This window comes from Heterocephalus glaber, unplaced genomic scaffold, assembly GCF_053883595.1.
Source record: "Heterocephalus glaber isolate CG9 unplaced genomic scaffold, H.glaber_assembly_v1.0 deba00001556, whole genome shotgun sequence".
NCBI classification, from domain to species: Eukaryota; Metazoa; Chordata; class Mammalia; order Rodentia; family Bathyergidae; genus Heterocephalus; species Heterocephalus glaber.
The window spans coordinates 4,741,470-4,869,583 of record NW_028258347.1 but is presented as its reverse complement, the minus strand read 5'-3'; the positions used below and the strand labels follow the sequence as shown (position 1 = coordinate 4,869,583).

The following is a 128,114-nucleotide window of genomic DNA, read 5'->3' as shown; positions in this document are numbered from 1 at the left end:
CAATGCAACGCATCAATGACTCCAAAGACAAGCGCATTAGGAGATCACAGATCTATAAGAATAAGTTTGCCCAGGAGAATCCTCAAATTTTCATCAAAGAGGAAAAATTTAAGCTGGATCTTGAAAGACAATGTCAAGAATTAAAGAGGTCTGAAACTTTACCCAATTAGCAAGCTAGCAATTTGGCCTACAAAAGTTTTATAAATGCTGACAGAAAACATGAGCTGCCTGCATGAAACAGAAACATGGTTACTACTCACAGCAAGGTCACAGCAGAGCATCAGCACTTTTTACACCCACTCCCTGACCCTGGCTCCCAAGGGCCGAGACACACGCTTTACTGAGGGCTGCACTGCAGGTGAGAATCCCTGAGCTCAGGGAACCACCTTTTTGTAATAAGGAAGTGGCGAACGTGCCTGGCCTTTGCTCTAGAAGGAGACACGACCTCATCTCAAGGCTGCTCACCATGTAAACATCCTGAAAGAGGTCGTTGAGAACAAAAGCCACGAGGACTTCACAAGACTCAGACATCAAGACATCGGTGATTTGTCTCCTCACAAACAAGAGTCAGATGACACAAACGCTCAAGGAGAACAAAGGAGGAAATGTAAAACTGAATGGAAAGAGTCCCACACAAGGTAGCAAGATCAGCACAGGCTGAGAGACATTTGCCTCTTGGTAAGGAAGTGCCCAGGCCCATGGTCTGCTCTCGTGTAGACAGGAGAGGCTGGAAGACTGCCCGGGACGCAGAGCACAAGACTCCTCTCTGTCTGAGGAGCTGGAGTCTCTCTCAAAGATCGAAGCAGTGAGAACAGGCAATGAGGAATTGGAAAAGAGAAAATAAACCCATCCATTAAGTTGATTAGATCATTGAGTACAGAAGAAATACAGGCTGTAAGTCTTCATTCACAGTATTTGTGAAATTTTCCAGGGTGAGCCTTTTAATAGAAGGATGGAGAAGGAAGGGAGAGAGAGAAGACGGCAGCCTAGTTTCCCTCGTAGACATAGGGAGCCCTGACAATTATAGTCACAGAGGCATTAACCATCATACCATGCAGCAGTGTGACAAAGACACTATTGTTGAAAGACAGTGGCTTAAATAATTTGCTCATGGGCGTAAACTTTTGTTAGCAGAGCTGGGGACAACTGGGTGCTTCTAAAAACTCTCCTTCTGGACTATAGTCATGTATGTAAAAATACAAATCCTCCCGTGCGATTCCCAGTTAAGAAATACATGCTTCTTCTTGCAACTTGCAGTGATTTTTCCCTGCCTGGCTCTCTGTCTCTGGGTCTCCGTCTCCACCAGTCTCCTCGAAACTGCCACACTCCAGGCCTCTCCTCTCCACTGTCTGCTCTCCCAACTACTGAGCCCCGGTATTTGGTGCCAGTGGACACAGTGAGTTATTCTTACTCACCTGGAACTATGCACTGTTCTCATTCTAACTCTGTACAACACAGAGCCTCCAAACTCCGTAACTGGAAAGGAATGTGTATTTCTTATCACACCAAGAAGCAGCCATAGGCTTCTCGATGACCCTTGAACAGTCTTGGCCTGACACAAGCAGCACACTGGCAGAGGCAGCTCCGAAAGTGATTCCAGGCAGGGCTGCCAGCCCTTGCGTAGGATGGAAGGTCTTTCTGTGTCAACTCCAAATAGTGGTCAGAAAAGAATGTGGACACATTAGCAACACGAACACCCTTTTCTCATCACATGTACCAGCCATCCGGACTGCGTCTCTGGGGAAAACCTTTAGCTTCTCAGGGCCTTAATTTATATGCCACATAATGGGAGTTCAACTTTGTCTGGTTCAACATTTCATCCTGACAGCTAACCCTGTAGATTCTGGGTACACAATTGAAGCAAAAGACACCTTGTTCTGTCCAGGCTCTATAAAGCCCTCTAAAGGAGTGTATTCACTGCCTCCAACCTCTAGTTTACACTATTCTACATTCAGGTCAACTACTTTTTAGTTTCTACATCTGAGAAAGAACATTTGGTATTTGTCTTTCTGAAAATGGCTTATTTCACTTAAAATAATGGCCCTCAGTTCCAACCATTTGGCTGATAGTTACAGAATTCCATTTTTATGGCTGAATAATATTCCATTGTATACATGTGCCACATTTTCTTTGTCCATTCATCCATAGGCCCCATATGGTAAGTTCCAGGGTTCATAGCACAGTGGGATGACTATAGTTTAGACTAACCTATTCTATATTTTGTGAAGATCCAGAATAACGAAGGCTCCACACATAAATATGGAAATGCTTTTGATCAATACTTTGATCAGTGCATGCTATATGCATATTGAAATAACACATGAACCTCTGTATGTACAATTAACACATGTTGATCAAAATACAAATAAGATAGTTAAAAGTAGCCAGCATGTGGTATAGAAAGACAAGGCAAAGCCAGGCGTGGTGGCACATGCCTGTCATCCCGGCACTCAGGAGGCTGAAGCAGGAGGATTGCTTTGAGTTCAAGACCAGCCTGGGCTACATAGTGAGACCCTGGCTCAAAAAACAAAACGAAACAAAAAGACAAAGCAAAGCATGGAGTCAGTGCATTCAAACCCACAGGCCAAAACTAGGTGGCTCAAATGGCTCATGAATTTCAGTGTGCAGGTGAAACTCAGAAGGCAGACAGAGTGGGTGTTGCATCTACTGCCTACAAAGAAAGTCCCTTGAAGAGTAAGCAATCCCCCTGATTTCCCAAAGGCCTGAGTGGTCAGTGCTACCAGAGACAGATTTGACCACAGGCTATGAATAGGGGACCCCACAAGGCTGACAGACCCCAATGCTCAACACCCCACACTGAAGTCCCACTGGAAAAGGCATTCATGAATGGGAAATAACACATCCTGCAGGGAGAAACTGAGGTAGACAGGGAACTGTTTCTCTCATAATCTTTCTTACTAGTCTTTCTGATTTCTCAGCATGATATGTTCTGAATCTTTTAGCAAAATGGAGGTTTCTTGTTTTGCTGCTAATCTGTCCCAAATGTTAACATGCAAGTAAGGGTCTGGTACCCATTGCTGTACTGAGCTGATAATAGGAACAGAGCTGATCACCATCTGGTTTAGTTCAGAGTGCAACTTGCTGCCTCATATTGCAGAATTGGACTTGGAAGTCCTCAGCATTTCATGAATGCCACACACACAAAAAGAATTTAAACAGCACTCTCCAATAGGCATGTGTCCTTATTTATTGCTCTATAGGTTTGTTAAATATGGACTATCACATTACTAATTTTGGCAAATTTCAGGGTACATAAACAGGCCAAAACCTCTTAACATAAATTATACCAGAGCTGCCTAATGATAATTTACAAAGTCCAGGGTGCTGGCTTTCTAGTGTTACACCAGAAACCATTTTAGAAATAAGAAGCAAAATGTGAAATTGATTTCTTGTTGCATGCCTGCCATACCAGGGCTGCTGTTGTGGATCTATGAAAGTTATTCTACCACATTACGAATAAAGTGGAAAATCTGATTTACCTAGAACTACTATTGATTTTTAAAATAGATTCTTGACTCAAAAGAAAATGTTTTACAAGTCCTTTCCAGTTCCAAAATTCTCTGTTGTAAGTTACTACAATAATTCTGGAAACAATCTAACTTTACACAAAGGAAACTTTCTTCTAATTATATTATTAAATTATCACCAGATAGACTATTGCCCAAGGAGTCCGGAAGTCCCGACAATGCACAGTGAGTGCTAAGGTCGGGCCCAGCATATTTTGAATGCACTGCCCATACTCTGAGTTATGCCTGGCACAGAGCTGGCGCCTGCTTCGTGGAGGCAGCCAGAACTCTGGGAGGCTTTGAGCAACAACTTCCCCTTTGCCTGAAGGTTCTGCTCTTCAGCCAAGGGTGTGGTAGATGGAATGCAGAGGACACGGTCTCCATACATGAGGCAGGAGCATGGGGAGCCTTTGGAGTGTGATGTCTGCCCTGGCGGAGCACCCCGATTTCCCAAAGATTGGGTGCTCCTTTCTCTAGGGATATACAAGGTGGAAATAGGAAAGCCAGATGGTGGCATGACCAAGAAGTCTCCCTCCTGACAGACCCTTCTTCCTGGTGGCTCAGTACAGAGTATCCAAGGCTCTCTCAGACTTCGAGAAAACGAGATTTGTCTCCATGAGTCTTTCTCAATTACCAAAGGCTTAGGGAATTCTTTACCAGGGATCGAACTCGGGTCCTTGTGCTTGCAAGGCAGGTGGCGGAAGCACTGAGCTAAATCCCCAGCCCAAGGAATTCTTTTTGAAACATTTGCCCTAAAACTCTAATTTCAACTATATTAATAATTGGGAAATTGTATTTTGACAAGCTACAGTAATGTGTGGCTGTTAAATTCTTGTAGATACCAAAAGGCCAAATCCTCCAGTTAAATGACAAACGAAGCATAGATTCGAAAGGCTGGAGTAGAAGTCCTCTCCCTCACCTTACCGGCAGATTGATGTGGGAAGGTATTAAGAGTGCATCCATTTATTGCTCCTATTCCAGAACCTCCCATTTCTAAGGTCATCTTCGGAATGACCGTCCCAGAACCCTTAGACCCGAGCAGACTTTGAACTTCATTTTTCCTCTACCTTCTGGACCACCTATCTGCTTAGCCAGCAAGCCTACGCCCGTGCAGCGGCAGCCTTCCTCCTGGGCTGTGACTGCCACAGGAGCTCTGTTGAGGGCAGAGACTGCACGTCTGTCCTTTGTGTTCCTTCCTTTCCCATTTTACCCTCCTTTCTTCTCAGGTTCTGTGCATCCTGTCCCCAAGGCCCAGGGCACAGCTGCCCAGAGCACACTGGCCAGGGCACGCGGCCACCTGTGCCAAGGAATCCCCAGGTGGAGAGAATTCCTCCCAGGGAAGCCCTGCGGTCCGAGTGCACCTCAGCGTGACCTGCTGCCTTCAGGAGCCGTGCGGATCCCGGGAAGGAGCAGGGAGCGCCCAGCGCCTCAGGCTTCCTCCCTGCAGCCCACCTTCCCGACAGGCAGTAGAGCGACAGAAGAGCTTTCTATGAACGACAAACCTGCATGGTGCCCAAATGCTCAGGACAGATTTTAAAGTCTCTTCCAGTTCTAAAAGTCTAAAATAAATGTTCACAACAAAAGTCTCTTTGTGAACAGTGGTTGGAAATGGGGCATAGTAACAGGTTACTTGATTCTACTTGAAGTAAATTAAATGTGTGCAACACTGGAAACACCCAGGACTTATGCACTGCGTTTCTCCCCCATTTTTTGCCCTGCTATTCCCTAATCTAATTGTGTTTCCCTCCGCTCAACCACGGAAGTTCTATTTCCGCCTCACGGCCTCACCTAAGTCTCACATTCTCCTTGAAGCCTCACTAGTGCAAGCTCACTGAGTCGCCTTGTCACTGGTACACCATTCTCCTGCCGTTCAGTTCTGGGTTTAATTATGCTCTGCCTCCCTCCCAGTGTTAGTCCTCCCCTCCCATCCTTGTGAAGACAAACAGCCCGAGGTCCCTCGCTCTGCACTTCTTCCACCTCTCACCCGCTCTGGGCACTTAGGCAGCTTCTCAATATCTCCTGCATCTCAGTTCCCCTCTAACAGTGCCAACAGCACACGCTTACCTCTTGCTGGGACATCACCCATAATAAACACTTGCTGATGGATCAAAGCTTTCATAATGCTTTGGATAGTGTTTTAAGTACTTCAAGATTATTCCTACAAAATGAGTGCCCAGTGAACACATTTTCAGAACTAACTGCAGGACAGTCAGGTGACTTGTGCTGACCTTTACATGTTGATGCTTTTAAAAAATCCTTTTTAATAGCTACCCTTGCTTTTTCTCTGCCTCTCTCAAATAAAAGAAGACCAAGGAGAAATATATCTGGGCTTTCCTGCTTGTTTCTTTCAGAATAAATCTACCACACCCCCACTTTTAATGGATTGCATCTGCTGAAAATCTTTAAGCGACAAGGCAGCCAGGTGATGATCCCTTTGCACAATCACAGTTCTCCCGAGCCTCAGAGAAACCCCAGGAGAGGGAGGCTACTGCTCTCTGTGATGAGCACCTGTGGATTAGCAGCGCTGCCGGAGCAGTCTCACAGGGGGCCGAGAAGGCGAACTTTCATCCAGGTCCACGAGTCTCAAAGGTCCTACCCTGGACCACAAGCAGCAAAGGGCCAAGGTTCCAAAGGCCAGAATGGCCCAGTTCCTAAAGTTAGACTTAACTCCGCGACAAACACAAAACAGTCACACTCCTAAAGATACTTGAGCATCGAAAGAAACTGGAGACCGAGTAGGAGCACGCCACAAAAGTGGAGTCAAAGCATAAAACGTGACCGGAGGCAGAAACACGTGAGCTGACAGGGACCAGAAGCCCTGGCCCTTGCGCGGGCCTGCAGATGCCAAAGGGTCAGTGGGGACAGGGCCTCTGCCTGGCTTCTCCACCTCCTCTGTATCTGTCTCCTCTGGGACCCTAAGCTCTGGGTCAGGATCCTGCTCACCTGTGCGGCCAGGCCTGTTAACCCCTTGTTCACCTGTTCACCAGCCCTAAACTGACCTATCTTCTCACTTCCAAGACCGAGGACACCAAGGTAAGAGTAACACTTTGCAAGATTTGCAGGGACAGTCACCGGCCAGCTTTCGCCACATCCTGTTCAGACCCCTGGAGCAGCACCTGGCAGTCTTCAGTCCTTGCCCTAAACCTGCAGTCATTTTGTGTCTGTTGCCTCTCTCATGGCTGAGACACAGCACCCGACACCCGTAAGTTAAAGGAGAGGTTTATTTAGCTCACAGTTTGTAGAGGTTTCAGTCCGGGGTCAGCCAGCTCCAAGGGAGGGTGGCAAGGCAGAGGGGCCTGGCAGCACGGTGCTCGCAGCATGGTGCGGTGCGCGGGAAAGGAGCTGCATCTTCCAGACCACGCCCAACCTCCTCCGCCCAGACCCCTCTCCTAACAGCAGTCCGCTCGGAGCCTGTAATCCCATCGCTTCCCAAGCACTGCCTATGAGCTCTTGAGGCTCTTGGAGGACACCTAGAGAGAAACCGTAACCTCGTGGATTCCAGCAACAGGAGAGCCTCACAGACCCATCGCCCCAAACGAGCATCGTCCAGTCGGGGACAAGGATGTAGGCTGTCCCCGCGTGCTGCAGCACCTGTCCCCGAACCCCCGTCTCTCGGGACGTAAGGACCTCTCTGGAGCCACTTGCAGACCAGCCCTGAGAGCATTAGCAACAAACCCTGGCCTGCCCAGCAACACGGTAGAAGCCAGCCCTTCCCTGTGTTAGTGGGCCTGTCCAATTCCCCTTAAACTGAAATCCCTTTCCCATTTTCTTCCTCCTCAGTCAAAAGCTTTGCCTGTGTTCTCATGCTTCTTGGGCTGATTTGTAATTTCTGTTACCACTGGGCCATCAGAGGACCCTGTGTAGGCCTTTCAGAGACACAACTACCAAACGTACTAAACATGAAGAGAGAGAGGAGTCCAAGGGCTGTATTTCAGTGACTGAAAGAATAGTAAATGAATTAACCTGCAAAGAAACCCAGGTTTAAGGGAGAAAGGGTCAGTTTACTTGGAATGATTCTAAGGTGTGAACAGTGCATCCCCATGAACATATTCAGCAGGTGTTTGTAGACTAGCATCAGCAAGTGTGGAAAAATAGAAAGTGCCAGAGTCCAGCTGAGTGTCTGTGGTACCCCAAAAGCACAAACCCCAAACAGCCACGCTGAAGCAACAGGAGCCTCTTTACCTTGCCCAGTGAACAGCTCCCCCAAGCTGCCCGCTGAGATCATACAAGCTTCAGCGTTTCCCTCAAGCGGACTAGTTCAAATTTCCAAACAAAGACCAATGTTTGGGAAATTAAAATAACCCCCATGTTTCCCTACTGTGGCTAAAGTTCAAACAAAAAATTAGCTCAACTAGAAAGGGGAGAGATTCAGTTTTACTTCATGGGCAATGATGGTCATTTTCACTTGAGATTTCCAAAAAGCCTAAAATAATAGAAATATCATTAACAGACAACTTCAGATGCCTTTTGTGCATGTCAAGGGGGGAGACTGCCAAATGAGCCTTCCGAATTCTTTATAGGCCAGTCCTAATTGCTGGTAAGAGCAGACTCATCGGGAGTTGACGTGGACCCCAGCCCTGCTGTTGAAGTTTTTGTCTCCTTCCCCTCCTTCCGCTGTCCTCTCTGCTCCTTTCCTTTCTTCTCCTTTCCCTCTTTTCTTTTCTGGCCAAAGGGTTCTTTCTGGCTCTCCTAAGTCAGCCCTCTTTAATACATTTCCAAAAGCAACACTGGGCAGAATTTCTAAGACTTTTTAGGAAAACCATCTCAAGGAGGGATGAAGGAATATGCAGGAAAAGAGCACCACTGAACATTGAAAAATCAAGACTATGTTCTGACAAACTTTATGCACACCTGGAAATTAATTTTCTTTCTTTCTTTACCTACTCTAGTCACTTAGGATCTAGACCAATTAACATAATAATGTCATTTAGCATCTATAATTCATGGTGTTGAATTATGTCAGGGTGCTAAACATTACAAAATACTATCCAGAAAAAAGTTCCAAGTATGGAAAGTAATTACTTCCTATGGTATTTTAAAAGCCTCTGAAATCACTGAAGAGATGAGAATAGCACATGCAGTGTAATCAAGTCCAGTATGTGATAGCCCGTAGTTGACGACTTTACTATGGAATATTATCAACACTTAGGAGATAGGATTAAATATTCTCCCTGGGGTAGAACATCAGCCACAAAAAATAGTGAAAGAAATTCTCATGAAAGGTTCTGGAATGGAGAGTGAAAACCTTTCTCTGTATTTTTTTTAATGTCACTGGAAGGTCTAAGGAAACTCGTGACGAGTCCTCAGTGGCGGCAGCAGCAGACAGAGCGGTGGCTGCGTAACCGTGTGTGGAACTTGTGCAAAGGCAAATGCACAGCCAGGGTCTACAGACCACGGTGAAGTCTTGAGAAGACCAACAGTCTTGTTCTGAATGTGATAAGAACACACTGTTGCCGTTCCCTAAGGAATGACTAAATAAGGAGTGAGGGACAATGGCGGAATTCTGCTGCCCTTGGCTAAAAGAAAACAATGAAGATTTGACCAAGTTAGTGTTCATGGAGCTCGGAGAAAAAGGAACACTTAGAAAAGCAAAATGGAGTCACAAGGCCTTGTAGGTTCACTGGATGTAGATATGCAGAGGGGTTGTTTATTCCAATTTGGAAGGCTGCTTAAGGTGATTTCAAGGTTTTTGAAGCCGGTTCACTAGGTAGGGGTGCTCTCTGGAAGGACAGAATAAGTTCCATTGGGAACAAGTTGAGTTTGCCCATTTCCCTACTGCTAGCTTTCCTACTGATTTATAAGAAATATATTGTATTTAAAGTTATTAGAATATGTAGAATTCTATGTTTATGTATCAATATATAAAAGTACATATATATGTATATACACACATATCCTGCAGAGATCCTAGACCCATTTATCGCTTGTTGGTTATACATATATTGCAAGTGCCTTCCAGTGGTTTATTTTTTCATATTTTTTATGAAGTGTGTGTGAACTTATGATTTTGCTTTGTTCTTTTATAGTACTAGGGATTGAACCCAGGACCTTGGGATACTAGGCAAACACCACACTGCACAACATATGCTGTTATGCCATGACTTTTAACGAAGAGTTCTTCATTTAATGTGGGGTTTCCTGATCTGAGGGTTCATGTCCTCCAACAATCTGGGCATTGCCTCTTTGCCCCTGGCTCTGTACCCTTTCCCAGAACACTGGTGAAAGCCCCTTCTCAGCTCTCCAGGCTGTCGGTCTCCTCTTGTCTCTCCCGACTGTGTTGTGGATAATTTCTTCAGAAGTAACTTCGCCAATTTTCTGCTCTGTTCAGTTTGCTAGTTAAATTTCCTCACTGACTTTTTAATTTTAGTTATTCATTTTTGGAGATTCTGTTATTTTGAAAACCCACTTGTTAGCTGTTTCCAGAGTCCTCTTTGATCGGGACAGGCTTATTAAGTCATCATCCATGCTGTCCGACAACCCCATAGTCCACACTCTGTGCCTCCGGTGGGTCTGAGGTTGGTCTGACCTCTGTCCACAGCCTTCACCCCTTGCAGCCCCTCTGCAGAACACAGACTGAAGTTAATCCTCCAGCAAGTTCTGTCTCCACCAGTCCACCTGCAGGTGCTCCTAGCCAAGACCACCCGAGGCTAAACTCTTCAGGCGACGCTGCTTTCAGACTCATGGAGGGCTGACTTGCACTTTTACCCTTACGGACCTCACATGAGTGTTGACGTGGGCAAGTTGTGTTGGTCAGCTTGACAAAACACCTAAGAACATAGGGTTGGGGATTTAGCTCAGTGGTTCCGGTGCCTGCCTCGCAAGTGCAAGGACCCGAGTTCGATCACCAGTACCAAAAAAAAAAAAAGAAAGAAAAACACCTAAGAACAACAACGCCAAGGGGAGGTTTGCTTTGGCTCATGACTTCAGAGGCTCAGTCCATGTCACTTGGCTCTACCGCTTCTGGGTCAGGACAGGACGTTGGGTGGGGAGCACTATGGAGCACAACTGCCCTCCTCCTGGCAGCCAAGATGCAGAAGGCAAGAGGGAGGGCGTGGGAGCAGAACAGCTTTCAGGAGCACAGTTCCAGGCCCAGCTTCCTCCCGCAGGCCACCTGCTTCATTCCCACCACTCACCACCCACTGGGGACAGAGCCCCAGGATCCGGAGGTCCCACCTCCAAACTGCATCCTGGGGACCAATTCACTGCAGGCACCTTTGGGGACACTTAGTCCCCAGCTGTAGTTTTCTTGTTTTCTTCTTCACTTCAGTCTGATACATCTTCAGGGTGTCGGTCAGACTTCCGGTTCTGGGTGGGCCCAGAGCTTTAGCACTTTCCACTGCCCAAGGAGCCGCCGAAAGGGAAACCCCTGATTTCAGGACTCAGCAAAAAGACTCAGAACAAGAACTAGACTTGAGATTTATTTTTATGGTTACTCTTTTCCTTTTTTTTTTAGACTTTTTTTTGGTCAGTTCATCAATGCATTTAAAAATACAAACAATTGATTTTGGTACTGGGGATGGGACCCAGAGCTTCCTGCGTGGTAGACAAGCGCTCCACGACCAAGCTTCATCCCAGCCTTTTTAAACAACAACTGAAAGAAGATTTTGCTGAATTGTCCAGGCTGTCCTCAAACTTATGATCCTCCTGCCTCAACCTCCAGAGTATGTGGGCTAACAGGTGCGTGCCAGTATACTAAGCTTAAGAACATTTAATTTCATCCAGTTTTCGAAGTCTGATTAAGGGTAGTTGTATGTACCTAGTCCACCTCTAGATCTCCCTCTTGCCTAGAGGTCACCTCTGCTTCCCACTCCCCACGGGTGGTGGACCTTCTGTCACCTTGGTGCCACAGTCGGTCCACATGATGGCTGTGGTGCCACGCTGCCCTGCTTTCCTACCGCAAAAGCCTCATCTGACTGAGCTGACTATAGCCTGTGGGCCGCTGTCTCGGGCCTCAGAAGAATATGCAGTAAGCAGATTCCAGCAGCTAAAGGCTGCTACATCGAGTTGGAACAAAGGGTTTTCAGAGGTCTCTTGGGTATACGCTGCTGTTCTTCATTTTCTATACCTGTGCTTTTGCCTGGGCTTGATGTTGTTGGAAGGCTGATTGTTGGACAAATAAAATCTTTGTATATAAGAAACAGTTTAATAAACTATTGTTCTGAATACTGTTGTAAAAAGGTTTATTTGAAATCACATGCATTAGTTTAATCACAGTGACTGGTGACAATCAGTAAATGAGTATTATGTCCTCAGTCATTTGTGGCTCTCTGCTGATTGTTACTTCACTAAAGGAAGGAAGTTCAGTCCGGGAAAGTATTGTTGGTTTCTGCAGTTGAGGCCAGGTCAAAGCTGCTAACTGCATCTATTTAGTGTCTATTTGTAATGAAAATAAAAATTATTCTTAAAATGCTCATTTGCAGTGGAGCCTGCGGAGGGCGATGCGGAAAGCGCTCAGGTCCCTTGCTAACCCCACACAGCTCCACCACTCCCCCTGCCAGCGTTAACTGCTTCATGGTTTTAAATCGTCCACTTGGGGCCGTTAGGACTGAACTTATACTATAATCTGTCAATGGCTAGTGAAAGATAACACAAGAAAATACTGAAATACATGCTACTGAGAAACACAACTATGATACATGTGCAAATTTAGCACAAAATGATCTTTAAACCGAGTCATTTAATCTGTTCGATTATACTTCTTTAAAAGCACATCAATTCTCAGACCTCAACAAAGTAATGTTACTAAAATAGAGTACAGTATCAATTATATCCACTTTGACTTTATTATAACTGATAGTAAAGACCATGTCTACTATATATTTGTGGAGATATATTAATAAGTAGCACACTTTTATGTCATCATTTAAGAATAAAATACAATTCTGAAAACTTCTTGCTAAAATTTCTTGATTACATGCTACAGAAAACTTGGGAAATAATTTTTAAAGTTCTTGATTTTTATAAGTTATTGTGAAAGTGGGAAATCATGATCTACATCAGCGGTTCTCTAAGAATATTCCTCAGAAGAGCAGCTGCACAGAGCTTTTCATCTTACAGAAAATAATGCATATCTGGCTTAAAAAGTACACCCAAGGGTAAAGAAGAAATCTAAAAATCTAAAGTATTCCATCACCCAAAAGTAACCTCTGCCAGCTTTATTGTACATTTCTTTGAATATAAACAGTTTGTGTAAAAGTACACTTCAAATAACCAGGTAGAAATAATTTAAGAAAAACTGAATAATCATGACTTTTAAAATAAATTTTAAAAAATAAATGGAAAGCAATACTGAAATTCAAATGAATTTCACCCGTACAGAAGATATGGTTGCTACATAAAACATATCTTTAAAGGCAAAAAATAAACTTAAGAATTTAAAGAATTGAACTTGACTCCATAATATATTCTAGATTTTAAAAAAAGAATGATACTGTACCACAAGTATTTAGATTAAATGAAAATTGCATAGAAATATCTTATAAGTCAGAAATATTTGTCCTAATATACAAATCCTGCACTTCCCACTTCTACTTGTATTTTATTTATTTAATTATTATTATTATTTTTTGATACTGGGGATCCAACTCGGGTCCTTGCGCTTGCGCAGCAGGTGACGAAACCACTGAGCTAAATCCCCGGCCCCCTATTTGTATTTTTAAAGTCTCCTTCCTAGCGAGAAAATCTCACCATGTCTCTAAAAGATGTTTTATTTTCCCCTTTGTAAGCCTGATGCCTAAACTGCTCCCTTACCTAGAATATCAGCCCTGTTCCTAAAACTCCAACTCTCAACATCAAGACCAGCTTCCCCTTGCTTGAGTCCTGCCAAGTCCTCCAGTGCTGAGCTGCACTCACCTCCAGACAAACATCACAGACCTGTTAACATCCCAGGCATTGCAAGTTCACTGGACACTGGCCTGCTGGAGAATCAGACGCTTGTGCTAAAACCACTGTCAACCAGTACACTGTATTTCAAACTAAGTCCATGCTCCTTGAGGGCAAGAGCTAGATATTCTGTCTCCACATGCTGCTTTGCATATAATTACACCACCCGTGTATTAATTTTCTAAGCTTCCAGAGACTACGCACGACGTGGGATATATACTACGCCGTAAGTTAAGTATTTAACTAAATGTTACCTCTAAGACTATCAGCACTCAAACTTTAAAAATACACTAATCACAATGAACATAATCTACAAATCTGCAAGTTACAATAAATATAGTATTTCAACACTAGTTCTTTATAATAAGAAAGCATTTCTATGCTAATATTTTAAAGGTACTTTTATGGATGCCTGAATATAATCTTTAGAAACATGAACTATTACAGATGTGATAGATACAGATGGCTTGAGCTAAATATATACGAAATCTAAAGTATATACTCGAACTTGTTTTCAAAAAGAAATAATGGATACTAATGAGTTTACTGTTATATTCTATTTTGTTTCTCTCAAAGTTGAAATCAGCGTTTGAAAAATTAGTTCATTAAAATTTTCACTTGTAGGGGCCGGGGATTTAGCTCAGTGGTTCTGGTGCCTGCCTTGCAAGCGCAAGGTCCCAAGTTCAATCCCTGGTACCAAAAAACAAAACAAACAAAACAAAACAAATTTTCACTTGTTTTAAGTAATGAAGTAAATGAAAGCTTACATAATGGTATTAATGATAATTTTTCTTCGATTAAAATAAAATTCAAACATTAGGCTAATTTCCCATATTAAAATTCCACTTTAAAGAGTGTCATGTTAACGGACAAGGCACAGTGTTTAACTTTTACTTTGGGGCTTGACACAGCTTAAAGGCTGATCGTGCTGCTAATGTAGTAGAGTCACCAGGAGCACAGCTGCAGTTGCCTTCAGTGTTCTTGAAAGATTCGGATGCTGGCAACAAGAAGCTGCTGCTTTGTTGCCAAGAAGCCAACTTTAATTTGCTTTCTTTTCCCCTCTCTTCAACTGGCCAAGACACAAGTTCCACTGCAAATGCAGTGGAACCCGCGCACACACTTGCCATCACAAACAGAGGCTTCGCCAAGTAGGAAACCCTGCATTAACAATAACACAACTCCCCATAGCAACCAGAAGATATTCCAGATAGCATGCTTAAAGGCTTGAGGCTGTTGTAACTAAAATATATGCATCCCTTATAACTGAAAAGTATGGTTTGTATTTTCTAACACTGACATTTACTCTAATTCAATGAATACTTTTTCTATCTGGCTCATTTTCTTAGTGGAGTGGGAAATTTTGTAAATGTTTCGTTTTGAATTTCTACAATATGTAAATATTACCAAGTTTCTGCTGAACCTTAAATAAAATTTGCCACACTCAATTTTTTGAAAACTCTAAATGACTTTCAAACTTTGCTAATCAAATTCACAGTCTGATAACCTAATTTGAGTGTTGAAGTCCAGCAGTTCTGTAACCTTCCGCACTGACATCAGTTGGCATGGAGACAAAACATGAAATCAACAAATATTCCTAAGTGTCACTATGGGACCAATACAGTATGTTAGATGCTGTAGGGGAAGGAAATTGAAGACAAAATACCTGCTCCCAGGACTTTTACCTCTAGTTTGCAGGAATCACTAACAGAGGACACTGACAAGGCAGCATTTCACTAGGGAAGCTGGCTTCTGGTGGACCATCTTATAAGAAACATCATTTGCTCTCCATTGCTTCCAAATCTGAAAATCCTAAAAGTGAAAATTTAAAGTATTACATATCGACACAAAACCTGTAAGAGATGATCTTTTAAAGCAGAGATAGCACTGAGCAAGGCTCTCGACCTCTGTAAATACTTTGGTTTTAAATCCAAAAACGTTTCATATTGATTTTATGAAATTGTTCCCTGTCGCAATCTATTGACATGTCAAATGCGTTTGGGAGCAGTACTGGGACTGAGCCCCAAGAGGCTTTCCTGAGCTACATCTCTGGCTTTTGTATTTTGAGACAGGGTCTAACTAGTTGCCTAGGCTGGTCCTGACCTTGCAATCCTCCCGCCTCTGCCTCCGAAGCGGCTGGGATTGCCGGCGTGCAGCATGCCTGTCCTGCAACTTGGAGGTGTCCCGGAGTCCTCTGCATCCTAGGCATCAATGTCTCAGTAAAGATATTCAAGTCTGTAGACAAATTTCAAAACCACTTCTCCCTAGGTTCTTTCTTTCCTTCCAGGATAATCAATGCGCCATGTCTATCTCAGGAGTCATGAGGCCGAGTACAACATTTCTTACGTTTTATAAACATCTGAAAACTGCTACCTACTGGTATGTATGCAGACCTGGTACTGGCAAATTTCTAGCATCAAAGCTGATTTAATGAAAATTAAAATCCAAAGCTAGTGGGCACTGTACATACGTATTTTTTAGTTGGTAGAAACATTAAAATGAGTCCTAATGCTACTGAATAGGACTTTTTAAATTATCTCCTGAACTTGATTTCCTGTCTCCCTCCAGTGGGTATATTAGATGGATTGCTTGATGTACAACAATTAACAAAATATTCTATTCCATATAGGCCAGTCTCAAGAAACATGTAAAAACCAAGAAAACATACACAGCGAAGTTCTCCAATTATTCTAATGTTTGACATGATTTTGATTAAATATGCCTACTTTTTGTAGTTTAACATCAATTCAACCTGCAGTTTTTACAATTTAAAAAATTTAAAACTCTAGATGGCGTACTTCCACAAGCTTGTAGAAGGAAAAGTATATACCATCAAGTTTTTTATATTTAATCAATGACTCTGTTAAAATTATAAATTGAAAAACTAATCCACTGACATTGGGATTTGTTAATAGAAAATTAACCATAAATTTAAAGCTACTAAAGTAAAACCACAAAGTACTCTAGGACCAAGGAATACCTCCTTGTGGAAACAATGCAGAATATGTAGAACAATGAAATGTTTAGCCAGATTCACCTCTAAATGAAAGGAAACAATATTCCATTCAACTGTCCTAAATCTTTAATTTTCACATATTGAGAAATTCCTTCTAATTTCTCCAAGACTGCATTTATGCAAGAATTGGAGTCATCTCCCAGTATCTGTCCCTCACGGCCCGTACCATTTACAAGCTCTTCTGCACACATGGCTGCAGGGGCACTGACCAGAGCCCCAGCCCTCACAGGGCCTGTTTCTAAGTCCAGCTCTCTCACTGGATGCCTCTGGCCAACCGTTTGTGTGCCAATGTCTCTTTCCCAGCTGGCACTGCCATTCTCAGCTCATCATCTATTGGTGCTGTCTGACATCCTTGTAGAAAGACATTCTTATGCTGGCATTTCAGTTGTTTTATTTGGAACCACCCAACCTTGATTCCCCTCACAAGAACTATAGTGCCACTTATCCCAGCAGTTTTTAGTATTTGGGAAATTGCCAACTGTCTTACTTATTTTGTCACCGGGACACAATGCTTGACACACAACTTAAAGAAGGGGAGCTTTATTTTGGCTCACAATTCCAGCTGTCCATGGTTGCTGCCTGGCTCAAATGCAGAAAAGGCATGATGGAAGGGCCTGGGCAGAGGAGAGCTGCTGTGTCACGGTGGCTGGGAGCAGAGAAGGGAGGAGCTGAGGACAGAGCTCGCGTCGTCTTTCCACCTCCTAACAGCAAGTCAGCTGTGGCGCCCTATAGCCCAGCCACCTTCCGAAGACATTGGGCTGTGGGGCTGTTTCAGATCACACTGTAACACCAGTCAGTGGGCGTGTTGTCTCTGATCTCCTGTCCTTCTGAGCACGGCGCGTAGACTGGCAGAGTGAAGCTAGAGGAGAGATCAGCTGCCATTTGAGCACAATCTTGCAACCACTATGGGTACCACTCTGGACACCTTCAGTTTGGCTTTAAGTAGATGTGATGTTGGCAGCGGTACACTCACCTTCTCACGTAATCCCTATCCATGTTGTCATGCAATATTTAAGTTGCCCAGAAAGGAACCGAATTACAATTAAAGGAAATACTTAGCAGTATATATCAAGTTAGTTAGGCTTGAGCAGAGATTTCAAATTTCTACTCCATTCTCTATTATTTGAAAGGTTCATCATTACTTAACTATGGCAGGTGGATGTTTCTCTGGCAGTGACTTGCAAAGTTCATGTCTCCAAGCTTATTGTTGGTGGCAGCAGCTTTTTAAGGTAGAATTTTTCTGGGATAGAGAGACTTGAAAATAAATTGTATATTCTTATAATATTTCAGTTGAGTAGTAGGTATGAAACTAACTCTATTGGAATTTATTCATTTGTGACTCAAAGTTCTTTGTTCCAATAAGCTTCCAATGTAATTTTTGGGCATCCAAATCTAATTATTAATATTTTTTATATTAAGAATCAATGAGTAGAAAAGTCTTGATTTTTTTATTCTTGCTATGCTCACTGTATTACAAAGTTTATATTTCTATGTCCTTCTGTGATTATTACAGTAGCGTGCACAAAATAAAAACAAATATGCATGTATTTTATGCATGGAGCTGTATATATGAACATATATGTATGTGTGTAATAGATACAATTTCTCTCTTTAAAGGCCACTGACTCATTTTCACTCCTCCCTTTATAAAATAAGGGCAACTAATCAACTGGAGACTACATAAAGAAAATGTGATTTTTAATAAAATGGAGTACTACTCAGCCATAAAGAATGAGAAATTAGAGACATTTATAGCTAAACGGATGCACATTGAGGACATACTCAAGTGAAATAAATAGGACACACATGTGTAAATACTGAATAGTTTCTCTAGTGTAAGAAACTGAAAGTGTAAATAAGGACTAAAAGGTATAATGGATAATGTGAAATAGGAAGAAAAGGTGCAAAGGGGAAGGGGAAGTGGGAGGGGTAGGGGAAAGGAAAGAAGGGAATGGAATCAATATGAGAAAATGGAAAGAATGGAAACAAAGTCTTTGTAAATAGGGAGGGGTGGAGGGGGTGAAGGGAGGGTCGGGGAATGGGGAAAAAGTAAGAATCAAGTATAGGGGCTGGGGATTTAGCTCAGTGGTTCTGTGCCTGCCTTGCAAGCGCAAGGTCCTGAGTTCGATGCCCTGTACCAAAAAACCAAAACTAAAATAAAATAAAAAATAAAATATGGGCAACTAATATCAATCAAAATTAAGCCTAACTTGTGAAAATAGAATAGTAATAATTCTACACATGTACAAAGTTTTATATTATAAGCAGAAAAATAATCCATTCAAAATCTGTTTGCAGAAATAAATTGAAGGGGAAAGGGAAAAAAACCCAAGCAGAAGAGGGCATAACACAAAGAATGCCACGGTCAAACTCCATGGAGAGATTGTTCTACCAAAGTCAAGCCATCCTGATTATTGTACCTTTATGATTTTAACACCAGTAATGTGGCCCAACTTGGGAGCAACTGACATCATTCGCCATGTTGAGCCTTCTAATCAATAAAAATGCTCTGCTCCTCTGTTTTATTAGGATCTGTAGTTCTCAGCAAACAGATCTTTTGTTAACTTACACTTAATACTACATTTTTGAGTGATTATAAAATGTTGTAGATAAGAATATGGTTTGTTTTACCTTTATTCTATGATCTTACTAAACCCATCTACTAGTTTCTCTTGGGAGAATTCTTGGGATTTTCTATGTAGACAATCATGTCACCTACAAATAGAGGCAGTTAATTTCTTTTCCAATCTATGCATTTCCGTTTCTTTTTCTTATGCCACTTTAACCACTGCATTGGTTAAAATGTGAATTGCCATGATGAACGAACAGCTGCGAGTCCATCCCCCACTCTGTTCCCAATCTTAGGGAGAATATATTCAGTCTTTCATCACTGACTTGTGTAGCTGCTACTCATCAAGTTCAGAAGTTCAGGAAGTTTCTTTTGGTTTCTTTTGTTGTTTGAAACCCTAAATTGGTGTTTAATTTTATCAAATACCTTTTGTGTATCACATCTTTTCTCTTACTTTCCTCTAAATATGATGGGACGCACTGACTTCCCAACATTGCATGAGACTTGCATTTCTGTGACAGACCCAGTGCGGTGTGGTGCATTACCCTTCTACATATCCAATCGCTAATATTTTGTCTGTGCTATGAAACCACTGGTTTCTAGTTTTCTTTTCTGGTTTTTGTACTTTGGTACCACAGTAATGCTGGCTTCATCTAATGAGTTGGGAAGTGTTCCCCTCTCCAGATTTTCAGGAAGAGGGCACGTAAAACCGGTATCTATGTATTCTTTAAATGTTTGGCAGTTTCCAATGAAGTTACTCATGCATTTACCACACAATCCAGCAATCACATTCCAGGCTATTATTCCAGAAAAATAAAAACCTCATGTTCATACACGCCTTACTAAGCAAGTGTCGTAAGGGGCTTTATTTGTAATAGACAAAACTTGGAAATAACTCAAATGTCCTTTCACAGTGAAGAGATCAACAAATTGCGGTACATTCATAAAACAGAATATTATTTAGTAATAAAAAGGAACAAACTGCTGACACAGACACACCAAGAGGGAGTTTATCTGCAGTGGTGCGAAGCTCTGTGTCCTGACAGTGATGACGGAGACATGACTCTACACAAGGACATTTCACAAATGAGAAAAAAGCATGCCGGAACTGTGGTCTGGGTAAAGCAGAGTCTGAGCTGACAGAATTATGGCAACATCAGTTTCCTGGTTTGACAAGGCACTGTGTTTAGCTATAACAGGGAGAATCTACATAAAAGGCAGAATTTCTGTAATGTATTTTTGCAAATTCTTGTAGGTCTTAAAAGTATTTCAAAATTAAACATGAAAAAATATTATAAGGAGAAAGGAGTATATGGCAGAAAGGCCTGATCACAGTACTGTGGAACCAATCAAAAAAGGCTTTGTTCAAGCTGGATGTGGTGGGGCATGCCTGTAATCCCAGCACTCTGGGAGGCTGAGGCAGGATAATCACTGAGCCCAGATGGGGCAACTTAATGACTTAGCAAGACCCAGTCTCAAAATAAAAAGTTAAAAAAAGGAGGAGGGCTGGGGGTGTAGCTTAGAGCAAAGGCCCTGGGTTCAATCCCCAGTGCTGCTGCTGATAGTAATAATAATAATAATAATAATAATAATAATAATAACAACAACAACAATATAAAAAGGAAGCTTTGTTCTGTACAAAGAGAATGAAAGCATGTTTGTGGACAGAACGAATGAACATGATCTTTTAGGGGAACAGCTCAGCCCCCAGCAGGAGCACTTACATCAGGAGGTGAAAGAGGTGGAAACCAGTGTTCCCTGCTCTTAGCAAAGCACGGCCCTGGGCGCATCAGGCCGTCACTCACCAAGCAGGGCGCACAGCAGCCCTGGCTCCTGCTGCTGGCTCCTGCTGCTGTCCCGGGCTCAGCTCCTCAGCCCAGACACCTCGTTGTCACCGGAGCCGACTCTCAAACCCTGGGTCATTTCAGGAGTGAGTGGACTGTGGTCTGGAAGGGTTCTCCGAAATATCTGCCAATAGAAAAGTTGAATTGCCTGCTTTTAGCACAATGCAACATTGGTCTTCCATTCCTTTGTTCCATTTCCTCCGATGGCCCTAAATCAAAACACAGTGTTCTTACGATGAAAGCTATGAAATAGGACTTTCTCATCTCTGTGGGCTCAGAATGCTAGAGGATGAATCACAGTGTGTGACTATTCGCTTGCAATAGATCGTTACATTCTGGAAGAGCATTCCTGTGTGTTTTACCCGCTTAACAGCAACGCTGAGTGGCGGATACGTCAGTCAGAAACATGAGTGGTTAAAAACCGGAACTGCAAGCGTGTTAGCTAAAGAACAGCTTCCACGGCTGCTGACCTTCCTCGCGGTGTAAAGCAGAGCCCCGACGACCCACCAGGAGCTGGGCTCTGCCTCAGCTTCAGCTCTGCCTCCGAACACAACATAACTCGCACTCTCTCACCTGCTGCTTCCTGGCTGTGGAACGGCTGTGACATCCACTGGCTTCGTGCTGACACGGCCAGGAGAAAGCAGCATAGGGGTCCGTGCATCAGGCTTCAACTGCGGCACAAAGGCCACGCCCCCCGCAAGCACCAAGTCACTGCTGAGCCTGTGTCCCATCCCACGGCTCAGCTCGGTGGAGCTCACAGCACAGCCACAGCCAGAATCCAACCTCCCGCTCGAAGCGCTGAGCGTCCCCAGCGTGCAGTCGCGGCTCACGGACAGCGGCCGCCCCGCGGGACCCAGTCACGGCCTCCTCACTGCAAAGCTGTGGCCTCGGCTCGGCTGAACGGAGGTGGGGCTCCGCGTCCACCCACATGGATTCAGGGCGCGTCCTCGGGATGGGCCGCGTCCTAGTCTCTCTGAGGACAGTGGGTCTGCCCACTCTGAGTAAATCAGGGTACCGCTTCCAAGGACAAACAGGTGACAGCAGGCAGGTAGGCACTCTCTGCCACAGCGAGGCTACAGGAGCCCAAGTTCATAATCATTACCACAGACAATGTACCGAAGGTACCAGATTACAAAGAAGTTACGTACAATACTACTTTCTCAGAAAAATGAAGCGAAAACGAGGCCCAGAGCCATACGAGGCAGGAAGTTAGGTACCAACCCAACCACAACCGCCACAGGAAGTACTGATTCCAGGACGCGGGGAGAGGTCAGACAGGGACAGGCGGGGGACGGCGGGCTGCAGCAGACACCCTCACGGTGACCCTGCGTGTGGGGCGGCTGCTGGTGTCTAACAGAGGCCGCAGCTTGGTGTGCACAGAGGGAAGCTGTGGTAACAAGGCCCAGCGGGGAAGCGCCGGCCTCAGAGGCAGAGGTGCCCGCCAGCTGCTGGTACCCACGGCAGCAGGAGAGATGCAGCTCCAGGCTGCCACGGAGAGCACGCCCTACTAATGCTCAGAGTACTCAAACGTCACACTCACACTGGCAACAGCTTTCTTCCCCGAGACTTCCGGGCTTTCCGTTTCTCCAGTCCTCACTCGGCCGAATCCATCCGTGACAATCTGCAGAAGCCTCTGTGTATTGCTTTTATGAGCAAATAAAGTTAAATTCAAGTGTAAAATGAATAATACATACCGGTCCTGAGTGCACAAGTACCTAGTCTAAAAAATGATGTGCCTAAGTAAAGTGTTTAACTTTCAGTCTTTCTAGCTTACTGAAGCATGCAAAATACTGTTGAAGGTAGTCTAACTTGATTAAGAAGAGTAAGAAATTGTATTTATAACTAAGAAGATAAAGGGATGTTGAGAATCTTAATTGTTTCTAAAAATAGTTTATATTTTCTCAGTTTTTCCAAAACTAAGAAAATTCAGACACTACTCCCATTCTTGAATATCATTTTATGTACTTTAGCTAAATTTCAATAAATATAACTTGTGGAAAGCTTAAATTTAAGAAAGCTTAAATTTATGGCATATATTAATCTTAAGGCATTTTATAGGTAAAAATTTCTACATCAAAACAAAAATTTCTCAGAGACTGCTGAATCTTGGAGAGCGACCCATTTTTACCAAGTTTTATCAGAACAATACAGCAGATAAAACAATCAAAACAGTCCACTGGGATGCACAGAAAAACCCAACCTGACACTATCAGCAAAGTCAAAACAATTTGTTTCTGCAAGTTACCTGTGCTATGTACTCCAACCTCAGGGAGGAAGCATCAACTGGAAATTGAGCTCAAACACAAGGTACTGGTTATAACAAAAAAGAAGCTCAAGTCTCCATATCCAAGTCTAATAAATCAGTGGTTTATTTAACAAGGTCATTTCTACACAGGACTGCGGCTGAGAGCAGCTGTGTGTGACACGTGATATGAAGAGACCAGTGTACAATCGTAGAACTTTCATCGTTCTTCCTCAGATTCGCCATCTTCTTGCTTAGCAGTGAAAGGCGTTTTTGGTTTATATAAACACATTCCTTACAACTGCTATCTTCACAGAAACTGGAGTATAAATAGCATCGAGCCTTTAGTAAAGAAGTCACAGGCCAAAAGTCCAACTGTGCAGTTGTGACATCTATGTCGCAGTCTGAAGCCTTAAGACTGGGTGATCTGCAATGTCTCCAGCATGTCTCCAACAGCCTTCAGAGAGTATCTGGTTTCCTTCTTACTTCGACCTGCAAACTAATTTTAAAAAATGCTCAATTAGGCTCAGTTCCAGTGGCAGGTTAAAAAAAACCACAATCTTACCTTCATGTCACTAAAAAGATTAACATTAACTGTTTTAGCACTAACATGAAGTCAAGTATATTCTTCAGTAGGTTCCATCCTAGCTGCAATGTTGAAATATCTCACTGCACTCTTCACCAGTCTGCGTTTAAGTGACACAGTAGCTTATAACCTCATGCTCTGACTTCAAAGCTTGGCTATATTCAGATGTCAAAACATTCCCAAAATAAAAGCACTTATTGTAAAACTGAATTTAGTATTCATTTATGTAGGAATATGGCTTATTTCTACTTGTCTCCCCTCTAAACAGATTTTCAGGATTTCAAACAAAGGTAAAATATAAATAAAAGTACTTTTTATTAAACATTTTAAGGTTGAAGCATTCTCAAAAATTATTTAAAGTAGGTCTTATTTTTAACTTTGCAGATTTGTTAGTTGACTAAATGGTATGGTGTTGGGCAGCAAAAGGTTGTCAAGTGACACTCTATACCAAATATTAAAATGATGTACAATGCTGTAAAATACCCATTCCTAGTTGATTAAGTTATAATTCACTTCATAAAACTAAACTGGATTGTATAAAAAAAAAAAAAATAATGCATTCGGTACCATCTGTTTATCAAAGCAGGTTCACAGCATCTGAAGTTTAATTCCCTATGTGCTTAGTGGGGATGCCACCGAGGATCCCTGCTGAGTTCTAAATGGGTTTCTCACCGGATGGACAACGCCACCATTTATCAGTCTGATTTAACACAAGTTTATTACATGGGTACTGCCTGTTTTCCCCTGATTACAGTACTAATTAAAATGTGCTATTAGCAACATGCAGTGCTGCCCAGTCACCACACTCTCAAGTGACTGATCCTTCTCTCAAACAGTGGTGGAGTCTCCGGACTTAGTATCTGACTTACGCTGTGCCTCTTCTCTTCCAGAATGAAACTAATCTGGCAAGTCCCAGACCTATCCAGAAGGATGAGGTGATGCCTGCAGGTAACCCCACAGATGCCTGGCTTCAGGACCAGCCGCTGGCCTCTGACCCTTGTGGCTGCAGCTTAACATTTTAATTCCCCTAACTTCCTCAAGGGCAACTTCTGTGGCTGAAGCTTTATTTGACAGAGCAAATACGGGGGCCTCTAAGGCAAATGCCAGGGAAAGGGAAAAGCCTGTAAAAACCACGACTGCTTTGCCTTTCATCAGGCACCACTAAAAGAATGAAATAAATGTTAACTTGTGCGTCACTATTACAGAACATAGTAATAGCACCACAGTTAAAACACTGTTTTTTAAAGAAGTAATTTCCCTTGGTAAATATATTTTAGGGTACGAGGCATGCGTATTCTAAATAGGCACTTGATAAATTCACTTCCCAAGGATTTATCAAGAACAGAAAGCCTCTCTCTTACCACTGCCTTCCAAGTAAACAGAAGGGTCAATGCTTAAAAGGACTAATTCTGACAGAAAGTGCTGATGGGCCTGCCAGGGAAGGTACAACACAGGACTCCACACAGCAACAGGCATTGTAAATGTTTTTAAATAGCAAAGAGAAAATCTCAACATTTTGTAACGCTAAATCCTAACCCAAATTTTAATATACAGCATTTTCTTGGTTTACACTTAAACATAATAATAGGAAGTGTTATTTTCAAGAATTAGCTAATTAAAAACAAATCACCTAAAGATGGTGTCAACACTACTGACAACTGCTGCAATTTAGATAGACTAAGCTAACTTATTTGTGCCAGAACAAGTAAAAAGAAAGTTGGAAATACAAATCTATTACTTCAAATTTTTCCTGACATGCAATTTTGTTTCTTCCAGAATTATATGGCAATTTAACTGATTAAGCCGGAATTGTATTTTTCCTCAAATCCTGATTTAATTCTGTATTTCCCAAAAGGACAGTAACAGAATCACCCTGCAATCAGAATTAACATCTGGATCACCACCACAGATGAATTTAGCAGTACACCAAAGAAGCATTTATCTGGAAGATTATCATTAGTAGGTTCACATTAAAGTTTTCATGAGCATTAATCAACTGTGCCTGCCTCTACTGAACATGCCAAACCAATTACCTAACTGAAGCAGGCGTAGCAGCCATATTCTGTTTCATTAAGTGCAAAGAAAGAAAATCAATTCTTAAAATTTATTTTCTCTCACTTATAAGAACCTAGAAAAATACTACAAAAAGAAACATTTATTATGCACTTTATTCTGGTTTAAATGTCTAGATATGAGTCCTGCAGTTCTCAGTAAGAGCCTAGAGATTTATTTAATTATAAAAATGTCAATCTTTGGAAGTTACATTTTTCCACATTATTCAAATTTTGTATTTTTCTTTTCCTATGGTTATATTTGAGTAAACTCTCCTTTCGTAGTCTATAAGAAAACTCACCATAAAATAAAAACAACCAAATAATAAAAACTTGCTTATCAAATTCAGAGACCGATGATTCATCCACTGTAGAAACTGGGCGACACTGTACAAAGGGCTAAAATGTACTTTTACACAATTTGTAGAATATGGATAGACAAAGTAATAAGATACATGAAATGGAATGGTAGATGGGTAAATCTTAAGAAACAAAGAAGCCAGATATAAAAGACTGAGTACATAACCTAGGATCTCATGTATAAAGTTCCAGTGCAGGCAAAACTAATTTTGGATAAAAATTAAGTCAGCACTCGCTTGCTGTGCGTGGAGGCTGGATGCGAAGTGTCATGGCAGAGTGCACTTCCTGAGAGAAGAAAGCGCTGTGCATCCTGGCTGTGGTGGTGAGAGGAGGACGTACACACTGCCACCACACACTGAGAACGTGTGACACCACACACCAGGAGCACAGAAGATGCCCAACAAACTAAGACAAAAGGGTGGGACTAAGACTTAGGCGACAGTGTAATAAAGAGCCCAATGACCACAGATTTCTCTTCCCACTTGAGATGCCGTGAGTCAGGATTAACTGTGTGATTTGTTTTAACAAAATGTGGTACGATCAGATGCTTATGCACACTGGAGTTGGCCTGCCACGGCTCTTGAAACCTGCGACCACATGTGAGGAAGCGCAAGTCAGCCCAGGGTGAGAGACACAGGCCCAGCAACTGCAGCTGACATCCATTGCCCACTGTCCAAGGGAGGTCACCAAGAAGCTTCTGCTGAAACAGGAGCAAGCCCAGACAGACCAGCAGAGGTACTCAGCAGAACTCAAGCCCACTTCCTGCCCATAGAGAGCTAAGAGCGAGTAAGTCAGCAAGCGATAATGGGCAAAAACATTTATGGAATTTGGTTCATAGACAAAAATGTCAAAGATCCCATCCAAGAGTCTCAATGTCCTGCAAGGCCATGGGATGCAAGGTAAAGGAAAGACAAGGGAAGCAGACTTATACAGAAAGCGGGGAACTGGGAAGGGACCATGCCTAAAGCAACCAGGACCTTAGGTATTTATTGATTACACAGGCGTGGGTAAAACTAGGGTACGGGATACTCACGGCATCTGGAGATACCAGCTGACACAGGCAAGGCTTGTAGAAAAGAGGGTAAGGCATTCTTGCAAAAGGAGCAGAGCAGACCAAAGTCAGTGGTGGTTTAACCAGTTATCTACTGAAACAATGAAGGGCGGGTAGCGCTAGGAAGGCAATGTGGTCTGCGCCTGCCGTGCAGTACACAGCGCTGGTATCTCACTGAGGAGCCCCACAGCCTCACGGGTCAGGACTTGGATTGGAGGCTCCACCAGCCTGAGCGCCACCCAACCTGCTCCTGTGACGTGAGCCACACAGGCCCCAGTCCAGCTCCGATGCAACGTGGCCCGTCCCGTTACAAGGAGAGAATGCTGCTCCACATTGCAGCCTGCTCTCACCTTGGTCAGGGGGTCTCCCGCAACCACACAACCTCCACAGAGAAAGCACAGAATGTGAATGCTTAGAAAGCCCAAAAGTTTTATTTAAACCCTGCTACTGGCATCAAGGTAAAAACAAATTTTACATAAGAGGTGATGCCCAACTGCGGAACACTGGAAGTTGCTGCACTGAAACCCTAATGACCACGGCGAGAGGTATGTTACCTCCTGGAGCAGCATCCGAAACTCAGGGAGAAACTGACAAGAAAAACTCTTCCACTGTCTCTTCCATGAAATGAAGAAAAGGCAAATCCTATCTTCAGTAAGATGCGCAGAAGGGCTCTGGGCACCATGCAGCTGACTGTGACACTCAAGAGTCTGAGGAGCACAAGTGCTGCTCCCAGAGCTCCTGACCCAGGACACGGGGACCTGCAGGGCTGCGTGGCCAGAGGACTGATCTAGTAATACGCCACAGCGGGGGTGGAGAGAGGGGGATGATGGAGGGAGGGAGGAAGGGGGAGGAGGGAGGACAGAGAGAGACTGCGGTGGGTGGTGGGACCACAACCAGGGTCTAGTTTATGAATGTCAGCCACGTGGGATCATGCCCACACGATTACAGAGTACATCTTACAGAGCAAGGGCACATCTGCCTGTGGACCTAATCAAGGGGGTTTCTGCCACTCAAGAGATGGGAAAAAGCCCAAACAAAAGCAACTCTTGAGTTTAACTACTATTGAGAGCTTTAGGGTTGAAATGAAGACAGAAACAGTGATGGGATATCAATGAGTTCTGACAGAAAATGACTGAGGACGGCATCAGGAACTGGAATGATACCGTCTGATACTTCCACTCCGACAGCTTTCCACAGGCTGTCCACTTTTCAAAGCCGTTCCGGTTTTGAAACCAGTGTCACTGACCAGCTGGCTCGCTTTGGGAATCCTTCTGAGCTTTGACTCCCCATCTGTAACGAAGGAGGGCTGGGGATTCAGCCCGACAGGTGCCTGCCCAGCGAGTGGGAGGCCCTGCACTCAACCATAGGAGTTGGGGTGACTCTCGTAATAAACTGTTTGCCAGTATTGCAACAGGCAGAGGAGGTGAACTTGAAGTGTGTGATTAATACACATGAGGAAACATATACATTACTGTCATCTGTTGAAAATTATGTTTGAACTCCTTAGAATACTTTTATGTCCATCCTGGAAAAGAAAAGCTAGGTCCAGAAATACTACATCATGTACCCAAGATTGCATTGCTAATTAACGCCAGAGTCAGGTTCTGAACCAAGACAACAGGGGTCTACATTCTGGACCTTCACTACACGGACCTCACTTCCACGGTGCAAAGAAGCTATCTTGTATCATGTACAGAAATTAACTCCAATGGATGAGGGAGTTAAGCATGAAAAGTAAAAGAACAGGAATTTTGGAGACATACAATATTACCTTTTTTGACCATGAAGTACCAAAAGATTTCTTAAACAGAACACACAAAAAGCACAAATCAGAAAGGAAATGACTGATACATTTGAACACATTTACCTTCAAAACTTCTAGGCGTCAAACTCATTTGAGTAAAAGTAAGGAGATATTTACTACACATGTAACTAAAAAATAGCTCATAACCAGAAAACAAACCAACCAAGCAATCATACCAACCGGTAAGAAAAAGACTTCCCAAGAGAGGAGAGTCAAATGGCCAAAAGTCACTTGACACTGTTCAGCCTCGCTGATTACCAGGGAGATGTGCAAGAGGCAGGACAGGACACACCGGTCGGCAGTGAGCACCGGCACACCGGGGAACTGACAGACTGGAAGGGTCTGGGTTGCCATGCGCTGGTGTCGGCGCAGACTACCAGAGCTCTCCAAGGCTGGCGTGGGCAGACAGCTAACTTGGCAAGCTGCACCTTCCTCCTACAGTTGAACAGACACACACACTCCAGGACCCAGTGCTTCTGCTGGATGGCACGTGCCCCTTCCAAGCACAGGTGCATGTAGACCAGATGGCACAGAAAGTCCAGAGCAGCGGAAACAGTCCAGCTGCCATCAACTACTGGCTAAACTCCGCCACGTTCACACCACAGACTGCAGTACAGTGAGAAACAGAAGAACTACAGACGTCTGCACAGCGCAGTCTCACAGACCTAGCAGCAAGTGAACCAGGCCAGGCAAAAGGGAATCCCCCTTGCCTGGCTCCATGAACCATGGGGCTGGAAGTTAGGGCTCCTGAGAACGGGGTAGAAATGGAAGGACCTAGGAAGAAGGCATGTTTACTTATTGACTTGGACGCATTTACCTTGTATTATTAACTGAGATGCCTATTTATGACTTCAGTTCGTTTTCTATGTATATTATAAAGTTGTATTTAGAAGTCATGCTTTGTCAAAAAAAGCATTTTTTTGAGTAGCTAGTTGTTTCTCAAAAATATAACAATATGTGCATACTATTAGTTTTGTATTATATGACATCTTTAAACCTCTCTCGTGCACACGCACGCCCCAGGCCTACTCTGAAAGGAGCCTCACTAGATCTGAGCTACCCCAACTGCATCTGAAGGTCAGCTCACCCAATATTCATGTATTAACAGAGCTAATACTGCTTGTAATATATAATATAAACACAAAAAGGTGACTTTTGAAGCTGAGGTTACTGGCCACTGAATGTTTTAAAATCTTCCCAATCTTCTCCAATCAGGAGAATGAAAATAAAGAAACAAAGAGCACCACACCAAAAACAATACAACAAAAAGCAAGCCCACACAGTACTTTGTCAACAAGAACCAGATTACAAGCATCTTCCTCAAGTGCTAGGTGTTTATGTCACCAACAGCAGCAGGATCTGCAAAAGCTCCACAGCTGTACAGTAAGAGCAACAGGAAGTGATAGGGAACAACCTACTGCTCTGGAAGCAACGCAAAACCAAAAATTATAAACAACAGTAACCTCCAAAAGGACCTGAACTGATGAACCTACAAATGACCTACAAAACTTAAAAAGTCTTCAGAGGTTCCAAGCAAAGACAAGGATGAAAAACTTCACACAAATGTGAGATGAACAAATCTAACCAGTAAGCAAATCTCTCCAATATCCTCTTCCAGAAGCACAAAACCTCACACCATGAAAAAACAAAATAAAACAAAACACCAACACAACCATGGAAAATGAAACCAACCTGAATAAGGAAGAAAGGCTGGGGTAAGAGGCAGAGGTGGTTAGGGTAAGCGAAGAACAATGCCCAGAGGCAGCAACACAAACATAATCAAAACTATGGCCACAATGCCTAAGTTAAACCTGAAAGCAACACCTTACAACTCACAATCTTCAGACTCTAGAGGGTAGAATGAAACCAGAAAGCCTGACTCAGACTGAGTTCTGACAAAGACCTAGTACACAAAGAGGTCAAGATTGAGTTCTCTCGAGTTCACAGGAGTCAAGCTTGGAAAGTGACCCTGTCTTATCTCCAATTCCCCTCATTCCATGAGCCCTTCCTCCTACCAGCCCAGGAAAACTGCTTCATTTAAACAGAAAACAAAACAGACTCTGAATAAAAAACTATTATGGAGGAAAAAAAGAAAAACATAAGATATAAAAAAGGGTCAAAAAATTTGAAAGAAAATGAGTAAAAGATAGGAAAAGAAAATGTAACACAGTTATAATTGGAGCCCTGAAAAAGAAAACTTAAGCAAATGGGAAAAAATATAATTGTAAATATAAAAGGATCTTTTCTCACAGAGGACTGAATTCACATACTAATAAACAAATGTACTGTATTGTGTACTTGGTAAAACAAACCTAACAAAATGTATCATAACAAGACTACTGGATTTAAGATAAAGAAAAAAGTTCCTTTGGGTAACTAAACAAAAGTCTAAGTCACTTACGACAGAAAGAAGGTTAGGATGGCATTAGGCTTCTGGACAGCAACACTGTATCATGAAAGCCACTGCAACAGTATCTTTAAGACATACAGTGAAGTGTGTAAATATAAGCCAAAGAAGAGATACAGAACCAAACCATCCTTTAAATATAAACATGCAATAGTTGTTCCCATCAGCAAATTTCCCATGAAAAATTATTTCCTGAAAAATCTAGAGATGAGCACCAGACAACTCAGAAATGAGTGGAGAAGTTTTAGTGCAAGGTGAGCAGGCTGCAGCTCTGGTACGGCCCAGGAAGTTCACCTCGGGCCCCTCTTCCTCCTTTCTCCCACTGATCAAGTGCTCATGTGCTACTTCCTTCTGAAATGCACCACGCGATTTACCTTTCTGGATGTTTAGAATTTATATTTGTCAAACTGAGAATCTAGAAATGATTGATAATCAGGCCAAGATCATAATTAAAGCCCTAAAACTGCACATTAATTTTATACAATTGACACAAAGCTGTCTGATCATGGCCCAGAGGCACAGATGGCCAACCAGATGCTGGCTCTGAGCTCACAGAGGCGAAGTGCACTAAGGAGTGCACTAACCCATACAACCACCCCTCACAAGCAGACCTGGTAAGCCCTGTTGATCTGATCAGCTGCCCAACCTGCATACTTCATGTTGTCCTTCTTCATTTTTGCACTTGCTTTTGGATTAGACGCAATATGACTTGCAGACTAAAAACAGAAAAGAGAAAAAAAACCTAAATTCTTTTTTTTCTAGTCAAGGTAATAAAAAACTCACAGGGTTCACAGACTCATTGAGTTGATAACAAAGAGTTTAACAAATTGTACCAAAACAATTTTTAAAGTTGAATGGAATTAGTGTTTAAAAATAAAAACATTTTAAAATGAAGTATAATATAAAGTAGTAAGACCAGAAAGAGTACTTAAAATATTTAAAGTTATTTAATGGTGTATCTACCTTATCTCTTAAAGGTAAAATCCCTAACAGTTCAACAAAGAAGCCATGGAAATATTCTTTATAATCCAAAAGCACTGCACAATCAGGATGTTACTAGTGTTATTTCTTGTTACTGAATTACATGAGCTACTCAGAATTACTGAGTATTAACAGAAGGAATCTCAAAAATAATTTTGCCTGACTTCTTTCACTAACAAGTGAAAAAAAATTCAGCCCAATAGGAGTGGTTTGACTAGACCAAAGCAAGTTAATGCAAGTCTTTGCAATAAACTCCATTATTCTTGTCTCTAATTCACTTCTCTTATCACTGTGTTCCACAGAACTCGTAAGTCACAATTTGATACACCTTCTCCTTTTTAAAAAAGTATTTAAATGAGGGATCTTTAATCTAGAACCCATGAAATCTATAAACACCCAAAACCAGATGCTAATTTTTTTTGTTTTTTTTTTTTTTGGTACCAGGGATCGAATCTGGGACCTTTTGTTTGCGAGTCAGGTGCCAGAACCACTGAGCTAAATCCCTGGCCCACAGGTGCTAATTTTTAAATATATGTTTATATTTCTAGGAGTCTTACTCTTAAAAGAATCTATTCCCACAAAAGTCAAACCTTTGTTTCATGCCTAGTCTGTGCTATGGACTCTTTGACCTGTCTCTTCTCTGCCGGTGAGGTATCAATACGCTAATACCAGTATTTTATACTTCCGGGTCTTTAACATCACCTTCTGATACAAGTTTCAGTAAATGCAGTGATCAAAAGACTCCTTCGTGGAAATGTGAACTGGAATCCCAGCTCCATCACATGGGAGCCCTGGGTCCACAGTGCATGACTCACACCTGTGTCTCAGTTCTGCGATCGCAGCAGTGGCAGCAGTCAGAGCGCCTACTCAGATGATGTGAGGACTGAACAACTTAAAACAAAAAATGGAGCTCAGAAAAGTGCTTGGCACAGAAACTGCTACATACAAATGATTATTAATAACAATTTACCATCATAAATTTCAAAGACATTGAATTTATTTGATAGAGACATACTTGCAACTACTAGGTGTCTCCACCGCAAATGGTTTCAGTATAGTCCAGATATATTTTCTTGAAATTCCTTTGAACCATATTCTAACCATATTTTGTTATTCTTTTCTATTCTTTTATTGTCATTCATCTTTCCTCCCATTCTCAGTCATGTTTCACTGAACTCCAACGAGAAGATACTTAACAAAAAAAATCGGTGAACAGACTATGACAAATCGAAGTTCCAAAGAACTGACTGACCCGCTTGCCTCTCTGACCGCAGAGCTGTTCCCAGGACAGCGCTGAGCTGAGCCAAGCACACCTCCTGGCCCTCAGCTCTTGCTGATGCCCTGCTCGAGGCATCTCACTTGGCACACAAATACTACATGCTGCCACAAATTGTTTTCAAACTGGTTTTTTGGTGTTTTGGGGTACCAGGGATCAAACTCAGGACCTTCTACTTGCGAGGCAGGAGTGGTGCCACTGAGCTAAATCTCCGGCCCTAAACTGTTTTTCTATTCAAAGAAATGTTTTAATTAAACATACCAGGGATTTTATTTTCTAATATATTTTATTGGTATACTTTAAAAGTATCTCATACAAGTAGAATCAGGTAAAAAAATAAAATAAAGTTGGGCACAGTAGCAAGAATATCAAAACAATTTAAAAAACATAAAATAAACATATTTATTACTATTTCATTTTATATGGGGAGATTTCAATTATGATATAAGAGGCTTCACAACTGAATAATGTCTTAACAGCTAGGATGTATTAACATTCAAAAATAAAACTGCCTTATCAACCATGCTCATAATTAATTAAAATCATACGCTCATCAATAAATTTTAAAACTAAGGAAGGAATGACTGGAAAGGACAGCTAAATGGATTGTGAATGACAGACTTTGTGAAATAACATTAAGCATGCACCTCAACTCACCATGTAAAGCCCAAACAAAGCTCTCATGTTTCTGTTGTTCAGTTTCAATGCCTGTGCAAAATACTTTCTTGAAAGTTCGAGGTTTTCAAGTCCACCTTGGGTATATTTAACCTGTTAAAAGTTGCAGAGTGCTGAAACCTGTTTATTTTACTACTCTGAAATATAGCATGTTTCATCATACCACAGGCATTAAGTAACTGCAACAGACATTCTATAAATACATGCAAGATGTTAAAAGAACTCACCCTGAGGTTGCTAACCCTACCCTAAAAATTAAAATGTGACCGCTAAGACCATGCAGTAGTTTTTCAACCAAAAATACTGCTACAATAAAAAGGTCAGTATAATTTTGGATTAAACTGCCTTTCAAATGCTTTACAAAGTTACATTTTCTGTTACTAGGCTTATAAATCTAGACTTCTCTGAATTTTCCTTTTACAGCTGTACTTGAAAAACGACAGTAATAATTGTCCTTTTACACTCTTTAATAACAAAGTCCTTCTCACCTTAATAGCATTAAATTGTACTGATATTCTTAATAGCAAGAAAATGAAATACGTGCTTCCTACACGCCAAAAATAGTAACTTTAATATGAATTTCCTAGAATCTGGATTTAAAAATCAAAATCCTGTGTTTCAGAAGCAACTGGTAATGGCAGTAGTATAATTAACTTACAGTTAGGAAGGAAAAGAGCATTCCGGTACTAATATAAAACTACAAAGTATTTTACTGTTTAAATAGGATTTTTAATTGAAAAGTCAGTATTTCTATCGCAATATTAAAAATTTCAAACATTTATTCCCAACGAGTCAACTTTCATCACAGATTTTAGGTATTTACATATGTGCCTAACATGAAGAAAATATTCTTAATGCCTTAATGATGCCCAGCAGCAGCAGCAAAAGTCCAATTTCACACACTCACCTCCGCGTACTGCTGGCAGTACAGGTGGTTGTGGGGATTGGTCATCATCAGCTCTTCCAGACAGAAGGCTGCTTTTGCATAGCTGAAACATACAGAGCGGTAACGAGTTTTATCTCAGATATGTCTTAAATAATTTTAAAACAACTTAGTCGTATTAGGCATTTTATTCCCAAAACAATTTAAACAGCTTAATATAAAGATTTTATCTCGAATCCACACATACCAGTAACATCAAGAAGTCTAATGGAATGAATAAACAAGTATGTCTAAATCTTACAGCAGTCTATGAGCAATCAATCAATAGATATTACATTTTAAAACTACATAAAATAGCTTCTGTACATTCTATTTAATAAAATGTTCAAAAAGGAGGAAACATATTCCATCAAATATTCTCTAATCACTAAAACACTTCACAGACATCTACTTTCCAAGATAGCCTATTACAAAGACTTCTTGTTACTTTTCTGTCACATATCAGAAAATGAAATTATCTGCATAACAGCTGCAGTTAGTTTTGATTCATCCTCCACCACCACTGAACTGTGCAGTGGTGAAACAAGAGCCCTGCTGAAACCGTGTAAGTAGAGGGCTCTGGAGAGACCACTTCAGAGCAGCGACCCCACTCCGTCTGAACGGTGCCCAAGAGGCCGGGGGCCCTCCTGCCCATGGGACGCCTGCAGACACAGGCGCGAGTGCTCACCGTGGGCCACGTGAAAGGCTGCTGAGAGTTACTTACCATCATCTGTCCCCTACATGTAAGGTCCCTACATCACACCAATGCCCGAGGCACTGGCTTTCAGTGTACACTCCAGTCTCACCATGTGCAATGAGTCACAACAGCTAACCCTTAGCATGTTCTCATTTTCTGTCTCACTCTATGTCATGCATACTCTTTGAAATGTATTTAGTGTGTTAACTCATTTTATCCCACAAAACTCTAAAAATGAGAAAATTATTACCACTATCCTATAGCAGAGAATCCTGAGGCAGAGCCATAACCGAATGTCGGGCTGGACCCTCCAGAGCTTGCATCCTTCAACCGCTACACACGCTGCCCAGATCCAGCCCATCACAGTGAAGAGCCTTTGGGCCCAGCACGAGATTGTCAATGGCAACAGAAAAAGTGGGTGCAGCAGCCACCCCACACCGAGGGGCCTGAGGCGCCGCAGACTCTGCAACCCACCAGCCACAGAGCCTCAGTCCACGCAGGCTCCACACTTGCACCCAAGATCACGTGGCTGTGTGCTGTTCATTTTATCATCCACAACTCAGTGCTGGTTCTTCAAATACGACAGGGTTCAGTCAGGGACTGGGCCCATAACTGGAGGAATGGCAACCTACCTAATACTTGTCACTCTACAGAAAAGGGAAAGTTGTCTCCAACATAGATACCCAACTTTATTACACGACAGTTTCTTGGAAATGTGTTCTTTCAGCTAAGATGATGTCAAATTTCAGATTGAGGCTAAGAATAAATATTCTAAGAGAGTTAAACAGGTTGAGAGCTGACTGGTTCTAGCAGAGCATAAAGCAAAGTAAAATGGGCAGGGAGGACTCTGGTGAACTTAGGGTGGTAGAATTAGCAGTAACTTTTGACTTGGTCTTTATATACTACAGGGCTTTTCAAATTTTCTGCTTTAAGTATTCTTTAACTTAAGAAAGGGTCCTGGATTATTTGAAATGTTTTAAAATACTTTTAGTTACAAAATCTTCGAAAACAAATTTTAAATGACTATCACGTTAAGGAACAAAATAAAAGTAATCTTGGGTCGGGGATTTAGCTCAGCGGTTCTGGCGCCTGCCTCGCAAGCACAAGGTCCCAAGTTTGATCCCCAGTACCAAAAAGAAAAAAAAAAAAAGTAATGTTGATTTTTTTTTATTGCACTCTGAAAACTGTTTCATGTTATTTAAATATAAGTGCCATATACTGCTCCACATGCGCAAAGGAATTATGAGTATGTTCAAACCTATTTACACATAAGCAGGTGCGCATCCCAATACAGCACACCGCTTCCTGACCAGACTCTGACAGGCAGGCGGTGGCAGTGCTTAGAAAGGTGCCTAGAATACAGCACACACTTCATTATCTGACAGCTAGCACTTTCATTTTACTTCCACTTTTATTAAAATTATGAAACTACCTCAATCTTTACTTCATATTATATATAATATTTTATATATATTATATACATAAAATATATATACACACACACCTACACATACATGGCTTGGTCAAGGGCAATACAAAAATATCTTTATCCTATTTTATTTCCTATGTCAGCTGTTTATAGTATGAGAAAAAGGTTAACTATTCATTCATGCACAATAACGCATGAGAATCTGACTCTACTCTCTCAAGAAGAGGGAAAGAAACAATGTGATAGACTTCAGATTTTAAAAACTAAGGCAGAAAAGAAAACACTATGCCTCTGGGTGGAGGTTAGCGCTAATGCTGTGATATTAGAAAATTTGCACTAAGACTCTGCACTAATCCTCTCACACTGGGATTTCCTCCTGTCACTGCAGCAATACAAAAGCCAACAAAAACATTAAATATCCAATAAGCAAGCTCCTACAGCACTCAACATTCTTGATTATTCTTGGTTTTTTACCCAGGCAACAGAACGCCTTTACTCTGGAAGAGCTGATTCTCCTAGCACTAAGGCTAATAAATGCATACAATTGACAGAATTTTTAAACAGCAGGGAGTACAATACTCTTTGTATATAAGAACAATTTGAACTCTAAAACCTCGCTATTTTGGATTACCAAAAATAACCTTAGCTTAACAAATACAAGCCTTTCAAACTGTAAAGAATGCCACCTGTATTTGAAAGAAAAACATATTTCCCAAAGAAAAGTAAACCCAAATGACCTAGTCAAAGCTATTCACATATTACGACCAGCAAATTATTTATTTTTTTTCACTTGCTGCTTTATTTTGTTTCTCATTTAAAATGAGAGGCGATTCCCACGTTCTTGATACTCTGAAGCTACTCTGTTTTCTGAGGGAAGAAACCGCATTCTGCACAGTTTTCTGCATGTTTAGCAACTCACTCGTGTTCGCTGATATAAAGTTCTGCAAGCTCATGCCAGGCTTCCTGGTCACCAACAAATCTGGCGGGAGGAAAGGAGAGCAAAGTAAGTGTGTGGGCATTCGCATTCTGTGAGTGAACAGCATGGAGACAAGCAGGAAAGTGAAATGCAAATTCCACTTTAATTAAAAAGACGTCTGAGAATAACAAAACACAATCTCCTTGTAAAACACTCACTGCTCCAGATACTCATTCAGCTCCCGAATGGCCTCCACACTTTTCCCCTGGGCTTTGCGAATGGCAATCTTACGCTTTCTTGCAGCCTATGGGTTGACATTAATAAAGGATTAGCCCACATGATCCCCTGGGTTTTTGTCAGGAAGGTAATCTGACTGTGCAAATTATTATCTCAATGCCAGTGAAATCCCATTGTGGAACGACTGCTCAGTGAGAGTTTAGAAACACACTCCATGACATCCCACTGGGGAATTCAAACACTCCCAACCATCACATATGCTTCACTTTTGATGCATATAATACACGCATTGTTTCAGCCAAACAAGTAAGTACCCAGATTCTGATGATGACAAGCCAGCAGGAAACCCCAATCTTTATCCACCTAAAGTCCTTTCTGCTGTAGATCTGTATCTTGCGAGGCAGAGGGATAGTGAAGCATAGAAAAAATAAAAAAAGAATCTGACCAAGGCCACTTGGATGAAATCATACAAAGGCAGTATCTATAAACTTTTCATGATTTTAAGAGTAAAATCTACCTTTGTCTTTCAAAAGAATAAAATAGGTCTTGAAAGAAATATTTTATAATAAACAAATTCTTAAAGCTTGCATTTTGAAGTCTAAAATATGGTTGACATAAAAATCCATGCCATTCATTTATGTATTCAGACGCATATCGGACATCTATCATTTGTCAGGCACTATGCTAGACAATGAAAATACAAAGATAACAAAGAAGGAGATGACTTCTTGTAGGAGCTCAGTCTCGAAAGAGACAGGTAAGTAAAATACGTGAGGTGATAAAGCTGTCCAGGCTGGAGGACACCAAGGAGGACAGGCTAACGGCTACTGCAGAGCGGGAAGAGGACAGCCAGGGAGCAGAGGGTGCCTGATGCCATGGCCATGCTAAGATGGAGACACTGCAAAGAGCAGGACACAGAGCAGGAGGCCGGGGGGGGGGGGGGGGTGTCTCGCCCAGAGGCACCACCAGAGCAGGGTCTGGAAGGTGCATGAGAGGCCTGTGCACCCTGGTAAACTCGCACCCTTGACCGCTTGACTCATACAGAAGGACACAGCCCTGTGATCTAGCACTCTGGACGCCCACCGCAGGGGCCGATGTGCAGGACTCAGAGGCTATCGCAAAGGTGACTCAGGCTGACTGCCGTCCTGCTTGTGCTGCTCGTGCTGGCGAATTCGAAGCTGGGATCTCCAAGGACAGGCAGGCTCACCCGCTGCTGTGAAACAACTCCTTGTTGGTGTCAACAAAATGCATTCCACTGAGCCGCCTACAGCCAGAGAGATGTGAGGAAGTCGCTAAGGAAGTCAGCAGCTACACTGCGAGCACTGGCTACAACCCTGAGCAGGTAGCTTCTGGGTGGAATGGTACAGGGCTGCAGCCAAGGGCTCACGTGCCTTGGTTCAAGCGATGGCAGGTCCTTCACAAAGATGGCGACACCAGTGGGCCCACAGCGCAGGCAGCTTAGGCCTCCACCCTGCCACCCACTCGCCCAACTGACAGGCCTCTTCGGCTGCCCCTCCAGACGTCTATAAAGCTTGTGCTATTGGTACGGTCCCTGCAGGCCAAGTGGGGACTGGGGCTCTCAAACCTGCACAGTGGCCACCTCTGCTCCAGCCCATGTCACAGCTGAAGTAAAGTCTGCTGAAACGCACAGTGAAGCTTCGAGCGAAGGTCTTCCTGGGAGCAGTATGGGCTCGTGTCAAGAGTATGTCTCCCAAAGATGTTCTCCGTGGCAACATTGCTGGTGACAGCAAAAATGACCCAGCCATGGAAGCAGCTGGTTTCCCTGCTCAGGAGATTACCCTGAGCCATCCACGCCAGATCGGTGCTGGCTGGGCCCGAGCTGGACTATCTGTCACTCAGTTCACATCGCTTGCAAGTTTGCTGAGCTGAGAGAAAAGATTGATCACTGATCTGGCAAGAAGCTGGAAAAGGACCCCAAAGTCTTGAAATCTGGAGATGCTGCCACTGCGCACATGGTTTCAGGCCGGCCCATGTGTGTCGAGAGCTTCTCTAACCGCGCTGCGTCGTTTCACTGTTCACAATGAGACACAGGTGCTGGTGTCAGCAATGCAGTGGGCGAGGAGTCTGTGGGAGCTGACCCGGTCACCAAGCCTGCCTAGGAAGCTCACGGGGCAGAAGGAGCATCACCCCGACACCTGCCACCCCGGCCTTCCCCACTGGCAGAGGACAGGCCTCAGAACTGTCTCCAATTGGCCGTTTAACTTTAATAGTGAAAGACTGTCACTGTTAATGATAACAACCCTCCCTTTTCGAAAGGAAAGGAGACTGTTTTGTGGACTGTGGGGGGGGGGCAGTTTTAAGTTACTAATTTTTAAGATCAACACTTTAATGGAAAGAACTTGACCAAAAATCTGTCACAGAAATTTGAGACCCATTAAAACAAAGTTTAATGAGAAAAAAAGAAATGGAGTGACAGGGACATGATTCACCCTCCTGCCCGAAACAGCCGAAGAGGACTAAATAAACTACTTAAGGCACAGGGCACCAGGGAGCAAGGCCAGCAGTCGCTGGGCGGTGGAGACAAGCCAGTGAGCCCTACTTTTACCACCCTGGGAGTTTCAGGCTGCAGGACAGAGGGAAGAAAGCCCGATGAGTTTCCAGGTTCAGAGGAAGGAGCTCAGGGTCCGTGAGCTCAACCGTGCGAAGTTCTGAGCACGCAGGCAGCACGGGAGATGGGAGGGCCGAGAGCCCTGCGGAAGGCTGCACGGTCAGCACTGGAAGGCCCAAGACCGAGCTGGGGAGAACAGGAGGACAGCGAGCGTCCCAGGGAGATGGTGGCTAGCACTGAAGGAGACCACGCTAAGTAGTCTGAAATAATTACCGACTTTCATCCTGCATTTCTTTCTTGTAATCTCTAAGGATATTCTAGATTTTTATAAATGTTTTGCTTGGATCAATCTTTCTAAAAGTTAATTTGAATCTTAAAAATGAAAACTGTCCTACATTTTATGAGTGGTTTTAATTTAAGCCGTCTGCAAAACAGAATATTGGTTTAATACATGGATGAAAATTTCCATTATAAAATATGAAACCTCAGAAAGTACTTGATATAAAATTACTATAAAAGAAAAATAATTTAAAATCTTAAAATGTCTAAATTTGAAAAATCAACATAGAATATACAATGTATCATACACGAAATAACAATGCTGCTGGCGGAAATGGCACCACACACCCAGCAGCACACTACCAGCAGAGGCCCAGTCATCAGTCTGTCCTCACCTAATCCATGACCAGGTGGGAGGCTGTGGGAGGCTGCAGGAGGCGGCGGCAACGAAGCCAGCCCTTCACTCTGTAAACAGCCCAGGCCTCAGCTGAAGTAGCAAATCCTGGGCTCCTGGACACGGCACATCTCTTCTGTCAGCTTCTTACTCATGCAATGTCTAACCCACAGCTCAGCTCGGAAGCGTATCTCCAAAAGGCCACACAAAATCCTGAATTCCCAATAATTACCAAGCAACCAGAAAATGGTTCGCAAAGGCTTCTTAGTTTTTGGACCTTACCCAGAACATACAAAAAGGTTTCTCACAAAGACCAATTTCTTTCTACCAAAGCTTCCCTAGCAAAACATTCTATAAAAATGATGCTTAAGAGGTGTAAAAAGATAAAGACAAGGCACTTGTCTTTATACACTGTATAAGGCAGCAGACTAGCATTTGAAAGGTCACACTCAAGAGTGTTCTAGTCAGAAATGGGTATATATTATTGCCAAGCAATCAACAAGGGCCTATATAATTTGTTTCAAGCTTTGAAAGACGTTAACTAATCTTCATCCCGTGGTTCCACATCTTCCACAGTACATAAAACTGGGCTAGTCAGCAATTTTCCCTGAAAGATACTGAGCAGCTCTGAACACACAGGATCTGCAGAGAGATGCTTCCTGGAGAAGGGCTGAAGGACTGAGGTCTCCCTGCAGAACACAACTGGAACCCCAGCTTCGGACCTGAGAACCCAGAAAGGTCAGCCGAGTGACAGCAGGGCTCCAGGCTGTCCTGGCTGAAAAAGGTGACATCTGGAAAGCATTCACTCTTGGCACAGGGCTGATCACACCTGCACAAACCAAGCCATCCAATATTGGATTTACCATAGCAGAAGTTCACAACACGTGGCAAAATCTAATGTTTCTGAGACATGGAATCAACAGAGACAGAAACTACCAACCCTTTCTGAACACACGTGTTCCACAAGCATTCACCCAAGGCCTACAGTAAGCACTGCTCCATGCAACAGGCATGGTTTTCCTTTCCTCAAAGAGCATTCAAAGGATGAAGAGTCCACCTCCATCTCAAAAGCAGGCAAAACACAACAAAGCGACCGGCACTGGGTTATCTAAGGGGTAAAAGTTCACAGGAGCCAGACCAGGACCCATTGACAGTTTAGGGACTGAAATCCTCACACTTGAGAGCCGCTCCTCCCATATCCACAGCTGGGTGCTGCCTGTCTGTGTCTCATTACTACCAACTCTGCTTTCATTCATCCCGTCCCCACAGATGCCGCTCATCCTAGTCTCGGGCTCCCATAACCTTTGGGCTGAAGCAGAAAAGGCTCCAAGTTGTGAACTTCTTCCACCTCCTCAAGTCATCATGTCCTGTATTGCTGACAAGTTACCTCTAAAAATACCTGATGGGATTTCCCTCAGTGAGACTTGGCTTCATTCTCCACCCTGTCTAAGCATAAAGATTCAAATGCAGAAGCCAGGCTCCACAGAGGCAAATCGGGCAAGGGGAACCTTGCTCTCTGTTCCCAACCAGAACAGATACAAACTTTTACTTGAGAAAGATGTCATAGCAAGTGGCTCAAAAAGAAAATGCAAACAGCTTTTGGAGCACACTAGAAAGTGTTCAATAGTCTCGTAATGCACAAGATAACATCTTCAACCAATCAGACTGGCAAGAACCAAAGTTAAAAAGCTCGTACTATGCCCCGGGGGAGGATAAGGGGAAGAAGGGGCACATACATGGCACCGGAGGCACAGACAGGCAGGGGCCTCTCTGGAGGGCAGCCCAGAGAGATTCACCACCATTCAGAATGCCTGGGCCTGCTGCTCAGATGCCCTACCTGGAAGGTGCAGCCCACAGAGGGTACCACCTATGTGCAAACCCCTGGCTCTAGGAGGGGCAGACCAGGCTCAGTGCAAGGGGTCACCAAGGGACTCAGAACTGTGTGCATCAGGGCAAAACTGGTGCGTCGGGGCAACGCCAGGGAAGCCGCAAAGGCTGTGCGACGTGGCACAACCTCTAAGTGGAGTACGCTGCCGAGGGGAGCACGCCGCCAGGGCCGTTCCAACGGCTCTCCCTACCAAGATGGTGACAGAAACACACACGCACAACCATGACAGGACATAAAAACATTCATACTACTTGACTAAGGCAAAGAGGGTCTGAGCTCAGGGCTAAAAAGACCTTTAAAAACTATGAATCACTTCATAAGCTGCAATCTTTAACATGTTTATGCATTAATTTTCAAAATAACCTCTCATGTAACTTTGAAAAAAAAGATGAGGAGTGGGTGTCCCATCTCACGACTTCTGGGAACTCCTCTAACCACCTCACTCTTCCCTCCCTAAGCTAAGACTGTGCGCCTGTGATCCACCTGGAAGCTGCTGCACACCCCCAGCCTACCGTCTGGTTCCTTGAAGCTATGTTCATTCTTCAAGGCCTGCAAGGCTAAACTCTCACGCAGCGATCACCAAAGAATCAGAACTGAATAAACTTTTGCAAAGCCCACAACACGTTTGTGACGTCACGCTGTCTCCCTAAAGACAAAGGCTAGACAGTACACGATCCATCCTCCCACTCCAGCAGCAAGCGGGCTGCAAACGCGACAGGCATCTCAGAGGATGACGATCATGTGTGGGGAGGAAGGAGAGCCCCCGGGGCCTGGACGACAAGTTCATTTCTACCCCAGACACCTGGGAAGACAGGCACAGGGCAAACACAACAGGACAGCCCCACATCACTTCCGGACGACGGAGGACAGCCACAGCGGCGTCTTCAGCAAGGCTTGAGCTGTTCACTATTAACATGACATCTTCCACAGTGCTTTACTGGTTCTAACTCTCATGGGGCTTTGTTGACTTCCTCAATCTAAGCCAAGTGCTCTCTGAGGACCAGGGACAGAACCACGATATTTACTCAGAACACAAACATTTTGGTGGCTCACGAAAGATTCTCAATGCTTAGAAAGAAAGGAGGGACTGAGCAAGGATTAAATAATATCTAATGAAAGAATAATACATTTGGCAAATACAATTATTCACCTTATTCAAAAATATTTACCTACCCACTAAGGGAGTTACATTTAGTCACTACCACCTCATACATATTCCATGAAAGAAACCATTCTGATTTCGCTTTTAGCCAGTCTTAGAAGTCATGAAAATCCATAAACTATGGAAGGTACCACAAAGACAGAACATTCAATTACATATTATCTCATATCCTGAAAAAGTTAAATACTTTAGTAAAAGTATCCCCAACTTGTAGAATATAAGTAAAATGTTTGACTTCCAATTCTAAGAAAATTACTTAAATTACTAGTTAGTGATATCAACTTGGTATGAGAAAAATATATGAAACTCAAAAACTCCTTTCAGAAAGTTTATTTCACTTTTTTCAACACAATATATGGCTAAGTGGAAAATGAAACAGGTGAAGTATTCTAAGTGAAATAAGTACATGAGAAATTCTTCAGGAAAAGACAAAAGGTACATTTTATAAGGGTCTTTAACTAAGATGCCAAGCTATCAGGATAGTTAATTTTTTAAATTTTCTAATTTCAACTCTTTTACATTAACTCAAAAAACGAGTAAGCACACAACCTGGACAGCTAGGTGTTTCTCAGCCTTCAGAGTGTTGTGAAAGCGCCAAGCTGTGCCAGGCTTTTATGCAAGCACGCAGTCTATTTTTTTCCAATTCCAACTAATTTCTTTTCCAGTAAGACATCTGAAAGTTAAACTTCACTGGAATGTCTTACATCTATATAAAATAAAATGTGGCCCACTGTAAACGACTCATCTTAAGAGCATGAAGCCTAGCTCCAATGTATCTTTCCATCATTTCCTTGGGGAATTAATTTCACCCCTTAAATTAAACTTAAGATTGTTTTCAGGACAATCTGCAAACTTACAGTGTTTGTTGGATCTTCTTGCAAAATTCGATCGTACAGCTGTATAGCATCATCATACCTATTTAAAAGGAAAAAAAACATCGAGACTCATTACCTTAAAAACATAGTGATAAACAGTAAATACAGAAAAAGATTAAATGGCAGGGCTTTAACCACATTCAAAATTGTTACCCAAGTCTTCCCATCTCCATTTACCAGTAAATGTTTACAATATTCTAATTTTTTAAAGAAAACACACAGTATCAATTACTTACAGAGCTTATCTCAAAAAATACTGATTCAATTGGCCCTAAACAGAAAGGGATAAAGAGCCCAGGTTGATAAGATAGAGCAAGCACCAGAATGACTCACACAGGGCAGGGCAGAAGCTCGGACACTAGAGTCTGGAAGAGTAAGGACCCATGCAGTGAGGGCTCGGCTCGGCTCGAGTGAAGGGTGTGGCAGAGATGGAAATGGAAACAGACAGATGGACACTCACTTCTCCCTGCATTCCTGAGTATGAGCAAAGTCTCAGGTAGCCCAAAATGCCAAACAGTGCGCGTGTGCTCCACACACCTGACGCCCAGATTGAACTGAGGGCGTCCTCTTCACCTAGCATCAGCGGTCCTAACCTACCAACACGCGCAGAAATCCATTCTCTCCTATTGCCCTTCTTTTGTCCTTAGAATATACATTCAACTTCCTCCTTAGGTTCTGCAGCTAGGTATCCATGACAGCACATCAGATGCAGCAGTTTTCACTCAAACCTCCACCTTCCTCATCCTGTTTGTGTTCTACTTGGCTGATGACAGCTAAACATTCAACACAGAAAACCAAAAGTCGTATTTGGTATCTTTCCTTTGCTTCTAAAATGTAACGGTGACCCTTCGTATCTCTCCCCACGCCTCTCATCCACCCTATGTCCCTACACTCCAGTTTACAACACTGCTGCAGCAACCTTGGAGGCTGTTTTCCTTCTGAGGCTGCTGACTACACACCTTCGCCAAATGGACAAATGCAGCTGCTACTTTTCCTCACAATCCTAGAATGGACTCCTTGTGCCTTTAGTCGAAATTCCTCAGCAGGGCATATGAGGTCCTACACAATCTAGTACTCTCTCTATACGCAGCTGCAACCTTAGCCAAAACCCTGTTACACTTTACAGTCCAGCACGGTGAACTCTTATTCTCCCGGCCCTCCACAGAGGTTTCAGACGTTACCCCTGACGAGGGAGGAACAGCCCAAGTGGGGGCCGACGCACGCTCCACAGAGAAGACCTCCTTTTCTCCCTCTTCCAAGTATTTCCTTGGAAATGGGGTTCTGTTTTTGAAGATGAAAATCCCCTGGATTTGAAGATGGCACTTTCTATTTTCTTTGTTTTGAATGTGTTTGTGTATATCTCCCAAAACAATACTAAGAAGTTGGCAAAATTCTTATTTCAAAGGATTGAAGGTGAAAGAGCTTAAAAGAAGTTAAATAATGTGTCTAGCATTTTCAAAAGCTAGAAAATGCTAGAACTAGGATTTGAAGCCAGTTCTTTCTCTAAAACATGATCTAATTTCACTGGGCCAGAGGTGGCAAATGGATCACACCTCCTGTCACATCTTATTTCCTGGGAGCAGCTGACAAGATCTGTGCTGAAAAACCCCTGACAACTATATCAGAGATAAGCCATAAAAGACCATGCACAATTACTGACGTGTCCTGGTGTCAGGAAACCTAAACACAGGCTCTGCATATGCCATTTTTTAAATAAAATCACACTATTCACAAAGATTTGGTTACCGTTCCATGGCTTCAAATCTCATGCCTGTTAATCGCTTGACTCTATGACTGCCAGGGAACTGTCTTCTTAACTCCTGAAGACAAAACTGAAAAAAATAATTGGCAAAAAAGAGTTAAAGTCTAGTCATTAGATTATATGCCCTAAATGGGCCATAAAGAATGGTCTATATGGTTTTTACTGTGCCCTAAGGTTACTAATTAGTCTCACTTACTGTTTTTGATGGTTTTCATGTTTTGTTTTTTGAGGGGTTTTTTGTTTTTGTTTTTCCTGTGGTTGGGACTGCATCAGGGCATTGTGCATGTTAGGAAAGTGTTCTGCCACTGAGCTGTACCCTACCCTTCACTACTGTTAAGAGTGCATTCAAAACTTGTCATGGAAAACATTCGACTCAAGCTATACACTAGCTCTTCACTACTTATATATATTCCACAAAGCAAATGAAATATAAAATGCAATACTCACCAATGCCAAGTCATCCCGACCATAGTCTAGGGCTGCAATCATGACCTGCTCATATATGATCCAAACTAGATATGGAAAGAGGGGAAAGAACTGAATTTAACATAAAAACCAAATCCCCCAAACTGAAATTAATAAATATTGTATTTTCTGATATTTTAAAATGATTTATTATATAACTTCTGGAATTAAAGAAAAAAGCATACTTACAGCTCTCAGCAATATAAAATAATGTCTTACAAGGTAAAAATCTCTAATTAACACCTTTACTATTCTAAATACCTCTTTATAAAATACATTTTGGCCAGATCTGAATGTCTTTCTGAAACACATTTTGGCAAGACATTTGGCAGCCTTGTGAGCTTTAAAACAAAAATGCCTCTTTGACAGCTTCATTACTAGCAATTATAAATTCTCCCTTTTTTTTTTTTGGTACCAGGGATTGAACTCGGGACCTTGCACTTGCAAGGCAGGCAGTGGAACCACTGAGCTAGATCCCCGGCCCTAGCAATTATACATTCTCCTCAAGTTACCATTAAATTCCCGGAGACAAAATCACAGATGATTTGACCAGTAGAATAAACATAAATGAAGACAGGTTTAAAAAACATCAATGAAGAACCCTAAATGAGACATGTATTGAGCCTGAATGTAATAAATTAGCTGAGGAACGTACTATCATCTCCAAGCTTAGAGGCATACTCATTAATTAATTCTTCTCCAACTTCCACAATTTGCTCACTATTTCTTGAGTTTTCTTCCCTCCATTTTCTCATTTTATCTCTCATTTCTGAAAAAAATTAAACAGGCAAATTACTTACATACGTGGACACTTATAAACACATGAATGACAAACATCAAAAAACGACCACACATAAACTTCTGATTAGTGAGTTTATTTAGATAGTCGATTTCATTTTGTAACATGATATTCTGATGAAACTGATAAAGGAGAAAATCTCCTGAACAAGAGCAGCATACCCTTTAGGAGATGGCACCCATCTAGTATCCCAACGGTCCTGAAAAGCAGTGCAGGGCATGGTCTGCACCAGCCTCCATGCCCCTCCAGCAGTAAGAGCTCTTGACTTTTTTTGTTTTGGGGGATATAGGCTATTTTTAAATAGCTAGGGATTGTTTTTCCAGAATAAGCCACAGGATTATATTCAATTACATCAAAGTATTCAAAGTGTTCCTAAAGTTCACTCACTGATCCAAGAACATAAAATTTTTATAATCAGAATATCACATTTAGGCCATCAGCACTAAAGGGATTCATCACCAACTTCCTTCATGATACAGGGCTATGCAAAGAAAGAAAAAGCAAAAGAATTAAACAAAGGAAATCTCTGTTATCGCATTTAAACAAGGAATAAAGTGAGTAATGTAAAATAAGGTCAAGAGCATGGACAACGTAAGTCAATTACAACAGAACAGGGACCTGTGGAAGTCTGAAGTCTGAAGGACAGCACTGCTGTGGACTGAAACCATCTCCCATAGTCCACGTGCCGGAGTCTTAATCCCCAGTGCGACCACACTGAGAGGACAGAGCTTCAAGAGGTATCGGGCTTTGTTCTAATGAATGGATCAACGCCACCATCGCAGGAGGAAGATTTACCACCGGAGGGTCAGTCAGGGCAGGAATGGGTTCCTGGAAACAGAAGGAGCTCAGCCTCCTTCTACCCTGCACCCTACTCTGCCTTCCAGCATGCGATGACACAGCCACAAGGTCTCCACCAGGTGCAGCCCCGACCCTGGGCCTCCAGCCTCCAGAACCATGAACCAAGTAAATGTTCACTAAAGGACACTCAGCTTGAGATATTGTGTTTTAGCAGCAAAAATGGGCTACAGAAAGAACAATAATACAAATTAAATCCTTTAAAAATAGCTAAGCTAGTCTTCTCTTTCATAGGGTTATGGACTGAATGTCTAGGTCCCCTTTCAAACTCCTATGTTGAATTTCCTAGCCTCCAGAAGTGTTGCTGAAGACCACAGTTTACAGTGTATTTGTTATGGTGGCATGAACTGAGACACACAATTAAGGTTGGATTAACTGTCCAACTCCCCAAATGCATGTTGTCGTATTTTTATCCATCTGAAAATCTTGAAATACTACCTTCATTCTTCTAGCTGAATTAAATATTTGTTGAACAGATGAGTCAAATGAACTAGGACCCTAAGAAAACCTGTAAGAGAAGCATGTGAGATTTTCACTATTTCCCTATGTACTGAGTTCCTAGTTTGAAGCCTACAAGAGAAAAACTTATCATAACATGAAAGTAGATCCTGAGTGACAAAAATGACTCTAGAATTTGTAAAAAATCATTACAAATTAACTACTTACCAGTCCAATTATTTAAATACAGCATGACCAAAAAAATGTGTATTTTTTGTTAATTTTTATAAGATAAAATAACAGGAAACATAAAAACAATTTCATCAAATGTATTCAATACAAGAATGGAATTGAAATGACACCTGCCTGAGCAACACTAGGGAGTCAGCAGGTAAATAAACAGGCTGTTTACGGGCAAGTGGTTAACATGCAGTTAGTTTCTTCTTATGAAATCGAGACATCAGCTTGTTTCTCATCTCTGATAAAGTACCCTGAACTAATCAAAGGGTGAAGAGGAGTTCAAAAAGGCAAGTGTCACCCTACCAGAAAGAACTCCTGGCAACTCAAAATTTAGGAAACACAGTAGGATCAAAAACTGAGAAGATAAGAAGTAAGAAGAATACGTTTCTTAGATTCCTTTTATTTCATAATAATGAATTTGTTTCTAAAGGTGCAAGAGAACAAAAATTTTGGAGGAAAAAGAAAAGCAACATGATTAGAACTATACCCTAGAAAAATCAGTGGGGCAAACAAAACCCACAAGATGAACTGGAAAGGATAAAAGCTACATGAAAAGCAACCAGTCATGGAGCACGTACAATTGGTGCAAATGAATCTAAACTTTTACATGACTGCAAACCACTTACTCAATCTGGGCTTAGTTTTCCACACCTCTGAATGGAGATGTGTACTGCCTGCCGCCTGTGGCTGTGTGCAGTTAGGGTTAGCAGGACTGCTTGTGGAAGGACTCTGCCTGCCCTGCCCGCAGCCTGCTGCAGCTGTGAGCCTGGATCCAACCTGCTCTCCACAGCTCCCCCAGGTGCTAGACAAGAAGCCAGCAGAGCGGACTCTGACACAGCCAGCACCAGCACTGTGCCCGACGTTCCTGATGAAAGGACTTCCGTCCTACCCACTTTCAACGTCTCCCACTTCTGACCCAACTGGGGATCCACCTGGTCTCGCTGCCACCCAGGACCAGTCTCCAATAAACTGCACCCTGTGCACCCCTGGATCTGCTGTGGCCTGTGGTCACATGGGGAGCAGGCTGCTTGAGAACACCCACCACCATGGCAACTCGTGAGTGCTCGCTCCCGCCATGTGAGTGAAACGCAGGAATCAAGCAACAGCAAGAGACACAGACAATGGAAGAAATTAGGTACAAAGAAACCATGTGTGAGCAGATGGGAAAGACTGAAAGGATAGGCAGCGACAACAGCACAGTCCTAGCTACAAGCACTACGAAGCATCCACATGCATGCAGAAGAAAGCTAAAAGCAGCAGCAAATGCCACCGGATGGACTCAGCAGCAGAAGACTCTCCAGGCACCCACAGGGAAGCACAGACAAGCGCCGGGCGGGACAAGGAAGGCTCTGCCTCTGCACACACCCAAATCAGGCAGCCAGCGGGGGGAGGCCGAACTGGAGGTCGCTGCAGTGCCTCTGAACTCCCGTAAGGACCGCAAGGCCCTTCTGAGGTAAGATTCCAAACTGAGGCAAGTCCAATCAAAACTCAGCAGCCCAGACCAAGACGTTTCAGGCACCAAGATGCTATACAGAACCACAGAAAAGGGAGCTCTCTGGGCTTAAAACGCCACCAACTCCCACACCTGCTGTAAATTCCAGGAAGCTGCTTTCACCTAAAGATGAACGAACAACAGGAAAGCGTCCAGGTCAAATATCTTTTACCCTACTGCAGTTTCCCACCTGTTTCCTCCTACTTGTTCACGGGCTCAGGGCATCAGGGGAAAATCTGATTTCCAAGAGGTTCCCTTTCATCTTCTGATACAGCCTATGCCTCTCACCTGGGGAATTCACATATACTCATGTTACTTCGGACGTATGCTAGAGACAGAGATGAAAAGCAACGATCCCTATGAATGACAGAAAAACTTTCACCTGCAAAATCATCCAAAGCATTCAAGACTCCCACTTGGTTTCTCATTAGTTTCTTCTTCCCGGACAGCAGCCATGGTGCCGTGGTTAGGAGGAAAAGGCCACCCTCAAACTGCTCACTCAGCCTCCAGTGCTGTCTCTGCTGCTTCCTGGCTACGTGACAGCAACTAAGTGAGGCGCTCTGCACATTCACATCCTCACACACCGCGGTGCACGCCTTCAGTCCCAGCACTGTGGGAGCCACAGCAGTGGACAGTAACTTCCAACCCAGCCTGGGCAACTAAGTGACTTAGTGAGGCTGTGTCTCAAAATAAAAAATTTAAGAAGGGCTGGGCACTTACCTCAGTGCAAAGGATCTGGGTTCAAGCCCCACGGTCCCACGGCCACACACACACACACACACACACACGCAAGGAAATAAAAGTAGTAACATCTGTAGCATATGGTTATTGTGAGCATTTGAGTTAATGATGTGAAGACAGTACCTGGCACGTGAATGCCAAAAAAAATTTTAACTGCTATTAATATTTTACCATTTTCACGCACACTGTTAATCCCCTTTGGTTTCTGAACCAAGAAGGGCTGAAGTTTCTCCCTAAGTCAGGTACTGTGGATGATGGAAATACACTGTTTTAGGAAAGAGAATGAAGTGGCGCCTCAGTTTACAAACTTAATTTGTTTTACGGTTTTGGGGACGATGACTGTGGTCATGTTTGTCACCTAATGCGGAGCTTGGGAACAAAAGCAAAATTGTGTCAAATGCTTTTGTTTGTAAACCCAACTGTTTGCAAACACAAGTGTTCATGGACCAAGCCATTACTGCACATTTCTAAGCATAATTCATAAGAACAGGTCTATATCTTACAGGGCAACCAGGAGGTGTCTTACTAGTGAGCAGAGATACAGTGTGCCATCCATTTGTCCAGGGTAGGGGAGGCGAACCCAAGGCACGCGTGCCGCAGCGGGCTATTTGTATCATTGAAAGCTCTAAAAGGTTCCCTATCACTGCTCTCGGGTATAAAGGAACAAATGGTATCCATGGTGAGTTGGATGCAATAGGCAGGAAAACAATGAAGAGTTCAGTTTTGAGTTTTACTGTGGAACATCCAGGAGATGTGTCCTACAGATAACTGTAAACAAGGATCTCCAGTTTGGAAACGAAATCTCAGAGTCCATTCTACGAAACGCATATGGGACCATCCCTGTCCTGTTCAACACTGTATCCTCGGGAACTGGAATAGTACCTAGTGCAAAGTACCCCACTGTATGTTTAACAAGTGTCCAATTTAGCAAAATATTTAAACCTGGATGTGGATGAAATTAAAAAGATACTTAATCTTTTTAGACCTCTTTGAAGCTGATTAGATAATTGAATCATCTTTTCCCTGACACAAGCAGTTTAAATATGCACTTAATTTTGCACACTAATTTCACAGACCACATAACATGCCTGAGTCAGAAATCTACTAGTCTCAGGTTTAACAACTGCTGATAATATAGTAAGAAGAGAGGTAAGGAAACCACACAAAAGTGTCGGGAGCCATTCTACATAATTTGGGGGGTAAAATCATTTCACAATTAGATTATGATGAGGGCTGTCTTAGGCCTAGTCATCCTGCCTACAGGCTGGCTATGGCACGGGGAAACATAACTCCATTTTGCCTTTGGTCACAGCTGAGGCCTCAATAGTCTGGGGATGCTGTGACACTCAAGGGCAAGATTCTATCAGCTGAAGACATCCTGGTTCTTTGAGGAGTAGTAATACAAAAAGAGACTGGTTTTCACCTGGAGAGAAACAAATTCCTCTTCAGCTTAACTCACTCCACCTACTATTGTAAGAGTATTTTGTTCATCTCACCATCCTAATCAACATAAGCTCCTCATGGACCTAAGATCTTCATCAGCACAAGATCCTCATCATCACAGGATTACCACCACCCACTGAGTCTTCTGATCCTTCCTTGATTATAAGATCTTTGTCAATTTAGGATTATCGCTGCCCTCTGAGTCAGACATCTGATACTCCCTATGACCTAATAAATAGTGGCCAGCTCGGAGTGTCTTTGTCTTTTGCCCGCTCTGAGGCACTGACCTCCCGGACCCCATATACTTTGAAATTATGCAAGTCTCTACTGCCTTTTTTCCTTTAGCCCTCGAGGTCCCCTTTTCTAGGCAGAGGATTAATAGCCCTATGATACAAAAGAATTATACAGAAATATAAAGAGCAAATGGACGTAGAGAACTCACCAAAGAAAGGAGAGAACATGAAAGAATGTTATTAAGAAACCAAGGAAAGAACTTTTCCTAGAGGGAGTAACCTACAACAAATTAGCACAGATTTACAAAACACAACCATTGGCGCTGGCTTTAGGTTTTCCTGGAGACCTTAAAGGAGATGTAGGAGACGTAGGAGCCAGTAACCACGTTGTGGTTGCTTAAGGAACTAAAAAAAAGTAGAGCCAGCAAACAAAAACAAAACTCTCCCAAATACTATGTTATTTAAAAAAAAAAAAATAGTGCCTATTATGTCAGGCATTGTGCTAGGCATTCTATCCATATCTTGCCTAAATACACATTCTCAAAAAACTTGACTACTCTTTTTATAACTCTAAATTCTCTTTCCTACCTGCAAACTTCTAATCTTCTACATGACAGAGGCTTTCAACTGGCTGAATAAATAAACATATATTTTACTACTTCTGTAGAGCCTATCAGAGACTTGGAGAGTGTCGGACTTTCTAGATAGGACTCTTTAAGTAGGTGATGAGCTTTCCTATTCCAAGAATACTAGCACTCTTTGAAATAACCAATTCATGACCCCGTTCAGTGGAACCCTAAAAGACACAGCTGACACTGCCCCTCCCCAATCCTAAATGCAACACTAATCCTTCTGCTGCCCTCTTACACCCTAAACTCCTATCACAGATCACTGATGTAAGACTCTAGAATACTCTTAAAATGGAATTTTAACTCTAGAAAGGTCTAAATACTTTACAAATAAGCAAACTATTCTATTAGCTGAGTCATCCAAGTTTACCTAAGTGACTGAACTAGAACACTAAAACCAGAAAAATGATTCAGACTTAGAACCTTTTTCTGACTATCTGCTAGTGTTTACTATGAATTCCATTAACAATTCATTCAGTTCCTCCTGCGTGTCAGGAACCAGTGGTATGATGTGAACAAAACAGGCCTTGTCCCTGTTACTCTAGGAGAGACAAAATTAAAGCGTGATTGCCTAGTGCTTCAGTAGTATGGGAACACAAATCCAGGGGCTGGTGCTGATTTTGTTTGGATTTTTAAAAAAATTTTCTTTCCTTTTAAATTTTGGTGAAGGGATAGGGAATGAATGGTGGGGAGGACAACTCTGAAGAATGCTTAAGTGTAAGGGGGGCAGAGTGAGGCCAAAGGGAACAGCAACCCAGGGCAAGGAACAGCACATGCCCAGATCACAGCGAAGCAGCAGCATGGACACTGAGAGAATGAAGAGGCCAGCACAGCCAGCCAGAGGGCAGGGCACAGCTCAGGTTCTGCTGAGACAGGGCAGAGCCAGATCAGACAAAGCAGAGCCCTAACCTTTCACCTAGCACTTAGCAGTTAAGCATGCACTTCAAAAGATTTTTTCTTTTGCTTCTCCACAAAGTTGTGAGGTAGCCTTTATTATTCCAAACTTAATTACTTCCTTTTCTTTGGAACACTCACCACAGGGTAAGGTCTAGACCTGTTAACTAAATCACCTTGTCTGCTGGCAGTCACACACCTGCCTGTGGTACTATCACCTAGAAAAGGTATACTAAACATTCGCTCTCAGAATGCCACTTAGAAAGGTGAGATGTTTACATTTTTTTAAAAGCTTTAGAAAGAATTACCACCTATCTACCTACCTTCCTGCTGAAGACTTACACTCTGACACAGCATTTAAAACTATGGGTTGTACGTCTGTCTTCTTCACTAGACTGTGACCTGTTTGATAGTGGGCAATGTACCTCATTTAACTTGATATGTAAATGATTTAGCACTAAGCAGTTAAGACTCCTGTTTGACAAAATGGATTCCTCCAATAAAAGTAGAAATATTAGTGTGTGGCCCTACAGGCTAGAGAGCCAATACACTACCGAACTCAGTTGAAGTGCAGAGGAATTTTGTTTCCTGTATGCCTGCAAGTTTATAATATTGTACGTACTTGATTTATTCATGAAAAAACTGTAAATACAATTTTCAGTGCACGTGGTACCAGGCTGTTATTTATAAACATCCCAGCAAGGCATTCATTGAACACATCAGCTACTGAAGTTTACTGCCCTGTGCTAAATGCTGGTAACCTGGATTTCAAGAACACGAATTTCATGCTTCGCTGACACTGAAGTTCCTTCTCTCAGGCACGGAAGTTCTTGAGAAGGGAAAAGTCCCCCCTACAGAACAGGTCAAGGTTCGGCAGTTTCTAGATCTCAAGAACACAATCCATCTGGGCCAAGCACAGAGGGAAAAGACCGTCAGGTGAGAAGCGTCCCTTCCAGCAAGGGAGCCGGTGCGGGCACAGAGGCCAGGCGCGCAGGGGCCGGGCGACCGGACGGGGGCAGAGGCGCCGGCTGCAACCTCAGGGTCCCGGGCCTGCTCCGCCTGCCGCCCCCAGCCCCGGTCGGGTCCTCCTCCAGAAGCGGCAGGGCCGGGCCAGGCTTCCGGCAGCAGGAAAAGAAACAGCGGGGCCGGTGAGTTCTCCAGCCAGGCTGGGCCTCGGAGCCACAGAGTCCGGGCCGGGGTCGGGCGGCCTCTGGCTCCTCTGCGGCTCGGCCAGCTCGCGGGCGCCCAGGGCGGGTCGCGGCCGGCACAGCGCAGCCCCGAGGGCACGGGGCCTTCGGACACGTTTCCGGGCCTTCGGACACGTTTCCGGGCCATCGTTCCTTCCGCCCGCCCGCTCACCGAGGTTACCTTCCCAAGTGACATCGTAGAGCTCCGAGACCTTCGCCATCTTCCCGGAACCTGCAGGTACCGCGCTGAGGGGCGGGGCGATGCGGTCACGTGTGCGGGACCGGGCGGGGCCAATGACGACGTGTCTCCTTACTGGTCAAGTGGGCGGGGGGCGGGGGGGCGGTGACCGCCGCGCACGTGCGAGGGGCTAAGCAGAGAGGATTGGGGGAGGCGGAGCCGAGGGGCGGGACTGACGGGGGCCAGGGCCGGCGGTGGGCGGAGCTTAACTGAGGGAGGTGGGAGGGGACGGAACCAGCGGGCGGAGGGGGCGGGGATTGGGCCGAGGCGGAACCCTACGGACCCCAGCGGCTCTGCGTCCGCCGCAGTCGGCGTCGGCGTCGGCGTCGGCGTCCCCGTCCCCCCCTGCCAGCGCGGTCCCTCCCTGCCCGACCGGCCGCAGCTCCAGCGAGACAGCGAGGTCTGAGTCCGCCGAAACCCCTGGCCGCTGGGTCGAGCAGTGCAGACCGCGGACCGGGCCGAGGCAGCCGCCCTGAGCCCGCACCTCCTTCCCGCCGCACCGCCGGCCCGGAGCTCCGCCTGGCCCACGGCTGAGCTGCGGCACAGAGGCCGCACCGCGAACTTGGTGCCCGGAGACCGAGGACCGCCGCGGGGACTGTGCGGCCGGAGCAGGGAGCCCTTCCGGATTTTTAGAGTGTCATTCCAAGAATAACAAAACTCTAAAACTTGGCATTATTTCTAAAATTCTAGAACTCTGGATCTCTGTGAAGTATGAGAAAATTCTAAAGACATTGCACTCAGAATGCCCCTTAATGATTCATTTAATGGCCAGCTGCCACACTGTCATTGATGGTTGCTTGTTAACAAACTTAAGCAAGCTAAATTTTATCAGTTTTCCCCTAACAATATGTAATTGATTCCAGGTGTGGAACATGAACACCATATAAACCCTCAGAGCCTCCCAGTCCCGGCACAAAACCTCCTCGAGCCAAGGTAGCTGACCTGGTGGTGCTCTGCTTCGGGGAGGGCCTACACATGTTCACACCCTGGCCTCCAGGCAAATAGTGTTAGACGCAGCACCCAGTCGGGAGAGGCAGAGGGCCTCCCAAGGCACACTGCTGCAGGGTGAGGTCACTCAGAGTCAGCTGTTCTGCAGAAAGAGCTGAGTGTTGAACAGAGGAGTACGGAAAGGAGAGCACTGATGGGTTTCGAAAACCGAAGCCAGAGCGATGAGGCTCCTGCCTAATTGTCTCTCCCTCTGAGACAGATTCAGGGTCTGGAGGAGGGTCAAAAGATTCACTTCTGAAGAGGTGGAGAAGCAGTCACTTCTTACCTCAAAGAACACCATGCCACTGCCCTGTGTTTGGAGAAACGCAGAGCTTCTCGCTGTCGAGCGGGACCTGGTGATTCATCCAAGGTCAGTGCCGGCAGTTGAGGGAGGAGCTCCAGCAGCTCCTGAGGCAGCCTTCACTTTGCCCCCAGGGCCTGCACACACTGGAGGGGGACAGTCTGCTCCTGAGAACAAGACACCTGCCCTGCCGAAGCTGTGTTTCCTGGAAGCTTGCCTGGCTTCTCCAGCTGGGGTTAGGGACGCTTCCTATATGCCCGGTATTCTTTGTCCTTTCCTCTCCTCAAAGCACCGATGCCACTTGCTGGATTGACAATTTGTGTCTGTCCTAGACTCCAAACTCTCTTTTGGCGCCTGCCTGACATAGTCACAACCTGTGTTTAGGTCCAGTAAGTGTTTTGGGGGAGTCAAGAGCTCCATTAAAACAGCGCTCACTGATCCGAAGACACCATGAGCCAGAACAATGTTAAGAGGTCAGGCGTGGCCTGCAATCCCAGGACTCAGGAGGCTGAGGCAGGCGGATCACCGTGAGACTAAGGCCCATCTGGGCTACATAGTTTGAGGCCAACCTGAACTGCATGGCGAGACTGTCTCAAAAAAACAAACAAACATTTTAAAGGAAAACGTTGAAACAAAAATAAAAAGGTTGTCAATTTTCAATTTTGTTAGTGAGAACATTAACAGTAACAACTACGGTCTAGTTTCACATCATTTCCTCTTAAAATTGCTTTTTTAACACCAAAGGAGTTTCGAAGACTCATGAAGCAACACTTCCTGAAACTGAAACTTCTTCACCAGAGGCCGGTGGCCAGTTTCCCTGGGCGTGCGAGGGTCACCGCGCATTGGGCCCCGGGGACGGCACCCTTGATCCATCTGCCTGGCACCGGGTCGGTGAATGGTGAGTCAGCTGTTTTCAAGGTGGGAACTTCCAGAGATTTGCTTTTTGAAAGTTACTCCTCCAAATGATGAAACTTGTTTCCCATCCTTATTATCTGTGTCTTTAAAGAATCACTGCACATCCTGAAAAATGATTTCCAGCTGCGATTCATTATTTTTCTTGAGAGGTTTTTTTTTTCTCTCTTTCCTAGTAAACCTCTGAAGAAGTGAACATATTAGAAAGTGAGAGCTACTGTAATTCTGTTTATTTTTAAAACATGCTGGGGAAGAGTTGCTCCAGTCTGAGCTAAGAAGGAAAATAAAATTATACTCGAAGTATCTTATAATGCAAAACATTTCTGGCACATTTATTTTGGATATAGCTCTTGTCTCATAAAATCAAGAGAATTCATTTTGGTTAAATTTTACACTAGCACAGAGAAAGTATGTTTTTCATTTCACATTATTTGCCTCACAAGTCACAAAAATTTTCCTTGATCTCAGTGTCAAAATAGTGAAAGAGCATTTTTATTATAACTGGAGCATAAAATGCTGTTATCTCTACAAATAAGTGTGTCATTAACAAATGGAAAAGACAATAAAGAAAATACGGCAGCGGTGTCTCTACTTTAAATTTCACTTATTTTGAGAGCCCATGGGATCTGTTACTGCAGCCTTCGGGAAAGCAGAGCCATCGCTATGAGGACATGGAGAGAAGAGCTCCATGCTGCTGCAATGCAGCCCTGACAACGGACGGCAGAGCGGCCGGCAGCCCCACCTCGCCCGTCCCGGGCCGTGGTCCGGGTGAGGACCAGTTTCTGAATCCGCCTCGGACCGCCACCGATCTATGCCACTCCCTCTTTTATGTACTTTCAGCCGTAACTTCCTTGATACCGTTAGCAGCAGGGAAAAGAAAGCCTCAGTTTTTACACGTCAAAGCATGATATTCTGTTATAAAATAATTTTGCAGGTAACTTTTCCAACTGAAACGTTGCTTCTTAATAAATCAGTAAATAATGCAATATGTATATACACAAATAAAAAATCTCATGAATTAAAGAGCTCTGTTTTCTATACACTCTAAAGAAGAATTATGCTTTCTTTTACAAAGAGTTTTTCTTGCCTCAACAGAATTCTTTGAAAATAAAAGTGTAATATATTTGACTCCAGTTTGAAAAACATAGTAGGTACCATCCAACTTGTGGAAAGTAATCTACCTTTAATGTAGTGGTTGCCCTAATTGAGATACTACCTAGTTCATTAAATGAAGGAATAACTAACTTTGTACTTAAAATTGGTACTTAAATTTCATACTTTAGTACTTAAATTTAGCATTTAAATTTCCTGCTTATGATTGGTATTAATCTAGCCTGATTTATCACAAGTGTGGCTCATAAGGGGTCATATTTGGTTTTCATTTGTTGCGTAGACTAATATGTTAAATCATTAATTTTGAGCACAAGTTTTCCTATTCTAAAAATTCTAGGAAATGAAACAAAAATGTCAATATCATTTTTGAAAAGTGTTAATAATAATAGCTAAATATTTTACACTATCAGGAGCTAAATTTGATTTATCACTTATGAAAATAGTTATTTTGGCAGCATAACATCAATGAGTGGATACTAAAGTGTCGGCACCGACAGGATTATCAGCCCATGCTGCACACTAAGCACAATTAATTGAAAAACAAAAGTTCACCAAGAGTGTGCTGGTCTGATTTGAGTGAATGGCTGAAGTTTCACATTATGATCATTTAAGATCACTGCATGAAACTAAAATAGGCAAGTTTTTTTAGTATAAAAAAGAAAGTTTTTTTAATTTAAGGGAGAGAAAGTATGCATCATTTAACAAAATATAAAAAATTTTGGCTAAAAGACTGAAATAGATGAGCTTCTGGCATCTTTGATTTACTAGTGGACAAGCCTATGAAGCGACAATTTGTTTCTGAAGAAATTGTCACAAAGGAATAGATACCCAGATGAAATTGTAGCCATGCGAAAAATGATGTAAAGAAACTGGTGACACAAACATAAGGACAGGCTAATTCTCACAGTCACTGCCCAAAAGAAATTCTGTTCAATTTTCAATTGCAGCTAATATACAAAAAACTGATATTCCATGGAATCTTAAAAGCTTGATTTCTGACTTTGCCAGTTATTATATGACTTTATGTACATCACTGACTCTCATTTGATAAAACGTAACAATATGTACCTCAGAAGGTTGTTGAGAAAATTAACTGTGAAAGTGTCGGCGAAAACAGTACAATACTTGACAGATGCATTAATTTTAAGTGGTTAAAAGTAATCATTTTAATGAAATCATCATTTCATTGATGATTTCTTTCTTTTCTTTGTTCAGTTTTAGTGCCGGATGATATAGCAAAAACTAAGTTTCTTGATGACAGTACAATAGAAGCCTGAAGTAGATTTGAAAATAATATCTCAGAAGTAGCAAAGTAATTTCCCCTTGTTACCTTTTGTCTATACTTTACTACTATCTGTCCACTTTAGATCTGCAAACTCTGCAGACAGCTGTGTTGAATATTCAGTCAGACATCCAGGAAGCCTGAATGTTTCCCAAGGAGACAGAGAAGAGCCAAACAGCAGCAGATTACATAAAACAAAAGGATTGTAAGGCCTTCTCCAGGTTGTAGATTTTCTTTTCTTTTCTTTTCTTTCTTTTGGTATTGGGGATCGAACTCAGGACCTTGTGCTTGTGAGGCAGGCATGGTGCCACTGAGCTAAATTCCCAGCCCTGTAGATTTTCTCTGTAACTAATTATGATGCTGTTTTTAGGCACTGAACTTGTGTTTTGGTTTGGTTGGGGGTATTTTTGTTGTTACCGGGGATTGAACTCGGATCCTTGCGTTTGCGAGGCAGGCGGCAGAACCACTGAGCTAAATCCCTGGCCCTTGGTTTGGTTTTTTGAGCCAGGGCCTCACTCTGTCACCCGGGCTGGCCTTGAACTTGCAGCGATCCTCCTGCCTCAGTCTCCCAAGTACTGGGATTTCAGGGATGTGCCGCCATACCCAGCTTCACTGAGTTCGCGTCTCTCCAAAATTCAGGTTGCAGTCCTAACCTCCAGCATCTCAGAATGTGACCATGTTTGGAGGTGGGTCTTAAAGAAAGAATGAAACCAGGCTCCAATGCAGCTGACTGGTGTGCTCACTGGAGCAGAGCACAGACAGGCATGAAAACCTGGGGAGGACAGGACACCTGGGGCAGGCAAGGAGAGAGGTCTGGACTATGAAGCCCTTCAAGGCACCTGCATCTTGGACTTCTAGCATCCAGAATGGAAAAAATGAACCTCTGCCATTTATGCCATGTATTTTCTTGTGTAAGCCCCAATGAAGTAATATACTACTTAAGACAAAAAAAGGAAAAGAAAAATAATTCATTTCACTTAGCATTATAGTCTCAAGGTGCATCCATTTTCCTGCAAATGACTCAAATGTATCCTTCTTTATAGCTGAGTAGTACTCCACTGTGTGTAAATACCACATTCTCTTTATGCATTCATCTGGTGATAGACATAAATGCTATTTATGATGGACATTTAGCTATTATGAGCTGTGCTGCTATAAACATGGGCATGCATGGATCACAGTAAAATGATGTCTTTAACTCTTTCAGGAAAATACCTAGAAGGAAGGGGAACATCTGGGTCCAGTGGAATTTCTAGTTTTAGTTTTTTGAGGAATGAGGGGAATGTGAAAAGGAATAAAATGCACAATAATAAAAGGAAGTCAATTTACTTTTGAAATAAGCACTTCACAGATAAAGTATACATCTAAGAAAAATGATAAATGTGCACATGTGTCGCTCCGCAAGCATACATCCATATTCTGCTTCCCCTCTGTGAGTTCCCTGAGCTCCGGAGTACAGCTGAGCCCAGGTGCTGATTGCTGGATTTCACCCATCTTTGCCTCAGCCCGCACTGCAGGCGTCCTGCCCTCCTGCTCCATGACTTCCTCCTGAATAACAAGCACAACACAGAAGCACAGTGTGTCTTCTCCCGGGGGAGTCTGTCCCCCTCTGCCTGCCTATCAGATGGATCTCTTACCAAGGACACGAGTGACCTCTGCTTTACCAAATCCAGTACTTTCAGTCCTTACCTCCCTGACCTATGAGCAGCATTTTACGCAGTGGCTTCCAGGACATGCTCCATCTTGGTCCCCTCCTGCCCTGCTGGCCACTTCTCCTCAGTCTCCTCCATGACAATGGTAGAAGGCTCCACCTCGAGCCACTGGTCTTCTCTGTGTTTGCTCTTAATGATCTCACCCCATTCCATGGCGTCAGTGCCAGCTGTCTGCTGCTGATGTACATCTCAGTTGCTGGAGCTCTTTTCCAACCTCAGACTAAAGTACTGACGTCCTGTGTTGTCTGCCTAATAAGCATTTCACACCTAGCATGATTAAAATTTGATTCCCGCATTTTATTTCCCACCCCATCTAGAGCAGCTGCTGCATAGCCTCCCCTCCTCAGTCATGGCAGCTCCGCCTTTTCACCATTCCAACCAAAAAGCCTTATCACTTCTCTTACCTCCCACCTCGGTCAGCAAATCTTGCCAGCTCTCCTTTGATGAAGACCCAGGATTCAACCACATCTGTGTCTCACCTGCATTATTGCCACCGCTTTCTTACAGGCTCATGCATAACCCTTGTACTCTTATAGTTAGTATCAAACCAACCGGGCCCTTTAGAAGATGCTAGGTGCCATTGTTTCTTCACTAAAATCCTCCAACAGCATCTATCATACTCTTCAGATAAAGCTCTACAGTGTCCTGCCACTGATACCTCGATGTTCTCGTTGCCTGTTCAAGTCTCCTCCTCACCTTGACTCAGGCCCGGCATCAGCCTCCATCTGGCTCTAGACCCTTGCTCATGATATGTGCTAGAATTGAGTGTGAGTGAGTGAGTGAGTGAATGTGTGTGTGTGTGTGTGTGTGTGTATGTGTGTGTGTGTGTAGGCAGCGTTGGGCATAGAGCCCAGGGCCCAGCCCATGTGAGACAAGTGCCCTCACTGCACTACACCCCTAGCTGCGGCCCACAGTGTTTCCACTGAGTGTCACCCTTCATGCCCTCGGCTCCCGGCTGCCCACCACCCACTCGGAGACACCCTGCTTCTGGTTGCAGTGCGCTGCTGCGGAGCCAGCCTGGGGCGGGTGCACACGCTGCACTGGACCACCAGGCCACACCCAGCCCTTCAGAGCCATTTCTTCATTTCAACCTATTTGTTACCAGGTCTTAAATAATCATAGCCTCTTTTAAATTCAGTGTATTATAGCCAATTCATTTTTGTCCTTTTCTTTCCTTTACTCATAACCTATTCTTAGACTTCTCTGTTCAATCAGGGTAAGAAATTTTTCCTCATCTATAATTGAACCCTCAAAGTCAAGTTATAAATCCATCTCATCTTTTAGATCAACATTCAGTTTTCATACTACACTATCAGGAAGGTTACTGTTTAGTTTTTGTTCAGTGAACTCCAAAATAAATTTTCACTTGAGCTACTGAAATAATTCTCTGTAAAGGAAAATCTTCCAATCGCTCAGGAGGCAGAGAGGACAACCAGGGAGTCCAGGCTGAATGTCTGCATTTTGTTAGCAAAGTGCAAAGTCGGGTTTCAGCTGAAGACTGGAGGGGAGCACAAGGTGGACACAGGGCAGATGAAGATGTAGGTGGACGACCAGCAGGCAGAGAGCCCGCCAGGCCCTGATCCATTAGGCCTACACAGACTGCAAATGCCTTTCAGGGGAAAATTGTTAAAAGAGCAATGAAAAATTACAGCAGCTCTCTATGAAAGAAATGCAGAGAAACATGCTCTGCAAAGATTTTAAAACGGCTGGGCGTGCAGTGCAGTGATGGGGCACTTGCCAGATATGTGCCTGGTCCTGGGTTTGATCCAGCACTGCAAAAATAGAAAACAAGAAAGATTTAAATAAATAGTACATTTAAAGACATGGTAACTTTGATAGTACTAAAAGAGGTTTTATTAACTATATTCAGTTTTATAACAGATGTAGTATCAAAAAAGTTACTGAACATTTAGTCTTTCAGTGTTTTTCATATATTTTGGTTCTTAGGGCTTTGGAAACAATTGTAGCTTCTTGAAATTCTATGTGAACATCTTCTCTTGTGTGCCTATTCCTGAAGTGTGAAATTATGAACAGTGAGTTTTCATGGTCTAATTCATCCTTTCGTCACTCACCCAACAAGCAGATTTCCAGAACCAGCCCCTGTCAAGCACTAGGGAGAACAGTTAAGGCACAAGCATGGACAAATACCATTTTAGGGATCATGCCAGTGACCAGAACAGGGTCCTTTCTTAGCAGACCAGAAAGCACCCTGCTGTAACGTGGATCTGCAGCGTCCCCAAGGCCCGCAGGCTCGAGACCTGGGGCTCCTGCCAGTGGGGGAGCTGCTGCAAGCTGCGCCCTTGGGCAGAGCTTAGGCCACTGGGCAGGGCCCTGGAGGGGACTGTGCAGCTCAGCCCTCTTCCCAGCCCCCTTCCCACTGCCTGGCCTGTGATGTGAACCGTGCTTTCCCACCAAATCTGCTGCCTTGCCACAGGCCCAAAAGCAATCGGTCTTTCTCCCTCACCCCAGCCAGAGATTGAACCCAGAGCCTCTGTATCTCCTGATACCCTACTCCTTTTTTATTTTGAGACAAGGTCTTGCTAACTTACTAAGTTGCTCGGCCTGAGCTTGAACTTGTGACCCTCCTGCCCCAGCCTCCCAGAGTGCTGGGATCACTGACATGTGCCACCATGCCAGCAAGAACCATCTGTCTTTGTGAGTTAAGTATCTCAGTTATTTTGTTGTTCTGATGGAAAGCTGACTAACACAAGTCTCTGCTTCTACCTCACTCCCAGGGCCCCTCCATGCTAACTAGTGTCAGACCTACCTTCTACACATTTCTCATGTCTCCTCTTCTACATATCCATTCACACTACTTGAGTTTACACCCCAGTAACTTCCCACCTCAGACAAGCTGAAGGCTTCATAACTGGCTTCTGTGTTTCAGTCTTACCTCTCCAAACACTACCACACTGCAGTTAGAATTGCGTCCTAAAGCCCAAAGCTGACGTCATTCCCCAACTAAAAGCCCCACCTGATCTTTGCATTACAGCTCTGCTGAACCCTCAGGTTTTCCCAGGGCATCTGTTGTGTTGGATGCTTTCCTCTGGGGCAGTGTTCCTCTTTCCCCTCCCACACTCAGTGCCTGCTGCAAGTCTCCGTGCACACCTGGTTCAAGCCTCACTCCAGGGATGCACCCTTGCTGGCCTCTGATTACAGCTGGGTGTCTCTCTTGGGTGTGTCCTGGTCACTACAGGAATTCTAGCATTCCCAGGCATCCTGCCGACCGACCGACCTGCCAATCTCCCACACTTCAGTGCAATCTGAAAACAAGAAATGTGTCTTTTAACCCTGCATTCTCAACTGATCCTGCAGAATAGCAGATATTCCTCAAACAAGAATGGGAATGCAAAAACCATTCCTTAAATGGTCAGATATTCCTTAAAGGATTCAGATTTTGGTCACAGAGCCCTCTTTTTCCATGAACATTTTTTAGAATTAATGATCTAGGGGACATACTGGAAAATGCTAATACGGAGAATAAATATATAACATAAATGCAATCCTTTTCTCACAAAAGCCATTTCCAACATTTAAAATAAGTCATGTTGCCACCAGGGAATATCTAATTTGGCCAGGCCTTATGACATTATAGATAAAGGTAAAGTACTTAGCTTATTGCAAAACTCATAACAATGTTCTAGGGGACTCAAACATTAAAAGTTGATTCAAATGTTAATTTGAACATGAATTCTGTATTTGTTATACATTTATTTCAATAATTAATGGTATTACAAATATTAACAGGAAAATTAAAATAATTTGTGATTAAATTACTTTTGGGTTCCACTACCCAGTGGTGGCAAACCTATGGCACATGTGCCACAGTGGGCTGTTTGTATCATTGAAAGCTCTAAAACATTCATCATCACTGGTCTATCCTGTAGGAAAATGGGTATATATTCTGTCTTAATTATAAAAAAACCAGTCGTCTCCACAGATCAGATTCACCAGATTTTCACCTTATCCTTCAGAGAGAGGCCTGTATTAGTCAACTTTCCTGTCACTGAGACAGAGTATCTGACACCCACAATTAAAGGAGAGGTTTTCTTTGACTTGTGGTTTCAGGGGATCCAGTCCATGGTCACATGGCTCCAGGGCAGGAACATCATGACGGAAGGGTGTGGCAGAGAAAAGATGCCCTATTAATGGTGGCTGGGAAGCAGAACAGGGGAACAGCACTGAGAGGAAGATGGCCAAGGACCACACATAGACACCAGGGCAGCACCTCCATGACCCACCCAGACATACCCACAAGTGTGCTTTACAGCCTGACCAAATTAGATATTTTTTGGCACCAACATGACTTATTTTAAAGGTTATAAATGGCTTTTGTGAAATTCTTCCTGCGCAAAAAAGGAGGAAGGAGCCAGTTGACTCGTCGGATTCTCATGTGCTCCGTCTTGCATGTAGGCCTGCTCCAAGCGTGTGGGAAAACTTGGACATCATTACCTTGCCTTTAACCAGTACTTGTTCCGGAAGAAATGAACACACTTCTGTGGACTCCACGGAAAGCAAGGATATATTAGGTAACTCCACACACACCACATACACTAAAAGTAAATGTAACTTCTTTTTATTTTTGACTCAGGGAGTTCCAAATGTATTATCTGCCCTGGTGTTATGCGACCATAGATAACTTTATCGATTAACTACAGCCTGAATTTTTCTTTGTCTAGTGCAGTTGGTTTGTTCCTTTATGTACAAGAATTCCTAGAAGAGGGGCCAGGGATTTAGCTCAGTGGTTCCACTGCCTGCCTCGCAAGTGCAAGCTCCTGAGTTCCATCCCTGTCGTCCTGCGCCACCCCCCCCACCCCCGCCAAAAAAAGAATTCCCAGAAGAGAAGAAGCAGACAATTTCAAGAAATGTAACAAACAAATTTTTTGTTTGAAACATAATTTTCTAGTTCAAATGACTGGCTCTCTCTGGGACAGTACTTTCCTGACATGTCAGAACAGCAGTTGATGATAACGTTTACAGGCAGGTTTTACATTGTATGTTGTTAAAAGAATCAGCAGCTGTAGACTGGAGTGTGTTTTTTAACTTCATGGTAGTGATCTAGTGCATCCAAACAGAAGAGCATGTGAGGCAGTGCCGGCCTTAAAGCAAGATCAGGTAGGTAACAGGAAGTAACCACACTGCCCAGGCCCTGGGGAGAGAGCAAAACTCATCAGGCCTTCATTCGCCAGATCCGGGAAAACATAAACCACCTGGATCAGTACACAGCCATGCATTCTGAGTGATTCTGCCTCAGAGTGGTCTCAAAATGAGAAAGCCTAGATCCAAGTCCCACCAATGTTATGGTACCTTAGGTAAATTTACTAATTTCTCTGAGTTTTCTTTAATCTATAAAACCCTCACCCCATCATAATCTTAACTCATGATTAATTGTAAAAGTATAAAAGTGACATGCAAAATGCTTCCTATACTACAAATCACTGTTAATATCTCACGATCAAGTGTAAAAACTTAGAAATAATTGTTTGTTTTTATTAGTATTAAAAATATTTTATACTGTTTCACACTATTTTTTGTTCTTTTCTTATCCAAGTTCAAAGTGGCTGCAAATCTATTTCCTTGAAGTATATATTGATATTTTCTGAATTATGTAGTCGATGTTATAAATCCGTAACTTCTAACATTGTTATTCTCCCCCCTTGTGGTTTTAAGCACAACCAACACCTGCCCACCCACCCCCTGCATCTGGCCAGTCTCTTCAGGCCTTGAAAATAATTGTTAGTGGCTTGTGGTGACTTCAGCTAATTCTTTTTTTTTTGGTACCGGGGATATCAAACTCGGGTCCTTGCGCTTGCGCAGCAGGCAGCAAAACCACTGAGCCAATTCCCCGGCCCTCTTCAGCTAACTCTTTAAGAAACCTAAGAGGAAATAATTGGAGTCTACAAATTGGAAAACTTTCAGCTTAGGAAACTATTTTTCTCACTTTTATTGTAGTTTTTTAACTTTCATCCATTTTTAGCCCTCTAGATAAATCAGATACATCACACAAATGAATTTTTCTAAGACAGAGATTAAAAGTAAATAAAATTCAAAATCATCATTAGGATAGTTGAGGTATTTTTGTCTCTCTTAATATTTAATGAACTTCTTTCTACTTCATTATTTTCCTAAATATTGTAACATTTCTTTTGGCTTATTTGGATCCTACAGGAATATCCTGAGACATAGTCAGCAGTCTTTGAAACATTATTTCCTGTGTGGCCGTCTTAAAGGAAGGAAAGAGATAATGGGAGTTACAGCCTTTCGAGGTTCTTTAAATCTCATCTTTGACCCTCCCTGCCCTTCATGCCTAATTTCATTCATAATGCAAAATTCGTAGCTTTGTGTCACGCTAACCTCAGGTCAGTGTTTATGCAGCGCCGCATCGTGTAAAGTACTGCCACGAGGGCACCTACTGGCGTCGTGAAACGGGGACCCTTTCTGCTGAACTAAGAACTCTGCGCGTGAGCTTTTTACCATTTACAAAACATCATCTCTGGAAGATTCTTCACCACTCTTTAAAAAGAGAGCTGCTTTCCAACAGCGTATTATTTATACATATACCGTACAAAATGGCGTACAAAATGCCATCTCCCGCTTTCAAGGCTGAGGACTCTGCAGCCGGAACCAGCAGGGCGCAGGGGTCTCGCTGCCCTGAAACGCCCTCCGCGAGTCCCGGGCCCGGCCGAGCACAGAGCACAGGCGCCCGCCGGCCGGGAGCCGCTCAGAAGGCTCTGGCCTCGCCAGCCGGGGAGCAAAGCCCTGGTCCCGTCCTTCCGACAGACAGGGCAGAAGCAGGGACCCACCAGCGGTTGAACTTCCTCCTCCGGTTGAACTTCCTCCTCCGCCTCGGGGCTGGGGCCTCCTCGGAAGCGGAAGCGCCTCGCCCTCCTAAGGCTCCTTCCCACGGGCTTGCCGGGCCAAGGCGGCTTTGCCCCCGGAGGCCAGTGCCTGTCCCTGCTCCAACGCAGCCATCAGAGGACTCTCCCGGCCTCTCCGGCGCTCGCTCAGACAGACCCTGGGCGAACAGGCTTTGGATGGCTGGCCTGGAGCCCCTGGGTCCTTCGGCTGCAGTCTGATGGTCCTGCCCTCAATTTCCCTTCTATTCCAGGAGCTTAAAGCTTCTGCAGCATCTTCGGATGAAGAGTCTTATGACCGCGTGCCCCTCAGATTAGCCGTGCCGGTTCTGGGCACTCGGGTGGAAGTTGCCTTCTCCAGTGTTTCCTGGGGAGTTTCTTCTGTTGCGCTGAAGGAGAGGCTGCGTACGTACAGCGCCCCGATTCACCACTCCGGGTGCTGCTCTTCCCGCCTCTGCAGTCTTGGTTTTTACGTTTCTCCCCCCGTGGAGTAGAGGGAAATAGATCGCCCGTCAATGTCTGTTCCCTGCTTTTCTTCAAAGGTTTTCTCCGCATCGGCTTCCGTCTTAAATTCAATGTAAGCGATGGCTTTACTCTTCCTGTCCTTGCTGCCTAGTCTGACCTCTATGCCATCTTCAAACACTTCTTTCCACTCGTCCTGAGTGACTTTGCAAGAGAGATTTTTGGCCAAAAGTGTTCTTGCTTCTCGATCTTTCTTGCTGTCTTTCCTTTGGGTTTCTCTAGTTTAATTTCACTGCCAAAGACTTTTAAACCACTGAGTTCCAAGGCCTTTTCCAGGTCTTCAGCAGATTCAGAGTCCACTTAGCCAAACTTCCGATTAGTACCTGATAGGTCTCCCACCACCTCAGCAGCTATTAAGTATAGTAGCTGCCCTCTTCCTACGGTGCCTTGCCCCCGCCCGTGTGACGTCATGCCAAGATGGCTGCTCCCACCAAAGAACAAACCCTTCTTCCCAGCATGCCCCTGGTCCCGCCCAGAGAGTAACCTAATACTCGCTCACCTCCTACCACCTAGTGACATCACCGGCTCCTCCATTCCCCAGTCACTCCCTCACTCAGCCCCACCTCAGCCCCTACAAACCCCACCCCAGTCTCTATAAAATTCTCTCCCTGCCCAGCCATATTGCTTTTGTCTCTCCTTTGTTCAGAGACAGCCCAGCAGATCTGTTCCCCTAATAAAGGCTTGTTGCGGCCTGGCCTGGTCTTGGTTTTCGGCCCTTTTACCTGACAGTACCGATTCTGACATCCACAGTAATGAGATCATTCTTAGCAAAAACTTCACGAATACCAGTTTTTAATTCAGGAGCAGATTTGCTGGAATTCAGATCTCCACCAAAGAGGCTGAAGGCTGTAGTAGGCTCTGTGCCTTCCACTTTCTGTTTCTTCCCTTCAGGAGCTGCCTTCTGTCTGCTCACTTCCTTCTTTCGTTTACCAGGTGCTTCTTTGGCAGGCTTTTCCTCCTTTTCATTGTCCTCCTCCTCTTTGTCCTCCTCCTCCTCCTCAGCCACGTTCTTGGCTTTTGCAGGAGCTTTTCTTCCTTTGGCTGGTGTGGTTTCCATTGCTGCTGCTTCACAGCCGGCTTTCTCCTCGTCATCATCCTCTTCCTCATCTTCCTCCTCGTCATGGTCCTCATCCTCTGAGGCAGGGGCAGCAGCTACTTTGGGCTCAAATTCCTCATCTTCGTCTTCCTCCTCCTCCTCCTCCTCGTCACTGCCTTCCTTCGTGGCATTTTTGCCTGTCTTTGCCCCTTGGCTTGGGCAGCAGCGCCCTTCTTACCTGGGGCTGCCACCATAGCTTTGCCCAGTGCAGCTCCCTTCCTGCCAGGTGCTGCGCCTGCCTTCGCGGGCGTCACTGTCCTCTTGGCTGGCGTGGCTACTCCCCCTTTTTGCCTGGGGTGACAGCTGCTTTCTTGGCAGGTGTGGCAATCACAGCCTTTTTGGTTGGGGACACCACTACTTTCTTTGCTGGAGCCATGGCAGCCTTCTTGCTTTTCTTCTGAGGGATGACAACCTCCTGTGCAATGCTGTCGTCTTCGTCTGGCCATTTCTTCATCAGCACCATCTTCTCCTACCTTCTTTGAGGGAGGAGCCATTTTCTTGGGTCACCTTGGTTTTCACCAGGCTTTGCGAGCTTCACTATTGATAACAGCGGTTTATGGCAACGGAGTGTGCGGCAGGGAGCGGTTAAGATGAGCTTGGGAAACCTAAGACAGCGGCCGCGGGAGCTGAAGAGGCCAGAGCAAGTGTGCCTGGCAGCCAGCCACAGCTACACTCAAAATGCCGTATTTTTATTGCACAGCCATGTGGATTTTAAGATTTAATGAATGAAATGTAATTAAATGAAAACACATGGCTTCTATTAAAGTTTTGGGTAACTCATCTAATCAATGAGATATTCCTAGAATTTTTTTTGTTATACTTTATTGAAATGGTTACTCCTTAGCTATAAGATACACACCAAAATTTTGTTCACATTAACGCCTCTGCCTCAAGTAATTCTTCCACTTTCAGTAAATGTGGTCACTCTCACTCTGCAGGCTTTTAGGGTTCAGTTCCTATTTAATACACATCATAATCATAAGTTGATTTCAATATCCTCCCATTTCCTTCTCCATACTTTCACTGTCCAAATAGAAAATCCAAGATAAAAGAAAGGATGCTCTACTCTTAACTTACTCTAAATGAAGCCATTGATTATAAACGTTTTGTTTTTTTGGTACCGAGGATCAAACTCAGGACCTTGCGCTTGGGAGGCAGGCGGCAGAACCACTGAGCTAAATCCCTGGCCCATTGATTATAAACTTTAACAATTTAGTAGGAGCACCATGAGATGATACCATGAGAGACTCTGCAGGTTTTACACAGGGTCAGGCATTAATGTGGTAAATAAACAACAGAACTGGTACTTAGATCCAAGTCTGTGAATTCTCAGACCTATGCTTAAACTCCCTTCTCGGCTCCTGAGAAGAGTCCTTATTCCTTTCTTAACAGGTATGTAAGGCAAGCTAAGAAGAAAATAAACAAGAACAAATCACAACCACTGTTAACATCATGGTGCATGCCCTTCTTGACCTGTGCTGCTCATTGTGACAGCCCATAGCTCTATATGGCATTTCAATTAAAGTCAAATTAAAAATTCAATTCCTTAGGTGGACTAACCACACTTCAAGTATTTTACAACCACAGGCCCATATTGGATAGCACAGACATAGAACATTTCCTTCATCAGAAAATTCTGCCAAACAATGCTATAAATGTAGACTTTTTCATGTACAAAATGCTCACATACACGAACCCAATATTATATATACATGCATAAATTTATATTTTAAAAATATAAATGGGTAATACAAATATTTCTAATCTGACCTTTTCATCAAATATATGAGAACATTTCCCAAGTCAGAATATGTAATCTGCATAATCTTTCAAAGCATAAAATTTTCATTTTACTTCCATATAATGAAGCTCTTCTTTGTGTACTTTAGATTATTTATATTATTTTAATGTGATCAATAATGCTACAGTGAAAATCCCTATATGTGCAAATTTATAATTTTACTGAATTGTTTTCTTATGATGAAACTCTAGAAGTGGATATTTCACACGAACAGGTGTTCAGTTTCAAGGTGTATGACATAAAGACCAAGTCAACTTCCAGGCAAAATGTAGCAATATACATGTCCACAAGCAGTGTGGTCACTTGCCTGTTAACCTCACCACCTACTTACATAGATGTTTATTGCTTTTTGGATTCATGAAAACATCATTTACTGCATTCTTGGTCCATCAGTCTCTTCAGAAGTTTAATATTTAAGAAATAGTACATGATTTCAATAAGTTATATAGAGAAAAAAGTTTGAATTAAATCTGGAAAAAATTAAAATATAACTTAAAATTTATATATACATATGTAATGTAATTGTATATAGTATATAAAGTCATGTAGTTTGTATATAAAGCTATATGAATTATATATTTATATAGAATTATACAAAAGAGAAGTGTAGAAGTATATTAAATCATACAAATGTATTTGTAAGTTTCTGCATGTGTCAAAATTTGTATTTAGGAATAACCTACACTTCGTATTTTAATAGGGACATTATTTTTTGCAAAGCACCCTAATTATGACAAGCTTGACACTCTACAGTCCATTCTTAAGCCACAATAATACATTCCAGGGTGTGGTAGGCTGGGAAATTGCCATTCTGGGAAGCATGAAGCCACCTGGCCTTGTAGCTGGTGAGTGTGTCAGAACGCACTCCGAGAGTAACAGCTAATCAGTGGCAGGTAGTATGATGGCTGCTTACTTAACTGTCAGCCAGTAAACTTTATAACTAAAATTCACATCTGTTTATTCCATGATATTTTCAAACACTGTTTTTTAAGAAAATTTCCACTAATCATTGAACTTGTTTTCTGTAAAGATGCTAAACCGTATACCATAAGCTAGAAAGCAAGGCAGAAGCAGCCTGGTCCCGCTGCAGCGGCGCCTGACTGGCCGGTCCGGGTTCCGGACCAGGTAGCTGGGGTCGCCGCCTGGTTTCAGTTGCTGCTCTCTGAGACCCCGTGTCATGCACCCGTTCTGTCACGTGGCCCTGGGCAGCGACACTTCCTTGTCCGGCTCCTCACAGGATCTCGGCACCTCGGGAGGCCCTGAGGGCGCAAAGCTGAGGCTAAGGACGACGGGAAGACAGAGGCTGTGGACGCTGCAGGCAGAGGTCTGGGTCTGGAGTGACGCTGCGGGCGGGAAGGGGGGCGAGTTGATGCTGCTCCGTTGCACTGGCCGCCTCGTGCGAGTCAAACTGAAAAGCATTGTGGTTTTCTTCAGATTTAGGTTGGGGCGCTCTAGGGAGAAGATGACATGGGGGCACTTTGATGCAGAAAGGGGCTGAGGCAGGAACGGGAAGACACCCCGAGGCTAGAGATCGGACAGCATGCTCCGTAAACATGCGGCGGCAGCGTCAGCCTGGAGAAAAGGAGCCGCACCTCCGCCACCTGCTTTCCCCTGTAACACCAAGAGGGCGGACGAGAAGAAGCTCTTTTCCTAACAAAAGGCAGAATATTCTAGTTATTCTGACACAGTTATTTAGGTCACTGACATAGCAACTTTTAGAACCAAAATGAAACTCAACACTTTGCCACAACCGAATTACTGTTTGAGGCTTTAAATTGAAGCTTGATCACTTCCATTGGGAATTCGAAGCTTCATCTCCACAACCTGCCGATATACACAAATAGCAATTTGTATAAAGGATTCCAGATACTGTAGCTGATTCATTTTTAAAAGCCTCTGTATGATAAATGATTCATAGCAATTGTGTAAGGATAAAAAGTATCCATTTCCCTTCAGGGTACAGATTTGGAAGTTGTTGTCCTCTGACCTTTGGTCAGTGTGACCGCTCCTGCTCTGCTCTAACAGCACGGTGTTAATCTGTTATTTCCCCACTCCAGTGAGCAGAGCCAGGCTGGAGCGGGCAGTCCTCTGCACGTGCACTCACAAGGCTGATTTCCAGATGTCCCACAAATGAAGGTGACGTACTTTTAAGTAAACCAAACTCTTTGAGAGGAGAGGCAGGGCCGCATGCAATTGAGAATCATTGGATATGAACTCCTGGGCTGTAATAATGACACTGTCAGAACACGATGAGGACATGAGTTCTAGGGCCGGAACATAAACATGTATGCTGCCTCTCCCAGTAATAAATCCTCAGAGGAATTTTACTTCATAAAAGTTTAGCACTGGAGAAAAGCATATAAATCCTCTAATTGAGCTTTTCAAAAAAACTAAGCCTGCCTGATGAAGTTCCTTTGAGAAAATAATCCTCACCTGTAATTTAACATTCTATAATTCCATAGTTTATGTAAATATGGTGGCTACAGAAGCCATCATCACAGAAACGTTTCCTTTTTAAAAAGAAATTAAAAGGAGTGGAGCAAAATTTATCCATCCTTATATTGGCAGAATATTTCTTTATGGTACTGAGAAGTTGTAGTGAATGTGAAGAACAGAGATGCAGACACCTGAGGAGAGGCAGCTCTGAAAAGGGGAACCTTGAAGGCAGAACCAGTGAAGGCTAACACAGTGCTGCACTGAAGGAGAAATTGCCAGGTAGTAAAAACGAAACAACAAAAACAACAAAATAAACTAGTGCTGAGCTTTCCTATTGGACTTTGTTCTAAGTGCTGTATATGAGGCATTGCTATTTTAATACTCAAGATCCCATGAAGTAGGAAATATTACTTAGGGTTATGGACAGCTAGGGCAGCAGACTTAGTCTCTCAGCAGTAGACAGAGAAGCTGAAAGCCTGTCCCGGACAGCAGATTCCTTCTTGGACGCCAAAGGCCTCCATGCCCCCAGCCCACACACACACGTTTTGGGTACTGGCGATTGAAGCCAGAACCTAATGCGTACTAGGCAAGGGCTCCACCACTGAGGTACATCCAAAGCCCTTTTTTAAATTTTGGGCTTTGAGATAAAGTCTTGCTAACTCTCATTCCTCCTGCGTCATGTCCCAAGTAGCCCGGATGGCCAACGTGCGTCTCCTCAGCTGGAGAGGGCGGGCCTCACCTCTGCCCCATTCTGCCCTGCTTCACCCTTTCCACCTGCCCTTGTTCATCCGTTTGTCTGTAACAGTGGTGGTTCTTTTAGGTCTGTTTTCCTCGTATGGACTACCGAAAAAGAGAATTTCTTTCAGCAATGATGCTGGTCTTCCTCAGAAGTGCTCAGGGATCCACAGTGCTGTTTCACATCGATGTCCCAGGCACAGGCACAGGCACATCCAGCCCATCCCTGCACTCCCGCCATGGCAATCCTGACCCTCCCAGCAACGATGGTGTTCACGTGTTTGAAATAAAGAAGGTGATTACAGAGCTCACTGGAGGTAGGTGAACAACCTGGGAGGTGGGCAGTGAGCGGGGAAGAGACTCAAAAGGGCAGGGACAGGGAAGCAGAGAGCAGTCGTGTGAGGCAGGGCAGGGGTCACAGCGTGTGTCAGTCGCCAGAATGAGGGTCAGCCCCCATGCACGCAGGCCTAACGAGACCTGCGAATGACAAGACTGACGTGAAGAAATGTAGCACGGTCATTAAATGAGGCAAGGCCTCGGGCAGTCTGAGAGGGTCCCTGCCCTGTGACCAAGAGTGACGGAAGGGCAGACCCAGGGACAGCAGCAGGCTAGGGACCTGGGCAAAGGCCTGCAGAAAGCAGGAGTTGAAGACCAGGTGACTGCTGCCCTGAGGGAGAGGAAGGGAAGAGTCTCAGGAGGCCTGAAGACCACAGCAGCGTTACTGGAAGAGAGGTGGGAGCAGTGAAGAGGTTCAGTTAGAGAGAGCACACTCGTTCACAGTTTTGATGGCAACTTCGGAGCGTGGGCTCTCAAAGCACTTCCCAGAGGTGGGAAGGTGGCTGGTGGGTGGGCAGAGCTCCTGAGAGCCAGAGAGGCTGGGCAGACAGGCTGGGGACCTAGGAGCAGCCCCCAAAGCTGCCCACACTCACGAGGTGGGAAGAGGAGAAGACAGTGCGGTCCAATCAAGCCCAGGGCCCGGCCAACCAGGGCTTAGCCTTCATGAAGTGGAGAGGGCAGATGCCCACGGCTCTGGAGTCTTCTTCCTGTTTGGCTAATCTACTGGCATTAAATGTGACTTTGCCATTATGAGATTTTAATTGGAGTGTGTGTTTTTGTCTTGTAAGAAACTGAATAAATCCAGACTGGACTGGATTACGGGTATTAGTGATCATCTTTTGGCAAATACAACTTGCATACCAAGGCACATTTAAAGAGCTCGTTCATACACTGTCTCTTTTCATTGTTCAAATCTTGAGAATGATGATGCCCACATTAAACATATCTATGATATCAGGCTAAAATTTGTAAGAGTTGATATTATATAAGAATATTTATATATTAGGAAAGGATATGAACTATCCACAATATAACCACAGTCTCTGTAGAAAGATACTATGTCTAGTTGGCCAATTACCCGTCTACCCAAACTTTAACTGACAATTTTTCCCTGAAGCTAAATTTTATTACTCTTCCAAAAAGTTTATTGTTTTAAAGTTAAATTTAATATGGGATAAACTGTATCAAAGACAACACAAGGACACAAATAACAAAAGCAGTTTCATTTGTTGCATAAATATCAGCATAGAAAAAAGCAATATATTATCCTGTCTCATTTTTTGAATTTCTGTCTCAAATTAAGTTGGATAAGAAGTTCCACATTTTCTTCATGCAAACTTCTTTGTTTTCTCAGGCAGAAGTTTTCACTTAATACCAAATAACTCTGTGGCAAATGCCCCAATTTTGTCTGAACATGTGTAATTTTCCAGAAGACATGTCCCGCGCTACCACTGCCTTTCAAGAGGGACGGATTTGACGAGTGTCAGAGTTCTTTGGGGAACACCTGTCGTGCAGGATGCTACAGAAGTGGCCACATCCATGGTAACATTAATACTTCGTTTAAGGCCAGGACTGGTTTGTGCATGAGCTGCACGTTTCTCTGGGCTTGAAAGAGCTAGGCAGAGTTTCAGACTGCGTGATGAAGTACAAACTTGCACTCAGATTCTTTGCTATTTTACACATCTATACGTGGCTGTCAAGGGAGTGCCTGGTTCCTGGTGATACTTGTTAGCTCTCGGGTCTCTTCAGTCACCCAGCGGTAGCACGGCAATGGATGTGTGTGTCCAAATCCAACACCTCCCTGGGACACAAAATTAGTCTGTGAGGCCTTCGGACTTAGAGCCTCGTCTTTCTCAGTGCTGAATTAAACATACTGTTTTTGCTATTTCTGATTGTATTCGAATTTTATACTGGAAGACTCTTTCTCTTCTTCTTATACAGTTGCCAGGACTGGATTCCAACTTTAAAACAACCAAAGATATTTATCTTTTTAATCATAAACTTGAACAAAATGTCAACTTTTCTTTTTTTTTTTTTTTAACTATACACTGAGTTTGGCTCTGATTTCTGGCTTCTGTGGCCACAATTTAAAGATTAATATACACACACAATGCAGAATTTGTCCTTCTTTGACCTCCTCTCTTTTCCACCGTGGTCATGAGTGTAGAATGTCGTTTCCCATTTTTAAACATATTTGACTATATGCTGTACTGCCTCTCTGGTTTATTATCCCTGTGAACATCTTTACATTTGTATTTACTTTTTCTTCCACATGGGTTGCTATGGTATTTTCATGATACTTGTATGATTACTGATTGAATGCCAAAGATTAGTTGAACATCCACTATCTGCCAAATGCTCTGTGGAATTGTTAATGAGTTAAACCTGTGATCCTGTGATAGAAACAGGTCACTTATATTCTAGAATGGCAAGTGCATTTCAATAAGGTAGAAGCACATGGCAGAAGCACAGGTTCTAGGTGAACATCTTTAAATCTTTCTCCATTCTATAAGCTCAAATTCCCTCAGTATAATTCCACTTTATTCTTTAGGGACTTTCAGTAGCTCTATTAGACTACTTGCTCAACATCTACCATTTATTTTCTGTGATAGCTTTTTTTTTTTTTAGCATAATTGCACATTCATCCTACTCAAAATATGTCAGTCTTTCTAAAGTCCCCTTCTTCTCCAGAGCACTTGTCTTTGCTTTGTGCAGATGATGACTATACCAGCTGCCGGGTGACCTGATGTGCTGCCATTCTTCCAAAGTCGTTATCCTGGACTAACTCTTACAGAGGACTCTGAGCAGCCTTTGCTAAAGCACCATGAGATTCCAGCATTGCAGAGAGTGAGTAAAGAGCACACTTTTTAAGGACTCACAAGCACTCTGGCATCCCCGTCATTTACTGTGTAACGCCAGCCTTCGTCCAGGAGGCAGAGCTGCCATGCCACTGTCTAACCTCTTGCCTTGTCTATCTCAGTGAACAAAAGGGAAGTGAGTATTTCAGGTCGTGTAACAGCCCATCAGGGTGGTAAAAGATATAGTCCTCACGTTATTTTTGCCAACCATCTCATTCATACTAATTTTTTTTTTTGGGGGGTACCAGGGATCAAACTCGGGTCCTTGTGCTTGCACAGCAGGCAGCGAAACCACTGAGCTAAATCCCCAGCTCATTCATACTAATTTTAAAAGCTGCCATTTATTGAGTCATTTTTGTGAAGCATATTTACAAACATTTATCATAGTAATTGTGCCTTTAGGTAGTAATAGCTGTATATTTTAGCAAAAGAAAGTGAGGCACATCGTGACTGTAACTTGTCACCCCCTTACAAATGTGGAGAGCACTGAGGATAGGGCTTGGGCTTGGGTCATTCCATGGGGCTTCCCTACGTTAAGCTGTCTCAGTTTAACCAGGCCTTGGTGACACGGAAAAGTTTTAGATAACTTAAGAGATTGAGTATTAAGGTAGTTGTAGAAGCAAAATAAGTAATGTGTTCTTTTAAGATTTGCTTTTCCTGTGACTCCTTGTTTAAGGTGAGGATTATCTGACTCTAACTCCTAACTTCATTAACCTAACAAAGTTACCAGACCAGGGTGAATTTACAATATATATGGCTTATCTTGTGTCCCTGACTTGTAAATAGGAACTGGAATTGTATTTACATATCAAAGACCACTAGGGATGAGATAATGGCTATAAAGGATATAAAAAGGGAAATGCTGAACAAAGGGGGCAGATACTGACCAGACTGGTTTCTGGCGTTCCCGCCCGCTTGAGAGAAGAAATTTTATTATTTTATCCAAATTCTGTGTCTCTGTGTATTTCTTTCTGAGATTTCTGCAACACTGAGACCACTGATGCTAAGGTTTACAACCTGGTTAGGTGCCTCCTAATTAGTAAAACACTACTTGGAGGCCAGTACAACAAAACACAACATACATAATTAATATGACTGTGTTGTGCTAAATCCCTTAACTTCTGTCAGAGATTTTGGTGACTATGATAGCCTGCCAAGATGCTTCCAGCTGCTTCCTCGTCCCCAGTTCCTTGGGACCATTTATCTAATTTTGATAATGCTGCTAGTTATGTCAACATATAAACATGACACCAGCCACCACCACCCTTCCAGATGAGGCTGGCAGAATTTGGTGTGAATCACACCCAAGCCCAAGTCGAAGTGTTCACTGTGACTATGGCTCAGGTTTCCTTCCCCTAAGGACCCATCCCACAACCAAAGCATTTATCCTGATCTTGTTCCCTGTTTCTCTCTGGTCTGCTACTGAAAAAAAGATAATATAATCATTGTAAAGATTTGTTTCCTTTTAAGTGGATGTAAAAAAAGGGAACTGTGTATCTTACTCAGACTGTATTTTGTTATCCAGAATTTCTCATTTAGGATTTTTAAAATACTTCTCTCTAATATGCTCTCTCTCACATTTCCCTCAAATTAGTGTTGCTGAAACTGCTTACACCATACAATGCGTATGAAATTTCTAGAGTCTCCTATTACCTAAAGGTTCCTAGTCTGACACACAGACTCCATTACAAGTTGATCAAAACTTAATATGCTTGCATTTGGGCAGGCTCAGTCCCTGTTCCTCCCCTGCCATTCCCTTTCTCAAAGCCTTTTCTGGTTTCGTTGTCCTTACCATAAGTGCCCCCTTTTGTAGACCCTGCATATTTAATTCCATCCATCATTCAAAGTCTCTACTTAGAAGACTGTTCCTTCCATGAGCAGGGCACACGCTAATCTCCCTACACAGAACTTATTGCCTATAAGCACTTTAAATGTTCACCCTCTTAATATGCAAGTCAACCTGAATGATTTTCCAGTGGCTTTCCGCTGCATTGAGATCAATTCCAATGTGTGCCATTGGCTTCCAAGCCAAGCATAATCAGGCATCTGCCTACCTCTTCATCAAGCCCTAATTAACTGCTTTTTCTTCAATAAGAAGTAAAATAGAGATTCATTTACATTTCTTCAAGAGAAAGAAGTCAGCCAAAAGGTTTTCAATAAAATTCCTTTTACTATTTTTAACTAAGTTAATATTGAGCAATAATGAAATTTTACCCACTCAGTTCTTCAAACTCCAGCTGGTAAGTTTGTTCTTTATTTCAGAAGCTTGGCCCATCGCAGTCGCTGTTCTTGCCTGGCTCCTTGCCTAATGGAAGAGAGGAAGATATGACTCATCTATGATGAAGGGCTAGAAGCCCAATTATTAACTCTTCCAAAGGACGGTGGAGTAGAGCCTTTCCCATCCTTTTACTGCCTGCATAAGTGATAATGTTAACTTGAAATTATAATACTTCTTATTTGGGATACTGAGGAATGGGCTTTCACCATTTTCTAATTAATAAAAGCACAAATCAGCAAGGAGATACATGTTTTTGGACAGAAAATGGGATATATGAATGTTATAGAACCACACATACTTTGCTTTCTTCTTTATTGTGACTTTTATGAACTACTCTTGAAATGGAGAAGTTGGATCATGAGCCACTTGTATTACTGTACCCCAAGAAACAAGGTCAGTTTTTCAATTCCATCACTTCCCAGGTTAAGGAAGAGATATAATTAGGCAAAAACTCAAAATCCTCTGCAAGTTAGCAGAGTGGACCAGGTCTCTGGCTTGTGTCCTGTACCTGGGCCCTGACTGCATTCCCCCACGTGCCCACCACATCCCACTTCCTGGTCACTTTTCCTCTCCCTCCTGGGTCTCTTCCTTCACCCGTGTTACCTTCTCAGACCCTGACAACTGCCCAGTCTAAAAGATGTTTCTTCTTCGGTCTGCGTCTTAACCTGAAATTTTCTTTTTGCCAAATTTTTCATAACTTTTAGTTATTCTATTTTTTCATTGTACGTATTTTTAGAAATCTCTTTCCCACCGGGCTGGCAGGCTCCATGAGGGCTTACCACGCTGTCTGAGCTACCGGATGTCCCCGGCCTCCCGCAGTGGCTGGCACAAAGGCTCCTGTTGCCAGACGATGTTAAATGAATACTCTCCATTTTCAAATTTTAGGATAATGGTCATTTTTAGTGCTTACGTCTTGATTTCTAAATTACATTGTGCAACCTTTAGGGGAAGAGTACCTTAAGTCACTTAATCAGAGTTCATAAAAATTCGTTTGTGTATTACTTACTTGGTTTTGTTGTTCAGAATTTATCTTTCTCATCCTCTCTTAAGTCTTGTCTTTCGTTCCAGTATCCGGTTTTTGGCCCGTGAGGCTGACATGGCCAGGAAGGCTTGCGGAGGAAGGGCGGGCCCGGACTCGGATCCAGCAGCGGGAGGCTGAGCCGGGTTGGCTCCGCAGAAGCGGCCCGGCCACGCCTGGCCCTGCCGGTGACCTTAGGGCGCCCTCTGCGGAGCGACGACGCCCGGAGGCCGGAATCGCGGAGGCCGGAAGCCCCCAGGCCGGAAGCCCGGAACCGCGCCTGCCGCTGCCCTGCGGGACCTCTCTCGTCGCCCCATCCGCCGCGGCCTGGGTCCGCCTGGACGGAGGGTGGGGCTGCAGCACTTCCCGGCGGCCTTTCCCGCCGGTGCTGCCCGGGGCCGGTCCCGAGGCCCTGAGCGGAGGGACACGGCCGTCTCCGGCTTCGCCTTCGTGGCCGAGGCCCAGCTTCAGTGCAGCCCCCTGGCGGGACCAGAGGCCCGGAGTCGGGAGCGCCGCAACCCGGCCCTGCGAGCAGACCTCTTCCCCAGCTGCCCTTGCCCTTTCCATCCTAATAGAGTCCGACCTTGCTCACGTACTTGGAAGTGCGGTAACCAGTAGCTCTTCTCCGCGGAAACCGACTGCGATTCTCAGGGTCGCTCCACGCTCGAAAGACTGACCGAGATGTGACGGGCATTTGCTGGCCGCTGCACTAGGGTTAGCATTCCAGTCCCTTTCCATTTTTGAGAAATTTTGTCTCAACTTTAAAAAGACAATGGAGGCAGGAAGCCGTCCGTTTCCTGCCCCTGGACCTGGATCTCGGAGCTGTGGCGCCATCCGGTACCCGTGACAGCCCTTGAGAGCCAACGTTTAAAGATGGCGTAGGGGAAAGAAAGAAAGACCCAGATAGCGATCATTTCTCTGAGTGGCTGAATTGCAGTCTTGGAATCTCTTGTCTCTGGACTTCTTGAAAACTGAAATAACCAGGCTAGGCTTGCTGACCAATGAGAGGCTTATGGCAGAGGAAGGGTTGCGGACAACTTGCCAAGCCTGATTGGATGTGGACTGTCGATGAAGGCTTAGCAACCCTTTACCTAGTCTCTCAGTCTTACCATTTACATGTCCAGGTATGACATAACCACTGCCTGAATTTAAATGCTCATCCTAGGACCCCTCCCTTGCCCTTTCCTACAGTTGTGACTGGACAGAGTGGCCTCCCGGACTGCAGTGGGCTGGATCAAATCTGGTCTGTGCCTTTCAGCTCTCACTGGGCTCGACTTTCTCAGGCCCGGCACCCTCCTCACCCTGGCTTCCTCTGTGTTCCTGCTGCTAGTGTAGTAGAGGTCTCGGTTTTGCATACCCTGACCCTGGCCCTGAGGAGGCAAGTGCACATTGGGAGCAAGATCGGAAAAGACTCGGGGGTAGTGAGCGGCAAAGTATTCTGAAGGACTAGGCTCCCTGGGATCCAGAGGCTGAGACTGCAGGGGACAGGACCCTAAACCGACTAGCTTTTTGAGAAGTTATTTTCAAGGAGAGAAGCTTGAATCCTTGTTGGAGAAAGACTGTCCGGAGTACAGGAGTCTTTTAGTGGAGGACAGTGAGCAAGAAGAGCACAACAGACACAGAAAAAAGGATCCTAAGATCCAGGGCTCAGGACAATGACTCATAGCCAAGAAAAGCCCTGCCCTCTGAAAGAGAAAAGCAAGGAAGGTAGAGCTGTTTCACCGGGAACCTCTGGGCCTGCTCACTCAGAAAGGCTGCCATCCAGTGGGAAGGCATTTGCTTACCTTCTGAAAAATCAGTGAAGAATTATATATGCTTTTAGAAAGGCTTGACCTTTGTTCTTATTCTGAATATGTTTCCCCATATCTGATAAAAGTTTTCTTTCTAGGAGTCAAGGCAGTGTCAGAGGATGCAGAGCTTACACAATAGCTAAGTATGAGGTAGGAGAAGGAAGAATTATTGACTAGAACATTGTATTAGCAACAACTCCGTGCCTGAGATCAGTCTGAGTGCTGGGAATTCTTGCAGAACCAAGGCGGAGAAGCACCTGACTTCACAGACCTTTACTTTAGTGGAAGAAACATGATAAACAAATAAGCAAACGATCTTATTTCAGAGTGTGAATCACACTCAAATGCAAAACACCTAAGCAGGGTGATGTTTTAAAGAGCAACTAGGGATAGGAGGGCAGAGCAGAGGGAGAAACTGTTTTAGGTAGTGGTCAGGAAGACCTCAATACGGTAAGAGCCCCAATTCTAAGAAGACTTGGGAGAGAGATTGTGCATTAGAAGTTTTTATTACATGGTGCAGAAGAATGTCACTGAAAAATTTCAGACAAGTAATTGTGATCTTATTTAGATTTCTAAAAAGTAATATGGGTACTAAAGTAGAAGACAATTTGTTAAGCCAGCAAGAGAGTGAAAACTCAAGAGTGGTGGTTGCCTGTATAGTTAGAGATTGAAATTTGGGAAGGAGAAACACAGATCTTGAATTTATATGTAGTATTTTACTTTTTTAAAAGCAAATTTATCATTTAAGCAAGCCAAGTATTATTCATCATCGGTCATTAGGTTTGAGATCCTTATTGTAAAGGCATGTTGTGTTTGCGGCAATCCCTAATGCTAAAGGAGGTGTTGAGCAGGGTGGGTCTGGGATCCTGAGGGTCAGGAGTTTTCCATGGGGGGCTGGCAGGCGATACCCAGGCCTCTCCAAGGAGCCCACCACTCCCCAGCCCAGTTATTCATCGCCAAGCTGGAACTCAAACTGTGTTGCCAGAGAATTTAATAATCTGATTTTTTAAAATGTGAAATGTCCTGGTTTTTATAAGTTGGCAACTAACTCAAATTAACTAGACAAAGCAAAATGAAACACTGTAAGGGTCCAAATCGAAAAGGAAAGAAAAAGAAGAAAAAGGCCAGTGCATGAGCACGGGTTTGTCCCACCTTTCTGCTACCTCTGCTGTGGGGTCCTCAATCAGGATCTCTGACGAATCTAGATAAAGGTTATAATATCTTTATTGTTATTCAAGAGGGGAAGGTGAAAATGTCCTAGGGCTCTGCAGAAAGAGTGTACTAAGTGATCCCCTAAAGTCTCTGGGCTGTGGTCAGGATGACGGTCAGCTTCTTGTAGCCTTTACAATCTGCAGGTTCTTACTGTGCACACTCAAGAAGAGAAATCAGAACCTGACTCCCCCTCCCCCCCAGCCCAGCGCTGTGTCAGCAGATGCCAGACGCAGCAGGCCCCGGCTGCTGTACACAGAGGCTCTGAACAGCTGTAAGTAGCTTATGCCAAGAGCTCCACCAGTGTGGCAAACGGCATTCTCTGAGCCCCAGGAGGCCAATTACAGGTAGGAGACCACAGAGGACCTCCAGCAGCCCCCACAGCTCTCAGGCCTGCTGGGCAGGCTGGATTTGCTGTTCTCTCTTCATCAGAAATGAAGTCTTGGATTCAAGGTTGCTTATCCATGGGTTTTAGTTAAAATTTTAGCAGAGGAATTTTGGAACTGAGTACTGTATTTCCTGAAAAGAAAATGTCGCTCAGATGTTAAGTTCATACATGATCTTATCATTGTTGCCTTCTGTGAGAGACTTATCCACCTCCTTTTTCTGTGTTACCTGGTCTAGCAAAGATTTGCAGCCACATATTCTTTGAACAGAAACAGCAATTAATAAAGTGACATATATGTGCTGAAAAATCCTTATGTCGTATTACACATTATTTGTGAAATCTTTCATGGGAAGAAATCATTCTTAACTCACAGGGTTTCAGGCCAGAAAAATCATCCCTTCTTAAAGGAACTTTTATTTCATATCTGTGTTGACTATCTTAAATCTTCCTCAGTTCTTATCAGAGCATTCTTGTGTCTTTGGGCCAGATTCATACAGTAATATATTGTTAGCTACATAAGGTTGGAACAATCAATGGGGATAAATGAACAAATGGTCATATGGTGTTCTTGTGATAAGTGTGTAACTGCTAGCTGTGATGATTGGTGTAAGGGACACTCACACAACTTGGGAAGTATGTTACACTAAAGGCAGCAGGAAGACAAGGAGAAAGAAGGTATTGATGTTGAAATTCTGCCTATAGAAAACAAAATAAACACAAAACCAAAGGATGACCCTAACATTATTTTTACTCTTTGAGTAAACATTTTCATTATATAAAGCAGTAAATTCCTCAAATAATTAAAGAATGAAGTTCTCAAATCAGATAATTGAATTATTTTCAAATCGGTATGGCTTCTTGTTGAGTTGTTTTATGTAATGTTTACCAACACTTGTATCCATTTGAATTTATAGCAAATTACTTCTCTGGGAGATCAGCTGTAGGCAGAACTCCAAAATAAGAGAACTGGAAGATAACTTGAATAACTAGAAAACTATCTTTTCTCAGTTATCTATGTAATTCACACTTGACAGGGTTACAAAGCTGTGTTCATCTTGAGAGACTGGATGACCGTAGAGAGTAGTTAGGGATGGATGAAAACCTAGCCTGCATTCTTCAGGGCAGAGAACAACCCACCCCTGAGGCAAGGGTTGTCAATGTGCACACAACTTCCTTCTACAGTTGACAGATGCTTTATTGTTTAGAAGCCATAAACTGTGAGTCCTGGTCGCCTTCTGCTACATACTGAAATAACAAGAACTAACGGGGAGTGATACTTCAGCCTCAGGTTGTTAATTGAGCTCGATCCCAGAGTCTGGGAGGAAGTGCTGGGTCGCCTGGTGTGAGCCTTGCTGAAGTCACTCCAGTCCGGCCAGCTAGGGGCACAATGGTTTCCTGTGGGTGGTGGCCTCTCCAGCCTTGAGCCCAGGGGAACACTTGCTGGGCTCAGTAGTCCTAGGAATCTGGCTCTTTATCAGTCCCCAGGTGAGCCTGCAGTCAAGTCCCAGTCTGGGAAAACAAGAGGAAGGAGAAATTCCTTGGGAAAAAAATCTCTTCTGCTGGCCTTTCCTGAAATGCTGCAGCTGCCCTGTGATCATGGGTAGGCGCTGGGGGACAGAAAGTGAAAGAATCCAGAAACTTTAATGAACACCCTGATATTGCTGAGCTTCAGAGGGACTCCTAGATTTATTAAGTGAGAAAACAAACTTCTGTATTTATTCTAACTTGGCCTTACAGCTAAAAATATTTTAACTGATAGATCCAGCCAGAAAAATCATGTTAAAAGGAAGACGGAACAATAGCAGTGTTGATTGTTACACCCAGTTTCTCTTCCACAGCACAGTTCTGGGAGGTCCCGACTGGTGTTGTCTCCACCCTGAGCTCGGTGCCGAAGTGCAGAGGGCTCACAGCGCAGCGGGTGGGTGATAGGATCAGGTGCTGCACCGCTCCACAGTTACTATTTTGAGATTTTGTAGATCAACTTTTAAAACCCTTGAAGTGAGGTAAATAAAATGATTATCAATGAAATGTCAAGGAAGAATGTTCTGGAGTGATAAAATCTAACAAGTGCAAAGGCTTCTGGTCTGTCCTCTCTTCAGATTGTGTTTGTTCTGCATTGTTAATCTGCTGCTGTGATCATTGTTTTTTTTGCTCCATTGCTACATAATTTTTGGCATGATATTTTTGGCAGTACAATGCCCATATTCAAGAGCACTAAATCTTAGAAAAGCACAGGTGCAGAGAATCTTTCACACATCTAATATGTAAGGAAAATTCCTATTAATTTAATATAAAACTACACTATATCTTCTCAAATGCAATTGAAAGGGAAGGCTGACAAAACAGGAAAAACACTAAGAAAGATTTACCGTCACCATGTTTAACCAAGAGATTTTCATTTGGTTTATGAATAGAAACCAAGATGCAAAGCAAAGTTGACTTTTTCAACTCCAGACATAAAGAGCAGTCATCACCAATGGAAGGGAACATTACATAGTTGAGAAATAGAGTGAAAACTGGTTTCTAACATTTCCAATGGGTCATTACAAAAAGAACAAATTTTAAAGACAGAAGACAGAGCCACATGTTGGGCATCCATGCGTGTGCAGACTGTTAAAAGCATGACCAAAAAAAAAAAAAAAAAAGCATGACCAACCTATGCCATGAGCGTGCAGCTTATAAAACTGTAGTTGTCTCTTCTGCTTAACCATTCAATTCCTAAGTCCAATTTCTTTTGAGTTCCCCCAGAGCATTTGTTTTTAAATAGCACTACATTTCTGCCCCATGTGTAAGACTCCATACTTCCACCAGTAATTTGATAATAAAATGATATGCTTACAGACCAACTTTTATTTCACTTTGACTAAAGATTTCCTCTTTATAGAACTGGGTTTATTACATAGTTGTTTGTTTTTTCCTTTAAACTATAATGGAAAAAGACAGATGGAGAGAGCCAATATGGTTGGGAATGTGGAATGATGCTTCCTCATAAAAATATTGGAAAAACAATCATGCTGGAGGATAACCTCTTTCAGGATGCATGTTAATTTCCAGTAAATTTTTATAATATCCTAGATTACCAAAATCACTCATTAATATCTTGAAATGGAGATGCGATACTAGGTATATGTTAAGTTAAGGTACTGTCTTAGTTACTTTCTTGTTGCCAGGACAAAATACCCAACACCCACAAGTTAAAGGAGGAAAGGGGTTTTTTTCGCTCAGTTTGTACAGGTTTCAGTCCATAGCTGGCTGTCTCTAAGGCAGGGTGGCAGGGCTGCATGTCAGAGGGCACAGCAGAGAAAGAAACAGTCCACGGCAGGGCAGGCAGGCAGGAAAGAACAGGACTTTCTTCTTTCCATTTTCATTCCATCCAGGCTACAAGCCTATTGGTTGGTGCCACCCATACCCAAGGTGGGCTTTCCCCCTTCAGCAAACCCATCACCCACACCTGGAACTATGCTAAGCCAATCAGTGGATTAATCCAGTAGCACATACTCATGATCTGATATCACACACTCCCGACCTAGTCACTCTCAGAAGCCCCACCGATAAGACCTTGGGGCTCTGGGGGCCATCTAGATACAAGCCATAAGGTGCATCTAATCAGAAGGAGAAATCTGAAGTAGATCTGCTCTGCTTTCTCTCCTCCAGTAATAGTTTGGATGTTAAGTATATCCAAAGGTCCATGATTAAGAAGCAATGGGACCTAGTGGGAGCATCTTCAGGTCACTGCAGGGTGCTCTAAAGGTGAACGTGTGACCCTAGCCTGCCCCCCCGCCCCGCTTCTCAGACACAAGGTGAGCAGATAAGATTTGATCTATCTCATGTTCCTGCCCTTGCACCCCACTGGAGATCTATAAGCAACTGGAACTTCTAAAATTGTGAACCAAAATAGACCTTTCTTCTCTATAAAAGGATTATCTCGTGTTTGTTACAGTGACAGAAAGCTGACTAACATACCTTCTTACTGAGGTTTGAATTTGATCACAATGTAGTGGAAAACACTCATTGTGGTCTTTTGGGGAAGATCTCTCTTACATTTGAGTCTCTTTTTCTTACTAAAAATAAAAAGGAGCTCATGGCCTCAGAGTTTTTGTAACAGTCACGTGAGCTAATGCTTGTGAAACACTTTATAAAATATTAAATGTTCTAAATATTTTTATCCATTCCTCCTACACCATCACACTTATTATGTGTCATTATTTAGGGAGCCAACTACCTCTCATCTGTCATAACTACTATACTTTAAGTTAGTCTATGCTTTAAGTAGCTGAAGGAAAGAAAAGCTACATGTGTCAATCCTGAGAAGCCAAATGTGCCAGCTTGCTATGAGAAGCAGCTCCTTCTTCTGTGTATACTAGGAAAGTCAGGACCCTCTACAGACTTCCAGGCATTCCCATGGACAAGGAGGGTGTGGGAAAGACTTCAGAAGTTAGCCATCTCTCTCTCCAATCCTGATCCCATTCACTGGCCTTCCTTGGCCACCTTTCTTTGTCTCTATCCTCAGCTCTGTGTTCATTTATGAAAGCTCCACTAATAAAAGGCTACCGTTTAATTTTTATTGAACAAAACATTTGGAGAGGGGGACTATGCCCTACTTATAACAAGAAAAAGTAAAATTAATCATTAGAAGGTTGTTTTAAACTGAGCTCTCTCTCCATCTGTAAATATTTCTGTATTTCTTCTACTGCATTTCTTTCTGTCCAAGACCTTCCAAACCACCAATTTGTACCTTTATTCCAAATCACTTGTAAATTCTCATTAATATATTGTGCAGAACACTGTTTCTTAATTTTCTCTTTCCAAGCCATGCATTAAGGACCTTGCCATAGCTTAAAAATATTAATATATCCATTAAGGTGCTTTTTAAAATAGCAGACTAGGACAGAGAACTAAGCAGAGGCATTGAAATCAGAATTTATCCTTATACGACTTGAAGCACCATGAGTTGCTTCCCTGCGTTACTTCATGTAACCTTTCCCATACTCTTAGATGGTATTATTATTATCCTAATTCTATAGATGAGGAATCCAAAGCCAGCTTTATATCTAGTCATTTGTTTCTGTTTTTCTAATATTGTGTTTCAGGATGAAGGACTTCATATACATTAAATTTAAATAACATCCTGATCTAAAAATAAGTCAATTTGAGATGTTGTCTAATCAAAACCAGAAATAATCACTCCCATTGATGGAAAATAATTGGAATAAAGTTGGGCATGCGTGTGTGTTGTCACCTTTCTCTTCCCTTCACTGATTTCATAGACATACTGTAATCACTGAGTATGTACTTGATTTTATGGCTTATTCTACCTTTGGACATTTTCATAATATTCTTTACTCAATTTGATTGCCACAGCTTGAAAGAAAATTGATGTTTCTACTTTTATATCTAACAAGAATTTATGAGTCCTTGTCAAATATGCATAGTTAGTTTACGATAGTGCCAACATTGTTGCTTCTCTTTTCTTTTGGAAATTCTCAAATTATTTGGGTTTTTTTGTTTATTATTTTTTAAATATTTGGGAAATTCAACATGATTTTGTGGTATAAGGATAAAGAATTTGGAATGTTATGTTCTGATCTTATTACTCTCCTCAAATTCCTAAGAGATATTGAGCAATTTTTTGAATTTTTCTCATTCTCTAAAACTTCATTTTAGACTGGGGACAATGCCTAGCTTATACAGTTAAGAACACACTAAGGGAGAGACCATTTTAAAGGGATTTTAAAGATTATTTTGAGATTTTATAATATGCAAAATTTAAAGATTTTATGTATAGTATGTGTTCTGATTATGTACGTGTTCTACATGTAAATTGTCTTAATTGAGCTTAGTGTAAGAGGACTTTAATTTATACTCCAAGTAATCTTAATTATAAAAAAAGTTAATCGAAACAGAAATATTTTTGTTTTATTTTTAAGGTTATTCATATGCATAAAATGAATACATTTTTAGAAGTTTATTAGGACAGATGATACTCTTAGAAAATGGTTTTATTTAATTCAAAATCTGCAAACATGCACGGCTGTGATGCTGTTGTTATTTTTTCAGTATTAAGTATCACTCGGAGGCGACTCCCTATTGGGCCTGAGCATCTCGGTCTCCTCCTCTCCTTGGTACATACAGTTGTTTCCCTCCCCACCCCCCCACTGTAGCCACGGTCTAATTATATTTAGATCGTGGCTCAGTGTTCATATTAGCATAACTTCCCAAAGGCTCTTCAAAGCCACACCATTCAAATGACTATGATTACTTTGCCTTTACTACTAATCTTTCTATGTTCCTTGGCTCTAATAATTGCTTTATTTTCCTTCACTTTAATTTCTCTGTCTCCTTGATGATGCAGGACATTCATGAGGACTTGCTTCAGTAATAATGGAAATTAAAACTAATGCAACAGAACAAATTTATGAACCAAATAATAGAAGGAAAAGAAGGAAGAAGGGGGAGGAGGAGGAGGAGGAGGAGGAGGAGGAGAAAGGGCAGCAGAAGGGGGAGGAAAGGGAAAAGCAAGGAGAAAGGGGCACTGAGGAATAGAGAATAAGGAAGGAGCTTTGGCTTGAAGAAGACAGCTGCAGGGGAGAAGGTCAGCTCACAGGAGAACAGAACTAGCTTTTGTGCACCCTTTCGGTGGGCTAGGAGCTGATAACCATCCACTGGGTCATGGGCATGGCATTCAGGTAAGGTTTTTCCTTCTGTTTTAGGGGTCAGCTTCTAGTGGAAGAGAGGTTTCTATCCTGGGGATATCAGGGCACCTCTTTCTGTTACAGTGCACCTGGTCCTTGCACTAAGAATAGGGAGATAAGGGGAGGGTGCAGCCCACATGCTGTCAGCAAGGAAGGGTTGGGACAGGACATCTCCTCACCTTCAGGGGTGACAGGGCTGGGACCCCCCCACCCCGCCATGTTCTGTCCTGCGAGGGCACCTGTTCTGTTGTATCATGATGGATTCAAATGCAATCTGGGACCACTCACCACTTGTATGAATATTCCCCCCAAAGTTTGCATACATCAGGTATTCTATTCATTTCACCTTGGGAAAATTATTCTTGGAGCCTCCTGACCGATTCTCATCTGTACTATTTACACTTCAGGGACTGACTGCCTCTCCCAAGGCTTTTTTTTCTCCTTCACTTTGGTAAAGTTCTCCTTCAATACTTTTCTGACAAAAGTACTTGGGAGGAAAGTCTTTGAAGTTTAGCATGTCTAAAGGTGTCCGTATTCCATACTCATGCTGTATTTTTAGTTTACAACAGGACATGACCCTCCATTTAAAGTCATTTTTGTCCCGGAATTTTGCATGGAATTGTTCCATTTCTATTAATTTTTTCCCAGGACATGTGGTTTAAAAATTTCTCAAGGTTTTAAACATTTTTGCTGTTTCATTTGAGACCTGCCTATCAGGAGCTTGTTGGATCTTCCCTTTATCTTCAGCTTGCTGAGTTTCACTGTGATTTAATGCTTTTTTCTTTTCATTTCTTCTTCTGGGTTCTTCATAATTACTTTTTATTTATGAAGGCACATTTCCTTTCCTTTGGTTTTCTGTGCTCTCTCTTCTTGAACTTAGGAAATCCCTACGCTCCAGGATCAGACTGGTTGTGTTTGAATCCTAGGTTTTCTTTGCTGGTGGTGGTGGTGGGGTTACTGGGAATTGAACTCAGGGCCTTGGGCTTGCCAGACAGGCACAGCTGAGCTACTCCCCCAGTCCCGAATCCGAGGTTTTCTGCCTAGGAATGATGTGCCCTAATGGTATAGTTCCTCCAGTCACTGGCTTTTGTGGGGAGTGGGTGCGTATATGTGGATCATCCTGGCACATCCTGCCATGCACAGCAATTGGTTTGATTTTCTGGCCTGTTGATGCAAGGTTCAGACATTTTAGGTGTGCAATACAGTCACATTCATCCTTGGGTGCTTGTACCTGTACATGATCTATCCTGGTTCTTATTTTTTTCCCCTTCCCCTGCCCTCCCTTCACCCCCTCCACCCTTCCCTATTTACAAAGACTTTGTTTACATTTTTTCCTTTTCTCATATTTTTCCTTTCCCTTCTTTCCTTTCCCCTAGCCCTCCCACTTCCCCTGCTCCTTTAGACCTTTTCTTCCTATTTCACAATATCAATTATATATTTCAATCCTTATTTACACTTTCAGTTTCTCACACCAGAGAAACTATTCAGTATTTACACGTGTGTCCTGTTTATTTCACTTGGGAGGATGGCCTCAATATGCATCCATTTAGCTATAAATGTCTCCAGTTTCTCATTCTTTATGGTTGAGTAGTACTCCATTTTATTAAAAAAAAAAAAAAACACATCTTCTTTATCCAGTCTCCAGTTGATGGGCATTTGGGCTGTTTCCAAGCTTTAGCTAATACAAACTGTGCTGCTATGAACATGGGTGAGCATATATTACTGTGGCATGCCAACTTGATGCTTTTGCTCCATTCTCTGGGAGATTTTTCTCCATTGAAACTTCCAACCCATCTATTATTTTTAAATCTATTTTTTATCTTTACTTTCCAAGAACTCTTGTTTACCCCAGGTTTATACTATCTCCACATCCCCCGAGGATATTAATGATTGTCAAGTCTTCTTTTCTCTGCATAATTTGCTTCCTCAACATCTTCTTTTGTCCTCCTTTTCAAAAATATATTCCAAGTGAAGGCCTTTCGTCAAATGTCCAGTAATTCTGGTTACCAGTTCTTATGTGACAGCACTGACCGGACACCTGTGCGAGAGGGTCCATCACTGACCTGCTTCACAGGAGGGGTCTTTGCAGCTGCCCGACTTCACTGGTGAGCTTCCAACATCAGGATGTGAACCACACCCCTGGGTGTCCGTCTTCTTCCCTGAAGAAACTACTCCAGCATCTTTCTTGGAGGCTAAGGACTGACTTTCAAACTTCTGGGAACAACACGGGCAAAAAGGACCAGACATGGCAACATCCTGTTCTTACAACGCTCCCTCCCTTGACAAGGGTCCTGTGTTTGCCAGTCCAGAGCCCCGTGTGCTCTTCTCTGAAAGGAGTAAACCTCCAACCTTCTCTTCTAGTGGCGAGGAGCAGTTCACCAGCCACATAGAGAAGATGGAAGACTGGAGATCTGATTGCTTTGTAGGTATCTTTGCACCTAGCCTCTTCCTTCTGCCTGTTCCCTTTTTTCCCCACTTCCAAGAGCACTGTGTGTTACTAAGTCCTAGTGTTTTAGGGGATTTCATGAAATAAACTAGAATTAATTCTTTACTCTTTCCTTTGCAGACACGGGACTTAGCTTTCTCAGTTATGCCAAATCAATGCCACTTTCCCATAATTCTATGCTTTTCTAAATTTCTCCATCTTTTTGGGTTCACTTCTTTTTAAAGATAGTCTTTTCTGAATTTTCTTTTCTGAATAGTCTTTTTTTGTAGGGGTTTGGAGTGGGGCTAAAATTGGATATGTATATATGGTCAGTCATCAATATTTGCCTTAAAGTTGTAAAGCAAAGCTTTTGGTTGTTCTTTTATGTGCCAATCTGTCTTGATTCACTAGAGCTGGAGATTTGTCTCTTGACTCCTCAGAGAAACGTCATAAAAATTGGGAAAACTGATACAGTTTTGATCCCCTATGCTAGTTCCCTTCATTGAACTCATTTGGTTATATAATTAATTTGATTCCTCAGACTTAGAAGATCAGTCCTTGACCTCTAGCTTTTTACACTGAAGAAGCTATGCAGCTTTGTAAATGGCAGGGGTGAAGTGAATTTAATCATCAGCCCTTCCTCTCTGCTCCTTTTGCAATATTTGCTTTCCTTGAAAATAAATAAGAAGATGAAAACTATTTGTGGGAAGTAAACAATGAACATAGAAGAACAGAGAGAGGAACAGATTCTTGGTGACAGTGAGTCTCAACGTAAGTTCAAGTCTCCCTTAATTTCATGAAGTATCTTCATGGCCTTAGCCACATGTATCAATAAATTATCACGTGTTTCCCCCAAAATCAGTCAAATTAGGTTTCTTCTTACCACTGAAAGAATCTTTTGCATCCTCTAAAGAATTAACAGTTTTCTGGTACTAAGGACATAGGTGTAATTTTCATCAATATAACTAGAATAAAATTTTAAACTCTTTTTTTGGTAGTGGGGATCAAACTCGGAACCTTTCATTTTCGAGGTAGGTGCCGGAACCACTGAGCTAAATCCCTGGCCCAAGAATAAAATTTTATATTGCCTCAAAAATTAGAGTCATTTTATTTCTACTTTTTTTTTCCTGGTACCGGGGATCAAACTCAGGACCTTGCACTTGCCAGGCAGGTTCAGTGCCACTGTGATACATTCCTGGCCCTACTTAAGTATTTTTTGTGTAGAACAAAAAAGTGAACCTCAAATACACAGAATAATTCCTGGAAGTCTCTACAGAACACATTTGCATTAAGAAGACTTTCCATCTCAACTTTTCCTTCCTTACACAAATTCACAAGAATTGAATTTAATGAATGGAGTCTCTCAAGGTTAAATTTCTCTAGAAGCCCACTTTTCCTATATTGTCAGATGTCAAAATAATTTGTCATAAAATTATTAAATTCAGGATTATTACCCAACCAATAAGGTTCAGTGTTCATAGTAAATAGGTAACTAAGATATATAATATCTACTCCTCTAATCTTTTAAAATACATAATTTTATTATAAATTTTATGCAGCATTCTTTTTTAGATTAGTAAACCCTCCTACCTCTAACACAGTCCCTGTTTCTGATAGTAAAAGTATTTCTGGTCATATAGTGGCTTAAACGTGTACAGGGTACACAGGGTGCAATTTGGGCACAGGGCTGTGGTGGTCCGGTCCAGGGCTCTCAAGCCTTCAGAAGAGGCCCCCAGCATAGGTCAGACCCGCAGGGGTCTCGCCGCCCACTCGGGACGTCTCAGCAGTGCTCATCCGCCATCTGCCCTTCACTTCGCGGATACTCAAGATACAGGCAGTGACGTTGTCCTCTCTCTGCTGTCTTCTTGCTACCCCTTTCGTTATGCTCCTGGTCCTTATGAAAAGCTGCTTTAACTGGCTACAAGATCCCCTAACCTCAGTCTGGATCCTTCACAGTTGCACTAAATTTAGTCACTTTCACATTTTCTTAAATCACTTAGAAAGGAAACCACAAGGAGGAGAAGGACTAAATCTTCAATAGAGATAAAATTAAAATACTGAATATGGACAAACAACTTCATTCTTCCCTGGAAGTGGGGAAACAGTCTTACAGTGAGTGCAGGTCACAGTTGCTTGGGTTTGCCCGGATGTAGCAGCCTTACCCAGCCTAGCGCTCCGTCTTTTCCAGGAAGGAGTCATGGCCTTGGCTGCATTTAACTGCTAACATGCATCCCTTCCGTCTCCTCCTCTCTCCTGTTCATGCTCCAGGAAAACCCCCATTGTACACACAAGCACACCCGCGAGCTGACTTGCTAATGCCATGTACATGTGTGCTTACAGGGCATACCTGGGTGTCCGGATGTGCACTCCCCTCCACCTCCTGTCATCCTCAGCGATGGCGTCCCTGGTTCAAACCACTTGTGTCCAGTCTGTTCCTGGGCTGCTCCATTGCATTTCGGCCCAGGAGACCGACTGGGTGTTTAGATGTTGTGAAGTTTAGGCCTGAGTTTCAGAAGTTAATCTCGTGGGGCCAGGGATTTAGCTCAGTGGTGCCGCCGCCTGCCTTGCAAGCGCAAGGTGCTGAGTTTGATCCCCGGTACCGAAAAAGAGAAGTTAATCTTGAAAGTGCCAGGACATCTGGCAGTCAATGGTGTCTTCCCCAATCTCATCGCCACGTGGCGGTGACTGGGCACAAGTGCCATCGTGGACCAGGAGCAAAGGGAGGAGGTGCCCAGAAAAACCGGTGTGGTAGGAACGTGACTTAACACAGGCCCAGTAAGTACATAAGTGAAACGAAAAAGCTCTTGGAGGGGGGAGGGTGTATGGCTTTTCCATTTTATACTGATTACACCAACTAGCTTTTCAATATCTGAAAAGAAATAAATTAGTATAAAAGTGTCAAATGCTATCATTTAGAATTCATGCCATTTGTGAAATGTGCATGTGCAGAAGAATTAACCCTTTTCACACAGTTCCAATTACTGGCAAAATAAAACTAGACAAGCGCGTTTTGTAAGCATGGTGCACATGGCCTTCTGTGCTGGTTATTGACAGCTATCCATAGCTATTGATTTTTATTTTAAAATTATCAGAGCAATTATAGGGCAGAAGGTGTGTGCTGAGCCTGAAAGTATGACCAAGAATGACTCATACAGTAAAGACCAGGAACAAAAGTAGCTTCCCTGGACAAAAAGAACTAATCTTAGCATTTTATTTTATATAACATTTTAAAAAATGATTTTGTTCTAGAGAAATTCCCCATCTCTATTCTAATACTTTGATGCCTTTTCCTATTTTGGAAAATGCAATTAAGCAAAAGAATGAAATAAAAGATACAAATATTATAAAAGAGGAGGAAGCATTTGCAAATAGTATAGTTGTTTACCTAAAGGACTCAAGAGAAGCAAGCTAACAATGGGAAGCAATTAGTATTCAGTAAGTATACCAGTTTGAAAAGTAAACCAAAAAAGTCAATAACTTTCCATACACACCAAAAACTTGGCTGGAAATTATACAGAAAGAAAAACTTCAATTTACAATATAAATCAACTATCCAAAATCAGAGATTAACATTTTTCCCCAATATTGGGGATTAAACACAGAGCCTCACACATACTAGACAAGCATTCACTGACTGGATGATACCACTGAGCTATATCCCAAGCCCTTTTTAAATTTTTATTTTTGAGACAACAAGGTCTCAATTGCCCAGGCTGACCTTGAATTTGCAATTCTCCTGTCTCACCCTCAAGAGTATCTGGGATTATAGGTTTGCACCACTACACCCAGGAAAATACTGTAAACTCTATTTTTTTGTTTGTTTGTTTTGGTACCAATCCGGGGGATCAAACTCAGAACCTTGTGCTTGTGAGGCAGGTGGCAGAACCACTGAGCCAAATCCCCGGCCCCACGAGATAAGCTCCTAAGAAAAACACAGACAATAGTATAGGGCTGAAGAATGCAATATATAGAAAGATACAACATTTCTTTTCTAACACTCGTTTGCAATGACATCATGAATTCTCTGTGATTTCAATTAGAAAAGTGGTCTCATGAAACAGAAAAACATAACTTTAAATGTTATGTGGCAGATGACTGGATACATCAGATTACTGAAGAAAATCTGAAGGCAAAGAGTAGCAATGTAAAAAATTCTGCTAAATCCTGAAATACACTATAAAGTAATTAAAATAGGATTCTGGCACGAAGATGGAAAGATAAATAGAACATATAAGAAAATCTAAACATGGGTGCCAGTACATGTGAGAATTTAGAATAATCTGTGGAGGAAAAGACTGGTTAGTCAGTAGATAGTGCTTTCAAGACTGGCTGGCCATTTGGAAAATAATTAAGCTAGATTCCTACCTCTCTCATTATACCAAAATAAATTCCAGATGAATAAAAAAATTTAAACTGAAACTATAAATGTAGTTTAAAGAGAACTTGGATGAATGTTTTTAATAAATTTGGAATAGAAATGGCTTTTTAAAACTGACACAAGACACAATTCAAAAAGAAAAGACTGATAATTTTGACCATATATAAATGAGAGTTTTCTGTATATTTAAACACCAATAAAGCAAAAGATTCAACCTGGAAAAAATGAACATGACAAACATGGGAGACAAAGAACTAATGTTTTCAACATACTTTTTTTTGTTTTTTTGGTACCGGGGATTGAACTCAGGTCCTTGTGCTTGCACAGCAGGCAGCGAAACCACTGAGCTAAATCCCCAGCCCTCAACACATAACTTTTAAACCTCTTAAAGATCCACAAAAAACTCATAATGAGGGCCGGAGATTTAGCTCAGTGGTTTCGCTGCCTGCTGCGCAAGCGCAAGGACCTGAGTTCAATCCCTGGTACCAAAAAACAAAACAAAACAAAAAACTCATAATGAAAACTCAGTAGCAGAGTGAACAAAGCACTCCAGCCAGCTGTCTTCAGAAAAAGAAACTCTCATTATACAAAACTGTGAAAAGATAAAATAAAGGAGCAGGGACATTTCTTTAAACATAATAAGCAGGATTAAAATGTGATAATTCTAAGCACTGCACAAGAAAGAAAACATGAAAACATGACCATGGTGATGAAGGTTTGTTGGGAGAATAGCGAACTTTTTGAAGGGCAATTTGCATAACATAATTTCTATTGAACTAGCAATGGCACTTGGCAAATTCAAAAATGTTCAAAATTATGTCCAAAACAGTTCACATTAGCCACAGGCAAAGCCACAGGCATGCTCCTTATTAAACACTTCCGTGTCAGCCAATTCGCAGTTCTTGCACGGACTCCTGAGTTGGCCACCCACTGTCCCACCACCTGCTTTAAAGGATTAGTGCCTGGCCCGCCAGGGGATACTTGTCCAGCACTAAGGTTGACCTCCACTTTTATTGGTCATTACTTATAAAGATTTTAAAATATTTTTAATGTCACCCATGTAAAGGAGAATGCTCACTGCAGTGTTTTGAAAATACCTAGTCACTAATAGACTAGCAGTGTTGGAGATCCTTGGCACAAGTGGCGTGGTGGGCTATTTGTTATCACTGAAAGCTCTGAAAGGTTCACCATCATTGCGGTACATTAATAGATCAGCTGCACCATTTGTAAAATTTTACCAATGCTATGAAATATTATGCCACAATTTAAAAAATAATAAGATAAATCTACATGTAATGATATAGAGAAATGTCTACAATTTATTACTAAGCTTAAAAGCTATGTTGTAGAATGTTATGCATGCTGTGATTCTGTTTATATATGTGTATATTAAAAGATTTATTTAATAAGAGATATTTAAAATACGCACAGAAATTGTCAGGAAGGGTACACGCAGAAGAATGAACTGAGCAATGGGCATACATAACAGGAGAGTCCTACTTCCAACTTCTATATTTCTAATTTTCCTGTTCAAATGATCATGTATTGCTTATGAAATAACAACCTTTTAATTTACATGAAAGTATTCACTATAGGACTGATATTTTGAGTCCTCTTTGATTAAGAGTCTTAAAATTTTGTTCTGTGAAACCTCTTAGTGGCTAGAGAGGCCTATGAAACATTTCTTACAAAGATGTTTTTAAATGTGTGAAGAAAAATACATAGAAATAAAAAGGAAACCAATTATATTAGAATACAATTATCAAAATATTTTAAAAGTTGTGACATAAAAGAAGTATTTCTTTTTTGACACATTTGATGACACTAATAGGAGCTGGCCTACTAACTATTGTAATTCCTAAGAAGTAATAAGCATACATGATACTCTGCGATATCTGCAAAAATTATAAAATGACATGGAAATGTATGTGCCTAGTATCCATGACACAGTTTCAGATACTACTAATAGCATCGTTGTTTATTGCTTATATTCACCATTGGAAATGCTCATTTTTTATATTTTATTTTTATCAGAATGGTTGTGATACATAGTAAGACATTCATCATGAGGAGTTGGTGCACACGCACAGCACTCCTTGACCCTTTTCATTGGCCCTTTCTCTCCCTCCCTCCTGTGTGCCCCCCATTGCTAGAACCCATTCCCATGCCCACAAAGCCTATCTCTCTGTTTCCTGTCATCTGTCTTTTATTTTTTCTCTTTTGATTATTTATACTTTTGTTTTCTCATATAAGATAAACCACGTAATATTCAGTCTTCTGTGTCTGACTTACTTCACTTGGCATTTGGCCTCAAAGTACATCCACTTTTCCAAATAACTCAAATTTATCATTCTTTATGGCAGAGTGGTACTCCATTGTGCATATATGCCACATTTTATTTATCCATTCATCTGTTGGTGGGCATATAGGCCACTTCTAAGATTTAGCTATTATGAATTGTGCTGCTATAAACATGGATATTCATGTATCACTGTAATATGCTGTCTAAGTCTTTTAGGAAGATGTCTAGAAGAGGTATAGCTGGGTTGAATAGAATCTCTATTTTGAGTTTTTCGAGGCCTCGCCATACTGATTTCCACAGCAGTTCTGAGTTTACACTCCCACCATCAATGTGGAAAGGTTGTTTTCCCCAGAGCCTTGCCAGCATCTGGTGTTTATTGAGTTAATGATAGCCCAGATTAGTGGAGTGAGGTAGAATCTTGGTGTTGTTTTGATTTGCATTTCCCTAGTGGCCAAAGATGCCTAACATTTTTTCATGCATCTATTGGCTATTTATACTTCTCCTGAGAAGTGCCTATTAACGCTCACTCCCTCATTTTTATTAGGTCTTTTTCTTTGGGGGGGGGCATCTAATTTTTAAAACATTTCTTTATATATTCTAGAAATTAGTCCTCTGTCTGAAGAGTGGTGGGTAAAAGTTTTCCTATTCTGTAGGTTGTCCTTTCACTCTTTTTGTTCCTTTTGCTGTACAGAAGATTTTAAATTTAATATAATCCCATTTATTGATTCTTGATGTTATTTCTTGTGTAATTGAGGTTCTGGTCAGAAAATCTATGCCTATACCTAGATCTTAATGAGCTATATTTATTTTCCAGAAGATTCAGTGTTTCTATTTTCATATCTAGATCTTTGATGAATTTTTATTTCAGTACAGAGTGAGAGGTAAAGGTCTAGATTCATTCCTCTGCATGTGGTTAACCAGTTTTCCCTGCACCATTTATTCAAGAGGCTATCTTTCCTCCAGTGTATGTTTCACCCCTTTGTCAGGGATGAGATGGCTGAAGGTGCTTGGGGTTGTTTCTGCATCCTAAATTCTCTTCCACTGATCAACACATCTGTTTTTGTGCAAGTACCATGTTGTTTTTATTAATTCAATCCTGGATTGAGGGGCCTCCTGCTCTGCTCTTGTTTCTCAGCATTGCTTTTGCTATTCTGGATCTCTTCTGATTCCATGTAAGTTTTAGGATTGTGTTATGTCTTGTGTTTAGATGTCCCCCCAAAGCCTCAAGTGGATGAGGTGGGACTTTCTTTTTCAGAGGTAGTTGAATCTGGAATGTGTGATGCTGGGGTTAAGGGCATGTGGTTACTAAACCACTGCCTGTGAGGGATTAGTTTGGCACCGCCCTAGTCCCTATAGTCTGAATAAGACAAAAGCAACAGAAAGATGCTGTTAAACTCCTCTTGTTGACTTTGCCACCTTGAGCACGCCATGCTGTTTCTCCTCTGCCATGTCTGTTTGCCATCCCTGTCTTGCAGCCAGCCGACTATGGACTGAAACCTCTATGAACTGTAAGCCAAATAAACCCCTACCCCTATAACTCTGGGTGTCCGGTATTTTGTCTCAGAAATGAGAGAAATGTAACTAACACAGATTGTTTTTTGTAGTTCTGTGAAGAGCGCTGTTGGTATTTTGATTGAGATCACATTAAATCTATACATCAGTTTTGGAAGTATGGCCTTTTTTGACAATATTGGCTCTACCCCCCCAGGAACAGGGGATATCTTTCCATTTTCTGATGTCTTCCTCTTTCTCTTTTTTCAGAGTACAATAGCTTTCATTATAGAGCTCTTTCACTTCCTTGTTTAAGTTAATGCCCGAGTATTTAAGTTTTTGAAGTTACTGTGAATTAGATTATTTTCCTGATGTCTTTATCAGTGGGTTCATTGTTGCTACAGTTATTAACAATAAGGATGTAACTTTTCCCATCTGAGTTCATAGATCCTCTAAATTCTGTCCATGCATCACTTGGGAGACTATGGATTTCAGATGAACAGGCTGTACTTCTCACAGATAAGTCTGAAAATATTAGTCCTTCATTTGAATCAAGGCTTATGTCATTTAATGTAGTTATGTGATCCTGTTATTTAGACACTGGTACCAATTTATAATGAGGAAGTGAAGAGAATGGAATGCTCACAAGTGATTCCTAAATTGTCTTCTTAAACAGGGCCCTAATGTGATGGTTCACAGGCAGTTAGCTCAATTTTTCACTGTACAGTGCACCTGCAATATTTCTTTTCTCTTTCATCTATTTTCCCATTCCCTTCATTCTCTACATAAACATTGCCTTTCCTCTTTACCATTTAATCCCCTCCTCTAGCATTTCCCTTTTGCTTCTCTACTTGCTAATCTTTCTATATTTTTAGACCATTTCATAGTTACTTTTTAATAACAGCTGCTGGTCTTGGTTCAACATGGTTAGCAGGTTAACATGACCTCCCTGCTAACGGCCATGGCAGAGACCAGAGTAACGGCCTGTGAAGCTGTAGGGCTGATACGAGATAACATCCTTAGCTGAGGTCAGAGTAATCGCACCCACACTCCATTCCCACCTTAGTGCCTTCACAGCTTGAAGGCCAGTGCTCTAATTACCACCATATATTTTGTCTATCTTGCTTCTAATTTGAAAATGCTTTGACTTCTCTTTAAAGCCTCACCTGCACTGGTTTCCATGGAGATTTCATGTCCTGCACATCCATAAGTGTATTTACCTTTTATCCTGATTGATGAGTAAAATTCAGTGGAAGAGACAGGCCAGTGCCTTTTGCCAAAGGAGCATTGGCCGTCCCAGTTCACTTTCTCTTTAACTCTGTCTTAAGTTTTTCTTCAACCTTGCGTTGCACACTGGGCAGGTGGGAACTAGAGATGTACTGCAGGCATCTCTGGATAGAGGAGGCCTGTTTCGTTTGACATTTCTGTCACTAGACACTTTTGAATCTTTTCCAGGCATTGTATATTCAGTAGCTTTACAAAATTATTTTATTTGTCATCTTATCTTATTGATTAGAAAACTGATTCAGAGAAATTAAATAAATTGCATTCTTTTTTTTTTTTTGGTACCAAGGATCGAACTTGTAACCTTGCGCTTGCGAGGCAGGTGGCAGAACCACTGAGCTACATCCCAGGCCCAATAATTTGCATTCTTACAACTCACCTCCAGAAGCAAGAGTCAAACACTATCTAATTCTAGAGTGCATGTGCTTTACATTACATTATATTGAGTTAATAAGGTTTTAAGGGATCATGAGAGTTCACTTCACCCAATTACTTGGATCACACCAGTGATTTATCTTCATTTTTATTTGCTTTTATTTTCCCCCTAATGCAGTTATTTCTCTGAAGAATTACACTGATTCACAATCTGAGCACCAAAATACCACTTTTAATTCTTATAGAAAGTAATTCCAACTTTTATTAGTTATTTGAGGAGTCTGTGACACTTCCAAGCCATCAAGGACACTGTAAACCAAGATAAACAATCCAATTTCAAATGTCTTACTATTTCCAACATCAGTCAATATATGTTTAACATAACAGCCATTCTACTCACTCCAGTTAATTCTCTTTAAAACACAATGTTATGTTCCAATTTCTTCTCATAGAGGGTACTGTTGTGATTATAATGTGCTCCATTCTGATTAACATTTTAAAATAGGTTGTCTGTCACCTAAAGCGCTGCTAAATGTGACTTGTGTCATCTGAGATATGCTAAATGTGTCTTCTATTTCTTGGGTCTGTTTATATTAAATCTGTGATCGGTTCTCCAAATGCATCATTCTGAAAAATAATTGGTTCAGAATGATGGCTATATTAGCATGTAGAGATGTCTTCATTTCAACAAGATGTAGCACAATCCTTTCACAGATAGCAAAGTACTAAAGTTGAACTGTGTTTGCTTTAATTGTGTGTTAAATAATATGCTGACTACATTTACTGAGGCTGACAGTCCACCCAGTAATATACACTAATTCTTACGTGCTGTGGATAACAAAAACGAAATGAAATCCTTTCCTCTGTTATCCTGAGGTCAAGTGAAGCAAAAATATAAATGTAATATCATATATATATTATATTATATTAAATATGTGATATTTAAAGTGAATGCAAAGCAATGTGCAAGTGAGATCTATTAATCTTTATGGTTTACTATCATAGCTCTACAGCATTCACTTAATCTTCTTATGTTTGGTTCATTTAGGCTAAGATATACTTAAATATCCATTAACAAAAGGAGAACTTTTCTCCTTTTTCAACTCCTGTTGAAGTTAAAACTTCGGCATTGCCCATTATAAACTGCTTGTGTCTCTTTCATCCCTTCCTCCCCCAGAATCTGTCACACGACACAAAAGAGAATCAATCATGAAGTTACTCATTAGCTCAGTTCTGACTTCCCTGATTTCCAAAAATTTATTTCAAAATTGGTTTCTTTGAAAAATTTTTTAATAAAGTATGTCTCAAAGTATATTTTATGGGATAGTTGTAGATGTCAAAAGAAAAAAGTCAGGGAAGGGTTCCATAGCTAACTAAAATCTGGGTGTTTTTAAATTACAGAATTTAAAATACTTTAATATGTTTTAATATGTTCACCGCAGTCTTTATAACAGAAATGAGCTCTTACATAAAATATTCCAAGCCTCATTTTATCTGGGAACCTAGTTTAAAAGAGGCTAGTTTTTGTTCTAATAGTCAAACAGCTTTAGACTCTTACAGCACATCACGAGAGCCTTCACAGACTTATGTATGTGGGTTTGGAGAGCTGATTCCCAGAAAACCTTGGATTTATGGAGGAAGATTCTATAGAGCAAAGACACATGAAATCAAATTGGGTTTTATGTAAAAGAGCCAGGAAGGAAAAAAAACAAAACAAAACACTCTCAAGGTGTTTCTCAAAACAAACACTCTCAGCTTTATAATGAAAAATTACTAAAAATAACCTCTAGTTTTCTTTGTGAACCAGTTCTTAAAAGCACATTCATCCTTTTCCTAAAATGAGTTAGTATCTCCCTACTACCAGGCATCCAATAGGAGCAATACTAGGGTGATGGAAATATACCATGAATGTTAAATTGAAATACTCATTACAGTAAAAGGCACATTGCAACGAATCCCTTTCGGGATACTCCCCCTGCCTTCGAACTCACTCATCCCATCATTCTTGTGAGTTCCAGAAGCAGTTTGGAAGTCCACTTTGACGAGTGTCCTTATGAGGTGTGGCCAAATATACAGAGAATGTTATTGCCAAGGGCCATCCAGCAGAAAGGCAGCTCATGAAAACATCACACTGTGTCCTCACCTACCTTATTCACTGGATCTGGCAGCCTGTGGCTCTGGCTCTCCCCTAAAGAAAAATGACTAGAAGGTAAATGTTCTGAATCAGCTCAGGACCTTGGGGCAGCTACAATAGTGCCACAAAAGACACGTACAAAAGTGGGCTTCCAAAACTGCTTCCTAAAATGGCGAGAATGATGCGATAAGTGTGCTCGCAGGTAGAGGGGATTTTGAGGGGTAAATAATGGCAATGTCTTTTACTGTAATAAATATTTTAAAAATCTAAACGTTCACCATATATTTTGATCATACTCTGTAAATTTCCAGTTGAGACAATCTGAAGTTGATTCAGTACACTAACATTAATTTTTTCAGTGTTTGAGAAGCTTAGTGCATTTCAAGAAATGGATATGCCAATACCTTGATTTAATCATTATACACTCCCCATGCATTGAAATTCACACTGTACCCCACAGATAGATAAAATTACTGTCAATTCAAAATGAAAACATATTTTTTAAAAATGGATTTTTAAAATATCTGTTCATCTACGATTAGGCTCTCATGCGCTTGAGGACACCTTTGTCTCACCTAAAAGAAGGTGAACTCCATTAACCTTATTTTTTCATTCGATTGATATTTATTGATTCCCCTTCATGCCAATTACTGTGCTATTTACTGACATGAGGGTAAAAAAATACAATAGATCCTGCCTTCTACATGCATGAAAATATTAATATCAAAAATGAAAGGCTTCTGTAACTATTGATCCCAGGAATATTTAAGAGGATAATAAATGCATATTATGAACAATTCTATGCCTACAAATTTGACAATCTAGATGAAAGATACAATCAATCAAAGATCACAGAAGAAAAAATAGATGATCTCAATAGGTCCATATGTAAATTGAGGCAATAATTAATAACCTTCCAAAGCAGAAAGCACCAGGCCCAGGGAGATTCACTACAGTGTCTATTAAACATTTGAAGATGAAACAATACCAATTCTCTGTAATTTCTTCCAAAAGTAGAACCAGTGAGAATTCCTAGTTCTTTCTATAAAGCTAGCATTATTGTAATAGCAAAACCAGACAAAGACATAACATTAAACTATAGACTAGTCTTCTCGACATACAAAATAATCTCTCAAAAATAATAATAGGACACACATGTGTAAATACCAAATAGTTTCTCTGGTGTGAGAAACTGCAAGTGTAAATGAGGACCAAAATGTATAATAGATAATGTGAAATAGGAAGAAAAGGGGCAAAGGGGAAGGGGAAGTAGAGGAGAGGAGGTGCGGGAAAGAAAAGAAGGAAAAAACAGAAACAAAGTTTTTGTAAATAGGGAGGTATCAAGGGGTGGAGGCAATAGGGAAAAAACAAAAACCAAAATACGTCGTGTACAGGTGCAAATTCCCAATGATGAATGTGATCATAATGTATACCTAAAATGTACCAATAAACTTAATGGAAAAAAATAACAATGTAAAAACAAATTACACAATATGACCAAGTAGTGTTTATTTTAGATTGAAAGGCTATAATCCATCACATCAAAAGGCTAAAAAAGAGAAATCATATGATCCTATCAATAGATACAGAAAAGGCATTTGACAAAGCCCAACACCCACTTATGATAAAGCTCTCAGCAAACTAGGGATAGAAGGGGGTTTCTTCAACTTTATAAAGAACATCTACTACTAACTTACTACTAAATCACACAAAGGGAAAAATGGGAAAAAACGTGAAGCTTTCCCCCATTAGACCAGGAATGATATGAGGATATCTTATAACATTTCTATTCCACAGTATACTGTAAGTCCTAGCTAACACAATAAGATCAGAATGAAATAAAGCATTTATAGGTCAGAAAGGAAGGAATGAAACTGCTTTGTTCACAAATGACCTGACAATCTATATAGAAAATCCCACCCAATTGGAAAAAAAAACCTCTTGAAATGTATAAGCAACTATAGAAAGATTGCAGACTTCAAGGTTAAAATGTAAATGTCGATTTCCTTCCTTTACATCAACAGTTAATAATTCAAATATAACAAAAACCAAGCTTTTTTACACTGTCACTAAAAATATGAAACACTTAAGTATAAATCTAAATCTAAAAAAATAAGTATAAGATCTAATGAAGAAAATCACAAACCTCTGATGAAGGAAATCAAAGATCTAAATAAATTCCTTGTTCATTGATGAGATGACTCAATATTAGGATGTCAGTTCTCCCCAACTTGACTTATGTATTCAATGCAATCCCAGTTAAAATTATAGCACATTACGTTGTGGATATTTGCAAACTGATTCTAAAGTTTCTGTAGAAAGTTTTAAAGACCCACAATAGCCAAAAGGGTATTAATAGCCAGGGATTTAGCTCAGTGGTTTTGCCACCTGCTGCGCAAGTGCAAGGACCTGAGTTTGATCCCTGGTACAAAAGGGTATTAATAAATGTACCTTACTACCGAGCTTCAAAATTTACTGTAAGGCGACAGTAATCAAGAAAGGGTGGTACTGGCAAAACAACAGACAAGTATGCCAATGGCACAGAACAGAAAGTCCAGAATGTCCCAACAAATACAGTCAACTGGTCTTTGAGACAGGCACAAAGTCAGTGCAATGGAGAAAGGGTTGTCTTCCACAAATGGCTTTGGGACAACAGGCCTGAAAAAACCCCTCAATCTACACACAGACCTTACATCATCTTGGGTGTGGCAGTGAGTTTCTAGATACAACACTAGCAGCACATCCATGAAAGAAAAATTGATAAATTGAACTTCATTAAAATTAATAACTTCTGCTACTAGAAAAAGACATGATTAAAAATAAAATGAAAAGATAATCCATAGATTGAAGGTACATCTTTGTTAAAAACATATCTGATAAAGGAATGGTATGTAAAATAAACCTTTTAAACTTAATAAGGACCAAATAACCTAATTGGAAAGTGGCTGAAGACATAAAGAGACACCTCATCAGAGAAGATACACAGATGCAAATAAACATATGAGAAAATGCACACCTTATGTCATTAAGAAATTGCAAATTAAACAACAAATAAGATAACATTATATAACTATGTGAATGGCTAAAATCTTTAAAAACCCTGTTGGCACCAAAAACTTGTCAGGGATGTGGAGAAACACAGTCTCTCTTTCACTGCTGGTGAGAATGCAAAATGGTACAGCCACTAAGGAAGACAACTAAGTAGTTTCTTACAAAAATAAACCTACTTATCATACGGTTCAATAATCACACTTCTCGGTATTTATTATCCAAATGAGTTGAAAATTTATGTTGGCACAAAAACTTGCACACAAATGTTTATAACAGCTTCATTTTAATTGTCAAAACTTGGAAGCTGTCAGGATATCCTTTAGTAGGTGAATGGATAAATGGTAGTACATCTATTCAATGGAGTATTATTCAGCAATAAATAAAATTAGCTATCAAGCCAAAGAAAGCTGTGGTAGAAACTTATGTGCATATTTCTAAGTGAAAGAAACCAATCTAGATAGATTACTTAGTATATAATTCAACTATAAGACATTCTGGAAAAGCCAAAACTATAGAGACTAAAAAGATCTGTGGTTGCCAGGTCATCAGAAAAAGAAAGGGAGAATGAATAGGTGGAAGAGGGAGGATTTTTAGGACAATGAAACTATTGTGGGTGATATTTCAATGCTGGATACATTGCATTATCCTCTTTTCAAAACTTATAGAATTGTACAACACAAAGAATGAACCCTAATATGAGGTATAGAATTTGCTTTATAATAACAATATTTTAACAAATGCATGAATATTGTGGAACATGTGAATATTAAGGAAATTATATACAGGGTAGGGTGGAAGAGAAGGCAGGTGAGAATCATCTGTACTTTCTACCCATGTTTTCTGCTTACCAAAACTACTTTGAATTATGAAGCCAATTAATAATGTTTGAGGACCACAAACATTTAGGATAACATTTAGACAAGTACCAGTATTTTGGGCCCTTTTGTTCAAAAGAACAGATATAACCTCTGTGAGAGACAATAACAGTTTATATCACAAGACTAGTGTGATGTATCATTTCTTTTCTATACCATTCATTTTCTTTATAGATCAGCCATCTTGAAAAGACCATAAGTTTGATGAGACTTTTCACTTTAACACAGACTTTACAACTTCTGTTAAAATACTCTTTCCTCCCAGTTTCTTTTACATCACTTCCAAGCTAAAAATGATGGGAAATGATTTTGTGTTTTTATTAAAATTAATGTACCCTTAGACCCCCTTCCAGGGCCTTCATCTGGTACTTTAATTCTAAGGGAATGTATCCACTGGTTCTGGGATGTTTGCCCTGGGTGATTAGCTAGTGGTCAACTTCTCATTATATGGACACCATCAATCTATGATTGGCCAGAAAATTTCACATTATTTTGTTCCGCTTGAAATAAAAAAGGGGAGAATAAATCCTCAGAAGGTCCCAAGTGTCCAAGTGAAATTTGAAGAAACAGTTGAGTTTAACCAGCAATCCTAAAGCTCAAGATGACCCTAAGCTGTCTTTAATCAAATGGACCACAACACATAGAGAAGAAGTAGACATTGGCTATTATGTTCCTCCTTGTCAATAAAAAATGCTACTCAACTTCATAACTCCCTCAGCACTATTAGTAACCCCAACTTCCTTTCCTACTTTCAACTCATTGGCAATCTCAGTTATTATATATATTTTTGGGGAGGATAAATCATGAGAATGAAAATTTTCAACAAGAACTCTTTCATAGAGCGCACAGGAGGTTATCTACTCCCAGCACACAAGAGGAGGCTTCTGGGCTGCCGCACCACATCCACCAGTACAGAGGAGGTGAGCCTAGTGGGTGCCAGCAGCATCCCCTGCCCCCCATCAAAATGAGAAGACATGTATGAAAGTCTCAAAACCAGACTTCCAGATCACCTACAGTAATCCCAAAGGGAACCGAGATAGAACACTCTGATACTCAACAAACTGGACTCCCTGAACTGGCAACAAAAGAGGATTGGGAAAGAATGAGATCAGAAATAATTTCTCAGATAACAGCAGAGATTGTGCCCATAGTGCAAGACATGATTAGTAAATCTAGAGAGGAGCTCAGGAGCATGATAGAATCCCAACATAGGAAACAAATGGAATCCATAAAACAGATGCAAACAGATTTTCAGGAGATTAAAACTTCCACTGAAAGTCTACGCAGCAGAATGAGCCAATGTGAGGATAGAATTTCAGACATAGAAGATAAGATTGCAATTAGTGACCAGGAAAAGAAAAATTGCTTTAAAATTGTAAGGGACCATGAGAAATCAATCCAGCACCTGCTAGACAATGCAAAGAAGAATAACATAAGACTGATTGGAGTCAATGAAGAAAGAGGAGAGAGTACAGATGACATAAAAAACCGGTCACAGAACTGATGGCAGAAAACTTCCCAAGGAGGGGAAAAGAACTTGACATACAGATAAGTGAGGCATATAGGACTCCAACTAGCCGTGATCAAAAAAAACCTACACATAAACATATAACTGTTAAGATTCCAGAAACCCAACAGAAGAACAAAGTTCTATAAGCACTTAGAGAAAAGAAACAAATCACATACAGAGGAAAGCCCATCAGAATCACAACAGACTTCTCAATGCAAACCCTCAAGGCAAGAAGAGCTCAGAGTGATGTATTTCAAGCCCTAAAGGAAAACACCCTCCAACCCAGAATGATGTACCCTCCAAAACTATCTTTCAAAATTGATGGAGAAATAAGATACTTTCATGACAAAGAGCCCCTTAGGAACTTCATGAATACCAAACCAGCACTCCAAAAAATTTTAGATAATATCCTAGGAAAAGACAATGAGGATCACAATCCCAGGAAGCCCAGCAGAATGAATCCATCAGGTGTGACAAGAAATTAAACACAAAGTGGGAGAATCCAACAAACAGAAAAAGTCATGACAATGATAAGTCAATATGTATGAGTTATAACCGTCAATGTTAATGGTCTCAATTCACCAATCAAAAGAAATAGACTGGCAGAATGGGTCAAGAAGCAAGATCCAACAATATGCTGCATATAAGAAACACATTTAATTCAAAAAGAAACTCATAGCCTGAAAGTTAAAGGGTGGAAAACAATACTCCATGTGACAGGAACCCGAAGAAAAGCAGGAGTAGCTGTCCTCTTTGCAGAGAAAGTGGATTTCAAATGAAAATCTGAAACACTCTGGTCCCAAGAATTTCAGATAAGGGATAGGCAACTTGTACGTACAAATCTTTTGTGAACATGTGTTTTCATTCCTCTCAAGTAAAAACTTAAGAACAGGCCTATTGGTTCTTAACAGTAATACAAGAAATTTCTATATTGCTTTCCAAAATGGTTTTATCATTTTACATTCACATTAGCAGTATTAGAAAGTTCTAACTGGTTCACACCTAAGCTGACATTTGTTCTTTTAAACCTTTTAACTTCATCTCCATAATGAGTGTACAATTCAATCTTGTTATTGTACTGATTAGTTTTTTTCTGATTCTAGTGTTGCACACCTTTCCTTGTGGTGTACTGGCTATTTATCATCTTCTTGTGTCTACTTTTTAATTTTGTTGTCTATTAACGAGCTGAAAGAATTCTTTATATATTCTGGCCATAGGTTATATGTATTATAAATATGGACTGTTTAAGGACTACTTTTTATTTTCTTTAAGATGTCACTTAAAGTTCTAAATTTTGATGGAATCTCATTTATCAATTTTTTTCTTTTATACATCATGTTTTTTATATCAGAAATTCTTGCCTACCCTAAATTCATAAACATTTTCCCTTATAATTTCTTCTTAAAGTTTATAGTTTTAGTCTTTCATATTTAGGTTCATAGATGCTTTCAAATTATTTTTATGTATGGAAATAAACGGTTGAGGTTAATTTTTCACATGCGGATACCAGGCATTCTAGTACCATTTGCTGAAAACACTATCTTTTCCTCTGCTCTTGAATTGAGTTTATGTTCTATAAAATGTTAATGCTAAATAATCTTTCAAAACTCAGTGGACCATATGTGTGCGGTTCTATTTCTAGATTCTCTGTTTTATTCCAATGATCTATATGTCTTTCCTTATGCCAACACTGCCTTGATTACTGTAGCTTTAGAGGAAGTTTTAAAATTAGGTAATAAATGTCTTCCAACACTGTTTTTTTTTTCTTTTTCTTTTTACTTTTCTAGGTCCTTTGTACTCCTACACAACTTTTAAATTTCAATATCTAATTCTTCATTTATAGCAAGTATACACAGACCTGAATTTTTATATATACCTTGTGTTTTCTAATCCTGCTAAATTCAAATACAAGTTCTAGGGGCTCCTAGAGATTTCTTAGTATTTTCTCTGTAAATGATCATTTCATCTACATATAAAGATTTTGCTTCTGCCTTGCCAATCCTATCCTAATTGTGTCATTCTATTGCCAGACTACTTTGGTTTGGGCCTAGGTTTCCAAGTTTAATGGACAGATAAAGAGTAGGCATATCTTCCCTTGTTCCCCACCTTAAGGAGAAAGCATTGTATCTTCTCCATTCACATAAGGCATTCTCGCTGGAAGTATGGAGTACATGTCTTTAATCTGTTGAGAAGGTTCTGTTCTACTTCTAGTCTCCTGATAGCTTTTACCATGAACAGCTGTGGAATTTAGTCTGATACTTTTTCTCCAACTAGTGACAGGATCATATGGCTTTTTCCTTCCTTTGTTAAAATGATGACTTTTGGGGGTGGATCTTCCAATGCTGAACCAATACTGCCATCCCTATAATAAAATCACTTTCTCTATACTGCCAGATTTGACTTCTAATAGTTTGCTTTGTTAAACAAATTTCTATCTATGTTCATACATTTTTCTTCTATTATCTTTACCCAGTTTTAGGATTAGCACAATGTTGATTTCCTAAAATGAGAGAAGTGTTCCTTCTTTTTTTGCTTTAAATGTTTTATATAATTCATCAGTTAAAATGTATATGATCCTAAAAAAAAAATGTATATGAGCCTGTTGTTATATAGGGATGTTTTCAAGCTAGGAATATACTTTCTTTAATAGGTGCTATTCAAATTTTATATTTCCTCCAGAGTCAGTTTCATTAATTCGTCTTCCAAGGTACTTCTTAGAAGTTGTCCAATTTATTTCAAAAAAGATTTTTGTAATATGCTTTCTATATCCTTTTAAATTCTGTAAAATCTGTGATAATGTCTCTTAGATCTTGATATTGTAATTTTAAAAGTGTGTAATTGATATTATGTAATACGAAGTAAAGGTCTAAAGGAGCAGGGGAAGTGGGAGGGGGAGGGGAAAGGAAAGAAGGGAGAAGAAAATATATGAGAAAAGGAAAAAATGGAAACAGTCTTTGCAAATAGGGAAGGGTGGAGGGGGTGAAGGGAGGGCAGGGGAATGGGGAAAAAAATAAGAACCAAGATAGATCATGTAATGGATGTAATGGAACAAGATCCCAATGAGGAATGTAACTGTATTTTATACCAAAAATGTACCAAGAAACGTAATGGGAAGAAAAAAAATGAACTTTTTCATAATAACATGGGATTTATTCTACAGTTTTCAGCAGATGGTAAAAGGAAAAAAACAGAAACAGCTAATTCGGTGTTGTGCTGTGAAAATTCCTGAAGAAAGTTTTATCAATATCAAGAGAATGTGGACTACATCTTTTAGAGACACTAACTTCTCTCAGATCGCCCTTCTGCTGTAAGTTTGAAGGTAATCCTCTGAGACATGTAGATTTACAGGATCAAACTTCTTTTAAATAAGAACTAAGCAGATTGGCATGTCCTTCCCCCACCCCAAGGATGTGGTAAAGGGTTCCCCAGCAACTCACTGACAAAAGCGCCCTCGGGAAAGGGAAGGGGCGGGTGAGCGAGTAATGAGGAAGAGCCCTTCCAGAGTGCTGATCAGTCATCACCCGCAGAACCTGAAGATGTGAATTAAGAAGGTGGGGCTTCTATCTCTGCTCTAAGAGCCTTTGGATGTAACTCACATGCCGTAAAATCCACTCATTCCAAGTTGCTATTCAATTTTTAAACATATTCAAAGCATTTTTCAGCTATCACAATCTTTTCCATCTTTCATAAAGGAGACTCCATGCTTATTAGCAATCAGTGACTGTCATCCACTTTCTCTTCCCAGTCAGAAGCGATTGCTAGTTTACCACGTGTCTCTGCATTTGCCTATTATGAATATTTCATATAAATGGAATCATACAATACATAGCCTTTTGTGACTGCTTTATTTAGCCCAATATTTTCAGGGATCATCTGTAGTATATTATCTATATGTAATTAATTTCAATTTTTGATGAATACTATTGCATTTTATGGAATATCCCATTTTATTTATCACTGCCTCAGCTGATGGACATTTAGGTTTTGAGAATATCTGCATAGTGCTTCTTTGGACACTGTGGACAAGTTTTCGAGGCAATGCATGTTTTAATTTTTCTTGACTGGATGCTTAGAAATGAAGTCTCTATGTCACATGGTAGTTAACTGTCATTTGGTCTGGACTGTCTCCTGAAGGCCCCTGTGTTAAAGCCTTTCTCCCCAAGGGGATGCTATCAGGAGGTGGTAGAGCCCCTGCAGGCAGGGCCTCGGGAGGGAGATTAGACATAACTGGAATGCACCCTAGGGATGGTGGGCATCAGCCCACCTTGCTCTCCTTCCCAACACAGCCGTGATGCTCTGCCTCCTCACAGGCCCAAAGCAACAGGAACAATTAAGCATGGACTGCAGCTTCAGAAACCCTGAACCAAAATAAACCTTTCCTCTCTGTAAGCTTGTCAAGAGTACTTTGTTACATTAACAGAAAGCCTACTGCCACATAACTTTTTAAGGAACTAGAAACTTTTCCCAAAGGAGCTACACTACTTATATTTTTCACCAGCAATGTATGAGGGCTCCATTTGTTCCACATTAACTCTCAAAAACCAAAGGAGAGGCAGGAAGTCAGGCAGAAAGGAACAGAAAAAATAAAGGAAAGAAGGAAAAGGGAGGAAAGCAGGGAGGGAGGGGGAGGGAACTGGATGATGGTTTCCTGCTTTTAGGGTTACTCTCAGGGCACGGCTAGATCACTGGGAGTAAGATATATAAGTGAAGGCTAAATTATACTGACCACTTTGTTCTACATTATTGGCCACTTCCATTTAGAGTGGAATCATCATTCTAAATATTTTTGTTGTGTACGAAGTGAAAAAATGACAAGAAACAAAAGCAGTTTTACATATGCACCCGTTTTCACACAGGCACGCAATGTAAAGGATCTGGAAGAAAATACAGCAGGTCTATAACACTTTATGTCTGTAGGAATCGGGCTCACACATGGATTTTGCCTCTCTTTTGCTTATCTATATCCACCTTTTAAAAAACAATGAACACACGTGCTTTTTCATTTTAAAGAGAAAGTATAATCCTCTTGCCAGAAAACCTTGTGGGACCATCAACCTGTAAAGAGTCACCATAGAACTTTGTAACAACTACCAATGTCTTGATCCTTCCTTCCTAAGAAATTCATATTTCATTGTTTGATCCAAGGTGGTTCTAACATGAACACAGGGAGAACCATGCCCTGTACCTCCCATTCCCTGCTATCTTATTTGAGGTTTTTAGAGTAAAACAACCAAAACACCTTCCTTCAGCCGACAGCCTCCCATGTGAGCTTAGCGGAGGCCACTTTATTTATGGTTTGCAAGGTTTTATCTTTACTGCGTCCCATCTGGAGAGGTTTCCTTGGTATCAAGAGGCTACTTCAAGAAACATGTGAAGAGGTGTCCCAGGCTTTCTCCTGGCAAGTGTCACGAGAAGATCAGGAACTTAATGCTGAAGTGAAACCATCTGGCACAGAGGAGTTTCATGTGTAATGTAAGGTGTAGTGTTTAAGACACTCTTCACAGTAAAGCTGTCTGTGGCTTCATGGTTAATGATACTTAGACAACGATTTGCCACGCAGTCCTTGGCTTACTGGTTCTGACGACTGCACCAGGGGCTGCGGGGACAGGCAAGAAGGCCGGGGTAATGCAGAGGCCTCTGTGGAAATCAGCAAGGAGAACTGGCCTCTAGCCTTCTCCTTCGGAGGTGCCATAGGTGGACAGGAAGAGCACAGTCCCTCACATTCTTGATCCTGGCGTTTGTTGCAAAACAATGTACTACCTACTTAAATAGAAAACAAATGAGCCGGCTTCATGCTGAACCTAGCCAATCAGCTCAATAGGGATGATACTTAAAGATGAGAAATATTTCAATTCCTGTCAGGAAAACCTATTCCTGTAGCATCTGAAATCTTTTACCTTTCAGAACTGAGGAAAGGGAAGTAGAAATGATTAAGACATGATATGTGTATGCACCATTTCCCCAAGATAACTGTAAATATTATGTATTGCAAACATACACCAGTAAACATTTAAATTGACCATAGCAAGTGCTGGAAAAAATTGGAAGCACATTATCCTTTGAAAAATCTTACTCTTGGTTCCTGTCTGGTCTCTATTTGGTGGGTGAGAAAAGAGATGAAGAGAATGATTATCTTTCTCTGGGACACAGCAAAAGTGGCACTGAATTTAGGCAACTTTTTTGTTAATGTTCTAATAGGACCTACATGGAGAGAGAGCACTTTCCGTTGTTGTTAATGCTGGGGACTGGACCGAAGGTCTTACATATGCTAAGCAAGCACTTTAGTACTGAACTCCAGCTCCTGAAAGAGTACTTCTCAACAGAAGACCTTTACATGTAATGGTCCCAGCTTTCAAATGACTCTGTGCAATCCCTTTAAATTCAGTGGTGAGGCTTTGTTTATCCTTTTCTTTCACTGTACTATTTGTTATTTCTGTGATAAATACCAGGAATGTTTTATTGTTTTGGCCTTTTGCCTCCTGTTTCAAATTGCCAAAATGCCTGTAAAGTTTGGAATGGTCATTTGTAACACTAGACAGTAATATCAAGATACAGTATTGTTCTTTTGGTTAAACCTGTAAGTTTAAACTTCTTAACATCTAGACATATAATAATGATAATAAAAGTGATGTTTACTATTTATTGAACTCTTTCACTTTGGTTCTTCCTGTGTGCTGTCTTGTTCTTAAGCATATTATCTCACTTAATATCAAAAATGCCAGATGTATCATTTTTCCACCTTGTATTCATTATAATTTCTGAAGATGTATATAGCTGGCAGATTTTATTAATGTGTTTGTATGCTGTAAAAACAAGTGGAAAAATCCTGACAGGTAAGGGGTTGTTGCATCCCTTGAATTGATTGAGTTTATTCCCGACCTTACACCACTCTTTTAAAAATAGCTCACAGGGGGCTGGCAATTTATCTCAGTGGTGCTGCCACCTGCCTCACAAGCACAAGGTCCTGAGTTTGATCCCTGGTATCAAAAACAAAAAACAAAAAAGGGCTCATAAGAATAATCTCAGTCTTTATACATCTGAATTTTTTTTTAGTTTTATCCTTACTCTTGAATGTTCATGTAGTTGAATATATAAATTAAGTGGAAAGTTATTTTCCTCAACCATATGAAAATATAATTCCTTCTGGATGATATCAAGTCTACTAGCATTCCTTGGTATAAATTATTATTTCTCTGGTTTCTTCTCAGAACTGGCTGTTCCTTCAATATGAAGATTCTTGATTTCCTTCATTTTCAGAATATTGTTTCTCTCTCAATCTCTTATTCTGGAAAGAATACTTATAAAGGTTATTAGACACATGTTAGAGATTTTCATTTTATCCTCCATGTCTCTTAATTCCTTCTGCAAAATATAATTTATTTTCCTGCCAATGAGTTCACAATTGATTAATTGAGGAAAAATACATACAGAACACAGTATTTTATATGCCATGTTATCTATCATCTATCTATGCTTGTTTTCACATTTACTTTCTCTTAGTTTGTACTTAATATGTTTGGGTAATTCACATATTGAGTGTTTCAGTTATTATATTTTTCACTTCTAGGATTCCATTTTATTCTTTTCTGAAACTGCCTCTTTTAGAAAAGAGATGTTATCCTCCTGATTTTATTTCTTATTTATATCTTGGGAGATTTAAAACAAATTTGTTTTTACATTGCCTGTGTCCTATTGATTTTAGAATGTGAATTTCCTGTTTGTTGAGACGCCCTACTTTAGGGAAGGTCTGATTCCTTGAGTGCTAGGAATGCTAGGCTTTGAATCTATTTTTGAAGGGAATTGTTTCCCAAGGGTGGGCCTGGCTCGAAGTTATCACAGTGGGTGGTTCTGTCTGTCACTGCCAGCTCTATGGGTCTCCCAACCAGTTTTTACAATGATTTGACTCTAGTTTTTTTCATCAAGCATGATATGTGAATTCAGTCCCATATTCCACATATTACTGGTTTCGATTTCTCCCAGATGATTAATTTTCAACCATGACCTAGAACAAACAGCCCATTTTTCTTGCTAAATCTCCATTCCAGTGGGGAAATTTTTTTCTAGTTCTTCCAGGCTCTTAATTTTAAACAGAGAATGTACTCATAGATTTCCATACCACTAGGCCGACAATTCAACTCTTCCCTTCTTAAGCAACTCTCTAGGGTTAAAGCCTCAGTCACCTGGGAGAATACTCAGGTTCATTAACCTCAGGGCCCACTTGGTCTTAGCTTCCATTCACAGATCTAGCTTCAGGTCAGCTCTTCATTTCTGGCACCATGTGTTTTTCCTTTTGGATTCTCTAGTTTAAATGGGTACAAGCACGTTTTTTGTGGCTTTTATATCTACTCAGCAGTACCGCATGTCTGGAGTGAGGAGTGGGAGGGGCTTCTTTGCTTTCCATTAAATAAACCAACAGATCACCTAGGCTGTCTTGAATCTTGTTGTCCTATCCTGACGCATCCTCGTTGTCTCAGATGGCAAATTCCTGGAGCACCAGCACTAATGTACACACAGACGTGCATTAGCATCACCGGAAAACCCAAATAAACAGAGCAGTGTGCACAGGATTTCTGAAGATTCCATTTGCAAGGAAAAACATCTTTTTAAGTTGGCAGCTTCCTCTTGGCCACTCTCTTTCATGGATTCAGGCTCAAAGGCAGCTTTCTTTTTGGTTTGGCAGTAGTGGTCATTGGCATCTTCCTATTATTAAGTGGTTCCTTCAGAATAAACAAGAAGTTCTGCTACCTATTCCTTTTGCTTTCTGTGACCAAATTTTAGAACTTGGAGATGTTTTACCTGCAGTTACTTGACTTAATATTTCATCAAATGTCACTCTCAAGCCTGAAATACAATAGTAAGAAATGTTCTGTGTGTGTATGCGTGTGTGTACACATATGTATAGGAGTGGCAGAATTATGAACTACAAAACCAAGGTGACAGGAAGGTGCTAGGAGAAATGTTCAAACGTTGATGTGATTTATGAACATGTGGCCAACAGATGTGGTGGACTAACAAATAAAAAGGCTTTCTCCTTTTATAAATTTGGATTGAATTTGTGTCTTTCTTGTACCACCTCCCCAGGTTCATAATGTGCTTTATTAAAATTCTCTGCAGGGAAAATGGATGATTAATAATTGTGGATGGCAGAAATTTGGTTTTGGTAAGCTGCACAGTGAAAGATAAATACAGCAGGGCTATTTTAACCTCTGTAAATTATGCTATTAGAATGAGGCATCTCTGTAAGATAGTCTATGTTGAGATTGTGTGTGATTTATGGGAATATCACCATGACCCTAGTTCTGGAAAAACTCTTAAAATCTCTTTTGTTGTAATCATCACTTGAGTTTTACTTGTCACTAGGGAAATTATTTTTAGAAAAATATAGAGTTGAAATGGTTTAAATAAAGTAAATATTAGATAGTCATCTAGGAATAAAATACAAAGAAAGCCCTCACATAGACCCTGGAAATAAAAATTTAATTGTAACCTATTCTAAGTGTGGTGTGGTAAAGAAATTTATAGATAGAAAAACATTAGAATATTTGGTTTTGTTTCTTCTCTCAATTCTGGCCTGTCTGAAACCATTAGACAAGCCATTTATTCTTTCTACCTTTGTTAGTAGAGCAAGTGTTCTACAATTGGTGCCTGTAATGGAGTTTGAAAAAAAATTTAATAAAACAGAATTTTAAAAAGCATTGAATCTATATGCCAAGAAATTCTAACAGTACAAATGTGTTTACATAAAGAATTGTTTTGTTGTTTTTTCTCATCTTTCCCAAGCTGTCAATTTCATTTGTCTGGAAGGAAACACTTTTACTTTGAAGCCATTAAAAATTGTAATATAAGCTTATCATCTTTTAAATAGGAATACTGAGACTTATCACAAATTGGATTTAGTATTCTGTACTATTCACAGTGAGTTAATAGTCATTTTTGTGCATCACTCAAGTGATGTAATTAAGCTATTATGTTGCAAAAAACCAAGATATTCCTACAGGCTTCGTGTCCACTGATATGGTGAATGCTGCCTTTGGTGTGGGACTTTGTTCATCAGAACTAAGGTCAAAGTGCTGAAACTTTGCAATTTCAAAAGTCCTCTATTTAGCCAAGTAAAAGTAGGGCTGGCAGTTGTTGGAAGTCACAAAGAATGAGCTGAGGCCTCGGACCAAGGGCTCCAAAGCCAGCATGGGGCCAGTCTGTGCTTACTGTGGGGTTAGAGGAAAGAGCAGAGAACCCCATGCTTTACTGTGTCCTCATTGTTCGTTCAATTAGGAAACTGTAAAAGCTAACAAAAATAAAAACACACATGTTAATAATATCATATTCTTTAAGAAATAATGCAGAAGACAGACTTGACCACCTCAAAAATTGTTAGGAAAGGATTCAGGGGTTGAATCAGAGTCTGGAATTCTGATGGCTCAGACAGCTTCTCTTCCCTCTGGTTGAGTTGCCAGCTTCCCTGACCCAGACCAGTAATGACCTGGAGCTCAGTTTATACCTGTTCTTAGGGAGTGCATCAGAGGTTCCCCCCAAAAAGAGCGTTGTCACATTTTTTTGTTTCTCTATTTTGTCCTAAGTTCTGAAACTGGGTTAAGGCATTTAGACTCAAATAACTGGGAAGTATCTTGATTCTTTTCTAAGCTGAAGTGCCTTGGAGGTTGACAAAGAATAATTTACAATTCCTGGAGTGCTTTGTGAGTTTGATTTTTAAAACTAGTTCTTAATATTCAAGCTACTTAGAAATTGAAGCTTGAATAATAACTAGTAATTTTTAAAACATGGAGTTTGTCCAGTTTTGAGCAAATACCCAAGCTGACATGTTTTCAAAAATGTAAGTTACCACATTCAGTTGCCCTGGTAAGGCAGGAGTTTTGGGCTGGGGAAAACAGGACTACTACCTGGATAAAATGTGCCGAAGGTCATAAGAGGCCATGGCTAATAGTTTGAACAAGATGTTTTCTAAAAAGAGAGGACATTAGCAGAACACAGGACCCAAAATGTCCTCAGGCTTATGGCTGAGCACTTCGGACCAATCAGAAGATGCTGATTTTCAATCCTTCATTTGCACGTGGACATAAACACTCAGAAAACACTGTTCCTGATCCTTCATTTACATATGGTAGAAAGCCAAGCAAGTCTTCCTATAAGATGGTTTAAGTCTGGTGTGATACACACCAATTGTCCCAATGTCTTATTTGCATGAGGAGGAAGCCAACCTGGGAATTTTGGGTACAAAAGACCACTTTCCCTTATTCTCAGGATGCTGTGAGTCTGTTCACCAGCCCACTCTTGGCCTACTGAGCATATCTCTTCTCCACCTTCAAAACTGTACATCTTGCTTCCTTTTCTGTGTCTTTTCCAAGTCTTTGCTCAGGACACTAAGCTGGAAAGAAAGCCCTTTGGGAACCTCTATCTGGTAACATCTCGAACCAATGGGTAAGCAGTACCTATTCTCCAAATTATAAAATAATTTGGTATTCAGAAACTAAAAATAAGGAAAGCAGACTGTTCTGCACAGGTGTTGGCATTCACATATCTCCAACCACTGTGGTGTGGTCCACATGACGCCATACAAAGCGGGCCTCACCAGCTCAGGACCTGATAGCGAGGGAAGGACCACATCACCTGTGCCTTCTCAGAACAGAAGCTAATGTGCTTCAAAGATAAATTCACACACCCTGGCATCCCAGCAGGAGGGCAGCTTTAAATATCACTTCAACAGCTACCTACTCTCAGCTAACACGAACAAACAATGCCTGAAGCTATTTATCTTTCTTGAAACTAGTTGTAAGTGTTGAACATATGTGTAAGATGAAATAGCATTTTACTAAAGAGAAGAGGCAAGTAGAAGACTAAGAACTTGAAAACTGGGATTATGTATCACCTGATGCTCTGTTCCTATTCTTTTATTGTTAAATAAAACCTCCACTCATCATTTCATTGATTCTACAAATAATGATGTAGAACCCTCTATGTATTAAGTATTTTTCCAGGAACTATGTGTATAAAGATTTAAAAGAAAATAAACAAAATGAAACAATAAAACACTATCCCTAATTTTTAGTAGTTGACATTGAGGAGACAAAAGTACACCTACCTAGCAAAAATACTCCAGAGTATGACTATTCTAACAAAGGGATTTAAACAATTCTATAGAGAGACAGAGAAAGGAAGAGCTTGTTAACCCTGGAGCAGCGAGGAGTCATCTGATCTGTGTCTGACGTGGTGTTTTCCAGTGTGAAACAGGGTGGTCACAGCGAGGAGCACGTGTGAGAGCACAGGGCTGCTGCAGAGAGCATGTTTGGGACCGATACTGATCAGGGTGCTGGCATCCACATGACAGGGCTCCCTGTCCCATGTTAAGAAACCCTGTATTCATTCTAAGCAACGAAGAGTTTTCTAAGGTTTGCAAGCAGAGAAACCAAGTTAGATAGAATTGAGTTTATAAAAACCACTCAGGACTGCAAAAAATAAATGGAGGGGAACAGGACTCTATGGAGGAAGAACAAAAAGAGGATCGCTGAGAAGACAAAAACCTGAAAACAGCAACAATGGCCAGGCAGCAGGAATGCTAAAGGAGGGGTGAATTTCAGTTCCTCAGACCCAAGATCCCACCTCTCTGTCCATCTCTGGCTTGTTCATGCTCTCTACTGACAAACCTACCCTCTAAATTGTTTACACACTTTGCAAATTTTCCATTTAAAAATTATGATATTTTAGAACTACAAACACTGTAAGAGCTAATGTAACAAACACCTCCAAGCCCACTGTTCCATTTAGGAAATAAAACGTTGGTAGGTAGAGGTCCTCCACATTGACACAGGCAACTTTAGTTCACTGATTTAGCTTGATTTTCATTGCTAAACAGTGTTTCACTGTATAAACATGCCAAGTTTACTTAGCCATACCTTATAAATGCTGCCTAGATTGTTCCCAATTTCTTGCTGTTGTAAGCAATGCTGTAATAAAAATTATTGTCTGTCACTTTCTATACATAAGTGAGGTTTTTAGGAATGAGCTTATGCGCAGAGCTCCTGTCAGTGTGGCTTTCAGCTTCACCAGATACTGACACATGGTTCTCCACAGTGACTACACCAATGAAGTCTAAGTGGCAAATTGAAGAACATAATTTTAAAGTAAATTTTAAAAATAAAATGAAATCTCTTGGTGTCCCATAATCTCACTGACATTCGGTGTTGGCAGCCTTTTCCCTTGGTGGCAGACTGTGCCGGCCTGGTTGAGCCATTTCGGTCCCTTAGTCAGGGTTGTGAGTGCCACAGGAAGGCCCTAGCGGAGGCTCTCAGAGGTGAAATGCCCCGACTTCGCAGGAGTGTTCTGGGCACTGGCTGAGAGTAGCCGGGGCTTAAGGTGACGGGGCAGTGAGGTGGGTTAAGTGGCTCCTACATCATCTACCTGGACATTAGGAGAATTTAACCGGAATGGTAGCAGACTGATGGGAGAAAATTCCTCACCGTCTCAGTCAGAGACAGTGCTTTTCATCATTATTTTGTGAATCTTGCAAATCACGTCATGAATTCTGATCCTTTTTATTCCTTCGACTGCTGGGAAACTTAAAGAGTCAGACAGGTGCCTTTTGTTTCAGTTGAGCACTTGTGAGTGGAGGGTTCCTGCCCTCTCCTTCCATTATTAAAAACAGCTGCATTGACCCTGGCTGCGGGAGAAGAAGTGGGTCGTGCATCACCAGGGGCCTAACTCAGTGCACCCAACGTGTAGCGCAGAAGGCAGTCAGCACCCACAGAGGGTCTGGTCCTGCTGTAGCAGAAGTGCACGGTTCTCACCTACTCGGGAGCCAACCTGCTCTCTTGCTTCATCTTATTTGTTCCGTTACCCTATTCTCTTCAAAAAAATTTGATCCTCCACGTAATTTCATTTACAGTTGTATGTTGAGTGTGTTTTTAATAAGAAAATAATCAAATTAGTTATTTTATTCTCAAATACTGTAGTGAGGTTTGCAGAGATTTACAAATGCTATATTACAGGGCTAAGAAACCACACTCTGTGGAGCTTCTTGTTTTGTTTCATTTTATTTTGCAAATAGGATAGTTTCCCGGGTTTTCGGGAGGGCTTTTCTTCTCGGACACCCCCAGATGACACTCTAACTGGAAGTCCATTTGCTCTAGGCAAAATCAAGAGACAAAAGGGACTGTCTTTACTACTGGAGTCAACTTGAAATTGTTGCAGAAATCTCGGAAAGAAATACACAGAGACACAGACTTCAGATAAAATAATAAAATTTCTTCTCGCGAGTGGACGGGAACGCCAGAAACCAGTCTGGTCAATATCTGTGCCCCCTTTGTTCAGCATTTCCCTTTTTATATCCTTTTTAGCCATTATCTCATCCCCAGTGGTCTTTGATATGTAAATACAATTCCAGTTCCTATTTACAAGTCACAGACACAAGATAGGCCATACACATTGTAAATTCACCCTGGCTTGGTAACTTTGTTAGGTTAATGAAGTTACTGGTTAGAGTCCGATAATTGTCACCTTAAACAAGGAGTTACAGGAAAAGCAAATCTTAAAAGAGCACATTACTTATTTTGCTTCTACAACTACCTTAATAGTCAATCCATTAAGTTATCTAAAACTTTTCCGTATCAAAATAAAAAGCCATTGGTCTCAGCATGTAACATTTCTCTTCACGCCTGGTCACCAACATGTGCCCTTACAGCTATGAGATGTAGGAACCTTATAGATTCTCTGTGAACAGGACTATTCACACCTTTAGGTTTCTTCCTTTCTTTGCTCCTTTGCGTCCAAGTGATAGGAGGACCAAAGCTCAGGCAAAAGAATCAGTGAATCAGATGAAGACACAGCCCCTGTGGACCACACTCGGCCTCCACTGCTCAGCAGCAGTCAGACTCATAGCAGAGGATGACATCTCCAAACACGAGTC

General features: G+C 41.8%; 2 protein-coding genes, 3 long non-coding RNA genes and 1 pseudogene across 18 annotated transcripts; 3 read left to right on the top strand and 3 right to left on the bottom strand.

The window, feature by feature from the left end:
- Positions 1 to 20,582: 20,582 nt before the first annotated feature.
- Positions 20,583 to 25,874, top strand: LOC147824051 (uncharacterized). Of its 2 annotated transcripts, none has more exons than XR_015442988.1 (3): positions 20,583 to 21,741; positions 24,554 to 24,611; positions 25,440 to 25,874. It is a non-coding gene; the product is annotated as an uncharacterized LOC147824051 (long non-coding RNA). The 2 variants fall into 2 exon arrangements; XR_015442987.1 differs by having other exon boundaries at positions 21,722 to 21,883.
- On the bottom strand, positions 23,181 to 57,164 carry Emc2 (ER membrane protein complex subunit 2). Of its 4 annotated transcripts, none has more exons than XR_015442982.1 (12): positions 56,996 to 57,164; positions 48,519 to 48,632; positions 47,846 to 47,910; positions 47,383 to 47,468; positions 45,619 to 45,676; positions 38,451 to 38,536; positions 38,236 to 38,295; positions 35,176 to 35,257; positions 34,251 to 34,361; positions 33,020 to 33,209; positions 31,331 to 32,052; positions 23,181 to 23,576 (listed from the first exon to the last, which is right to left on the bottom strand). XR_015442982.1 is itself a non-coding variant. In XM_087190826.1 (11 exons), exons 1-11 carry the CDS (start codon positions 57,033 to 57,035, stop codon positions 23,490 to 23,492), a joined length of 894 nt encoding a protein of 297 aa, XP_087046952.1. In that variant the 5' UTR covers positions 57,036 to 57,161; the 3' UTR covers positions 23,181 to 23,489. The 4 variants fall into 4 exon arrangements, 1 of the variants encoding a protein (XP_087046952.1); XR_015442981.1 differs by having other exon boundaries at positions 31,948 to 32,052; XR_015442980.1 differs by lacking the exon at positions 33,020 to 33,209 and having other exon boundaries at positions 56,996 to 57,163.
- A 141-nt stretch (positions 57,165 to 57,305) lies between these two features.
- On the top strand, positions 57,306 to 60,275 carry LOC110350369 (uncharacterized). 3 transcript variants are annotated; one of them, XR_015442984.1, is made up of 3 exons: positions 57,306 to 58,985; positions 59,085 to 59,238; positions 59,891 to 60,275. It is a non-coding gene; the product is annotated as an uncharacterized LOC110350369 (long non-coding RNA). The 3 variants fall into 3 exon arrangements; XR_015442983.1 differs by having other exon boundaries at positions 57,306 to 59,238; XR_015442985.1 differs by having other exon boundaries at positions 57,306 to 59,238; positions 59,429 to 60,275.
- Positions 60,276 to 69,062: 8,787 nt separating this feature from the next.
- On the bottom strand, positions 69,063 to 73,914 carry LOC101696382 (nucleolin pseudogene; annotated as a pseudogene).
- Positions 73,915 to 74,247: 333 nt separating this feature from the next.
- Positions 74,248 to 86,989, top strand: LOC147824049 (uncharacterized). Of its 8 annotated transcripts, none has more exons than XR_015442976.1 (6): positions 74,265 to 74,956; positions 75,690 to 75,768; positions 76,889 to 77,120; positions 78,494 to 78,681; positions 79,855 to 79,986; positions 83,344 to 86,989. XR_015442976.1 is itself a non-coding variant. In XM_087190825.1 (6 exons), the coding sequence occupies exons 2-4, from the start codon at positions 75,763 to 75,765 to the stop codon at positions 78,614 to 78,616; spliced, it is 285 nt and encodes a 94-aa protein (XP_087046951.1). In that variant the 5' UTR covers positions 74,270 to 74,956; positions 75,690 to 75,762; the 3' UTR covers positions 78,617 to 78,681; positions 79,855 to 79,986; positions 83,344 to 86,989. The 8 variants fall into 8 exon arrangements, 6 of the variants coding, with proteins under 6 accessions (XP_087046950.1, XP_087046947.1, XP_087046948.1 ...); XM_087190825.1 differs by having other exon boundaries at positions 74,270 to 74,956; positions 78,570 to 78,681; XR_015442977.1 differs by having other exon boundaries at positions 74,248 to 74,956; positions 75,690 to 76,347; positions 79,855 to 86,989.
- LOC147824050 (uncharacterized) lies at positions 78,675 to 83,467 on the bottom strand. Its single transcript, XR_015442978.1, has 3 exons — positions 83,282 to 83,467; positions 82,216 to 82,302; positions 78,675 to 79,100 (listed from the first exon to the last, which is right to left on the bottom strand). It is a non-coding gene; the product is annotated as an uncharacterized LOC147824050 (long non-coding RNA).
- Positions 86,990 to 128,114: the final 41,125 nt, after the last annotated feature.

Coding starts and splice junctions, on each gene's coding strand:
- LOC147824049 (XM_087190821.1), top strand. CDS start 74,810: ATGCACCCGTTCTGTCACGTGGCCCTGGGCAGCGACACTTCCTTGTCC. Junction 74,957..76,888: donor TGTGGACGCTGCAGGCAGAG/GTCTGGGTCTGG, acceptor TGGTTCTTTTAG/GTCTGTTTTCCTCGTATGGA. Junction 77,121..78,493: donor GATTACAGAGCTCACTGGAG/GTAGGTGAACAA, acceptor TTGTTTTCTCAG/GCAGAAGTTTTCACTTAATA.
- Emc2 (XM_087190826.1), bottom strand. CDS start 57,035: ATGGCGAAGGTCTCGGAGCTCTACGATGTCACTTGGGAAG. Junction 38,537..45,618: donor AAGAAGATCCAACAAACACT/GTAAGTTTGCAG, acceptor GTCAACCCATAG/GCTGCAAGAAAGCGTAAGAT. Junction 35,258..38,235: donor CTTTATATCAGCGAACACGA/GTGAGTTGCTAA, acceptor TGTATGTTTCAG/CTATGCAAAAGCAGCCTTCT.